Source organism: Diabrotica virgifera, chromosome 1 (assembly GCF_917563875.1).
Source record: "Diabrotica virgifera virgifera chromosome 1, PGI_DIABVI_V3a".
Classification (NCBI taxonomy): Eukaryota; Metazoa; Arthropoda; class Insecta; order Coleoptera; family Chrysomelidae; genus Diabrotica; species Diabrotica virgifera.
Window position 1 is genome coordinate 68,176,346 of NC_065443.1, and position 144,179 is coordinate 68,320,524.

Genomic DNA, 144,179 nt, shown 5'->3' on the forward strand with positions numbered 1-144,179 from the left:
ATATTAAAAGCACAAAGGACTTTCACACGAAAAATTACATTTACATAAAACGAATATTTGATCATGGTAAGGTCAAGAATGGTAAGGTTTCGTGACCTTACCATGACCAAATATTAGTTTTATGTAATGTAATTTTTCGTGTGAAAGTACTTTGTGCTTGTAATAGATGTTTTTAACTTTTCCGACCTTAAAACAATAGCTAGGTTGAGCATTTTACAACAATCAGACAAGGTTTTTTCCAATTTTTTCCATCAATTAAAAAACTGCCTAAAAAAATACAAGTAGTTGATATCATACATGGGATCCATCTCTCTTCATAGTGGTATTTTGATATTTTTAACCATAGCTCTGTAGATGGCTTTATAAGCCGAAACCGCTCAGCTAGGATTTATTTAATTTACACACTTCAAAAGTACACTTCTCCCTATTTACCTGGTTACTAAAATCGTTCCGCTGATTTATAAATACATACTGAAATTAAATGTTGAAGAAAGGTCATACAATAAAAGTACTATAAGTAAACTTAAAATTAATTTATTCCAAAACTATTTACAAAATCATATTTATAAAATATCACTGTTTGAAAATAAGTCTGTTCCATAAGGCTAGTTGCTCTAGAGCAAGATCTAAGGTGGTGGTCCAACGGTCAAAATCTTCTTTGTTGTCCGCCGATAGGTAGTGTTTATCCGCCACAAAATTTTCTTTCGTTCTAATTTTCTCAGTATTACTGTCATTAAGCGTACTTGGCCTTCCAGTTCTGAACACGAAAGTCTTCTTCCTAGCACAGTCTTCGGGATTCTTTAGTAATGGCATGATGCAATATTCCAGATTTACTTTAGCTGTCGGAGGTTTATCGAATTCTTCATCTTGAGGGTAGTTGTATATAAGGAACGTATTTCCATTAAGAGAGCACCACTTTCTCTCCCAATAATGAATATTGTTTTCTTCATCTTCTTTTCCCAATGTTAAAAATCCGGTTAAATTAGTCGATAGAGTCATGTGCTCTACTTTTAATACAGCTTTTACGAAGTTTTTCAACGTATTGTTTCCTTTCTGGAGGGCAAATCTAGAGTTTCCTATGTCGTTTGATTTTATTGTGAATTCTCCGCAGGATAAAAATGATGGCTTCAAAATAGATGATTCTTTGAGCTCTGCAGTGTTGACGTTTTCGTAGTAGATTTTGTTGCTTGGGCAACAACACTTCGGTTTCTGTAACAAAAAAAAATAAATTATTAGACTACTATATTTAGAAACAAATGTTAAAATAGTAGGAGAGGAAAGTATGCTAAAACCAAAAAAAGTTAAGTAAAGTTTTCCATTTTAGTGGGGACTTTCCATTTTTTAATTTAGTTTTTCATTTCCAACAATAGTTTTTTCCGATTATAGCGCAATCTATCCATAATTCGAAAAAATGTCTCGAATAAGAGTTACTTATTTTTACGTAAAGAATCCAAATCTGCAATAAAAAAATGGCAATCTTGTGAAATTTTGTGACTCACCCATTTCCTTACGCCCCGCTCAAATCGTCAGATTTTTGAAATTTTTGCATGTAGGGGAAAGGAGGGTAAGATGGAAGGGTAGGGCAAGATGGAAATTACCTATAAAACCCGAACTGCGCAATGAAGCGCCTGGATGCACATTCACACAGATGCAGACGAACCTCTTCCATTTACAAACGACGGCTGAATCAGTTCAGGTCAGCTAATGAGTGTACACGCTTCCTTCTTATTTTCGCAGTTAAATATTACACAATTATTGAATTTTTGTGATACGATTATTTAAACAAGGTGTATAATATTATTATTATGCATTTATTCAAAGTATCTATTAGGTACAGGTTATCTGAATTGATATTTAAATAAGAGAAATATTAAAGCATTTTTAAAATATTGATATTATTATTGGAAAGGGGCATATGGGCAAGATGGAAAATTGCAAATTGCTTAGGGCAAGTTGGAAGATAATAGTTAGGCAAAAATAATACCAAGGAAATAGGAACCTGCGAGAATAAAAGAAAAGGTAAAGGAAAAGGGACAAAAATAGAAAAAGTTAAAAATATTGTACAACATTTAAAACGGTCTTCACAAAATGATGTGTTCTGTGTATGTGATGAACGTTATGTGGAACCGCCCACAGAGCACTGGGTACAATGTCCTGTATGTAATGGTTGGGCACATGAATTGTGTACCGACACAGAAGATGGCAGTTTTTTGTGTGTAAACTCTAAAATGTAGTGCTTTCCTCTACATTCCATCTTGCCCGAACAAGCTTTCCATCCTGCCCTCAGGGTAAGGGCAAGATGGAATTTTTGACATTATTTTTTAATTACTCATAAAAAAAATTCTACTTATTATTAATAATATTTAATGGCTGACTTTTGTAACTGTATAAGGTCTCTTTCAAGAATGATTAAAATGAAAGTTTTGTATTACGTTGTTTTATTTTTTTACACATTATAAAGTTAAGCCTTCCATCTTGCCCTCCCTTCCCCTATGTACTTAATTAACTTACGCTTAATCTAACGATTTCGAGTTTTTCTAAGGATAGATATTTTTCGGCTTCCCCTTAACGAACTCCCCTGTATTAAGAGCCAATATACGGCAGAGGTACATTTACAGGGTACAAGGTTTCTCCCCATGTGATAATCTGACGCGCTCGAGTAACTGCAATAATCAACGCTTGGGCTCCCCTACCACAAATATTACTCTAAAATCCTATGCTAATAAACATGAGTTTAACCATCTAAAAGATTTCTTGTAGGCCACCTAAAGGATTGCTCAAACGCTTAAAATTTAGGTTTTGTTATCTAGTTAATATAATTTGTTCAATTATAATATTCGGGAATCATTAAACAAATGAGAAAAATCATTAATATGTTAAAGGCTTAGGTCAAGAAAACCAATAAGTAGAGATTGTTGTATACATATAGAACTATCTTCGCCTAATTTTTAGGCAATTTGAGATTATCAGCAAAAGTAATGTCACTTTACAAAAATAACAAAAAAAGCGATTTTTGAAAACTGACTATTTTTATTTAAACAGCTATATCTTCTAATATACTAATAGTAGTCCAGGGCGCATCTGTTTTGAGATAGACGCTGAGCGGTAACTCAAATTTTTTTGCAGAAATTGCTTGAAAATAACTCAAATAACAATATTTAAGTTATCCTCCCACTCAAAATGGTCCGGAACATTGTTTAAATAATCAAAATGTCAAAATATAAAGGAAAAATTCGATTTTTTATTGGTTTTTTGATTATAACTTTAAAACTATTCATTTCTGAGAAAAGTTGGACTGACATAGAAGTTGCGTAAATAAATTTTCTACAATATATAATTGGTTAAAAATTTAAAAAATAGTCACCCGTGTTGTCAAAAGGCAATAATTGCGAAAAAAACCAAAACAAGTATTTGCATTTTACGTTTTTCAACAATTTATGCTACACTTAAGACCTTCATATTTTACCCAGAAAAACTTTATGATATATTAAAACAAGACTGTAAATTTTATTAAGATCGGTTTAACAGATTTTGCAAAATAAATTTTGCAATCCAGCTTTCGCAAAAAAAATCATTTTTTTAAAAAGTTGCATGACTGAAAATAAAGCAGATAGCAAGTTGAATTTTTTTTTTATTATAGAAGTGTACTGTGCCTTTCATTTTCAATTTGCAAAATTAAAATCGATTAATTACCACGGCGCCAGGAAATTTGTTAAATAAACATAAATTTTTGATGCTAGGCGCAGGACAGCGGTGTTCGATTCACACAAGTTGATTTTCACCAAAATTTCTTCCAATCTTTATCTAATATATTATTTTCTTACTTTATATTTTGTTGTATTTTAATATTTTAATTCCACAAAAATCAAACTAATTTTATTATTGTTTGTGAAAAATTGTTTAAACAATTGCATATGTTTAAAAATATTAAACTTTTATTCTCTAAGTAAAAATATATGAAAAAAGAAAGTTTTTGCTAAAAAAAGTGTTATTTCAAAGGATAGAGTATGTGTTTTTATTTTGCAATAAACAAATTTATTTATTTACACCGAAACGTAATAAAAATTAAAATGTATCAATTATTATCAAAGGTCATCGGAATGCCCAATCAGAGCAAACTATCCGCTGTCCTGCGCGTAGCACCAATAATTAATGTTTATTAAAAAAAAATCCTGACGCCGTGGTAGTCAATCGATTTTAATTTTGCAAATTGCAAATAAAAGGTACAGTAAACTTCTATAAGCAGAAAAAATTTCAACTTGCTATCTGCTTTATTTTCAGTCCTGTAACATTTTTAAAAAGTGAATTTTTTTTGCGAAAGCTGGATTGCAAAATTTATTTTGCAAAATCTATTGAACCGATCTTAATGAAAATTACAGTATTGTGTTACTGTATCATAATGTTTTTCTGGGTGAAATATGAAGGTCCTAAGTCTAGCATAAATGGTTGAAAAATGTAAAATCCGAATAATTGTTTTTGTATGGTTTTTTCGCAATTATTGCTATTTTTAAACAAGGGTGACTATTTTTTTAAATTTTGAACCAATTCTGTGTTGTAGGAAATTTAATTACTCAACTTTTATGTCAGTACAACTTTTCTCGAAAATGAATACTTTTAAAGTTATAATCAAAAAGCCAAGAAAAAAATCGAATTTTTCCTTAATTTTTTGACATTTTGATTATTTAAACAATGTTCCGGGCCTTTTTGAGAGGGAGGATAACTCAATTAGTATTATATGAGTTATTTTCAAGCAATTTTTGCAAAAAAAATTGAGTCCCCTCTCAACGTCCAAATGTACTTATATTTTTACAGATGCGCCCTGGTCTATAGTAAGGTATAATCACATTAATTTACAAATGCTCGTTTGGAAGATATTAAAAAACATAACACTAAGACATGTAGTCAAAGAAAAATTTGAACAAAGTATGGAGGTGAAGAATAAAAAAAATAAACAAGAAAGTGTTACTCGAGTTGATGTTAAGATTAAGATGTTGTTTGTTCTCAAATGAAGTCAATTTACGAACAAATTGTATACATTAAGTAATATTTAAAAATAAGTAACACTATTTTTTTACATGTTATTTCCAAAATCTTAGCAGCAGGTTTTGCATATCATTAAATTTTTTAATATTTTTTTAAAGGTGTACTATAAAACCATACTGGCAACGGTAGATCCATAAATTTAGATCGATTTAGTAAAAGCCGACTGTTCGAATTTAAATGACGATTTTACCGAAAATTATAGCGCCTATTTGAATAGAAAATTATGTTAACAGTATGCTTATTTATTCAATGTAACAATATATCTGGTATAGATTCTTATTTATTGGTTTCAGAATGTTTACACGGACTAATAAAGCAAAATCTTATATTTTCATTATGCAAGAATTATTTTATGTTTTTATTAAAAACGTTTAAATAGGCATTAACTTGACTTAGTTTGTATTGTATAATACAAGGTGTTTGGTAACGAATGGGCTATAGCTTAACCTTAGATTCTTGAGGTTAATATAGGTCGATTTAGCTAACTAAGTACGAAAGTTGATAACAACCGAAATACAGGGTGTCAAAGTTATACTTTTATTATATTTATTCTAAATATTTCCCGACAGGCACGTGATCATAACACGAAATTTGGTAAGCAAGGGTTTTTTGGGACGAGAAATCTAAATTCGCCATTAAAAATTATATATTACCCAGAGGGCGCCACATACATTATTCACGCGTTCATTTATTACGTTCAATTTTTTTATTGTCCACTCTACTTCGTTTTTGCATCTTCTCCTTCTTTTTCCTTGTTGTATATAGGCTGTAAAGCCTGTTTCTTCTTCAATATTAGCCTCCTAAATTGTTTAAATTATCGCACCATCTTTTTCTTTTTTGCATCAAAATTTTTATTCATATATTATTTTTACTTAAAAAAGGTATACTAAAATCATCTCACTAAACTCAACAGTAACCGCATTTTAAATCAGCGACACAAAATAATTTTTTTCATATGTTAGGTAAACCGAGTAGTTAAACCCGAAAAATAAACTTATAACTTATAAGACCATAATAATTTCAAAAATGTATCGCAAATTCCTTCAAATGGAATTTGGTCCTCGCGAATTTGAAGAGGGGAATCAACAAGAAGAAACAATAAGTATGTATATTTGTAGCTGGACACGAATTGATTATGTTAAATACATTCTACAAACCTAGAATCTATTTAGACACCTAGTTGCCTCTATACGTAGAAATAGGGATAGAGACAACAAAAAAGAAAGACGTTACCTATTACACGAAACCATATAGACTCGTTAACAAAAGATATCAGAATGGTTTCAAAGTGTTAAAAATTAAAACATATCCAGACGCTAATGCTGAATTTAAACCCAATCCTCTATAGAACCGCGTATAGAACGAAGTTAAACATGTACGCGAGAAACAGTAAAGGAACATGGCAGTAGAAAATTAAAATATAGCGAAGAAAAAGAAATAATCAGCGAACATATTAAATAGAAAATTCAAAGAAATCGATGATATGACGGAAAGTATAGAAGAGAAAATTATGTAGGCACGTCATAAAACGATACATCAAAGACAATTTCATGAAGAACGAAGAAAATGCAAACAAGACAAGGATGGCGACAGAGATTCTACAGCTAATGTGAGAAAGAAGTCAAAACAAGAACGATAATGCCATGTATAAAATCGTAGAACGAGAGATACAGAGAAATATCAGAGAAGTTAAATACACTCACCGGCACAAAATTCCGCCACCCAAAATTTTTGATTAAGTTTGACAATCTATAACTTTATTATTTGTACTCCGATTTTGAAGATTCTTGCATCAATTTGTAGGTACATGTATTGATATCGTTTAAAAATCCACGAGGAAAAATTTCCTGTAGTTGGCTGTATACCATTACAAAAACATAAAATCCTTTATAAAAGGTATATTTGTTAAAATCCCTATACAGGGCTACATCAAAGACAGAACTAGTTTTCAATCGGTTGACCGATCATCATCAGTGCAATCCTAAAATGTGTACAGCCAGATAAAATGATGCAAAGTATTTAAAATGTTGACTAAGGTTATAAAAAGTTATAGGTTATACTCACTTAGAATCTACATGCAAGCCACCAAAGTAAAAAAACCTATAACTTTTTATAACCTTAGTCAACATTTTAAATACTTTGCATCATTTTATCTGGTTGTACACATTTTAGGATTGCACTGATGATGATCGGTCAACCGATTGAAAACTAGTTCTGTCTTTGATGTAGCCCTGTATAGGGATTTTAACAAATATACCTTTTATAAAGGATTTTATGTGATATCGTTTGTTGTTATTCCGGTAATAAAAAATATTTGCTTAGATATCATTATACGGGGGTGAATGAAAGCGTTGTTTTTTCTCCTAACTTTAAAACATTCTGTGGAAAAATAGGAGGACTGATTTTGTATCATACTGTTATCCTGGAGGTATCACTAAGGTTTTGTTTTTTTAATTATCCGAATAGCTCTTTTCTCGTAAGAGCTGTAAATAAAAACACTGCTTTGAAGGTTTATTTAATTAAACATCGCACTAAAATAACAAAACAAAACAAAATTAACAACAAAACAAAACAATTCAATAGCGGGTGTGTCCACCTCTTGCAGCAACGATTGCTCGCAATCTGTTTAGCATCGAGTAAAGATGTGTTATCCTTGCTTGGGGAATATCCCGATATTCCCCTACCAGGGCCATAACTGTACCAAATTGTCTGGAGGGCTAGGATGACGGCGAATAGGGATTTTTTTTAGTTCATCTTATAAATGCTCAATATGATTGAGATCTGGGCTGCATGCGGGCCATTCTAATCTTATCAATCCAACCTCTATTTTATGAGTCAATCAGTGTTTTTATTTACAAAAAATAGTACTTACAAGAATAGAGATACTCAGATAATTCAAAAAACAAAATTTTAGTGATGCATCCGGGATAATGAAACACTATGAAACATTCAGGACTATGAAACAAAATCAGCTATTCCATTTAAAGTTAGGAGAAAATACAGAAAATACAACGCTTCCATTTACCCCTGTATAATGCCATGAAAGCAAAATTTTTTCTTACCGGAATAATAACCAACAATATCAATACATGTACCTACAAACTGGTGCAAGAATCTTGAAAATTGGAGCATAAGTAATAAAGTTATAAACTTAATCAAAAATTTTATGTGGCGGAATTTTGTGCCGGTGAGTGTAGAAATAAATGTAAAAAAATGTAAAGAAATCAAAAATTACAAAGTAAATACGACGATTTCAATGTATACAAGAATGTTAGAAAAATAATCCCCAAATGTAAAAAAAGAGTAAATAAACTTAAGTTAATGACAATGCAGAGGCAATCATGGCCAAAGACAGTATTGATAATACCTCGAAAAATGACATATATATTATATTTATTTTTTGAGGAAAAGTAGAACCAGTCCACAATAGCTATGGAAACTGGACACGTACTAGTGGCAGAAATGATAGCAGCTATAGCAGCCATAATATCGCCAAAAGATGGTAAAGCTCCAAGACTACACGGACAAAATATACCGTAAAGTGAGGTTACTTTATGACACATGTGATTACTTTGTGACAGTTGCCTCTAAAGTTAAATTTATTAACTTGGCCGAGCCATTAGAAATGCTGGAATAGTTAAAATATTGTATTTCAATAGTAGAGTATGTGCGCTATCTAGGGAACGCTAACCAAAGTTCTTAGTGCAACTTCGCTCGTCATGCCACAGCTGATTTGATCATCATCAAAACAGGTGATTTTAGTTTGGCGCGCAAACTTTGACTTGTTTAGAAAATTTTTAGAAGATATTTCTATTAAAGTAAATTTATATTTTAACACAATATGTTGCTTCCATTTAATATTAAAATGTTGTCTGTACCAGTGGCGTAGCCAGGAATTGGCTTTGGGGGGGCCACCGGGGGTCCGGGGGTCTACCCCCGGAAAATTTTTGAAAATTAGACCTTGAAATAGGCGTTTGGGACTCATTTAAGCATCAAAATCTTAGGTTACAAATAACTTTATTATAGTTTTCAATTCCTCTCGAAAAGGAAAAATCAACGACAATTTATTTTGTTGATTAAAACTTTAGGAAAGATGTAAAGTTGTATGTTAATGATCCTTGAGTCATAATTTGATTGATGCTCTGTCATATTGTATACTCTACCACTTTCTTATTGAAAAATACTCAAATTTTAACAGATCAAAACCCATAAATATTACAAGTAATGTTCATAGAAAGGTTTCAAAACTCAATACAATTTTTTATCCGTTCATAACATTTATTATGTGCACAAAATTAGCAAGTTTACTTTCAATACAATCCTGAATTGGTAATACATATGAAGATGTGCCCTACTAATGGAACTGCAACCTTCTTGGAGTTCTTGTGTATTGGCAGATGATTTCTTCTGTCTTCACTTGCAAATCTCGATGTATGGATAAGAGTGCAAGGGAAGTGAGCCTTTCTTTACCTATTGAATTTCTTAAATAGGTCTTCAGTCTTTTCAGTGTTGAAAATGTTCTGGAAAATTAAAAAAAGCTGGAATCTTTTGAACTTTAAAGTGAGGTAATGAGTAATATTACTGACAAGCTGTCTAGTATTATTAAAAATTGTTACAGTAAATTACAATGAAGAAAACATATTACTAGAACAACTAAAAAGAACGATATTAACTATTTATATTTCAAAGTAAACTTATCAAAGTTTATAGGAAATATTGTATAATAATTTACCTTTCAACTGATGCTGTTGTGACAGGGAGGACTGCCAATATACCAAGCAGAATCTTCATGTTAGGAAAAGCATCATCTTCGTCCTTCAAACCTTTAGCACTGAAGTAGCAGTTTTAGGCGTAACCTGGGCAATCTTCCAGTGGCTTTTCCATAACTCCCACTCCTCATTCAAGATGTCCCGGTTTGTGTGGACCAAATCGGATTGGTAAAAATCCAAGGCAGGCTCCAGATCAGTGAACTGCCTTTGTTGGATATTGCAAGGAAGTACACTGTCTAGGCCAATTAACACATCTTTGTGGCTGGTGAATCTTTCGGTCAGTGAAGATGATATTTCGTCAATATACGGATAAAATATAGATCTCCTGTAATATTCCTCTGGGTTGTTGGATTCTACGTTCGATCTAAATCTTTGTGTGTCTACGACTCTCGGGGTTTTTGGTTTGATACCAAGTTTCTCTCCCATATCTTCAGCTCTTCTATACAGTTGTAAGAACTCTTTGTCGCCTTCTTTTCTCATTTCGGAAAATCTTTGTTGTACCAATTCAATCTTGAGCATAGCTGAACTCAAGTCAATCGACTCTTTTTGCAAATACTTGGATACTATGTATGTCAAAGACATCATTTTGTTCATAATGGTCAAAGTTATTATGAAGTCAAATTTGCACAAGCATGCATGGAAACTGGATGCTTTTGATCCGTGCTCATCGCCCCATTCAATGACTTTTTCTAAAGCACCAACAATGCACTCAAACGATTCTTGGAATACGCTGACAGCATCATTATGATTTCTACAATGTTTAAAATTTTATAAATTTCGGGGGGGGGGCCGGCCCCCTTGGGCCCCTTCCCTGGCTACGCCACTGGTCTGTACAAAATGTACGGATGTTTCTTTGTGCAGAATTCCATATAAATATCGCAGAAAAATTTACGTGTCACAAAGAAACCCCCACCCATGTGGCGACTTTGTGACAACTTTTTTTGACATTTTCTTGATTTCTATAACATATAGCGCATTATAGTTTTCACTGAACATAGAGGAAAGATTGAGCTTTCGGGTGGTATTTTTAAAATTATAATAAACCGAAAGTGTATGTAATACTATATCATCACAAAACCAAAAAAAGTGTCACAAAGTAGCCTCATTTTACGGTACACCATTTGACTATATTTTTCAGTTACGATATTTACAAATGAACATTTTTACAAACATAACCACAAGAGTAAACAAAAATTAAAAAGGTGATATACAGTAGGTTTGTTCCAACACAAAGACAACCGTCATGAAACGATCACGAAACTGCGCAGTAAACAAAATAGGTAACCCATGTAACATAATTATTATTTTGCTATCTGCGCGCAGTTTCGTGATTGTTTCATTTGTTTCATTGTGTTGTCTTTGTGTTGGAACAAACCTATAGATTTATTCAAATAATTCATTCTTACAATCAATTCAGCTTGTGTAAACGTTTAATCGAGACCTTTCCGTATTTCGTTATAAATCCATTAGAATTAGCATATATTAAAGAAGCGACCAATTAGTTAAAAAAAGAAATTTGAGAGAATTTGAACTCATTAGTTTTAATATATTCCGGATCATAATTCAAACAAATATCTTATAAACAAAAACATATGTTCTCACCAGCTAGTTTAGGAAATGTGAGATCATTCTAAATGACGATTTATTGGTAGAAGCTTATATACGCGATAACAGTATTCGTCACAAAAGTGGATTTTGGATCTACGCATAATTACTAGAACACCTTTGAAACGTTTCGGGTTCTCATGTCAGGAAAGATGTAAAGCGTTGTGGACTAATAAGTCACAGGTATTTTATGAGAATCGAGATTAGAAGATATAATTAGATGCTGTAACTGAGCAAAGAGCCTTGGGCTAGAATTTAGTCCGTTACACAGAAGATTGTAAACATTTTGCTAGAATTTATTGGACGGGAAAAGATATGTATGATGTAATAACAAATGTATATAGGAGGGAAATGACTGATATAATGTGAATAGTATATGAAAGCTCACTGTGAGCTAATTCTTATGAGGTGTACTTTAACTTGTTATCTTTAAAGCAAAACAGGCTACCATAGGTTTATCGCAAAATATTTATATTTGTTGTCTTCATGTTCAAAAATGTACAAAGAATTTTCATAATACTCCTTATTTTTATTTTACGTATCTTGCTTGTGAATATTGTTACAAATATTTACAAAAGAAAAAAAATACGGGATGAGAAACCAGGAATCCATTGAAAGTTTAAAAACCCAGATTTGTGTAATACCTATACCGCAGGATAAGACAGCAGAAAGGAGGATTCCTTGTCCTTCATGTACCATTTTCTGTAAGAAGTTGGGCAATCATCAATGTAATTTGCGCTTTCGATGCCGCTTATCTAAAGAAATCAGCAGAAGTGCAGTTAAATCATGCTCTCACAATATTCAACAAGGAGATGCACCTTTTTCCACTATCCCTACCCTATATGTTTCGTTATAATATTAAATGAAAAAAGTTATATCCTTCTGTACGCTTATTCCAAGGCTTTTAATCTGTCTGAAACATTTTTCTTTAATATCCAAGCCTGCAACCCCTAAAATAACTCAGAGAACAGACAGCATTTCAGTAGTCTTCCATTTAAAGAAATTGTAATATCTCTGCTGCAGAAAATTTGTTGAAAGCATTTCTTGCCTGTCCTATCCTTGCTTTAATTTCGTTTATGAAGGTACTCATTATTTTTATTAATTATTTTTCCTAAATTTATATATTTTTTATTATTATTATCTCGGTTATTTATAGCGTTTTTCGCCTTCCGGTTCCCAGTTTCCAGTCGTCGGTCGTTTCATTCGCCAGGGTGAAGATTCCTTTCCGATATTGCCTTCTGAATGCCGCCTAGCCATGATTGTTTCGGCCTTCCTCTCTTCCTGTTTTCCCTTGGCGTCCATTTTAGAATTTGTGTTGGCAGTCTGTCGTCGTCCATTATTTCTACATGGCCATACCAGATCAGTTGTCTCCTTTGAATTTCGTCTATGATGGTTGACTTGACTCCCATTATATTTCTGATTTGGTCATTTTGTATTCTTTCAAGCCTTGATTTTCTAACCGATCTTCTCGAGAAGTCCATTTCATCATGTTTCGTATCCATAGAGCACTATACTTTTTTACTATAGATTTATATTTTTAAACTTTTTTAATCTAGCTTTCGCTTTGCTTCGGTTTCGACTTTTACGTCTTCTTTGATACTGCCCCTGAGGGACATACGCCTCTGAGGGCGTACTCCGACGCCCCTGAGTGGCATAAGGAGTTTCGAGAAAGAAGAAGAAGCAGAAGAAGAAGAAGAAGAAGAAAAAGAAGAAGAAATTTTTTAAATTTGTTTCCCATGTATTTTAAGATTTCTTGACGCTGTTGATCATTTGTAATAAACAAAAGTGTGTCTTTTTTGTATTTTGGGGACAATCAGCTTTCTTTGCTGACACTCTGTAAATTGTACCGTCTAAATTTTACAACCATTTGTTGTAAATTGTATCGTCTGCGAACCATCTGTATTGCTTGGTCCATAATTTACTTTTATTCCCATCGTTAGTTTTTCTAGTGCTTCCTGGATTATTTACTCTGTATCTACATTAAACAGGGTGTGAGACAGGACACAGCCCTGTCTGACACCCCTGGCCTCAGAACCTGTATTTTTTCTCTTTTATCACAGCTTTCTAATTATAATGGAGAGCGCTAATTATCTTGATGTCTTTCATGTCTAATTTTTCTTTTTAGCATAATATATGGCGCACCGACGCGTATATTTATCATGAGACAAGTGAACGAGAAATCGTTAGAATACAACAAATTGGCATATTTACATTTCTGGGACTGTAAGAAAAATTTTGACAGTGTCAAATTAAAGAACATAATCCACGTAATCTCCACTCTGGACATACCTCCAAAAATATTCAAAACGATCGAAAATATCTACCAGAACAACATAATAAAAGTAAAAGTAAAAGAAGAAATAACTGCCCAATTAATGGACGTTGAGAGGTGACTCAAATTTTTTTGCAGAAATTGCTTAGAACTAACTTATATAATAATAATTGAGATATCCTCCCACTCAAAAAGGTCTGGAACATTGTTTAAATAATCAAAATGTCAAAAAATGAAGGAAAAATTCGATTTTTTTCTTGGTTTTTTGATTATAACTTTAAAAGTATTCACTTGCGAGAAAAGTTGCACTAACATAAAAGTTGCGTAATTAAATTTACTATAATATAGGATTAGCTAAAAATTTTAAAAATTTTCACCCTTGTTGCAAAAAAGCAATAATTGAGAAAAAAAACCATAAAAAAACAAGTTTATATTCGCATTTTACGTTTTTCTACCATTTATTCGATACTTAGGAACATCATATTTTACCGAGAAAAACTTTATGATATAGTAAAATAATACTGTAAATTTCATTAAGATCCGTTTAATAGATTTTGCAAAATCAATTTTGCAATCCAGCTTTCGCAAAAAATTCATTTTTTCAAAATGTTACAGGACTGAAAATAAAGCAGATAGCAAGTTGAAATTTTTTTTTGCTTATAGAATACTTTATCTTTCAATTGCAAATTGCAAAATTAAAATCGGTTAACTAACACGACGTCAGTAATTTTTTTATATAAGCATTAATTTTTGGTGCTACGCACACGGCAGCGGTGTTCGATTCACACAAGTTGATTTCCACCAAAATTTATTCCAATCTTTATCTAATATATTATTTTCTTACTCTATATTTTGTTGTATTTTAATATTTTAATTCCACAAAAATCAAACTAATTTGATTATTGTTTGTGAAATATTGTTTAAACAATTGCATATGTTTAAAAACAAATTATTCTCCAAGAAAGTATTTGCTAAAAAAAGTGTTATTTCAAAGGACAGAGTATGTGTTTTTATTTTGCAATAAACAAAGTTATTTTATCTATATTGAAATGTATTAAAAATTAAAATTTATCAATCATTATAAAAGGTCCCATATACCCAATCAGACCAAACGTATCCGCTGTCCTGCGCGTAGCACCAAAAATTAATGTTTATTTAAAAAAATTCCTGACGGTGTGGTAGTTAACTGATTTTAATTTTGCGAATTGCAAATAAACGGTACAGTATTCTTCTTAATGTAAAAAAATTAACTTGCTGTCTGCTTTATTTTCAGTCCTGTAATATTTTGAAAAAATGAATTTTTTTTGCGAAAGCTGGATTGCAAAATTCGTTTTGCAAAATCTGTTAAACGGATCTTAATAAAATTTGCAGTATTGTTTTATTATATCATAAAACTTTTTGGATGAAATATGAAGGTCCTAAGTGTAGCATAAATTGTTGAAAAAGGTAAAATGCGAAGGTACTTGTTTTTTATGGCTTTTTCGAAATTATTGCTATCTTGCAACAAAAGTGACAATTTTTAAAATTTTTAACTAATCCTATATTGTATTAAATTTAATTACGCAACTTTTATGTCAGTACAACTTTTCTCGGAAATGAAAACTTTTAAAGGTATAATCAAAAAACGAAGAAAAAATTGAATTTTTCCTTCATATTTTGATATTTTGATTATTTAAACAATGTTCCGGACCTTTTTGAGTGGGAGGATAACTCAAATATTAATATATAAGTTATTTTCAAGCAATTTCTGCAAAAAAACATGAGTCGCCTCTCAATATCAAAATTTACTAATATTTTTACAGATGCGCCCTGGTCTACAAGGAGTTTCTCTGACTCTGAGCCATATATTGTTCAATCTGATCATGAATGCGATAATAAAAGTACGAACGAAAAATGGATATCAAGTGGAAGAAAAACAACTTAAAATCATCTATTATGTGTTTCTGAAGATGAAGATGATTTACAAAGTATACTGCACCAATTGAATATAATTAATATAGTGAAGAAAATGGAACATTTTGAAAGGAAACAAAATGCATAGTTCTAATAGCAAATCTAGTCCAATGTAAATTTGAGCTAAAGGGTAAAATAATAGAATAATTAGGTAAAAAAGCTTAAAAATATCTAGGCATCACATTATCTAACTACGAAAAGCTCCACTAAAACTATCAACACAGAAATGAAAGATCAAGTGAATATAGTAAACAAAATCGTAGGATGCCAGAACGAGACAATATTTAGAAATAAATATATCGGGAAAGAAATTAAATGAAAACCCTTAGAAAAGTGCATATAGAAGTACAGATATACGATGGAGATGCGAAGTGGAGAACATCAACGACTTAGTCAGAAAAGTGAAAACTAGGGTGAAAAGATGGCGAGAGAGGGTTCCACAATAAGAAAACTACTATCAGTGGGAAGATCACGAAAATGATGGAACGACAACTTACTGAAGGGACATTGAAAAACAGACAGAGCCATGTCTACCCAAAAAGAAGAGAAAGAAAAAGACTGTATAATTATACCGAAAATGTATATTAGCAGGTTTTTGATATATTGATTATTTATAAATTATACAACACCGAGATATATTTTAAATTAAAGTTGAAAAATTTGTCGTTCAAATTTTATCAAAGTCGAAAACAACCCCGCAATTAATTATAATATTAAGCAAAATGGAAATATTCATTAATATAAAAAATTGATGATAGTTTAAACTTACCCTTTTTAGAAGTTTCTCCACGATTCCCGGCTTAGCAGTGTTGAGCGTAATGGAGTAAACCTCAGCCTTAATTTCAAAGTCATCATCTAAGTCATTGAGAGTAAACGTTTCGTTAAAAACAAGTTTGTTATCATCAATGGATTCTATAGCTTTCGTGGTCAAGACTACGGTACCATGAGAAATAGCCAGCAGGTAAAATGTTGTGGAATCGCTTGATTTCTTGTCTTGTTCTCTTATGTCGTACTGTAGATTTGATAACGCGACCGATCCTGTAAGTTTCCTTGTTTTGAGTGGTATATCCATGTCTTTGCTTTCTCGGATTTTGTTAACTATAAGTTTGTACCTTAGCTCTGAAAAAATTAAAAATAAATTTTTATATATACAATTCAAAATAAATGCCGTGACAGCAGTGATAATTTTGCCCTTATCAAACTATTCACTGTATCTCTACAGAAAGTGGTAACAACAACTCAGTGGACTAACGCAGAAATTAATCTGGTTATTAAAAAACGCAATAATACCAATCTCAAAAACTACAGTCCCCTAAGTCTAAATGACCGATTTATAAACTTTTTACCAAAATAATTAGGAAAATTTAGATTATGACTAGCATTAAATTTTTTAGATTATGTAAAGACCTCCGACAGTATAAACTAACAAAAAATTCCAAAAAACGAATTGGGTAATCTTCATACTCAAAAATGTACAGTGGAGTACTTCATAGGACACCATTTCACCGAAACTGTTCATTATACTTTTGGAATATAGGGTGAGGCAGATAACTGGCCTATTAGAAATATCTCGAGAACTAAAGGCAACAGAATCATGAAAATTGAAATGAATAGGTTTTGAAGGATGATCTATTAAATGAAAATATTTTCATCTCTTTGCAACTTCCGGTTATACCGGAAGTTGCTTATAACTTCGTTTTTTTAAATGGGACACCCTATATATTTTTACATTTTTAAATTCTCTTCGATGTCTTCTTTCTTAAAATATGAGGTTTTGTAATATTTAATATTATACAGGGTATTTTAAAAGATAATTACGTTTTTTTATTAATTTCGTAGCAATATTCACACCCTGTAGAATTGTAGTAGTTTGACATCTAAAACTCTACTTACTTTCAAATGATTTTTAATATACTCTACTATTGTTAAGAATCATTAGTATAGCTAAATTTTTAATTTTAGTACACAGGGTTGGTCGAAACTCAGAATGAGTATTTTCTGAGTTTTCTTAAATGGAACACCCTGTATTTTTGTATTGTAATGAATTGATATTTTATGGTACTTTTTTATTTCTTAAGCATTCCCTATACCTAACTGCTTTAATTGGTGAGTTATTGGTGATTCAAGCTAAACATTAATTGCAACAAAAAATACGTAAAATTTTATTAGGTTGGCCGTGAAAATACTCAATCCCAAATAATTTTTCAGAAATAAATACATATTAATCCAGACTAGTCCTTAAAATTACCAATAATGGTTTAGCTATCAAAATACCTACAGTTTGTTGGTGCGATTAACAATTAAGCACAAATTAACGCAGTTAGGTATAGGGAATGCTTAAGAAATAAAAAGTACCATAAAATATCATTTTATTACAATATTAAAATACAGGGTATTCCATTTAAGAAAACTCAGAAAATACTCATTCCGAGTTTCGACCAACCCTGTATACTAAAATTAAAAATTTAGCTATACTAATGATTCTTAACAATAGTAGAGTATATTAAAAATTATTTGAACGTAAGTAGAGTTTTAGATGTCAAACTACTACAATTCTACAGGGTGTTAATTTTGCTACGAAATTAATAAAAAAACTTAATTATCTTTTAAAATACCCTGTATAATATTACAAAACCTCATATTTTAAGAAAGAAGACATGGAAAAGAATCCAAAAATGTAAAAATACTCAGGGTGTCCCATTAAAAAAAACGAAGTTATAAGCAGCTTTCGGTATAACCGGAAGTTGCAAAGAGATGAAAATATTTTCATTTAATAGATCATCCTTCAAAACCCCTTTATTCCAATTTTGATGATTCTGTTGCCTTTAGTTCTCGAGATATTTCTAATAGGCCCTTTATTTGCCTCACCCTGTATATACAGTGAGCACGTAAAGGTTGAAATAAATTCATTTTCTCGAGAATGGAAGGTTTGGGAAAAAATCCAAAATGATCAATTTTTATTTTTAAATTGCGACTTTTTGGTATATATATCATACTAGTGACGTCACCCATCTGGGCGTGATGACGTCATCGATGATTTTTTAAATAAGAATATTGGTCGTGTGATAGCTCATTTGATAGGTAACTCAATTTTCTACTCAATAATATAAACATTAACATAATTATTTATACATGGTTTTCAAATTTTTTTTTGAATTAAATTTATTGACTTAAAAAGAAGAATGTATGTAATTTATTTAATTCAAAATACATTTTACTGCTCTCAGAAAACGGAAAAAAAATTTTAATTGAAAAATAATCATTTCTTTTCTCTTAAATTAAATGTTCAAACTGTCAAGAGGCAGGTGGATGGCTGCTTTAATATTGAGTTTAAGCAAAAAACAATATTTATTTATCAAATTAACATTTTTTCTGTTTTCTGATAGCAATACAATGTATTTTGAATTAAATAAATTACACACATTCTTTTTTATGTCAATAAATTGAATTAAAAAATAATTTGGAGACCCTGTATAAATCATTATGTTAGTGTTTGTATTACTAAATAGAGAATTGAATAACCTTTCAAATGAGGTACTACACGACCCCTATTCGCGTTTAAAAAAATCATCGATGACGTCATCACGCCCATATGGGTGACGTCACTAGTATGATATATATGCCAAAAAGTCGTAAATTACATAAAAATAAAAATTTACCTGTTTCGGAATTTATTTCTAAAATTGCCTATTTCTAAAATTGTATTTTAATTTTAGAAATTAATACTTTGTAAGGCTATTTAATTTTGGGTTCTGAGGCAGTTATGGAAGTGTTCAGCATTACTACATGGCTGATGATGGTGTCAGACTTAGATAATGTTTTTACTAACTCCAAAACCAGGTTTTCTTTCCGGAAAAGTGTCAGAAAGCTACGACTTATCCGACCGTTTCAGTTGATAAATTGAATCTCTTGAAACACCAATATCACATGCTATGGTAATTACAGAGTCCTCTTCTCAAGTAACATTGAAGCACGAACGTTTTGTTCATTTGTGAGTTTCTTTCGCCCCATAGTTTTTACTTCAGTTTTTCAAGAAGTTTCACATTGACTACTTGTATTAAGCCAACTGTGTGTACAGTACAAACGCACAGAATAAACTAATGAAAATAAGACATCAGTAAACTACAGGCATCTTCCGACGCAAGTACGTCATCCGTCATAACCTCTCCCCTCAAACTCTAAACAGGCTCCGTTGGCTTTATACAAGTAGCCAGTGTGAAACTTCTTGAAAAACTGAAGTCAGAACTATGGGGCAAAAGAAACTCACAAATGAACAGAAAGTTTGTGCTTGAGAAACTTGAGAAAGGGGACTCTGTAATTATCACAGCACGTGATATTGGTGTTTCAAGAGATTCAATTTATCAATTGACACGGTCGGATGCGTCGTAGCTTGCTGAGATTGTTCCGGAAAGAAAACCTGGTTCTGGAGTTCTTAAAAAACATTTAAGTCTGACACCATCATCAGGCATGTTGTAATATTTGACCCTTCCATAAGTGCAACAGAACCCAAAATTAAATATCCCTTATTAGTCTGGGCTGATTATCGGAGAATAGGCCATTTTTGGGAAAAGTTATTTACCAGCAATTTTATTGCTGGAATCGAATTATAAGATCCTAAATATTAATAATATAGGTATGCAAAGTCCTCAGATAGTGTGCTACTTTTCTTATAAACAAAATGGCGCACGAAAATCGTATTTTTTTCAATTATTGCTCTATAACTCCGAAGATTTTAACTTTACAACAAAAACACTCAAATAAAAATTCACCGTGATTAAATTCTACATAGAGACGTGTTTTTCCCGATCTGCTCCGACTAAAATTTTCCTCGGAAAATGCGGGTTTTCCCAACAAAATCTTTAATTTTCAAATAAAGTTTTAGATAAGTAATTATCTACCAATAATTAAATAGTTTGGTGACTTAAAAGCTTTCTTAGTTTAGATTATAGTTCCAGAAGCTGGTGAAAACTAAACGAATATTTTAGCCACAATTCAATTGTTAATTAATAAATTATGGTCGCAATCATAACCAAAATAATTATGATACACTGATTAAACTTTGAAATCTTATAAAGATGAGATGCCTATTTAACATTTTGTCGACAAAATATAAATTTTTTATTTTTTTTGCATAATCTTTAAATGTTAAAAAAAATAGTTATAAACAAATTAACGTTTCTCAGAAAGTTTTGATTATATTATAATTTTAAAAAATAGCTAAAATGCGCGTTTCAAACATCTTGAAAATGAATGCTTTAAAACTTTTTTGCAACCATTTGCAAAAAAGTTATGAAACAGCAAAGTAAACATACGATTACTACGGTGTTTATAATTTTTTTTAATTCTTTCAAAGCGTAGAAGTGAGTTTAAAGTACAAGCTAATTATTTATAAAAAAATATCGTATATGAGTTTAATGGTAATATTTTAATTAAAGATTATAAATATATTTTTTTGTAATTTACACGCGCGAAAGTAGAATAATACAGTACTGTAGCTAAAATTTTCACTCGGAGCAACGACCGGCGGCCGCGCGACGTACACTTTTATTAAATAATGTATGCTGCGTGTCAGTCGCTTCGAGTGAACATTTTAGCTCTGACTCTGTATCAGACGCTAAAAATTACAAAAAAAAGTATTTTTAATCTTTGATTAAAATATAACCATTGCACTAATTTTTGACATTCTTTGTGAGTAATTAGATTGTACCATAGACTCACTTTTAAGCTTTGAAACAATTAAAACAAATTATAAACATCGGAGAAATCGTATATTTACTTTGCTGTTTCATAACTTTTTTGCAAATGGTTGGAAAATTTTTTTTGAAGCATTCATTTTCAAGAAATATGAAGTACGCATTTTAAGTATTTTTAAAATTAGAATATAATAAACAATTTCTGAGAAATGTTAATTTGTTTATAAGAATTTTTTTTAAACATTTAAAGATTATGCAAAAAATGAAAAATTTATATTTTGTCGACAAAATATTAAATAGGCATCACACCTTTATAATCTTTCTAAGTTTGATCAATGTCTCATGATTATTTTGGTTGTTATTGCGACTCTAAATTGTTAATTAACAATTGAATTGTTGCTAAAGTATTCGTTTCATTTTCACCGGCTTCTGAATTTATAATCTATACCAAGAAAGCTTTTATTTCACTAAGCTATATAATTATTGATAAATAATTACTGACACAAAAAAATTATTTGAAAATTCGAGATTCTGTTGGGAAAACCCACATTTTCCGAGGAAAATTTTCGTCGGAGCAAATCGGAAAAAACATGCCTCTATGTAGAATTAAATTGGGGTGAATTTTTTTTGAGTGTTTTTGGTGTAAAGTTAAAATTTTCGGAGTTATAGAGCAATAATTGAAAAAAATACGATTTGTCGGCGCCATTTTGTTTATAAAAAAAGTAGCACACTATCTGCGGACTTTTCATACCTATATTATTAATATATAGGATCTTATAATTCGATTCCAGCAATAAAATTGCTGGTAAATTCTTTCCATGAATTCATGAATTGCTTCCATGAATTTTGCTAATTAGCCCAGAGTATATAAAGTATTATTATAAAATTAAAATAATAATTATCCTGATTTATGTGTTTTACTCACTTTGTAAAGATTTTTTTGCCGGCACTGTATATTGACATTAGAAACTCTCCATATCATGCAGAGGCGGCTTTACCTATTGTGCAGGGTGTGCGGTGCACACGGGCTCCGGAATGTTGGGGGCGCCGAGCGCAAAAGAGCGGGTTCTTTACTTTGTTTCAACATAAAATATGCTTTAAAACGATTAATGAAAAATTACACTGTGCGTCCATCGGATGGGCGGCAATCTTTTGATTTGTTTGAAGACATACCGACAATGAATCCGAAATCGGTTGTGGAACCTATAAAGGTCAAATTGCTTGGGACTAAAAAGTAAGTAAGTGATATTATTCAAGATTTTGCTAAAGCAAGCTCCACACTCTCGCGAAGTTACTTCGGCAAAGTTGACCGAAGTCCGAAGTACCTGTCACTACACACTCGTTTAACTTCGCGAGGAACACATTCACGCGGGGCGATACCGACTTCGATGCTTTGACTCGGTCGCAAAAACCGAGACAGAATGGAAGTAGGCCGAGGCGAAGCGAAGTCTCATGAAGTACCTGTCTACACTCTCTTACTCGCTGAACTTCGATCGACTTCGGTAGTAATGTAGTGAACGTTTGATGCAACAACACGAAAAGTATCTTTTTTTAATTATATGTTGTAGTACGTGCGTCCTGTAATAGTTCGTTAATAATATTATTATTTTTAATAATCACAAAGTTGTTCTGTTTTATTCATCTAACCAATTCCTTCCTAAAAGTACTATTTACTCGTGTACTCAAACCTGTCAAATTTCTTCAACCATAATGTTCAAATTTACCTCATAGATAAAAAAAGATAAATTTTGATTAGATATTTTTAACAGATTTGAGTAGGTTGTTCTAACGCCGTGAATACGACAGATTGTCTTTTTAGTTTTGCATATAACTGCTTAGAGGGCACCACCAATAAAACTTTCCGACACAAACGTAACCTCAATCTTTTGTTGACATAAATCGAGAGTTTCATTGCGATACAAAAAGCGAGAGGATTATCCCAAATGCTATGTCACGCTGAAATGGTTTCTGTGTTTGGGAATGAAGCATCACACCAGTCAACTATTTCCCGCTTATATTGCAAATTTCAACGTGGTCACACCAGTCTCAGCGACGAATCCAGGCCAGGTCCACCCAAAACATCAGTCACACAGCAAAACGTTGATCCGGTTCGTCAGCTAATTAAGGATGCCCGCCGTATAACATACCAGGAGATAGAGGCATCTTTGGGCATTTCAAAGACCTCGATCCAAAAGATCCTACATGAAGAACCTGGGTATTAGGAAGTTGGTTTGCCGTTGGATCCCTCATTTGCTTACAGAAGAACAAAAAGCGGTTCGCGTCAATTTGTGCCAAAGAACATTGGAACGGTTCAACAAAGAGAGCTCTAAAAATGTTTATAGTATTATTAGTGGCGATGAATCTTGGATTTACTCCTACCAACCGGAAAATAAACGCCAATCCGCTGTGCGGGTGTTTAACGATGAGGAAAAACCATCAAAAGTGATCCGTTCTCGAAGTGTGTCAAAGAAAATGGCCGCAAATTTTGTGTCAAAAGCTGGTCATGTGGCAACAATTGCTTTAGAAGATCGAAGATCGATTAATTCTGATTGCTATATAACCATTTGTTGACCAGTATTTATCGCGAAACTCCGACAAAGCAACACAAAACGGCGAATCATCATACATCATGACAATGTAAGTGCTCACACTGCCCAAAAGGCAATAGAGTTTTTGGAGCTTCAAACATCAAATTGTTAAACCATCCACCGTATATCTCCGACCTAAGTCCCAACGACTTCTTCACGTTCCCATAGATAAAGAATTCAGTGCGTGGGCGGCGACTCCAGTCGCCAGAATAAGCCATCGATGCCTTTAAAACAGCGATTTTGCAGGTGTCAACTGAAGACGAATAACTGTTTTACCAATTGGTTTGAACGTATGCAAATGTATATCGATCTTGGTGGGACATATTTTGAAAAACAATAAAGTACTTTAGGTCTATATATTTTTTGTTTTTATGGCTATATGCAAAATTAAAAAGACAACACGTACCTGTTGGCACCCGACATCATTTAATATTGCACTCTAATACTCTATGTACTAGTACTAGGTAGGTTCCTATTTAACTATTCCATTTTTACTGCGCGTCCACCAAAGGGCGCCAGGGCATCGACTGCACACGGGCGCTACTTGGGCTAGAGCCGCCTCTGATATCATGATAATCGTTATCGGGAAAATACGTGGAAACTTACGATTTAAAAACTTACCACTTTAAAATACTTACTTACTTTAAAACTTACGTTTTAAAACGATTAAAAGCACACTGATGAAAAAATAAAGTGGATTATAAAATAGTGTCAAATATTTTATAAAACAAATTAAAGATTAGTATATTCTTCTAAAGAATTAGGAGGACAAAAAATAAACTTCTACCAAAACAAACTATGTTTAAGAATAGAACTAGATGAAGGAATCAAAGAGTGAAAAAGAATCAGTATAATAACAGGACAATTGGCAAAATTATTATTACTTTAAGTCTGAAAATTAGATTAATGGGATGTTATAATATGTTCTCTACTCTTTTGTATTGTATCGAAGGTTTGACTTTTTATAAATAAAAAATAAGTCTGGCTAATTGGTTTCGGCCAAAGCCTATTATATAAAAATGTTTGACTTATACGTCAACGGATACACTATACAATTCTCAAGAAACTGGAAGCCTTTGAATTATGGGTGTATCAGAGAATCCTACGAATAAGTAAGGTGGATATAGTTCGTAACGAAGTTGTTTTGAGCGAATGGGAAAAGTTACGGAAGTCAGAACAGATAAAACTCGCAAACTTGAATATTTTGGTCATGTTAGGAGCCACCCAAAAAGATATAATATACTCCGTTTAATAATACAATGCAAGGTAGACAGAAGAATCGGGCCAGGTCGAAGAAAAACGTCATGACTTAGAAACCTGAGAAATTGGTTTAACAGATCCTCTGCATCCCTTTTCCGAGCTGCCGTCAACAGAATTACTATAGCCAATTTGATAATCGAGCACGGCACATGAAGGAGAAGAATTACCAAAAATCATATTTAACCATGCTGTCAATCAAATGAATTATTAAAAGGCACCAGTAGATTTAAATGTGATGAAAAAAGTGAGAAAATTAGTTCATCCGGATATTTTTATTTTATCAAAACACTATTTTTGAAAGTTGACTTAATTGTTGGACCACTTTAATAAATAAACATTAAATTTAGTTATAATATTTATGAAAATAAGCAACTTATTTACATATCAAGATAACCAAAAAGAACAAGAGAGTTTTGGGAAGTTTTCGTGACTAATAGATGAGCGGAAAACACTTATAGTATATATTTCTAATCAGTGACCATATTAAAATAAAAATGATTTATCGGAATTACTACTCCTCCTACATGATAGTTTGGGTAATTTTGGTTTCAACACATAGACACATGAAAATGAATGAAAATGAATATAAAAAATAAAGTATCAACAATAAACTGCTAAGCACTAAATACATAGTAGACTAAGAGCCGCTATAGGTGAAATTTCTTAATCATTTTAGGCACGACGGGACCCTATAACTTAAATAGTAGAACCTAAAAGAAAACGTTTGAGCACTGTGCCGTCACTTTTCGGTGGCACATGCGTCTACAGTGGCGCATCAAAATTTCCACTTATGGACGGGATACATAAATTAAAAAATACCCTCCCTCATTACCAGAATTTAATTTTTTTCATTTTTTTAAGTTCTATGTGATTAAGACCTAAGATTCATCGTAATTTTAACCCACCACCCCCTTCTCCCTGCCCCCACCATAAAAATTTTATTTTTCGATTTTATTTTTTTTTTGGTGGGATGCAATCAATTTTAAAATTTCAAAAAATTCACAAGCATAGTTAAGGCTTTTATAAAACACGTCTATTTTTTATAGACCTGTAGGTTGAGTGTACATAACCTCAAAAAAATTAAAAAGTTTTTTTTTTGGAAAAAAGTATATAACTTTTTTTTGGGGGTAGCTGCAGATCTAATTTTTTCTTAGTCTTGTGTATTTTATCAAACACTATATTTTTAATTTTTTTCAGATTTTTCTGTAATGCCCGTCACCTTCAAAAATCCAAAAGACTGTTTTTTAAGGGGGTTTTGGGGGGTTTGAACGTGTTTTTCTGATTTTTAAATATTCTAAAGGACTCAATTACTTCAAGTTACATATAACCTATAAAAACAAAATTGATTTGATATATTATGAAGTCTATAAAATAGGGAAAATCCCCCAAAACCCCCCAAAAAACAGTTTTTCGGATTTTTGAAGGTAGGGAGCCTTACGGAAAAATCTAAACAAAAATTAAAAATATAGTGTTTGATAAAACACACAAGACTAAGAAAAAATTAGACCTGCAGCTATTCCTCAAAAAAAGTTATACGCTTTTTTGAAAAATAAAATTTCTTTTAATTTTTTGAAGTTATGTACACTCTATCTATGGGTCTATAAAAAATAGGCATGTTTTATAAAAGCCGCAGCTATGCGTGTGAATTTTTTGAAATTTTAAAATTGATTGTATCCCACCAAAAAATAGAAAAACGAAAAATGAAGTTTTTTATGGTGGGGGCAGGGGTAAGGGGGTGGTGGGTTAAAATTACGCTGAATCTTATGTGTTAATCACATGGAACATAAAAAAATAAAAAAAATTTAATTCTGTCAGTAAGGGAGGGTAACTTTTAATTTATTTATCCCGTCCATAAGTGGAAAGTTTGATGCGCCACTGTCGACGCATGTGCCACTGAAAAGTGACGGCACAGTGTTCAAACGTTTTCTTTTAGGTTCTACTATTTAAGTTATAGGGTCCCGTCGTGCCTAAAATGATTAAGAAATTTCACCTATAGCGGCTCTTAGTCTATAGCAGGTATATTCAAAAAAATGATAATAAATGTTTCCTCCGTTGTAATGATAATATTAAATCTTGTTGGTATTAAATTAATAAGATAGGCGCAAAATTTTGGACCAATTGTTTTTAAATGCAGTAATTTTTTTCGAATCCTGAGAAAACTGATAACCATTTTTTTTTAAATTTAAACGCAGAATGAAAGATTACATTTTTACCGAGGTTCAAAAGTCCCTTAGAAGAAACAAAAAATTTCTTTTGAATGAGATACTTGATATTAAATCACATTAAACTTTCTCTCTTTTTTTTTCATTCCTGTAACTTATTACAATAAACATTATAGAAGTTTTCAGTGACTTTCTCTACTTTTCAGTAATAATGTAATCTTTCATTCAGCCTTTATATTTTCCAGCCTCAAAATCATTCAGCCTTTAAAGTTTTCTCAGGATTCGATAAAAATTAATGAATTTAAAAAGCATCCGCCCGAAATTTTGCGCTTACGCTCTTTAATGAAATAATTACTATTATGAAGAAATTAGCAAAATGCTTTTATTAAAATAGTATACTCTACTAGAGCCTATTATTACTTATTGAGCAGAGAAGTTTGGCAGATCACGAAAAAATATAGAAAAAGAAAAGAAGTAGTAGAAATGGATTATCTTATCTAAGGAGAGCGTGTGGTATATCCAAAAAGATCACATCAGGAATGAAGATATTAGAAGGAGGACAAATGCTGTATATTTCATTGTAGATAGAATTGAAACGAGACAACCAGTGTGGTATGGTCACGAGAAACGAATGAATGAAGATAGATGGCCAAAGAAAGATTTAAAATTCATAACACAACAAAGAAAAGGGGAAAGGCCTTCAGTTGCCTGGAAAGAAAATGTACGGCACATAATGAGAGAAAGAGCCATCAAAGAAGACGAATGGATGGACAGAAAACGATGTCGGTCGAAATTCGGAAAGCGGCAGAGGCTGTAGGAACCTCGCTTATAGATAAATATGTAGATACTTTACTGTGGTGACATGCTGTGAAATTGTAAAGAACCATAAAAATGTCAACTCAGAAGTAATGCCTGAAATAAGCGAAGGTAAGTTAAGACATGCCATCAAAGAAATGAAAAGGACCAAAGCATCTGGAAGTCTGGAAGTAATGGAATTCTAATAGAAAAGTTCAAATAAGGAGTAAGAGAAATCGTCCAATATCTAAACATGCTTTTTTGAGGGAATTATACCTCAAGAGTCGAACACCGGTAATACCATCTTAATTCACAATAAGGTGACACCACGGACCTAAACAATAGGGAACTTGCACATAAAAATATTTTTGCATAAAATTGTTAATTTATGTTTAAAAATGATAAATTCAAAATATTACGTCTCAACAATTAATAGTGTACGTACAACAACTGATTATAATTCCGCGCCCGAAATTACCGTTTCAAACAACTTTAAAAGCGCGCGCTTGGGTCTGACGTCACCAACCATGATATTTACCACTGTTCATGTTTGGCTACTGCCTAGTGCCAGACGTGCACTCTGCAAATAATATCTTGTAAAGATTTTCATGCATTCATAATATTATTTTTAATTTAGGGAAATACATTTTTATTTTACAACATAGGTATCTCAAATGCCAAATTATATTATAAAGTTTGAACAAAATTAAATACCTACATTAATATCATATTTCTTAAAAAATGTAAGTACATAGATACTACTAAAAAATTACTTATAAAAAGAAAAAGAATGTTTTATTATAATATATAAATATATATTTAGTTTAAAATATGAATTTCATTCTCACATATAGAAATAAAAAATATTTTATGAATGAAACTTTATTTTATCAAATTTTTATTCCATTTATTTTTAATAATTATCAGATCCAAATAGATGCGGGAAAATATTTACACTACAAAAGTCTTGTGCTATACTAATCAAACTGTCGATAAGATCTGCGTCCTATTCTATCCAAATATAAGTAAATTTTGAGTTATTTTTAAAGTGTGTATCTGGTACGCAAAATCGACACTTTTTTTTAAATAGAAACATTATTTGCAACTGTACTTTTGCATTATACATTGTACTTTTGCATTGGTTATTAAATGTTCCAAATATATGTACTTCTGGTCGTAATATTTTGTAATAAACTAAAACCTATAATTTATAAATATTTTAAATTCATAACAAAGAAGAAAGAAAATAAAAATAACTTAAAAATAAACAAAACTTTTAGTAATAAAAGTCAGAGTAACTAAAAACTATTGTTATAAACAATTTAAACGTGTTTATTAATAATACTTATAATAGGTACCTACTTATTTGCCTCCTCGCATTTCTCCAATAGAATAACTTTCACTGTTTTTTATAAAATTTGCCACCATGAAGAAATCAACTACTGTAGATTGTCAGATTAACTTTTTGAAAAATTCTAGTCAGTCATATTTATACATTTAAAAAACACTACTTTATAAAGTAGCACTCAAAATGATCAATTTCAGTTTGAAACTAAATATACTCATTATGGAACTATACAAGAACACAAATACCTTGGAATTTCCAATTAAATATTATGACTAAAATGGAATTAATACAATCTCCAAAACAACCTTTTTTTGAACTTTTATTTACAATCAACTTCTACATGAGAGTTTAAGTAAATGTGAATGAATTTGTAAATAATTTCGAAATATCCTAGCGGCTTTGTTGTCGACTCATAGAAATCTAGCAGGTAGACGTGAGTCGTGACGTCAGACCCGTTTACGCGCCTCTGAAGAAATTTGAATTTTATAGCTTTTTCAATGTCTCGTAATAAGCCTATGGATTAACAATATTTGTTTTTTTGCATGCATGCGTTTTATGATCATGTTACCTTATATTTTTTAATATTATTTTAATATTTAAAAATATATGCAAGTTCCCTATTGCCGAGCAATTTCGATTCTTCCTCAATCGTACAAAACATTTCCTATATTAGTACCAATTACTAAAATATGAATTCTTGATGACATTGGGGCCAAAAAAAATCGTACCCTAAAAAGCAGGGTATGAATCAGAAGAGTGGGTCTAGTATTGCTATTAGCTTTTGGTTTTTACGTAATTATGTAAAAGTTACTGGAAATATCTCAGTACACAATGGGGATCCCAGTTTATACATTCATAAGTATTTTTTAATTTAGTGACGGTTATACTAGAGCCAGACCCCATGACCATCTTATGTATTTTTCAGCAAAAAACAATATCGGAATTATGAGAAGTAGACTAGTCAACAAAAATGTGGGGTATTAAAAGATTTAGTAGTATATAAATATTAAATATAAGTAATAAATAGAAAGAAATATATTGAAATCGGTAACAATAATAATGAATAAATATCATTTGCAGGTAGAACTCATATTAAAAAAAAGATTAAATAGATTCTCTTAGCCCTACAAAATATAAAGAATTAGCTTAACTAGTGTGGTTTATGTGTTGATAAAAATTGTAGGAAAAATATGGAAACTTTTGAAGATAACAATATATATGTTACCGGCCAAACCCGATTTCAGGACAAACTATTTTGGCCTAGGCCAAACTAGTTTGTCCTAAGCGCGTTAGGATAAACTAGTATGGCCTAGGCTAAACTAGTTTGTCCTATCGCGCGTAGGCCAAACTAGTTTATCCTGATATAAATACACACACTTTAGGCCAAACTAGTTTGGCCGTGGAAGTCGGTTGTGGAATCAATTTTGACGTACGGATCTGAATGTTGGCAAACGACGATGAACGAAAAGAAAAAACGGGAAGTATAGTAGAAATGGTCTATCCAAAAAGAAGAAGAAGAAATAACAAGAAGAGCAGGAATGATTTACAATACCGTACGTACCTTTTTATGGTACGGGCATGTAATGCAAATGAATGATGAACGATGGCCAAAACAGGTCTTAAACTATGTTAGCATTAGAATGGAGAGATGAAATCAGAGGAATAACGAGAATAGAGCCATAAATGAGGAGGGAGCCGAACTAAAATTAATAAAGATCGTTTCGTTTTTCGATTCGTTTCTTACACTGTCTCTTAACGTTATGCAAAAACAATGATCTTTCCATTCTACGTTGCGTAACTTGTAGTTTTCGTGTAGATGTCCTTGTTAGAGTGAGTGTCTCTGCCCCCTATGTAATAAGATATTGATTAAAGGCTCTTCTTTTGAAGCTGATAGGTATATCGCCTTTAAAAATATCACGCAGTCTTCCATATGCTGTCCTTCCCAGAGTTATTCTTTTTAGCAGTTCAGCAGTTTGATGGTCTGCTAATTTTTACAACATGTCCAAGGTATATCACGGTGAGCTTGAAACACGTTATTATCTAATTTAATATAGCTTCAACTTTTTTTGTTGGAATATCTTCTTCAACTCAAAAGTAGAAAATACAAGACAAAATTTAAATCCGCTAAGCGTCCCTTTTTGAAAAAAAAAAAATTTTCTAAAAAATATATAAATATATAAATATAAGAATGTGTGTACTTTGTACGCACGTAAGAAGTTATACTTCTATTATATGATTTCAACGAAATCATTATACTTTAAACAGTTTCTCTACTACTTTCCAAAAATTTTTATTAAAACAATACCAAAAATTAAAAAAATAAAAGAATAAAAAACACACAAACACATTGAAAAATGCCACAAATGATTTCTGAACAATAATTGTTGCCAAAAATTTTAATTAAATACGTATTTTCTGAAAAAAATTATATAATAATATACTTACAATCATAAAATCTATAAAAAAAATAAAAAATAACAACTTGCTTGGGGCTTGAACCCACTTCACGTCTATCCCGCCGTACGAAAGTTGAAGCGATTTCAAACTGCACCACCTTCGCTTATACGTCATGTGGGAATATACACAAACTAAACGTTTACACCATAAACTTTTTGACATTTTGTTTATTTATGTGAATTTAATGAAATTATTAGTTTGATTTTTGTCGAATTAAAATACAACAAAATATAGAGTAAGAAAACGATATATTAGATGAAGATTTGTAGAAAGTTTGTTCGTAATCAGATTATGTAAATTAAAGCATTGCCTACTAATACAAATAGATAGGTATGAAGATAATTTTTATTGGAATACAACTGAAACATTTAGAATTACGTACCTGTGGCTTTTCAAAACTATTTAAAAAGTCACTATAATTATAAACTTGATTTTATTTCTGTCCTCACAACAATAAAAACTAAATTTATTAACGTTTCGACGCCCAAGTCGGGTGTCGTTATCAAAATATCAAAATACAAAAATAAAAACTAATATATACAATACTTTTGTTTACCGATAACCTCCATATTGAACAATTATTGACAGATCATTTCAACGCCCAATCAGAGCCCGTATAACGCCTAATACCATATTGTCGGTGTTCGCATGCGCGCAGATCAATAAAATTTCACCCACAATGAAATCGCGCCTAAAGAAGTATAACTTCAAAAAATTATTTAGGTATGTATTTGTTTATACAGGGTGGGCCAAAGAAAATAGTCGACTTCGATATTTGGCAGTAGTTATTAGATTTTAAGGAAATGCCGAAACAGGTAAATTTTTATTTTTGAATTGCAATTTTTTATACATATTTCATACTAGTGACGTCATCCATCTGGGCGTGATGACGTAATCGATGATTTTTTAAATGGGAATAGGAGTCGTGTGGTAGCTCATTTGAAAGGGTGTTTAATTCTCTACTCAGTAATATAAACAATAATATCATTATTTATACATGGTGCCAAAAAAAATTTTTGAATTAAATTAATTAACGCAAAAAGTAGAATGCATGTAATTTATTTAACTCAAAATACAGTTTATTGCTGTCGGAAAATAAAAAAAAGATGTTTACTGGACAAATAAACATTGCTGTTCGCTTAAATTAAATGTTAAAATTGTCAAAAGAGGTAGGTGGGAGGATGTTTGTGATTTAATTTAAGCCAAAAAAAATTGTTATTTGTGAAATAAACATTTTTTTCTCTATTTTCTGACAGCAGTACAATGTATTTTAAGTTAAATAAATTAAAAGTACATTCTTCTTTTTGCGTCAATTAATTAATTCAAAAAATATTTTTTGTCACCCTATATAAATAATGATATCAATGTATATTACTGAATAGAGAATTGAACACCCTGTCAAATGCATAGAGAATTGAACACCCTTTCAAATGAGCTGCCACACGACCCCTATTTCCATTTAAAAAAATCGTCGATTACGTCATCACGCTCTGATCAATGACGTCACTAGTATGAAATATATGCGAAAAAATTGCAATATAAAAATAATAGTCGACCTGTTACGGCAGTTTTTTAAAATCGAATAACTACTGCCAAATATCGAGGTGGACTCTTTTCTTTGGCCCACCCTGTATTTATATATTGCTGTGTTCATGTGCTATTAATATACAAGTTTGAATAAACGTTTCTTTCATTTTTCAAACGATTACAACGATAGTAGTTATTGCAAAATATTTATGTAAAATGTTACTTTTCAGAAATTTATATTTTTTTTTAGAAAAAATCGATTTTTTCAAAAAGGGGCGCTTAGCGGATTTAAATTTTGTCTTGTATTGTCTACTTTTGAGTTGTAGAAGATATTCCAACAAAAAAAGTTAGAGCTATATTAAATTAGATAATAACGAGTTTTAAGCACACCGTGATACGTAAATAGCTGTTAAGAACTTCAATTTCAACCTCTTCTACCTTTAAAGGATGGCTCGGAACTAAATTCGTCATCATTTTTGTCTTTTGGTAATTAATATTTAGTCCTACTTGGAAACGAAACGAAGAAATTCGTAGAAGAAGTGATGTAGAAGACATCATAAAACACATAGCCAAAATTAAATGGAAGTGGGCAGGACACGTCGACAGAATGAAGGATGATGGGTGGACCGAAAAAATCTGGAGTAGAGACCGAGAACGGATAGACGAAACCCGGGAAGACCACTAACAAGATGGACTGACGGCATAAAGAGGATTTGTACTAACTGGATTGCAGCAGTGCAAGATAGATCTGATTTCAAGTTTTTCGAGGAGGCCTATGTTCAGCAGTGGACGTCTATGAGCTGATGATGATGATGAAAATTAAAGAAACTAAATCTGAAACTAATAATCAAATAATAAACATTACTTACGTGTTTCGAGAAGGATACTCTCCGCTAATAACTCCTCCACCCAGCTGCTATTGGCACTGTTTTTGATCATCCACAAGGCACTAGAGGCTTCCTTCATTTTTACACACTCCATATCCCTTAGTTTCTTCATCTTGAAGTACATATCGTCCTTTTTGGTTATGAAAGAGTTCTGAAACGGACAAAAATCAATGTACCAGCGCGTCATTGTTTATGATTGTTTGTTTGTTCAGTTAGTGGTCAACAGTGGGAATGAAAATGGTATCATCGGAAGAGAAGTTAACGAACTGAATGATGGCAAGTATGAGTAAGTTTTCTGGGATATCCCAGTAGTTTGTTGTTACAGTACCGTCCTCAAATATAAACAATTAATAAAATATAAATTATCAAATAAGCTTCACTTTAAATAATATTCCGGCAGTGAACTAAAATTATGTTTTATAATATTATTATTGTAAGGTTTAAATTCTCAGTACTATTGAGTACTATTTATTCTGAGTTTTTTTCTATGCCAAAGCGTTTACTGTTTAGGTTATACACTGTACAGAAAATGAATTATCATTTAAGCTTACGGCTAAGAAAACGGCCTCCAAGAAGACTGTAGAAAAACGGACTATACTAAGTCGATCATTGTGAGAATATATAGAGTGTTTTTCTTTAATAATTGGAAATATTTTACATGTAGATTCCTGGGCTCAAAATACACTGCGCGTCATAGAAAACGGGCACCCTAAAAAATGGCTCATTTTTGATGTCGCGTATCTCCTAAACCTGTTGTCCGATTTAAGTGACTTTTTTTATATTATGTTATAGCCTTATTTTTTGTCAATATCCCTGTAATTATATTTTTGTTAAACAGGTAAATTTTCATTGTATACCGGGTGTACGAATAAAACTGTGTTTTTTTCTCAAAGTTCGCAACACCTTGTGGAATATTCTAGCATTTATCAAATACTGAAATTAAAACCCAACTATAGCCTCAGATTCTCTTAACATTCTGTTTTTTGTTTCATTCTCTTATGTTGAATAACATAAAAGTTAGTTATTTTAACAACTAACCATGTTCTTCATCAGTAAAACGTGTTTTTAAATAAGTGCAACAAATTTTAAGGGGTAATTCTGCTTGAAAAAATATTGACCGTTTGCTTTACAAACATATGTCCGCAAATGCTTCGTTTCCTACATACGGGATGTTGAATTTTTTCTTACAAACTGACGATTTATTTATCGCCCTAAAACCGGTTCAGATATGCAAATGAAATTTGGTAGGTTTTAAGAGATAGATACTGCGCATTTTTTGACATGCAATTAAGAATTTTATATTCACAATTGGCGCGCATACGGGTAATATGACCGATCATATTACCCGTATGCACGCCAATGGATAATATTGAATTCTTAATTGTATGTCAAAAAATGTGCAATAATTACGTCTTAAAACGCACCAAATTTCATTTGCATATCGCAACCGGTTTTAAAGCAATAAATAAATCGTCAGTTTTCTAAGAAAAAAATTCAACATCCCGTATCTCGGAAACGAAGCATTTGCGGACATATATTTATTATGCAAATTGTCATTATTTTTTACCTTAATTATTAATAATTACCCCTTAACGTTTGTCACACTTATTTAGAAACACCCTGTATAGATGAAGAACATGTCTAGTTGTTAAAGTACCTAACTTTTTTAATATCCCACAGAAGTGAATTAAACATAAAACAGCATGTTAAAAAAACCTGAGGCTATGTTTTGTTTTAATTTCAGTGTTTCATAAATGCTAGAATATTCCACAGGGTGTTGCGAACTTTGAGAAAAAAACACAGTTTGATTCGTACACCCCGGTATACAATGAAAATTGACCTGTTTAGCAAAAATATTATGTATTACAGGGATATTGACAAAGAATAAGGCTATAACATATTCAAAAATAACTTTAATCGGACAACAGGCTTAGGAGATACCCGACATCAAAAATGACCCATTTTTTAGGGTGCCCGTTTTCTATGACGCATAGTGTATTAGGGTTTAACCCAAATCATCCAGTCCGAAAATGCTTCCTATAAGGGAGGTAGATCTTCCTAAGATGGCATCCTGTAAGTAGTTTTTTTAAATACCGCCAGAACGCTTCTATTTAGAAACACAAAAACTGGTACGCCTATTTATCCAGAGATAAATCGATTCCATAAATTGAGAATTTGTATTACCGTCTATATAGTCCAGAAAGCCACTGCGCAACCGCTAGGAAAATATTTTTTGCACAATCTTATTAAAAAAGGACCCCTTTTAACAAATTTGCATGTTGCCAGGACCAAAAGATGGTCAAAAATTTTTTAAACGTTTTTTTTTTGTTTTTTTCCTAAAATTATTTTTTTTTGCATGGAACAAATTTTTTTTTAGGTTTTTTGGATCATTCCAAACATAAAAGGTCTTTGGTGACTTTTCTCTTAAGTTGATAGTTTTTGACATATAAGCGATTAAAAATTGAAAAATTGCGAAATCGGCCATTTTTAACCCTCAAAAACTATGTGAAAAACTGAAAATTTGAATGTTGCCAAGGTAGGTGGATATTCTCTAAACATCGATTGATGAAATCCCGAAGAGTTTTTTGCAATACAAGATCAAGAACCCCTTTGTTTTTTAATTACAAATCAAGCGTGCGCGACACTATTTTCCACCGTTGCATGTGTATACAGTATGGTGCAAATGAAAGGAATAAATTCGTTATTTCGTAAACCGGTGACTTTAAGGAAAAATCCCAAAACAGGTCTGTTTTTATTTTTAAGTTATGATATTGTGGCATATTTAGTATATACTAGTGACGTCATCCATCTGGGCGTGATGACGTAATCGATGATTTTTTTAAATGAGAATACGGGTCGTGTGCTGGCTCATTTGAAAGGTTCTTCAATTCTCTATTCAGTAATGTAAACATTTACATAATTGTTTATACAGGGTGTCCAAAAAAATTTTATTAAATTAAATCATTTGGCAAATTGACAAAAAAATTAAATTATTGGACACCCTGTATAAATAATTATGTAAGTGTTTATATTACTGAATAGAGAATTAAAGAACCTTTTTTCAAATGAGCTAGCACACGACCCCTATTCTCATTTAAAAAAATAATCGATTACGTCATCACGCCCAGATGGATGACGTCACTAGTATACCATATGTCACAATATCATTACTTAAAAATAAAAATCGACCTGTTTCGGGATTTTTCCTTAAAGTCACCGGTTTACGAAATAACGAATTTATTCCTTTCATTTGCACCATACTGGTGGGGGTGGGGCACCCCAAAACAAAGGGGTTTTTGATATTGTATTGCAAAAAACTCTTCGGGATTTCATCAACCGATGTTTAAAGAATATCTACCTACCTTGACGACATTCAAATTTTCAGTTTTTCACATAGTTTTTGAGAGTTAAAAATGGCCGATTTCGCAATTTTTCAATTTTTAATCGCTTATATTATGTCAAAAACTATCAACTTGATGGAGAATGAAGATGACTTACAAATAATAATTAGTCTATAGTAACCAGATCCAAGAAGATGTAAACTAGTTGTAAACAACAGAATAGTATTGCAAGTGACGGAAACAATAGTTTCAGAATCAAATCGGTTTTAGAATCAATTTGTCGAGTTACGGGAAAGTGTCGAGTACGTCAAGAACAAAAACAAGTGAATACGGCGAACAGAGCAGCAAAACCTCTAAACAACACAATATGGAAATGGAAACGAAAACTAGTATATTTATGTAAATCAACTATAAGGCCAATAATGACGTACATTATAATGACAGCAGAAGTGAAAGTCATACAAAAAATAACAAACCAAACTCACAAACAAAAGATAGAATCTGAAGTCATAAAATAAGAACAAGATGGGAAATAGACAAAATAAAGCTGCAGACAAAACGAAGAAATATCGAATAGAGTCAATAAATAGACAGAATGTCAGAAAATAGAACAGTAAAAATAGCGGGAGACAAATCACCAATCGGAAGAAAAACAATACAACGCCCGAAGGAAAGGTGGACATGAGTTGAGGCTAAAATTTTTAGTAAAACAGGTATGATCCTATCAATAAAGCTGGAAAAAGAAAATGTTCAAAAAAATTTTCAATTCGCATTATCCTATTATTCTTTTATACTTTTTTGTCAGTTATATACCTACGCACTTTTTATTTGCCTTCATTATTAACTGTATACCTATTTTGTAATATATTCATATTCGGCACGTTAATCTATTATTACTGAGTAAAATTTATTTTAGCAATGAATCTGTAAATTGTATTATTAGACTATTCACATGCCATTATGTTTTTAAATGCTTACCATAAAGTTTTTTGTAAATTTCAATTGCACATGATAACATACACTATCACAGTTTTTATATACTCACTATAGAGTTAAATATTCAAAAAGTTTAAGATTCACCAACTATTGTTCATTAAATATTATACTGTATATTTAAACACAAATCTGTCTAAATAATACCAACACATTTGCTGATACGCCAAAATGAAATGATAGTCACTTATCTGTCTACCTTAGCCGACTGTAAGTACACGACCATGAAAGAACTAATTGTTTTTGTTTTTATTGACACTGATAGTTAAAAGGAGTAGTCGACAATATTATTTGTTTTTAAAGAACAATAGAGGCACTAATAATTTAGAAATAAAATGGTGTTTACTTATATATATTTAGAAAGTCATTAAATAGAAATAAATTATAAATATTAGTCCTAAAGAATTATTAATCATATCAGGAACTCAATTTACATTAGGAACCATAACTATTTATTTACTTGAGTGCATGGAGGAAGATGAGGAAACAATTATTACCAAGAATCCAAATAAGGGAAAAAAGTTACTTAAAAGCAATAATTTTTTTATGTTTCCATGATTGATTAGCTACGAACGTATGTGTGTAGTAGTACACAATGAATGAAATTCGGAATAGGTAAATGGGAAAAAGACACTTTTAAAAACCCAATATTACACTAAATTAAATTATACTTTAATAAACTTTTATCTCTCAATCATAGAAATCAGATGTAATTACAGACAGAGTAAGACTCAAAGATGGAATCCATCTTCTGTGTAATAGAAGTTTCCCTAGATATCATAAAAACTGTTTAAAACATTTATCAAAACAAAATGGAAATTTGAATAAATGGACAACTTACAGAACCTATAGACATAGGAAGTCAAAAAGTAAAATAATAATCTTAAGTTCAAACTAAAAGTAACCAATCGGACAAAATGACATCCGGGATTGTAATACACATCAAGAAAGTATTTCACAAAATACCAAGTACGCTTGAAACAGAACTAAACTCCACTTTAAATAAAATGTGGACATGCATCATATCGAAGTTAATAAATATCTAAATATCCAATATAGTCCATGTGGTGAGACCGCTCCCGTCTGAAAAAATTTCTGATTCGGTTTCTTTGTGGATTCCTATTCAAAAATGTCCCCTTTAAACAAATCTGAAGGGTGCCAGGCGGAATTTTTGGGCAGAAATTGTTTAAACAATTTTTTTAAACAAATACAAAAGATCACGTTTTTTGCTCTAAAATATATATTTTTAGGTTTTTTTGGTCATTCTAAACAAGAAAGGTATCTTGTAATTTTTCTCAAAAATTGATAGTTTTCGAGTTATAAGCGATTTAAAATCTGAAAAATGCGAAAATACGCATTTTCGAGGCTTGAAAACTCGTATTTAAATTAGTATTTTTGAGATTGCCAGATACTTAATTTAAAGGCTAAACATTCAGCTTCAAGATTCTGAAGAGTGATCGCGTCTAACTTTAATTTATACCGTTGTTTTTTAATTGTTAAGTATGCATGTTTATCCGACTTTTTGCCGGTGCGGCTCTCTCTATTTCAAAAATTTCCTATTTTCCTCCGAAAAATATCTTTTCTAGATTCTTTGGGATATTCTAAATAAAATAAGTTTCTTGACATTTTTCTCAAAAGTTAATAGTTTTAAAGTTATAAGCGATTTAAAATCCGAAAAATGACAAAAAAACGTATTTTCGGTTTTTAAATCGCTTATAAATTTAAAACTATTAACTTTTGAGAAAAATGTCAATAAACTTTTTTATTTAGAATATCCCAAAGAATCTATAAAAAATATTTTTCGGAGAAAAATAGGAGATTTTTGGAATAGAGCGCGCCGCACCGGCAAAAAAATCGGATGGACATGCATATTTAACAATTAAAAAACAACGATTTAAATTAAGGTTAGACGCGATCACTCTTCACAATCTTGAAGTTGAATGTTTAAACTTCAATTTAAGTATATGGCAACCTCAAAAATACTAATTTAACCCGGCACCTGCCACGTGGCTTTGGAAGGCGTCAACTGCCACGTGGGGTGCTCACAGCACCCCTTAAACATTTTCTGTAATCTACTTGTTTATAAACAAAAAATAAAGTGTTGAGTTACACAAGAATATAAAGAAACATGTTTTATTAAGTTATTAGCTACTAATATTTTATAAAAGTTAAAAAATAAAATTAAAAAGGTGTTATAAGCAAATTATCAAGTACCAACCCATAATAAATGAAGTGAAGTAAAATATCTAGGAAATTAAGATTTATTGCGTATAGAAACTATATATTAATAATTTAAATCAGTTATTACAATAAAAAATGTAAATCTGACCTGTTTATCAAAATAACAAAAAAAATTTAAAACTTAAACTACCAGATGGTGGCACCCCGATTCGACTTTAGAAGTTCAGAATGACACTAAATAACCACTTCAAACGCAAACAGATATATGCTATATAATATTATAGAAAGCTACTATGACACACAGCATGGTTAACAAACTTGAAATACCAAATATTTGATGAAAATGTGTTATGGGGTGCTCGTAGCACCCCACGTGGCAGGTGTCGAGTTAAATATGAGTTTATAAGCCTCGAAAATGCGTATTTTCGCATTTTTCAGATTTTAAATCGCGTATAACTCGAAAACTATCAATTTTTGAGAAAATTGACACATACCTTTCTTGTTTAGAATGACCCACGAAACTTAAAAGTATATGTTATGGAGCAAAAAAACGTGATATTTTGTATTTGTTTAAAAAAATTGTTTAAACAATTTCTGCTCAAAAATTCCGCCGTGGCATCATGGGTGAGGGATGAGTCTCGAATATGAAAAAACATCAGAAGGTGGGTCGCCAGACATAAAAGGTTGGGAACAACTGCTCTAGTATGATGCGGATACTTGGAAACATCAAAAGACAACTACAAAAAGATTAACATTTGTTTCTAAATCACAATTAAGAAAAATCTGAAAAATATACGGGTGTGAGAAAATATTATCTAAATGTTGAATGGGTTGCATGTAAGAGCTCATTTTGAATGAAGTAAAAGAAAGACGTACTCTAAATCATTTATTGTAACTTCCGACGACCGGTTTCGCTCTCTACAGTATGCAGAGCATCTTCAGGTCAACGGTTACAAGTCACTAAATGCTACAAATAAAAACCAGAGTTAGAACAATGTCTGGTTATAAAAGATGCTAAAGATCCATAAGATCAAGCCAATATTGAACAACATACATAAAAGATTATTCAGACAGTAGACAAATACATATTATGCATGTACACACAAAGGCGGCAACAAACGCCCTCACGTCTACAAACACATGCAAATGTATGCAGTCTGTAATCATGCAATGATAACGTGTCGTACTTACAGTCCGCTACAAGGGGCTACTCCCTGAGTATTCAATAACATGCTATCTTGCTCAAATTATGCCAATGGGATATGGTGGAATAGACGGAGAATGTTGTAAAGGTTAGCAAGTGTATGGAATACTCTTGAGGGTGGTGAGATAAGTGGTGAGAGACAGCCAACAAATGCTCTTGTGTGTACATGCATATGTATTTGTCTGCTGTCTGAATAACCTTTTATGTATATTGTTCAATATTGGCTTGATCTTATGGTTCTAACTCTGGTTTTTATTTGTAGCATTTAGTGACTTGCAACCGTTGACCTGAAGATGCTCTGCATATTATAGAGAGCGAAACCGGTCGTCGGAAGGTACAATAAATGATTGAGAGTACGTCTGTCTTTTACTTCATTCAAAATATTATCTACTCAGAGTTAGTGCTGCCAGTCCTTGGTAAACTCCTAGAAAAGCTAATCATAACCCGACTGACTCCCATAATAGAAGAAAACCACCTGATTCCTGAACACCAATTCGGATTCAGAAAGGATCATAGCACAATTGAACAGATCCACAGAGTAGTGGACGAAATAAATGAAGCAATTGAGCAAAAAAGTTACTGCACGACTGCTTTCTTAGATGTGAATCAAGCCTTTGATAAGGTTTGGCATGATGGACTACTATTTAAATTTAAAAAATCACTCCCCCACACACTGTACATTATTATGGAATCCTACCTAAAAGAAAGATATTTTACTGTAAGGTACGGACAGTCAACATCAGAAATCACATTGATAAAGGCGGGGGTACCACAGGGCAGTGTTCTTGTTCCACTTCTCTATCTTATGTACACAGCTGATCTTCCAGTAAGCAACCAAACAATCACAGCTTCCTTTGCAGATGATAAAGCGATAATGGTCAAACACAAAGACCCAGTCATAGCCGCAAGAATTCTCCAACAACATCTAGTGAAAATTCAGGACTGGACAAGAAACTGGAAAATCAAAGTCAATGAAGTAAAATCAGTGCAGGTTACATTTACCAAATGCAGAGGTACAGTGCCACCTGTTACATTAAATGGACAAGATCTGCCTCAATCTGACAGCGTTAAGTATTTAGGGATGCACTTGGATAAAGGACTGACCTGGAGAAAGCACATTTTTAACAAACGAAAACAACTTGGCTTGAAACTCAGCAAATACTACTGGCTATTTGGAAGACAGTCAAAGCTTAGTTTAAAAAACAAATTATTGGTGTATAAAGTAGCCTTAAAACCAATATGGACATATGGTGTACAACTATGGGGTACGGCTGTAAACTCAAACATAAAGATATTGGAACGCTTCCAGTCGAAGGTACTACGGACCATAACCAATGCACCTTGGTTTATACCTAACAGAGAAATCAGAGACGATCTTCAAGTAGTCACAGTAAAGGAGACAGTGAGTGAATACAGCAGCCGCTATTTGGTAAAATTAGAAAACCACCCTAATAATCTTGCACTAAACCTGCTGGATAATAGTGAGCAGACTCGGAGACTGAGGAGGCACAAACCACTGGAGCTACCACATAGGTTCTAAGCAGCAGTGAAGTGAAGTGTCGTGCAGTGAACTACTTACCCTTTCAGGGCACAGTTCCATAATTTAAGAAGATAGTGGATTCTTTGTTATCACTGGATAACAAATCCAAATTTATACTTACACCCCTTTGAACAAACAACTAACATGCTTATAATTTTTTATTTATTGATTGCATGTAGTGAATAACCTATAATAAAAAAAAAATTCAGAATTATGAAGAAACAAAAGACGATAATAACTACCATTAAACTAAAAACAATTAAATCGATTGGTAAGCAAAGATCAAACTAATTTAATCAGGTACCAACTTGACGAAAAAAGAAGAAGGGGAAGACCAGATAAAAGCTGTTGAAGAACCACGACAAGAGAACATGACATACTTGAATTGAGCTAGAAGGAAGTTGGATTTGAGATGTGGTCCTATAGAAGGATTTTGAAAATACCATGGATCCAACGAGTTACGAATGCAGAAGTGTTAAGAAGGCTACAAAAGGATTGCGAGGTGATAAAGAACATCAAAAAAGCTGGAATATTTAGGCCACATTACCAGAGGTGAGAAATATGAGATATGCAGGGCATATCATAATGCAGGGCAGAGTTAAGGGGAAAAGATCCATAGGTAGAAGAATTTCCTGGCTGAGAAACTTAAGAGAGTGGTATAGTTGCAGCTCAGTAGATCTTTTCAGAGCTGCCGCCAATAAGGTACAGATAGCTGTGATGATAGCCAACCTCCGATAGGAAAAGGAACTACAAGAAGAAGAAGAAGTCAAGTCAAGCAAATTGCGAGAAATAGTAAGAACTGAAGAACTTGTAGAGGACATATTAATGGAATGCTGCAAAGAGGATACGCCGGTCTAAACGAACAGCCATCTTCCATTAGATATAGATAAGAAACTCAGAAATTAAACATATGATGAGTCAGCTTGGAACAAAACCATGCAAGTATCGATAAGTCCACCACTATAAAATCTTAAAAAAAAAAGAAAATACTGCATCGCACTGCTGCTATGTGTAACCCAAATGTTTGTGTTTCAAAAATGTAGAACAAATACACTCAACCAAACTTATGTGGAATCACTATGTATTTGAAACCTGCAGCTTTTGGAAGCTATAGGTGTAAATATTTTAGTTGAAACGATAAGAAGAATAGTTGCCGTGCCCAAGGACTATATAGCAGGAGAAAGTTACGGGATCCCGAGTTAACCAGGCAGCACAAGGTTGATCACGTAAATTGGTGTCGTACAGACCAAAACTGGAACATATTGAATTGGAAAAGTGTGCTATTTTCAAACGAAAATTGGATGTGTAAAATCGAATTCGTGTATCTAGAGGGCCAGGAAGACAAGCAAGAACGGAAACTGACAGATTTGTTCATAAATATAAAAGAGGAAGGGTATTGTTCTGGGGAGGAATTAGGATCGGGAAAAAATCATTTAAATTTCATCCAATCAGAAATAGCTATGTTGATTTGACTCCTGAGAGATGCGATGGAAGAAAATTTAATTTAGCAATAATTCGCTTAAAATAATAAAAAAATGCCAGATGGTTCCATTTAAGTTTGGTTTTGTGTAGACTAGAATATGGAATAAAAACAGATAAGAATAAACTAAATTGAAAATAAAATAAATTTCAGCTAACTATGTAACCTGGAAATACTGGACCATTTTCGGGCTAATATGTGAGAGGTGATAGTCAAGCCAGCGTGTTTCGTCTTTAACTAAGTTATGATAAGGGATGTGCAAATCAAATCAGTAAGAGAAGACTCGTACAGAGAAGAGATGTCCATTGTAGATAATAGAAAAACAAGATAACCCAAACAGAGAAAAGTGTGCGTAAGTCATAAAACATGTAGATAATGAAGATTTAATAGAGATTTATACAAGAACAAATATAGGTTACATAGTTATGATCTCAATGATAATAATAAACAACAAAGTTGTAGATAAAGTTGAAGAATATATATACTTAGGACAAAAAATAATACTAAATAGGGAAATTCAAACGGAAGAAATAAAAAGAAGAATAAGAAAGTTAGCATGGGCAGCATTCGGCAAATTGAAATTTATACTCAGAAATCAGCAAATTCAACTATATCTTAGATCTAAAGTTTTTGATGCATGCATTATTCCACTATTAACATATGGGGAACAAACATGGACAATCACAAAAAAGAATATGAACATACTCAGAGTCACTCAACACGCGATGGAAAGAGCAATGCTAGGCATATCACTTAAGGACAGGAAAACAGACACATGTATAAGACAGAAAACCAAAGTCACCGATGTGGTACAAAAATCACTAAAATTGAAATCGGAATACGCTGGACATGTAGCTAGGAGCGATCTTAAAAAATGGCACAGAACAATTCTAACCTGGAGACCATACGAACACAAAAGACCCAGAGACAGACCTCCTATGAGATGGACAGATGATCTGAAACGAACTGCCGGGAAAAATTGGCTACAAGTAGCGTACAACAAAAAACAATGGAAAGAAAGACTTGAAGAGGCTTATGTTCAGATGTGGACGTGAATCGCTAGACGAAGAAGAAGAAGAAGTTATGATCTTTGGTGAAAATTATATAGACGGACACCTGAGACTCAGATTGATGCCTGAAAAGTGGAGCACATATCGAATGTAACAGATCTCATTAATAAGTACAAAAAAAGGAAACAGATTATATATCCATTTTTAGTGAAGTTTCTTGAGTGATTAGGATTAGACCAATATCATCATTTTTAATTAAAAAATAAACTTGCCTACCTTCAATATCAGGTTAACTCATGACACTGATTGTTTTAGCGAATTGTTACCAAAACCCAATTTTTGCACACTTTACTATCTTACTGACTCCGTGACACGCTTTTGTCCTTTTGTCACCGATTTTGATTGCGGTACAACTGATTGTTTTCACAAAAGTAATTGGCAAGTCGCTTCCTGTATACTTTAAATTTTACTAATCTAGGTTATGTTGATAAGACAAGACACTTGCATAATTATTGTTTGAGCGGTTGTCGTTTTAATAATATTTACGTGAATTGTCCAAACACGACAATGTTAAAGAAACAAAAAGTGCATAAAGGAATAAGATAACCATATTTTTTATATAGTAATTATTTTACCAACACTTGTCAATTGTGATATAAAAAATAAACATTTAAAATGTTTATAAATAATTTATGGTAGTAATGGCTAGTATTTAAATATTTATTTTTGATTTAAGAAACTATTTTAAGTGTAAGTTATAAGAAGACGGAAGATGGAAAATAAAAAAAAATATAAGGGGACGTCTGGACAAAAAGAAGTGACTACAGAAATGCTAAAGCTGGCTATAGACTATGCACGATTTGCGATTCGTGATGCGCGATGCGTGATTCGTTGTAGTTGCCTGATTTATCCATTGTTCGTCGGTTCGTGTTGATGCGCAGCCTTTGACTATGCGTGATTCGCGATTCGAGATACGCGATTCGCGGGCAGTTCACGAATAGTGTGTAGGGTCTTGTTCGTTAAAAATCGATTCGTAAACAACATTATTCGTATGTTCACAGTAATTCGCTATTGTGAGCGGTAAATTAATGATTATAAAAGGCTGCGCATCAACACGAACCGACGAAGAATGGATAAATCAGGCATCGCGCATTACGAATCGAGAACTACGCATAATCTGTATTAGTAGGGGAGCAAAGTATGCTAAATGTGCAGTCACTCGAGCGTGATGGGGACCTACTGGGTTGTGAAGAGTAGGTCCTAAAACCAAAAAAAGTTAAGTAAAGTTTTCCATTTTAGTGGGCGCTTGCCATTTTTTAATCTAATTTTTCATTTTCTACAATCGTTTTTTCCGATTATAACGCCATCTATCCATAACTCGAAAAATTTTTTCAAATAAAAGTTACTTATTTTTACGTAAGGAATCCAAATCTGCAATTAAAAATGGGAGTTTCTATTTAATATTTTGAAGTAACCCACCACCCCACCTCCGTGGAGGGTCGTGTTTAGTGACGTTCGCTATATTTTTTTAAAAATATTGAATATGTGTATTTTACAGTTTTTCGATTTGATAGCCATTTCGCGAAATATCGCGGGATTCGTATTTAAAATATTAAATTTACCCCCACTCCTCTCCGCGGGAAGTCGTGTTTGGCATCATTCGATAGATTTTAAAAAATATTGACATGTTTTTTAGTTTTTCGATCTGTCATTTATTTCGCGAAATATTCGCTTTTTTCTTGTGAAACTTTGGGACTCACCCATTTTCTTACGCCCGGCCCAAATCTTCAGATTTTTGAAATATACGCTCTCTTGCATGTACTTAACTTACCTTATCTTAAACTGACAATTTCGAGTTTTTTTAAGGATAGATTTTTTTTCGGGCCCCCCTTAACGAACTCCCCTGTGTTAAGAGACAATATATGGTAGAAGTACATCTACAGGGTACCAGGTTTCTCCCCATATGATAGTTTGACGCGCTCGAGTAACTGCAAAAAATCCCCGCTTGGGCTCCCCTACCATATGATTTTTTCGCGGATTACTAAGAACTACAACGAATCACGAATCATGCTGTTTACAAATCGATTTGTAACGAACAAGACACTACACACTATTGGCTTAAGCGTTTAGTAGTGAGCTTAATTCGCTTTTTTGGGAGGTAAATTAACGAACATCAAAGGCTACGCATCAACACGAACCGACGAACTATAGATAAATCTGGCATAGTGCATTACGAATCGAGAACTACGCATAGTCTGTATGCTTTATTTGCGAATTACTGCGAACTACAACAAATCACGCATCATGAATCGTGCATAGTCTGTAGCCAGCTTAAGAACTACAACAAATCACGCATCACAACGAACAAAACGATTTTTAACGAACAAAACCCTACACATTATTCGTGAACTGCCCGCGAATCGCATATTACGAATCGCGAATCACGCATAATATGTAGCGACCTTAAAAATGGGAAAATGAGCATCGATACCATTCATGCATTAATGAATCAAATAATAGAGGAAAAATTTGCACAAACTATAATAAAAATAAATAATATTATAGATAATAAAAAACTGTCGTAAATTGTGTTAAACCATCTATTACTCAATTAGTAATTATTACTCAAGTTAGCAACTATAATATAGGAACAGGTAAAAAGACATAGAAATAGATTAGATATAGAAAAAATTAATATAAAATAGGAAATACAGATAAATTTTGGAAAAAAAATTTGGAATGTAGAATTTTATTTTATTTTTGATGGGTGAAAAAATCAACAAAATGTTGAAAATACCAAAATACAAGAAAAAAATTACATGAAATCATAATAAAATGTGTCTTGGGTTAAATCATGTAGTTTTGTTAGAGTTTGTATTTTTTTAAAATAATTTATCAAACACAACTAAATTGGGAAGTCACATTCAAAGTATGAAAAATACAAGACCAATAAAAATTTACTAAGCAAAAATTAAGAAGAGAACTTGGAAAAAAGCATGGCATACGAAACAAGGACATAGCTGGGACCTTTGCAAGAAATTGTGACATTTAACTAATACAAATACGAGAAATATTACACCAGTACTGCAAAAAATACGAAATATTTTGTAAATACAGCTAGTGCCTTGAGGCTTGGGGACAAGAGAAGGAAAAAGTTTCATATCGAAACCAATATACAACAAATTTAATTTAATTTAAATAATCTCTTATAATAAATAAACAATAACAATCACTGATTGATAAATATTTTCAAAATACTTACATAATGTTACAAATAAAGCAATATGGCAAAATGTGCTGTATAATCCATGGCACTTGAACTTGAACTGTTATAAACATATTTCCCCAACATTAGCAACAATACAAGACATTCAACTTTTATTACTCATCACCGCTCACTTCACAAAGCAACTTGGTACAGTAACAATCATTATTGAACAAAGTTGGGAAGGTACTGTTAATTAAAAAAGTTCTGTATTATACAGGTACCGATGATTATATCAATGGTTAATTTTCGTTATAATACTGGTACTAGCCTTCATAATTTTGCCTTGTTTAGTAGAACGATAGTATATTTTTATGTTCTTATCTAAAAAATATTTTTCCGGAACCTTAGAATTTGAAATAATTAAATTGATCGGCATTAACCGGAGAAACCGCAGACGTTCGGATAAAATTAGCGTATTTTTGTAAAGACAATGAAGTCGACTTTACTAAGTGACAAGACATCTACTCCACACATACTACAAATTACACTATAATCTGATTGCAAGATAAACTGTACCATGCCAATGGCTTTAGTTGTTGAGGCATAAGCTAAATAAACTAAGTAAAAACAATTTCCAAAAACCGAATATTTGGTAATTGGGGAAGAAAAAAATAGAACTATAAATAGTCATGAACCGCTTGGATTGACATGAAATTTGGCACACATATAGCTTACATGTCAAAGAAAAAAAGTGATATTGTGCCGATGTGTGCTTTTGCCCTGGGGGTGACTTTCACCCCCTCTTGGGGGTGAAAAAATATATGTCCAAACTAAGTCCGGAAATGGGTAAACTGACTAATTTTAAGTAACTTTTGTTCTATAGAGCTTTTTCGCCAAGTCAACAGTTTTTGAGTTATTTGTAAGTGAATATGTTCAATTTTCAACAAAATTTTTAGACGGTTCACATTTTTAGACGTTTTTTTGCAAATAACTCAAAAAGTAAGTATTTTGTCGAAAAAAATGTGCTTAGCAAAAATATAGCCTATAAAAAACTAAAAAAAATGGTGTACGCGTTAGGTCTCTGGATCTCGTAGAACCAGAGTTATAACCAATGAAAAATAGATTCATATTCACCAAATTTCAAATAAAATATTTCGACGTGAAATATCCAAAAAAATAAGCACTTTTTGGGGAAAACCTATTGTAACTTTTTTAAAGTGTTTAAAAAAGCTTTATTTCTGTTTTTACAAAAAGGTTCTAGCATAAAATTTAAGCAAGTTATGCTCAAAATAAAGTTGGCCCCTTTTGTTTTTGCAATAAAAATCGGGAAGACCACCCCCTAATTAGCAACTTAAATTAAATTAATCGTAACTGCTCCACAAATTATTTTACTTATGTTGTGTTTATATGATCTGTAAGTTTCATCGATTGGAAGTGCTTCTTTTTGAAAAAATTTGGTTTCAAAGTAAAATTTTTAAAAATTTAAATTTTGAAAAATTTGCTTTTTTTCAAAATAACTTAGAAATTGTTAGAGATACTAACAATCTCGAAAAACAAAAAAAGTCAGATTTGCTTTTCTGAATATTGTGTATTTTTTTGTTTTTCTGTTAGACAAAAATTGATTAAGATTTTGTGTTTCTAAATTTGCATACATTCGTGATCAGTGACTCGTTCAACCCATTTTAACTACAGCCCTTTCAATAATAAAGACTTTGAACCGATGAAACTTACAGATCATATAACAATATATACACGAGTCAAGAAACTTGTAAAGGCGTAACGATTAAGTTCATTTAAGATACTAATTAGGAGGTGATTTTCTCGATTTTGTTTACCAAAAACAAAAGGGACTAACTTTATTTTGAGCGTAACTTTTTTAATTTTAATGCTAGAATTTTTTTTAGAAAACGAAAATGAAGCTTTTTTTAAACATTTTCAATAAGTTGAAATGAGTTTTCCCCGAAATGTGCTTCATTTTTGGTTATTTCACGTTAAAGTATTCCATTTGGAATTTGAAGAATATGAACCTATTTTTCATTAGCTATAACTCTGTTTCTGCTAGGTATAGAGACGTGATAGATACACCATTTTTTAAAAATTTTTAAAACCGTCTAAAAGCGTGGTTATTATGTTAAAAAATGAACATATTCACTGCCAAATAACTCGAAAAGTATTGACTTAGTGAAAAAACTCTATAGAACAAAAGTTACTTAAAATTAGCCTGACTAGAATTATTCCTGACTTTCTTTGGACGAATATTTTTTCACCCCCAACAGGGGGTGAAAACCACCCCCAGGGCAAAAGCACATATCGGCACAATATCACTTTTTTTCTTTGACTTGTTAGCTATGTGTATGCCAAATTTCATATCAATCCAAGCGGTTTTTTAAAATTTAGAGGTTTTGCAATATTTTACCGTTAAAGAACGGACTAAAAGTATTAAAATGATTAAAAAAAAAGGATTAATTAGCTGAAAGAGATACGTAGATCATGCGCTGGTATCTCAGACCAAATCAAGTACCTATTTGGAAAGTATAGCATAGTACAACCGTTAGAGGATATTGACAATAGTGAGTATGGCGATTTAAATGACAAGGTATAAATAAACAGATTTTTTGGGTAAGTGCTAGACTGATAAAACCGGTAGACAAAAGAAGATATTAAGTGGTATTCCAAAGTAAATATTTTAATGTATTATGGGTATAATACCGATTTAATGGTTTCCCCAGGGTGGCTAAAATGTATATTTATTCCCAACTAAAACAAATGGTGACAATATCGATTAACTGTCACGATGAACCGCACCAAAAGATTTTCTTATGAATAGTTGACAGCAGAATCAAATACAAACGTAAAGAAACGATATTATTATAGATGATAAACCGAAAAAACTATAAATTGTAGAAACTAAATTTACTATTGCCAAAGACTGGTTAAAGCAATAAAACCAAGGGTATATAAATAAACACATATATTAGAGTTAAGCTGCAGATTATGGCAGATACTGCAAATTTTATCAGAGCCTCTCAAATATTACATCCTACCATAACTGCCGCCGAATCAAGTGGGCGGGCATTGTACCTGGCAGAGGCACTAGAGAACAGATTTTAAAAAAGACATATTGTCGGAAAAGCCAGGAAATTCGGCATACCAAGCTATGCTATATTTAATAAACTAAAGCCCGCGATTTCGCCCGTTAGCAGCAACTATGAATCATCCCCGAAGAACTGAGTAGAGCCCATCATTTGATCTACCTCATAAGAGTTCTGTAAGACAATAACACTATCCAGGTCAAGATTGAAAGCCAACTTAACGCCCTTGTTAAATTGGCTCAATACGCATAGGGGTGCGTATATTGAGCTCCACAATCTTCAACATATACAGCGTGTCGTGTAGATTATAAGACATGCTCTAGAGAACTGGGAAGAAGGAATTATCATCAACGGCATCAAAATTTATAACATTATGTACGCAAACAATACCAAAACCAAAGCTGCATCTAAAGAAGAATTATAGAAATATACAACGAACTAATTTTTTTGAAAGTTGGTCTTAAGATTAACAAACGAAAAACCAAAAGAATGACAGAAGATCCACTTCGAAACTGTTTACAGTTTAACATCCATCAAGTTAGCAGAACAAAGTCAGCAGAACACAGTTATTCTTATACCATAATTAAGTGTAAATTAAATGCTAATTTAATGTTCCAAGAAAAAATGTATTGCTCTTCTTCTTTAAAAGATATCACATGTTCTGCTAACTTGATAATCAAGCTAGCAGAACACTAGTTCAAAAATTTGATAAATCATTTATAATTGAATGCCAAAGTATTCTCTGAATTAAAGGCTAATTTAATGTTCCAAGAAAAAATTTATTGCTCTTCTTTAAAAGTTATCGAATGTTCTGCTAACTTGATAATCAAGCTAGCAGAACACTAGAACAAAAATTTGATAAATCATTTATAATTGAATGCCAAAGTATTCTCTGAATTAAATGCAAATTTAATGTTCCAAGAAAAAATTTATTGCTCTTCTTCTTTAAGAGTTATCGCATGTTCTGCTAATTTGATAATCAAGCTAGCAGAACAGTGGTTCAAAAATTGATAAATCATTTATAATTAAATGCGAAAGTATTATCTGACTTAAATGCAAATTTAATGATCCAAGAAAAAATTTATTGCTCTTCTTCTTTAAAAGTTATCGCATGTTCTGCTCGCTTGTTAATCAAGCGAAAAGTTGTGTTAGAAGAGTTGAAGAGTTAGTTATGTTATGAAGAAATGGTGATGGACACATACAGCATTTTCTTTTTTATTTTATTTATTTTATTTAATATTGTTACTTATTATTTTTGTTAAGTTTTTTGATTTTTGATCAAAGTTCTATGTTAAAGGTTTTGTCTGCTTTTTTATGTTTCACAATGTTAATCAAAATTAATTTATAAACCAATGATACAAATTCAGATTAAACAAGACATACAGTCGGAAAAATGAAAGAATACCCATGAACGAACATATAAAACACGCTGTATTTTCTTGTCACCGTGTCACCAAGAAAATTGTCCAGTGCAAGTACATGTAACAATAATTATTACATGTACTTGCGCTGGCCAATTTTTTGTGTGACACGGTGACAGGAAAATACAGCGTGTTTTATATGTTCGTTCATGGGTATTCTTTCATTTTTCCTACTGTACGTAATTTTTTCCACGGATAGCTTTCATGAAAACAATAATATTGAGGATCGCTTTTTGTATACTAATAAGGTTTGGCATGTCGCGGTTGGTTATTGTTTCCCATCTCTATAAAAATAAGAAGGAATTTGGTACTCACCTCATTTTCATAAACGGTTGTTTCAGTCTGACTCATCTCCTTGGATCGATCTTCTACAATTGTAATATTGGTGAAAAGGTCCTTTCCTAACCTCGGACGTTTCCACTTTTTAGATGGGCGGCTTTTAAAAATGTTGCTTACAAATTTTTCGTCTATAAGCTTTGATACATCGTTCTCTTCATTGATTTCATCTAATGGAATATTATTTGGTACTTCAGGAAATAGTTCGTAGTTTCTTTGCATGGGTTCTTTATTGCTAAAATCTTTGGCGAAATTTCTAATGATCCCACTGGTATTAGCTATTTCATTTTCTGTATCAGTTGTGAGTAGTTGCTTGGTAGTGTTATCTTTTTGTTTTTGTCCATCATTATTGTTGATATTTTCATGTATTGGAGGATTACCATGCCCCTGAAGAAGTATATTGCTACTTCCATTTTCCTTGGTGCTTTCATGGCCAATTTCTTCGTTTGGAGTGCTACAGCGATTTCCCAGATAGTTATTTTTGAGAGATTTTTGTAACTTTTCGGAACAAATGAAAGGTTGTGGCTCCACTTTGTCTTCATTTATTGAAATCTGTGTTTTTGTAGCACGGTTTAATGTTGAAATGTCGGAAATGTGAACACCTTTAAAATATCTATATTTACATGATTCAAGATCTTTATTTAGTGTAGTAGATTGATCTTTCACGTAGATTGGTTTTGCATAATCAGTTTCTACATTATAAATATAATTAACATTCTCTAAGTTATTCCGATGGCTCAAATCTATTGTCTCATAAGACGCAACATTCTTCTCTAAATTGCAGTTCTTTCCCACAAACGAGTTTCTTTTAAAACTTTTTTCAAACTCTTTGCACCATTCGTATAAGCTGTTATCCGTCATGATTGAACTATTTTTAGTATTATCGAAGGAGTTGTTGAGCACACAGCTATTTCTTCGAATTGCTTTATCATCCGCCGAAATTATGTCCTCTGCAAAATTGTACAACCACACTTCATTGGAGTCTAGACTCTCTTTTGAGCCTAACCTTGATGAATAATTTTGTGAGAATGTAGGACCGCTTTCATCGTTTTCGAGTAATGGTGTTCTATTCCATCTTCTTAAAGTGCTGTATCCATTTGCAGATCTAAAATAATAAACTCGTCACTATAAAATTGAAAATATAAAAATGGAGAAAACAATATAAGGGAAAACTGATAATCTCATTATAATACAAGAAAATAAGAGTTACATATGTATAACCAGAAGCTGGATATAATTAGGAGAGATAGACCCATAGCAAGATATAAGGACTAAGTAGAAGTAGTTTTACTTTTTTTGTTATTAACACGTTGCGCGTTGGCTGTCATAATTTAAAAAAATGGGTCCACATATTAACCCGTTTTTATGCTACCGAGAGAACTACGGTCTGTTATTGAAAACACGCGGCTGTTATTGAAAACAATATGAGACACAATATTTGTGTCTCACTGCAACCTACCTGTTAACCTGATACACGTATAATGATATCATGGAGTCAAAAATTCCTCGGTAAAGTTTAAAGCAAACATCCTAGTTTCTCGAAACTAGGATGAGTCTCACCGAAAGCGAAAAACTCGTGGTACTGTGCAGGGGTAAAGGAAAAATGCAAGGAAAAAAGGCTTACATGAAGTACATGCCAAACAAGACGTAACAAGCTTACAAAGATTACAAGAAATGTGTCTATACATACGTTTGTAAAAAGAATATAAAAAGAAGCACTAAGGATGCAAATAAATATAGGAACAACACAATAAAAGTAAAAGTGGACGATGAATTAAGTCCTTTGTCCTTTAGTCCTTGAGTCCTTTATTGTTTAATCTGATCATGGACGAAATAATACAAAAAGTAAGAATTAAAAAAGAATACCAAATGGGAGAAAACAACTTAAAATAATCTGCTATGCGGACGATGCAATACTAATCTCTCAAAGTGAAGATGATTGACAACGTATGCTGCACCAATTCAACATAATCGCCAGAAAATTTAACATGTTAATTTCCTCACAAAAGACAAAATGCATGGTTATAACAGCAGATCCAATAAGATGTAAATTGGAGCTGGAAGGTCAGATAATAGAACAAGTGATGGAGTTTAAATACCTAGGCATCACACTATCTAGCTATGGAAGGCTCAAAACAGAAGTGGAAGATCAAGTGAATAAAGCAAACAGAGCCGCAGGTTGCCTGAATGACACAATATGGAGAAATAAAAATATCGGAAAAGAAATGAAAGGCAGAATTTCAGTGGTGTCATGGTGTCGGAACGCGCCGGAACGCCGTTCCGGCACTAGTTAATAAAAGAAAAAAAATAAATAGAGAATAATTTAGGTTTTGTATATAAAACATGGATTATAGAAAACGCTCTAGTCTCTGCATACATATATACATTTTAAAATATGCAGACGTAATTTGTATTAAAAAAACATAGACTCATATTTTACTTGTAAAAAAGTTAAGGAAAGTGCGTTGCGGCACTGCTAATTTTGCCATGACACCACTGCAGAATTTACAAAATAGTCATCAGACCAATAATGACATACGCGGCAGAAACACGACCCCATGACCATATACGCAGAATGACAACAAATAGGATAGTCAAGACAGCGAGAGATGGTTCCCCAATAGGAAGACGATCAGTGGGAAGACCACGAAAACGATGGCACAACTTACTAGAGGCACATTGAACAGACAGAGTCATGTCTATACAAAAAGAAGAAGAAGAAGAAGAAAGAAATATAGCGCTTAAGAGGTCAAACAACGGATACGAAGGAATTAATTGACCTGAAATTAATCGAAGAGGATGCATGTAATGCACATATTGAATATCTAAAGAAGTTATATACAGAAGAACAGCAAATGACGTTGGAACGGCTAACAACAAATATATTACCATAAATGAAGAAGTTGACATAAGCAAGCATGAAGTATGTACCTACAAAACAAAACACATTTGAAAAACTAGTAAACAGAAATGCTGCAAATAAAGATGGGAATACAAATAAATTTGTGAAATATGGAGAAGGGGGCAATGAAGGATCAACTGACAACATTAATTAAAAGATCCACAAGGAAAAAGTTTTCCTGTAGTTGGCCTGTATTACCATGTAATACAAAAAACAGTAAAATCCTTTATAAAAAGGTATATTTAAAATCCCTAAAAAGGGCTACATCACAATCATATAACTAGTTTTCGACTGGTTTACCAGTCATCATCAGTGCTTACGTGAAATGTACATGCTAGCCACCAAGATATATAATTTAACAAAAATATGTGGGTCAAAGCCCTGTAAAAGTAGTCCGTCAAGGAAACATCGGTTTAAAATGCTACATTAAGCATGGATGTTTAAAGTATTTTACTTATATGCCCCAGGTAACATCTGAGCTGTGGATTTGACTTGTTCACATGGTGAAAGTATGACAGCAAGGTTACTTGTACTCAGCAAATCTAAACCAATAGTGACCAGTACAGAACCAATGAGATTCAAACTAGAAATCGATGAAGTTAGTCGATGTCAAAAAAAAAATCTATAATAGAACAATGGATGGAAATGCATAGTTGCGTTTTGAACTGCAAATTTTGTTACTCGGGGTTTTTGGGGTCGCTCAAGACAGAATACGCCATCAGATCCGACCACCGGAGCATATGGTGCCCAGGTTCACTGCTAAGGCAGTTATTCATCTGGAGTTTTGAGGGATTCGGCACTAAATTGATGCAAATAGGTTACTGGGAAGTTTTTGGGGTTGCTTAATAAGAATACGCCATCACAACCGACTCCAGGTACACCTGGTGCCGTTGCTGAGGAACGCTGTAGTATAGTAGAAGTAAGTAACAGAGAAAAACATGCAGAATTTTGATCGAGCCATATTTGTAAAAATAATTCGCTATTTGACGTGGGGATATTCCAGTCCAATATATTATAATATACAGGGTGTCCCGAAAAGATCGATCATAAATTATACCACAGATTTTGGGATCAAAAATAGGTTCATTGAACCTCACTTACCTATATACAATAGTACACACAAAAAAGTTACTGCCCTTTGAAGTTACAAAATTAAAATCGATTTTTTTTTCATATAAGTATCGAAAACTATTAGAGTTTTTTTATTGAAAATGGTCATGTGTCATGTGGCATGCTTATGGCAAGAACATCTTTAAAAAAAATTGAAATTTGTACACCCCCAAACTTTTGTGTACGTTCCAATTAAATTATTATTGTGGTATCATTAATTAAACACAATATTTTTAAAAGTTTCTTTGCCTCTTAGTATTTTTTCAATAAGCCAGTTTTATCGAGATTTGTAATTTTTTATCGAGTAATTGAGCTACCATTAGTTAAACAGTGTTTTTGAAACTTTTTTGCCTCTTAGTATTTTTTCGATAAGATACCTTTTATCGAGATGTGTCTTCATGTTTAGTATGGTTCAAAATATACCTAAAAATGTAAATTACAAATGGATTTTCATATTATTATCAGGTCTCTATAATCGTACTTAACCATATACAAATATGGTTAAGTACGATTTATCATATTATTATCAGGTCTCTATAATCGTACTTAACCATATACAATTATGGATTTGACAAATATTCAAAATATCTCGATAAAAACTGGTTTTTGGAGAAAGTACTAAGAGACAAAAAGTTTTAAAAACAATGTGTTTAACTAATAGTACTACAATCTATGGTAGGGGAGCCCAAGCGGGGATTTTTGCAGTTACTCGAGCGCGTCAGATTATCATATGGGGAGAAACCTGGTACCCTGCAGATGTACCTCTACCATATATTATATATACCATATATTGGCTCTTAACACAGGGGAGTTCGTTAAGAGGGGCCCGAAAAAAAAAATCTATCCTTAAAAAAACTCGAAATTGTCAGATTAAGATAAGGTAAGTTAAATACATGCAAAAGAGTGTATATTTAAAAAATCTGACGATTTGAGCCGGGCGTAAGGAAATGGGCGAGTCCCAAAATTTCACAAGAAAAAAGCGAATATTTCGCGAAATGAATGACAGATCAAAAAACTAAAAAATACGTGCTTAACATTTTTTAAAAATCTATCGAATGATACCAAACGCGACTTCCCACGGAGAGGGGTGGGGGGTAAATTTAATATTTTACATACGAATCCCGAGATATTTCGCGAAATGAACATCAGATCGAAAAACTGTAAAATACACTTATTTATTATTTTTAAAAAATCTATCGAATGGCACCAAACACGACCCCCCACGGAGGTGGGGTATGGGGTTACTTTAAAATCTTAAATAGGAGCCCCCATTTTTTATTGCAGATTTGGAGTCCTTGCGAAAAAATAAGTAACTTTTATTCGAAACATTTTTTCGAATTATGTATAGATGGCGTTATAATCGGAAAAAACGATTGTTGGAAATGGAAAATTAAATTAAAAAATGGCAAGCGCCCACTAAAATGGAAAATGTTACTTAACTTTTTTTGGTTTTAGGACCTACTCTTCACAACTCAATAGGTCTCCAAAGCGCTCGAGTGACTGCACATTTAGCATACTTTGCTCCCCTACCACTACAATAATAATTAAATAGGAACATACACAAAAGTTTAGGGGGGTTTAAGGGAACAAAATCCCCATAAATTTTTTATGGGGTGCACAAATTTCACTATAATTTTTTTAAGATGTTCCTGCCATAAGAATGCCACTATGTCCATTTTTGATAAAAAATCTCTAATTTTCGATATATTCGAAAAAATTGATTTTCATTATGTAACTTCAAAAGGCTGTAACTTTTTTTGTGCACTTTGTACTAGGGTACATAAGTTAGGTTCAATCCACCTATTTTTGACCCCAGAATCTGTGGTATAATTTATGACCAATCTTTTCGGGACACCCTGTATAATTTATTAAATTTGGATGTAATTTTGGGACTTATATAAAATAATCAAACTTACCTATAAAGTGCATCTAGACTTCTTCTAGGAGGTTTTGAAACTAAACAATCAGCAGCTTTAGTCTCTTCTTCCTCATTTTCAATAAGAATTTCATAAAGGTTTTCTTGTGTTTTTGTTGATTTATTTAAGCTTCTTGCATTTTGATTACTACGTACAACTTCATTGTTTAATGTATCACAATCCTCACTTGACTGTTTGATCAAAAACTTGGAAGGAATCGGCTCCACAAAGGCTTGAACAGCAATTCTATTGGAGGAATTATTGTTGTCGTCAAAATCAACATATTCATCAGAAGACGTCGAATCATTTAATGATGCCTCAGGGATTCGTAGGGGCCTTTGAAGGGAGTGTGCATCAGAAGATTGCCCTTGGGGTGATTCTCGGTACTCAGGTTGAGGAGACCCTAAAATTTAAAATTATATGCACATGTTATCCTCGGAATTAAAAAAGAACGATGTTAAAATTAAGAACAAATAGAGCATTTTACTAATAGTATACTATTTATATTATTCTAAGGTTACAGACAAGAAAGATTACATAAAGAGGCCCATCATAATATGATACAATATGATGGTTGCATCTTAGGTTTTAGACCATGCACAACTTTTTTATTCGTAAAATTGGTAATAAAAATGTTTCCAATAATATGATTCCAAAGTTACGTAGACACAGTGTGTATCTTGCAATATCAATATACAATATGGTGCAAATGTTTGGAAATTCGGCATTTTGTAAGCCGGCGACTTTAAGAAAAAATAACGAGACAGGTTGATTTTTACTTTTAAATTATAATTTGTTGGCATACAGTGGCGTGCGGTGACTTTTTCTAAAGGGGAAGCGATTCAATAAGGATATAAAAATATTTTCTTAAGGGTCGAGGATCGAGCCACTTCCCACCTGATAACACTCTGATGCGCTCTAGGGGCTCTCTATCAGCAAAGTGCTTATGTGAGACGTCCTGGGTACAAGGAGTCACACACTAAATCCTACCCCGATCAATGCGTGAGGCACTCTATTACCGCTGTTTCTAGTGACTATAGTGATCTATCATTGATCTGTATTGCTTGCTCGGGCCTTAAGTCCTCGCTCCGGGCTTCGTTTCCTAAAGAAGAGATCTATTTAAATGTTTTTTTTTTAATTCCGAGGCATTTTCCACAATACACAACTTTCAACAATATGACACTTATTTATACTTGAGCTCTATTCTCCTATCAACTTCTGATAATTGTTGAATTCGGTCTTTTTCAATGGACTTGTAAAGTTTGTCTTCGCTTGTTGAATTTCTTGTAAAACTTTTAATGCATTTTAATACTGAAAAACTTCGTTCAACTGATGCACTTGTGACTGGGATAGTTTGTAGTAATTCACACAACTTGGACACTTCACACAGGGACTTTTTTAAACCAGTAGTTATAAGAAATACCCAGATTTCTGAGTATATCTTTATCACTAATGTGAGTTGTTTCATAAACAACACTTAACTTATAATGCAAAGTTGGCATATCAAAATATTTTCATTATTTAATCGTAGTGAAATAAATTCCTCTGTGGAAATTTTGATGAATTATAATTAGAAATATTAAATAAGAATATATTATATAATCCTACAAATTTTAATTCGTAAAAATTTTGAAAGCGAAAATTCATTTTTTTGTAGAATGTTATCATAAGCCTCTCTGTTTTTTATATATCGTATTAATAAAGTCATCAATTTGTCTTATACAAAATGCAATGTCAATTGACTTCATCTGTAAAATGTCAAATAAAATATCAGTAAAAGGAAAAATCTCTGCAAACAATTTAAATCGAAATATTCTTTAAGCGAATGTATGTACCTAAGCACCCTTAGAAGCAGTAACAGTCAGAGCATCCCACTCTTGGAAGGCGATCGAACGATCGCTTCTGCAGGGTACCAAAATTTGCGCGACTAGTGGGTGCCGTCATTGAACCCTGACCAATTTTTATACGGGACAACTGCATGACAAGCGGCGATTTTGAGATGCGCTTCTGTCAGGGGTGGACCGAGTAGTTGAATTGTGTACATAGTGCATATTGAGTTCCTTCCTATGCGATTAATTTTTAATCCTTTTCAATGCCTATTGCCTAGGTAATAATATGTAGATTACTGTTATATCGAACTTGTTATATCGAAGTATATAATAGGGATGGCGCTTCCCCCGCTTCCATGGACCGCACGCCTCTGTTGGCATATATATATATATATATATATATATATATATATATATATATATATATATATATATATATATATATATATATATATATATATATATATATATATACCATCCTAGTGACGTCATCCATCTAGGCGTGATGACGTAATCGATAATTTTTTTAAAAGAGAATAGAGGTCGTGTGCTAGCTCATATTTGAAAGGTTATTCAATTCTCTATATCGTAATATAAACATTAACATATTTATTTATACGGGTTGTCCAATTTTTTTTTTCGAATTGAGTTAATTGACACACAAAGAATAATGTAGGTATGTAATTTATTTAATTTAAAATAGATTTTACTGCTGTGCGAAAACATAAAAATGTTCATTTGACAATTAACATTGCTTTTCGCATAAATTTAATGTTCAAACTATCAAGAGGCAAGTGGGTGGCAGCTTGAACAGTGAATTTATTGTCTTCTTATTTTTATTTCGAGATCTCTATACTTGACAATCTTTTCGTTGTGCTTAACACGCAGGTTATTGTTTGGAAAGTACCCAGACAATACTACCGACAGTTCTTTATACTACTGGAGTCATTCCGAAGAACCTCATAGAAAACATCAAAATGCTGGGTCTAAATGAACATATTTACCTACAATGCTATAGGTTTGTTCCAACCCGTCACAAAAACCGTTCTTGAACGGTTACGAGTATGCGCAGTAACGAAAAATGTGTTACTGTACATAATTATTCGTTACTGCGCAAGCGCGTAACGATTCAAGAACGGTTTTGTATCGACTTGGAACAAACCTTATGAAAGATGTGCTAGTCACGACATTCAGATGCGTGCGAAAATTTTTGGGAAATACTCCGGCGTGTCAAGTCACCTAGACCACCCTAGACCTAGAGCTCAATAACACGGAAAGAGTGAATCAATCTTTTTGATACCCTAGGTATCTGGAATGAGTGAATTTTGCCCTTAGAGAGAGTGTGGGCCGGATGGCTAAATCTGGATAATTATATTAATGTTTGTATTATTGGATAGAGAATTGAATAACCTTTCAAATGAGCGATCACACGACCCCCGTTCTCAATAAAAAAAATCATCGATTACGTTATAACGCCTAGATGGATGACGTCACTAATATGATATATATTCCAAAAAATTATAATTTAAAAATAAAATCGACCTGTTTAGGGATTTTTATTTAAAGTCGCTGACTTACGAAATACCGAATTTATTCCAAACATTTGCACCGTACTGTGTAAAGAGTACTGTTCATTAGGCTTACACCGGTCACGGATTAAGAAAGAAATTAACGAATTGACTGGTCCGCTGTAGTTCGACTATTTACACATGGGCGCAGTCACTTTTTATTTGACGGGGTTCTTATATAAATAAAATAATTTTAAATTTGAGGTGTTTATATAACCTCAGAAGCCTAAAGGATATAATTTCATGATTCTTTATAACAGTTCATTACAATATACCTAATATTAATTGTTGCATGAATATCAATATAATAAAAATAAAACAAATTATAACTTATAAAAGGTAGAAGGCTAAACGTTGCTGTATTGTTCATGTTTTAATTTAATCTCTAAAATGGTTTTATATAAAGTCACAATCATTTTAAGTGATATATTAAAGCGGCCGCAATGCAGCCTATATGTAGTCAATAAGTTGGATGTTTTCAAATTAAAGTCAATTGACGCGTGTAAAATGATTATTATTTTGATACTATACAGTATAGTGCAAATGAAAGGAATAATTATTTCGCAAACGGGCGACTTGAAGGAAAAATTCTGAAACAGGTCGATTTATGTCATACTAGTGAAGTCATTCATGTGGGCGTGAAGAAGTAATCGATGATTTTTTTAAATGAGAACAGTCGTGTGCTAGCTCATTTTAAAGATCATTTAATTCTCTATTTATTAATATAAACATTTACATAATTTTTTATACAGGGCTCCCAAAAAAATTTTTCATTTAAATTATTTGACAAAAAAAAGAAGAATTTATATAATTTATTTAATTCAAAATACATTTTGTTGTTCTTGGAAATCAGTAAAAAAATGTTTATATCACAAATAAACATTGCTTTTCGCTTAAATTATATGTTCAAACTTCCTAGAGGCAGGTGGCTGGCGGGAGCTGGCTTAAACATTGAATTTAATCGAAAAGCAATGTTTATTTTTGAATTAAACATTTTTTTCTGTTTCTGGGCAACAGTAAAACATATTTTGAATTAAATAAAAATTACATACATTCTTTTTTTTTTTTGTTAAATAATTTAATTAAAATTTTTTTTGACACCTGCACAAATAATTGTGTAAATGTTTATATTACTAAATAGAGAATTTATTGACCTTTCAAATGAGCTATCAGTCGACCTCTATTCTTATTTAAAAAAATCGTCGATTACGTCATCACGCCCAGATGGATGACGACACTAGTATGATATGTATGCCAAAATATCATAATTTAAAAACAAAAATCGACCTGTTTCGGAATTTTCCTGTAAGGACCTGTAATGTCATCGGTTTACGAAATAACGAATTTATTCCTTTCATTTGCACCATACTGTATATACGAGTAGATGCAAAATTTACTGAATGCATTAACATTATTTAGTGGTGGTCGCATATCGAAATAACTACTCTGTGATAGACCACATAACGAATTAGCTACTCTGCGGTAGACCGCTAATCGAATCGGCACTAATCTATATATTTTTTCGTATTTAAAATATTACTTGCCGGTAAATCCTAATTGTTCCTTTAGTCAAGGAAGTCTCTTCGCATCCGCTCGGGAAAATATTTTAGTCAGGTGTTTTGCATAATCTTACTCCTAAGTTAGTATTAAGTTTTTGCTAAGAAAGGTATTTCTAACAAGGGTGCATTGTATTTTATTATCCATCTTATTATTTTTACTAAGTTATCTTGTTTATTAAATTTTAATCAAAAAATTACTAAAAATTTAATAATTAAATAGATATTGACCCTCTACGCACCCAAGGTCTACGCTTATGTTACTGGTATACCTAAAATATTACAATCGACCTGCCGATTTATTTGTTTCTTTATTAATCCTCAACCGTTGTAAGTCAAACGAATAGACTAATGTTACTTATACATTATACTACTTACGCTTTTGTAAGTTTTCAACCCGCGGCTTAGTAGTAAAAGTCCATTTCTTACAGTGTTTGGAATCCTGTGGACTCCTGGTCCTGACCTGAAATAGAAAACAACTGCTACAATTCGGATAGTCGATAATAGGTAAACATAAAGAGACAAGGAGTATCAAATGTAAATGCAAAGGTATCAAATGTACCCCTAAACTAAAAGGTAATATAAGTTTGTTTTAATTAAGATGATCATAAACGTACAAGCTTTTTAATACGTTTTAAGAGAAGTTCTGTGTACAGAGTCAAGGTATGTAAAGGAACAAGTACGTCAAGACTGCATATTGTCAGCATATCATACTTTTTATTATATACACAGATAATATATCCCAAATATTTTGTAAAAGAGGCTTTGAAAGGCGAAAGTAAAATATGTAATTAAAATTAACATCATTCCAATAGACAATACGATATATAGGCCATTGACGCCATGAGTCACTAATTCTGAACTCCCATGGGATTTTAAGACCGACACTAAAATGCACTAAAACGATAAAAATTATGGTAAAAAGACAGGATCCGATAATCAATTATCTTGATCCAATCAAACCCACGGAACACAAAAACAAATATGGAGATTCATAAGAAATTAACGGAAAGAAATGGCAGAATTGAAGGAATACAATAACATACCAGCAAACGAATGGAAAAGATACTTGACGGAACTGTTTAAAGGAAAGTAAAATAATCAAAACAATAACCTACCTGAATTAAGACAAGAAATAGAAATCAGTTTTCAGGAAGTAGAGATAGCCATAAATTCACACAAAAATAGAAAGTGATTAGGACCAGACGGAATAACCAACGAGCTTCTAAAATTCGGAGAAGAAAGTATAACCCTAGAGATAACAAAACTTATATAAAAACTAATATTGCACTGCAGGATACCAGACGCATCGAGAAACGAGAAACCATGCCAAACGCATGTTCAAGAAAGGAGACAAAGAAGACCCCAACAATTATAGAGGTATAGATCTACGGAACACCGCACTTAAGCTAACCACAAAAGTCCTAACCAACAAAATCAATAAACTAACAACTTTATCAGATGAACAACAAGGATTCACATCTGGAAGATCCTGCGTAGACGCCGTATTTGTACTGAGAAAAATCACAAAAAAGGCCATTTAGTACAATAAACCAGCATATCTATGTTTTATGGATCTGACAAAGGCTTTCGATCGCATCTAAGTCGAAGACGTCTTACATTTACTGTATAGAAGAAACATACCAATCAATATTATACAAACCATCGAAAACATCTATTTTCATAATCGAATACAGGCAAAGATAAATGGAAAACTAACGCAGTTTATAACAGTACAAAGCGGAGTCAGAAAAGGTGACTCATTAAGCAAACTGCTCTTTAATATAATAATGCACGAAATAATAGAAGCAGTACGTAAAGGTCATAGTTACAGAATGGGAACAAAGAAATCCAAATATTATGTTATGCAGACGACGCCGCATTAATCGCCGAAACAGAAGACGATCTCCAAAGGTTAACACACATCTTCAATACAACAGCCAAGAAATACAATATGATAATATCAGCAAAAAAACCAAATGTATGACAACATCTAAATACCCACTACGATGTAAAATCGAAATTGATGGGAAAATAATAAAGCAGGAAGCAAGGTTTAGATATCTGGGAATAGATATAACCAGTTACGGAGATGTTAAAGAGGAAGTGCGACAACAAAGCTTAAAAGCAAGTAAAGCGGCAGAATCTCTTAATGACACAATCTGGAAGAACAAACACCTAAGACAAGACACAAAAGCAAGAATCTATAAAGCAGCAATTAGACCTATATTGATATACACGGCGGAGACAAGACCTGACACATCTAAAGCGAGACGACTATTAGAAACAACAGAGATGAAAATACTCCGACGGATATCAGGGAAAAGTCTGTTGGATAGGGAGAGAAGCGAAAACATAAGAAGATCATGCAATGTAGAAGACATAAATGCATGGGTGACAAAACGGAAACAGGAGTGGAACTAACACATGAGTAGAATGGCAGAGGATAGGATAGTACGAATAGCACGAGATAAGTCACCAAATGGACAAAGAAGTATTGGCAGACCAAGAAAAAGAAGGTGCGATAACTTAAACAATTTAAGACGCCAATATTGAAGAAGACACAGGCTTTAAAGCCTACATACAAGAAGGAAGAAGAAGACAATCAAACCCATCTTGACAATCGACGAAGATATTATAGAGCGGGTATCACGATTTAAACAGCTGAGCGCCATGATCAACGAAAAGTCTTAGATTATTACGTGGTGTGATAAGTAACCTCATTTGAAGATAACCTCCATCTTCATCTTGAAATGAAAAACATGTTTTAACTTAAACAAGAACCACGTTTTCCTTCTGCATATATAGGTAGTCACTCACTAGTTCTCACTAGTTTCTACTTTCTACTTCAATTTGTCCAGTAATGCAAAATAATATTAGGTGTCAGCAGGATATTCTTTTCATCTTCAAAACTCCGAAAATAAAAGAAGGATATATTCTTCTTCTTCAGGTGCCATCTCCGCTACGGAGGTTGGCAATCATCATAGCTATTTTAATTTTTGAGGCAGTAGCTCTTAAGGATATATTACACTGTAATAAAAAGCATCACAACATATGGATTCGAAGTTTGGCCCCTAAAAGACAGAACAGAGAAAATGCTAGAAATGGACTTCTGGCGCCGTTCGGCGGGAATATCTAGACGCGACAGAATAATAAACGAGAAATCATGGGGGTTACACATACTATTGTTGAAGACATCAGGACGAAACAACTCAGCTGAACGGAGACGTAAGGAGAATGCCGGAGAATAGAATACCAAGACAAATCCTCCAATGGCAACCAAGAAGAAGGCGCAGACCAGGAAGGCCTAGAAAAAGTTGGAGATAAGGAGTTGATAGAGAAATCAGGGACAGAGAACTCGAGGATGATCTATGGAATGACAGAACGAGATGGAGATTGGAAATCGGAAGACGTCGAAGAACGTTGTAAACCGATATTATATATTATGGTACATTCCATGTCAAATCACTCAGGCAAAAAATTTTGGATCTCCGATTTGTCTGAAAATTGGTATATAGCTTCTGCGGGACGTAAAAATAAGATATTTAAGGTCAAAAAATCTTCTTTTTTTCTCAAAATGTTATTTTATGCGATTTTACAGTGATTTGGTGTTTATTTAAACAAATTTTCATTTTCTGTCGTAAAGCATCAATGAAAAACATAATATTTTAATAGAAAGGACTCAAAAATGTCATTATATGGCATTATAACAAGTTATTTTGAATCAAAACAAGTTTTTTATCAAATTTTATAGTGTAAAAAACGTTAAAATACCGTTTTTTACATTTTCCTCCATTCCCAAAATACTTCATCCTCGATTTGGCTGAAAATTTGCCCACAGATAGACAAAGCTTAGGACTTTAAGTGATTATAAGGATTTGAATTATATTACAATACCAAAAAAGTTACATGCAGTAATATCAGACTCAAAAGTATATATTAGTCCAGTCGGGATAGCATTTGAAATTGAATGCCGAGCTGCCCAAAATTTAATTTTTCTGATCTTTAGAGGAGTCAATAGTAGCCTAAATTTAAAATCACGAATGAATTCCTCCGTTACGTTAGCCGCCATCTTGATTTTAAAGGAGAACTTTTCGACAAAAATGGTAGGAACTGAAATTGTTCCAAATAAATCTTATTTACAATTATTACAATTTCTTTTTAACAATTTTTGTCGTGAGGTCGATATTTTCGAGTTAATTGTACTTAGAGTAGACGCCTATATTTTTGACTATAACATTGCGTGTAACTTTTTTGGTATTGTAATATAATTTAAATCCTTCTCACCACTTAAAGTCCTATGTTTTGTCTATCCGTGGGAAAATTTTCAGCCAAATCAATTATGATGTATTTTGGGAAAGGAGAAAAATGTAAAAAACTATTTTATTTTAGTATTTTAACGTTTTCTACACTATTCTTCTTCTTCTTCAGGTGCCGTCCTCGTTCCGAAGTTTGGCTATCATCAAGGCTATGCGTATTTTTGATACCGTAGATCTAAATAATTGGCAGCTGCTGCACTTGTACCAATCTCTTAAATTCTTCAACCATGAATGTTTTCTTCTGCCAATGGATCTTTTACCTATTATTTTTCCCTGAATAATTAATTGTAGTAGCTGGTACTTTTGTCCCCTCATTATATGTCCCAAGTATTGCAGTTTGCGCTTTTTAATAGTAAGCGCAAGTTCTTTTTCTTTCTGCATCCTTCGCAACACTTCCATGTTTGTCACTCTATCTGTCCACGATATTCTCAGTATCCTGCGGTACATCCACATCTCGAATGCTTCTATTTTCCTTGTATCGATCTTTTTCAGTGTCCAAGCTTCCATTCCATAGAAAAGAACTGACAGCACGTAACATCTCATCAGGCGAATTTTAAGATTTAAACTTAGCTCTCTTCCGCATAAAACTGTTTTCATTTTGGTAAAAGTAGCTCTAGCTTTTTCTATTCTGATCTTGATTTCTTCAGAGTTGTCGTTGTTTTCATTAATCACAGTTCCCAGGTAATTATATTTCCTAACACGCTCAATTCTTTCATCATGTACGGTTATGTCAGAAAAATTTTGTGGAGATTTCGACACCATCATTATTTTTGTTTTTTTGATGTTAAGTGATAAACCTAACTTTTCGCTGCACTCTACTATTCTGTTTATCAGTGTTTGGAGATCTTCCGGGGTTTCTGCTATTAATACTGTGTTATCAGCGTATCTCAAATTGTTTATTAAAGTGCCATTTATTTTAACTCCGATATCTTGGTCAGCAAGGGCTCTGTTTATAATATCTTCTGAATATAAGTTAAACAAGGTTGGTGAAAGTATGCATCCCTGCCTTACGCCTTTTTTGATCTCGAGTTCCTCGGTTGTTTCCCGTTCTACTCTAATATTCGCCTTCTGGTTATAGTAAATATTGAAAAGAATTCTGAGGTCCCTTTCTACACTATTAAATGTGATCAAAAGCTTGTTTTGAATCAAAGTAACTTGTTATAATGCCATATAATGTCATTTTTGAGTCCCTTCTATTAAAATATTATGTTTTCCATTGATACTTTACGATAGAAAATGCAAATTTGTATAAATAAACACCAAATCACTGTAAAATCGCATAAAATAACATTTTGAGAAAAAAAGAAGAAGATTTTTTGACCTTAAATATCTTATTTTTACGTCCCGCAGAAGCTATATACCAATTTTCAGACAAATCGGAGGTCCAAAATTTTGTTTGCTCCAAAATTGAGTGATTTGAAATGGAATGACCCTTATATTAGAGATACAGTACCTAAGTATGGTAAGGATCATGTAAGAACAAAATCTGTTCTTACAGGAATATGTATTATTAATATTCCTCTGTGTGATTCATTGTTCTTAAAATATTTACATTTATTTCAATAAAAATTAAACATTTAATTTATAAAGGAAATACGTGAAACAACACAGAGTAATGAGGAATAGCTTGTTTATATTACATGAATGGATAGATATCACATGGGATGTGTCAAAATCTGACCAAAACTAGTAATTCATTATTGGTTAATATAAACCGCAAGATATGAGATTTGTGTAATTTTAATCCGAATATACAGCGGTTTTGCTACTAGTGTTTGCAAATGATATATTTTATAAAACGTAATTTACACCTTGCTCCTCTAAAAACAATTTTAAAATATATATATTTTCAAAAAATAAAAATAAAAAAAACCTTTTTACCACATAGTGGTGTAAGGCACAATTTTAAAATAAAATATTAAAATTCTACATACAGTGGGGGGGGGGGGGCAAAATTATGGAAGAATAAATTAGGTTTTTCGAGAATGGGCAATTTTGGAGACAAACCGCTAAACAGGTTTTTATTTTTAAAATATGGTTTTTTTTAACGGAAATAGTGGTAGGGGAGCGAAGTATGCTAAATGTACAGTCACTCGAGCGCTTTGGGGACCTATTGGGTTGTGAAGAGTAGGTCCTAAAACCAAAAAAAGTTTAGTATAATTTAGTAAAAGTTAAGTATAGTTTTTCATTTTAGTGGGGACTTTTCCATTTTTAATTTAATTTTCCATTTCCAACAATTTTTTTAGATTATAGCGCCATCTATCCATAATTAGAAAAAATGTCTCGAATAAAAGTTATTTATTTTTACGCAAGGAATTCAAATGTGCCATAAAAAATGAGGGCTCCCATTTAAGATTATAAAGTAACTTCCCACCCCACCTCCGTGGGGGGTCGTGTTTGGTGCCATTCGATAGATTTTTCAAAAATACTGAATGAGTGTACTTTTCAGTTTTTCGATCTGATGTTTATTCCGCGGAACATCGCGGGATTCGTATTTAAAATATTAAATTGACTCCCCACCCCTCTCCGTGGAAAGTCGTGTTTGGTATCATTCGATAGATTTTTGAAAAATATTGAGTACGTATGTTTTAGTTTTTCGATTTGTCAATCATTTCGCGAAATATTCGCTTTTTTCTTGTGAAACTTTGGGACTCACCCATTTCCATACGCACCGCTCAAATCGTCAGATTTTTGAAATATACGCTGTTTTGCATGTACTTAACTTACCTTATCTTAATCTGACGATTTTGAGTTTTTCTAAGGATATATTTTTTTTCGCCCCCCCTTAACGAACTCCCCTGCATTAATATGTAATATATAATATATGGTAGAGGTACATTTTCTGGGTACAAGGTTTCTCCCCATGTAATAATCTGACGCGCTCGAGTAACTACAAAAATCCCCGCTTGGGCTCCCCTACCATAGGTCGTTTGGTTAATCACAGTTGAATTTTTAAAGCTTATTTGAAAGGCTATTCAATTCTATGTACAGTAATAAAAACATTAACATAATTATTTATACAGGGTGGCCAAAAATTTTTTAATTAAATTTATGGACAGGAAAAGAAGAATGTATGTAATTTATTTAATTCAAAATATATTTTACTGCTGTCAGAACACAAAAAAAAATATTTATTTCTCCAAGAAAATTGCTGTTCGCTTAAATTTAATGTTCAAATTGCAACCCACCTACTCCTTGGTAATAATTGAAACGATGACGACAATATTGAAGATTGTGGATCAAGTCTGGAGTAATATTACGAATTTCCAATCTAATTATATTTTTTAATTTGTGTATATTTTGCGGTGGCAAGTAAATTAGTCTCAATTTTATCTATTATTAAAATACTTGAAGAAGTTTCCGAGGGATGCGGTGTATATTACAATGCTGGCAAAAAATTTTAAAAAGTGAATGAAACGCATAAATCAGAATTGCATTTGGGAATTATTGTAATAATAATAATAATAATTTTATGTGGCGAACTCAAAAAATAACGTTCGCGAAAATTGTCGTCCTCGGTTCAATTACTGCTAAGAGATGGGAGGCATTTTGAACATTTAATTTAAGCCAAAAGCTAACTTTAATTAGCCAACAAACATATTTTTCTGTTTTTATCAGCAGTAAAATATATTTTATATTAAACAAATTATACACATTATTCCAATATTAAATATTTTTTGGCCACTATCAGTGGTGGATTTAGGGGGGGGGCTAGAGGTGCTGTAGCACCGGGCCCCCAGGTTGAAGGGGCCCCCAGAAGACCTACACATTTGTCTAAAATTACGTATTTGGCATTCTGACGCGCCGTCGTACTTACCCTACCAAACTCCTCTTATTTATTGTAAAAATTACTTTGAAATTATTGTTGTATTGACAATTTCATATATTCTTTTTTCTGATAGAAAAGGAAAGGAACACCCGATAACCACCCTTTTATGACATGACATAAATGGCAACAGATTAGCAGGTATACTTTTACATCTCCTTTTCGGAAATCTTACAATACAATGCTTTTAAATCGCTCTGAAAGTTAAAGGTGTTTGACAAAAATAGATGTCTATCAATGGGTGCCATAAAGTTAAGAAATGAAATATAAAATATACCTACTTTACCCTTTCAGCTTAACAACAAGTAAAGCTTTTGTTTACAACCAAGTAAAGTACCTGAAGAACGTCAAAGACGACAATTAGTAATTCATACCTACTTGTGTTGGCGTTAGCTTTTAGTCATTTATCATTAGATTGTGAATCGTGAGTTGATGCTGGTGAATTTTATTTATTCGGTTCGGATTAATTTTTAGTTCTAGTGTTTGTGAGTGCTAATTAATATTGTTTAAATACATTACGTTTATACGCTTGTAACTACCTATAATGTCACTTAAGCAGCATAAAAGCGGACCAGCTAAGCGAAAGGTGAGTTTATTTACTTAATTTATATTAGCGCAACTTTTAGCCTAATCAAATAAAAAAACATAATTTAATTCCGAACAGTTTTTGTCCTTTTTTAAAACAAAGTTTGGGCAAAATAAAAAGATATTTTTGAAAAAGGATACGCTTCAGATGACGGCACAATTATTTCAACAAGGAAAAGCAGGTAAATTTTTCTTATAAATTGGTTTTTTAAACTTTAGCCTAAATGAATGATTACATAGAGGTTTTACATTTTTTTTTTTTGAAAATCTAATGGCACAACCTTTAATTTGAGACTTTGTAAGTTCGTTTTCATGCGTAATTTATTTAAATAATTAACAATAATCACTGAATAATTGGTTTTTAAAAATAGGGTAATAGTCGATAATACACACAGAAAAAAGCTTTTTCCACCTACCTCTACCGAAAGTATACTTTTCCGGACCTGATTGTAGGGAGCAAAGTTGTACTTTTCCTCCCTAGGGAGGAAAAGTAAAAGTGACGTCATGATATTTCATTCATGAAATATAACTTATTGACGCCCTGTATAAGATCTATTTTCTATTACGAAGTATCTATACATTTTAACGTTTATTTATAAAACATCCTGTATTTTGCAGAATGGTAAAAAACAGTAAATTGTTATTTTGATTTAACAATGTTTACATTAATAATTTGACTTATATTTGACAGTTGACAGTTATATTGTACCTACTTGTTGTTTTGGTTCTAATAAATTTTGTTGGTTAGTTACATAAATAAATTAAGTAAAAATGAAAAAATGACTGTTATTTGAGGAAGGTGGAAAACCCATATGTATAACATGGGAGTAAAGTGCCTTTTCCTCCCTTGAATGATTACTACAGTAAACTTCATTCTCGGGAGGAAAAGTTACACTGTCCTCCCTTGTTATACAAATAGCTATTACAGCCTTGCAAGTTGCAATAAGCACGAAAAGTTGTCTTGTGTTTTAAATGTATTGAAATTTTATTTGATTGGTATATTTAAAGAATAAAAGGATTAAGTAAATTTAATGTTTTTGTTGTGACTCATTGTAACATTGTATGATTTAATAAAAATATATGCTTCAAAACAATCAACCAAAAAGCAGTAAATTTGCATCGGGGTTCGAATCTGTCTATGCAATTTTAATTTTTTTCAGGCAAAAGAAGAAAAACTTAGCAGAGTTCAAAAGTTACCGAAATTGACCATGTTTTTTAAGAACCAAGGAGAAAACAACGCCAAACCTCTGTTAATTACGCACGATGACAAGGAAATAAATGATTCAATTGATGTTGCATCAACAAGCAAACCCCATTTGACAGAAAAAGATGAGTTGAGTGAAAATTCTAACAACGATTCTCATTTTTCAGCGTCCACATCCTCTGGGTTTTTAGTTTCTAATGATGTATCATTGTGGCCAACAACTATAACAGATGTATTTCGATCAAGTTGTGTAGAAAAAGGCAATATTTTCAAAACAATGATGACGTGTATGCAGCTTCCAAGCGTAACGTCAAAACACAAAATAGAAGTTTTTCCGGGAAAATATTTCAAAAAAGAATAAGCAATGGAGTCATAAAAGCATTTGTTGAAAATAAACAAAGAAAAAAAGCGTTACCTTGTCTTAGCCTTGTATCTTCTGCATAATTTTAAATGTACTGAAGTTTATATTGTTTTAATTTTTAAAGTGCCTTGTCAAAAAAGAATTGGGTAGAGCCCTCTACAAGAATTAGCACCGGGCCCACTAATGAATAAATCCGCCCCTGGCCACTATGTATAAATAATTATAATAATGTTATGGGGAAAAGTTAAAAATTGGGGTTAAAATGGTGAAATTTAGGGGCACTTTTTACACACTTAAGTGTGATAAACACATTCAAAACTTATCGTTAATAAAGTATTTTTAGTTGTCTAACAACAAAAAATCAGCTATTTTTTAATGCTGGGGGGCATGGGCGCCCTTGGAATAGAGAATAGAAACACCTTTCAAATGAACCAGCTTCTTAAGTCATCGATTACGTCACCATACTCAAATGGATAACATCACTTAGTAAGACATAATGCCAAAAAATCATAATTTAAAATTTGGATTTGTGTCCAAAATAGCCCATTCTCGAAAATAATAGTTTATTCCATAATTTTGTCCCTCGCAGTTTATATATAACTTGTAATTGACGCGCATAATTAACTGTTAAAAACAACGGTCTACAGGGTGATTGATTAGTGGGGTAAAGCTAAGTAGATCCGCTATAGTAATAGATAGCAATAATAGTTGATAACAAAAATTGTAGCCAACTTTCAGATTTACATTACGAAATTAGTTAGAATGTTACAGGGTGTTCGATAACATAGTGGCAGACCAAATTTATGTTTTTTTAAATGGAACACCCTATATTTTATTTTATATTCGAAATCCTGTTAACTTCTCCATCACAAAAATATAAAGGTTTGTTATGTTATAGAGGGTATTTACAAAGTTATAATCAATTTTATATGAAAATCGTAACAAGTTAAACTCCCTGTATAAATAAAAATAAGGAGAACAGCAATGGTTTATTAATGCCATAATTTTTTTTGTATTGTAAAAATTTTCAAGAATGATTGATATTGCTAATTTTCTTTATATCAAATACATGGTGAGTTCAAACGCAAGTACATTATTTTCTCATTAATTTTAAATGGAACACCCTGCATTTTGTGTCACTATTGAAAAGTACCATTACCGTACTTTAATTTTTAGATAACATTCCCTATGTCTAAATTTATTAGTTTTCGAGATATTTTCATTTTTCAATGGACCAGTAGCGTGGCAACCCAAATCACCAGAATTTAATAAACTGGACTGTTTTTTTTGGGGTTACGTTAATAATGAAGTTTATAAAATACCTTCAACAACAAGGGATGAGATGAAAAATAGAATACAAAGTGTATTTCGATGTGTTAATTTACAAATGTTTCGTAGAATAAGTAGCTCATTCAATGATCGTTTTTAGGCGTGCATAAATGTGCCAGGAGGTAATTTTGAACACCTTATGTAATTAAATAATATAAATATTTTATTAAAAGTAGCTACTAATTTTTTCAAACATGTTTTTTTTTTACAAAATGTAGTACCGATAAATTATTTTTCGTTCTTTATTTGTTACATTGTTACGTTTACATACAAAAGTAGTATTTAATTGTCTTCACAAAATGTTGTATTTTGTGTTTGTGTTTTTTTGTAAAATTTATTACTAATTTTCTTTCTTTGTTTGTTACATTTAGATAAGAAAGTAGTTTTTAATTGGTTCAAAAATGTTGCATGTGGTGGCTGTGTTTTTTTTTTTGTAAAATGTATTACTAATAAATTATTTTTATTTCTTTATTTGCTACATTGTTACAGTTATTACCGGATTGATAAAATCAGTAATCGTCATTGTCAATTCAGTCATGACTTATTTAAAATTTAGATAAATTTAGAGACCTAAAATAATTTGCTCTGAAAAATTAAAATATCTCGAAAACTAATAAATTTAGACATAAGGAATGTTACCTAAAAATTAAAGTACGTTAATGTTACTTTTCAATAATGATATAAAATACAGGGTGTTCCATTTAACATTACTGAGAAAATAATGTACTTGCGTTTTGACTCACCCTGTCTTTGATATAAAGAAAATTTGCAATGTCAATAATTCTTGAAAATTTTGATAATAAATAAAAAAATATGGCATTAATAAACCATTGCTGTTGTGCCTATTTTTATTTATACAGGGAGTTGAACTTGTTACGATTTTCATACAAAATTGGTTATAACTTTGTAAATACCCTGTATAACATAACAAACCGTTTATTTTTGTGATGGAGAAGTTAACAGGATTTCGAATATAAAATAAAATATAGGGTGTTCCATTAAAAAAAAAACATAAGTTTGGTCTGCCACTGTGTTATCGAACACCCTGTAATATTCTAACTAATTTTGTAATGTGAAGCTCAAAGTTGGCTACAATTTTTGTAATTAACTTTTATTGCTATCTATTACTATAGCGGATCTATTGGGCTTTACCCCACTAATCAATCACGCTGTATATTGAAATAAGCCCCGATTACTCATCAGAATCTTGAAATTGAATGTTTAAACTTCAATTTAGGTACTTGACAACCTTAAAAATAATAATTTACATATTATGAGCTTTCAAGCCTAAAAAATGCGTGTTTTGGCATTTTTCAGATTTTAAATCGCTTATAACTCGAAAGCTGTCAATTTTGAGAAAACTTATGGGAGATCTTTTTTGTTTAGAATGGCCCAAAAACCATAAGGAAATTTTTCCAGGGCAAAAAAGGTGACCTTATGAACTTGTTTTTCAACAAATTTTGAATTTGTTTGAACAAATTTTTAAACAATTTTTGCCCAAACCTTAAAGGGGACATTTTTAAACAGGAATCCGAAAAGAAACCGAATCAGAAATCGAATCAGGATCGAATCTACTAATTTGCAGCTCATTCATTAGTGCTACTATTTTTTTTTTAAGTTTTTTAAACTCTTTTTAAGATACCTACTCAAAAAATATATTTAACTGATGATAGTCCCAGTTAAAGAAATGGAAAAACATAAAATATTACCTGTTTGAAGTAACAAAAATCTATATTGGGGGTAGGGGGCAAAATTATGGAATAAATTCATTTTTTCAAGGACGTGAGATGTTTGAGTGAAATCGCTAATGGTAGGGGAGCCCAAGCGGGGATTTTTGCAGTTACTCGAGCGCGTCAGATTAGCATATGGGGAGAAACCTGGTACCCTGCAGATGTATCTCTACCATATATTGGCTCTAAACACAGGGGAGTTCGTTAAGGGGGCCCGAAAAAAAATCGATCCTTAAAAAAACTAGAAATTTTCAGATTAAGATAAGGTAAGTTAAGTACATGCAAAAGACTGTATATTTCAAAAATCTGACGATTTGAGCCGGGCGTAAGGAAATGGGTGAGTCCCAAAGTTTCACAAGGAAAAACCGAATATTTCGCGAAATGAATACAGATCGAAAAACTAAAAAATATGTGCTCAATATTTGTTAAAAATCTATCGAATGATACCAAACACGACTTCTCACGGAAAGGGGTGGAGGGTAAATTTAATATTTTAAATACGAATCCCGCGATATTTCGCGAAATGAACATCAGATCGAAAAACTGTAAAATACACTTATAGTATGGTATAACCAGACCCATACCCAGACATCCAAAGTGAAAGATATCCTCCAACACCAAATTGTGCTATATGGTCCACATAATGTTCGAAAAAAGTCACACCATTTTGAGCGTCGGGTTTTTTTGGGGGTGAGGGGGGAGAAATCGGTAAATTCGTAGTTTTTTACGTTTTTCGTCAATATTTCTAAAACTGTGCGGTTTAGCATGAACAACCTTCTATACAAAAATGTTCTACATTAAATTTGAAATAAAAAAAGGTTCTATGCATAATTCTTCTAAAATGAACGGTTCCAAAGTTACGGAGGTAGTATAATATAATTGTTCCAAAAAAAGGCTCAACCCAGACATTTAAAGTAAAAGTTTTCCTCCAACACCAAATTGTTCTATATGGTCCACATACTGTTCAGTAAAAAGTTTCACCATTTTGAGCGTCCGGTTTGGGGGGAAGATGGGGGAGAATTCGGTAAATTAATAGTTTTTTTTACGTTATTCGTCAATATTTCTAAAACTCCTAAATATACTCCTAAAAATACTTTCTAAAACTTCTAAAAAGGGGCCAAAAGGGCCCCTTTTAACAAATTTGCATGTTGCCAGGACCAAAAGTGATTCAAAAATTTTTTGAACCTTTTTTTTTTTGTTTTTTTCCTAAAATTATTTTTTTTGAATGGAACAAAGTTTTTTAGGTTTTTTGGATTACTCCAAACAGAAAAGGTCTTCACTGACTTTTCTCTAAAGTTGATAGTTTTTGACATATAAGCAATTAAAAATTGAAAAATTGCGAAATCGGCCATTTTTAACCTTCAAAAACTGTGAAAAACTTAAAATTTGAATGTTGCCAAGGTTGCCATATTCTTTAAACATCAATTGAGAAAATCCTTAAGAGTTTTTTGCAATACAGTATTCAGAACTCCTTTGTTTTTTAATGTCTAATCACGCGTGCGCGACAATATGTTCCACCGTTGCATGTGTATACAGTATGGTGCAAATGAAAGGAATACGAGTAAATTCGTTATTTCGTAAACCGGCGACTTTAAGGAAAAAACCCGAAACAGGTCGATTTTTATTTTTAAGTTATGATATTGTGGCATATATGGTATACTAGTGACGTCATCCGTCTGGGCGTGATGACGTAATCGCTGATTTTTTAAATGTGAATAGGGGTCGTGTGGTAGCTCATTTGAAAGGCTCTTCAATTATCTATTCAGTAGTGTAAACATTTACATAATTATTTATACAGGGTGTCATAAAATTTTTTAAAAAATTAAATTATGTGACAAAAAATAAGTAGGACACCCTGTATAAATAATTATATAAATGTTTATATTACTGAAGAGAGAATTGCAGAACCTTTCAAATGAGCTAGCACACGACCCCTATTCTCATTTAAAAAAATCATCGATTACGTCATCACGTCCAGTTGGATGACGTCACTATCATACCATATATGCTACAATATCAAAACATAAAAATAAAAATCGACCTAATTCGGGATTTTTCCTTAAAGTCGTCAGTTTACGAAATAACGAATTTATTCCTTTCATTTGCACCATATTGTCGGTGGAAAATAGTGTCGCGCACTCTTGATTAGCAAAGGAGTTTTGAATAGTGTATTGCAAAAAACTTTTCGGGATTTCATCAATCGATATTTAAAGAATATCTACCTACCTTGGCAACATTCAAATTTTCAGTTTTCCACATAGTTTTTGAGGGTTAAAAATGGCCAATTTCGCAATTTTTAATCGCTTATATGTTAAAAACTATCATTTTTAGAGAAAAGTCACTAAATACCTTTTCTGTTTGGAATGATCGAAAAAACCTAAAAAAACTTTTTCAATACAAGAAAAATAATTTTAGGATAAAAACAAAAAAAAAACGTTTAAAAAATTTTTGACCACCTTTTGGTCCTGGCAACATGCAAATTTGTTAAATGGAGTCCTTTTTGAGTAAGATTGTGCAAAAAATCCGAATCAGAATATTTTTCCTAGCGGATGCTAGAACATTTTAAATTTGTGCTTTTGAAATTTTGGAAATCTTATTTTTAAACGAAACTGAAAATTATTTCCCTATACAAAAACCAAAAATTTTGATTGAAAAATAAATATTGCTTTTCGCTTAAATTAGATGTTCAAACTGCTAAAATGCAGGTGGATGGCAGCTCTATCTAGTTTAAAAATATCGATTACATCATTACACTCAGATGGATGACGTCACTAGTATAATACGTATTCCAAGAAATCATAACTTAAAAATAACAATCTACCTGTGTCGGGATTTCTCTCCAAAATCTGCCATTCCCGAAAAAATGAATATATTCCATAATTTAGCCCCTCTCTGTATATAAAATGGAAACAATTTAGAAGGGGACTAAGTTTTTATTCTAATACATAAAATAACACTAAAAATATTACTCTACATCCCACCAGATTGAAAACAATGAGAACCTTCTCTGGTTACACCTCTGAGGTTTTAAAATTTGCAAGCCATAACGGATGCTGAGACTAAAGAAGATGAGGGAATTTTACAATTTATAATTCACGTACCATCTGCTCAGCGCGGTAAAGTTCCAACGAGAATGGTTTCCTTTATACTCCAATCAGAGTAAACATGTAAATAAAAAATGAATAACCATTTTCAATTTCGTTGCAACACGAAACTACAGCCGCATTATATTCTAGTTCAATCAGAGGTGCAGCAAGCACCTCTACCGGCTTCGAAACTTATTAGTCTGTCATCAGGTCAGGAGGCACATATGCTGCTCTCTCTGACCCGACCAGGACAAACCCCGGCGTGCAGTTACACATTGCAACGAACGAAATAGCAGGCATGCCCTAGCGGCAACTGCTAGCAAAAGACTAAGTTTTCAATCTAATAGCACATAAAATTACACTAAAAATATTACTCTACATCCCACCAGATTGAAAACAATGGGAACCTTCTCTGGTTACACCTCCGAGGCTTCTAAAATTTGCAAGCAATAACGGATGCTGAGACTAAAGAAGATGAGGGAATTTTACAATTTATAATTTACGTCCCATCTGCTCAGCGCGGTAAAATTCCAACGAGAATGGTTCCCTTTATACTCCAATCAGAGTAAACATGTAAATAAAAAATGAATAACAATTTTCAATTTCGTTGTAACACGAAACTACAGCCGCTATTAGAGATCTCCGATTGAACTATGCGGCTGTAGTTTCGTGTTGCAACGAAACTGAAAATGGTTATTCAATTTTAATTTATTAGGGAGCATTATTCCAAAAAAATGTTTCATAGTAGTGCATTCACTGAAAGTTTTCACCTCCGATTTCGTTGAACCTCCATCGATTTTCATGAAAATTGGTGAGTAATTAAAGGATACCTCAAGAAACAAAGGTGACATGATGCCAACTTGCGCTTTTACCCTGGGGGTGGATGCCACCCCTTCTTGAGGGTGAAAATTATTTTATTAAAAATAATACCATAACTCCATAGAGGGACAAATTATTAGCAAAACTTGTTATATAAAGTTATTAAAATAAATATCAACACTTTTTGAGTTATTAAAGACCAAAGATTTTATTTTTTCGTAAAAAAATGCATGTTTTAAATCGGTTTTTCACGTATAAATCAAAAACTATAAGCTTTTTCAAAAAAGTTATTATTACTGAAATTTAAGGTAATAAAAAATTGAATACATTCCTCATATAAAGATCTAAACTAATGGTAGTTCAAACTGAGTTATTGGCAATTGAATGTGTATTTTTATCGACGAGTACTCAAATCTAAGTATTCAAGCTTAAATAACGGGAAAAAGATGCAATGTATAAAATATTCCAGCTAAACATTTGTCAAATACTTCGGAATACCTATCAAATGAGATTCAGAACAAGGTAATAGCGTCAAAATTAAGCAAGTTATAACGAAAATAAAAAAATATATAAAGAAACGATTTTCTTTAGTTACGAGTGACTAAAATTAAAAATATTATAAAAAAATCAACTAAAAAGCAAAAAATATTTTTACGAGTTTTTTACTCGCCGAAAAAATATATTCTCAATTACCTATAACTCACTTTTAGTTAACATTAAAAGGTTTTTCTAGTAAGGGATTTATTTCATTTTTTATTAGCTTCAATTTTGATATCTTTTTTGCAAAAACTTACACTTTTTGAGTTATTGATGAAAAATTGGTTAAAAACATGCATTTTTCTCAAGAAAAATTAAAATATTTGATCTTTAAAATATAAAAAAGTTTTGATTTATTTTAATAACTTTATATAACAAATTTTGCTTGAAATTTGTCCCTCTATGGAATTATGGGGTTATTTTTAATAAAATAATTTTCACCCCCGAGAAGGGGTGGCATCTACCCCAGGGTGAAAGCGCAAGTTGGCACCATGTCACCTTTGTTCCTTGAGATATCCTCTAACCACTCACCAATTTTCATGCAAATCGATGGAGGTTCAACGAAATCGGAGGTAATAACTCATATCCACCTTCAGTGACTCCACTATAGACAGAAATCACAGTATACAGAGGGATATATCCCTCTGTATACTGTGCAGAAATCATATAGAGACTTTTGTTTCCTCTAATAAGAAAATGAATGCGCTAAAGAAGTATGTAATACATATAATTATCTTACCTCTTTACATTTTATTGCTTCTTTTGTAGATTGTAATTTACCCATGATTCAAAAATATTTTTTGGTGTTACGCATTTCATTGTAGTAAGTCACAAAACAACTGACTAGATGTTATAATCGTTAAACTCAATACTAATAGTATAATTATGTCATAATATACCTGTAATATCGTTTTAATGTAGTTCAAGATAACCAATTTCTTCGAAGATAAATAAACATGTATTCTAAATATGCCAAAGATAACTAAAATAGCAGTTACTATTAATAAAAAATGCATAATAAATTATGTATATTTAAATAGTCATTTAGATTATGGAATTATGAAAATAAAGAAATATTTTGATCTAGGGAAATATTTGACGGAATGTTAACTAATTACGATGAAACTACTAAGACCAATGTGGTGGATATAATATAAGAATAATTGATAATAAAAAAACAATAGAAATATAAAATGAAAATGAACTGCAAGAAGGAACAAATTATATAGAAATAGAATTATATAGAATAGAAAGATGGATGATATGAACAAATGAACCTAATAAAGTTTAAATAGAGAATGTAAGTTAAGTAAATAAGGAAGAATGCATTCCAAGGATAGAAAAAAAACATCCTAATAAAAACCCAACTATTTAAGTTCATATAAGACTTATACAGTATATTGTTTTATATTAATAGAAAAAATGAACCTGTAGAAGATGAATACTATGAAGATGCAATGAAAGATCCAGAATGGGTAGACTCTACAAGAAAGGAGCTACGCACATCTAAATAACTAAATACATGGACAAAAGTAGAATTGCCTAACCATATAAAAGCTATTCAAACAAAAAGGGTTTTTAGATCAAGGATAATGGAACTAAAAAAGCGAGAAGAGTGGTCAAATATTTTCAAATTACGGAGGAGAGTGAATTTGAACCAAATTACTCACCAGTATAAAAAATATTGACAGTTAAGTTTTTGTCAAGAAGATTACAAAAAGATTTAAAAATCAAAAAAGAAATGGATATCAAAACTGGATAAACTGTAAATGAGGAATAGAGCACTATTATGCCTAAAAAATTATTTTGAATTTGGAGAAAATTATAAAACAAAGTAAAAATAAATTATTTAATTTCTTGTAAAAAAATTAAAAGATGCTGATGAAAAGAAGAAAAAACAAAATTTGCAGACAATGCAAGAGGAGTAAAATAAGGAAGGGCATCTTTAGATTAGTACAGAATTTTCTGTCTCTATAAATGTAAAAAACTTACCACCTTAATTTTGGCTATAAATTTTTTGAACGGAGTTTCACTCATTTTTGAAAATTGAAATATCACTGGCAAATATCACTGGTAAAATTTGAAAGTAATTATTACGAAAGTAAAAATAAACTAAATGCTTTTTTAGTTTGGAATAGTATTTAAGTCCTCGGTTTCTTAATTATTATTATATAAGAGGCGGAGTCCAGGTATAAAGACATCACTAATTACCAATTGGGATAACCAAATTTTTAGAAAGTTCAAAGCAGGTATCAAGTGAAAGTTGAAAGTGGGGACAAAATTGATTATTGCGTTTGGTATTGATTTTATTGAAAGAAAAAAAATGAAAGTGAGGATTTTGTTACTCAAGAAATGTAAATTTTACATTTTTAATAATTTTTGAATGTCATTTCTATCAATTTTTGGCTATTTAAATAAATGGCTATTTAGGAGAGAAAATAGAGTTTTTGCTTACGGAAAAAATCAAATAAGATAGAACTTTTTGTAGTTTCATTAAGAAATTTTTAGTAAACTACAAATCAAAAAGTTCTACTCCAGAAGTGGGTGCTTCATTTTTTATTAAACAAATAAACTGCGAAATTAGTTGTTTTTTAAATACCTACGAAAATATAAATCTTCAGAAAACTGACTTCACCATTGAAAAATTCAGAAAATCTATATTTCATCAGAATAGCTTCTATATTTTTTTATTTATAACGCTAAAGTCACCCTTCTCACATACATTGGCAAAACTATTGAGTTATTTTAATATAATTCTTCAACTAATGGATCAAATGAAATGTTACACATTGAACATGAAAGAAGAGCAATAAAGCTATCTTATAGTGGTCTAGTTATACAATGCTTATAGTTATAATAAAACGAAATAAATATATGGGAATAAATACGATGTGGGCGGCAATGAGACTTGAGTTTTGTTTAAAAATGATTTAAAAAGGTGTAGCTAATACAATTTTACCTATAAAACTCTCAAATTTGCACACATTACCTTTCAAACACCTTACTAAACGATGTAACATTAAAAAAATCTCAAAAATTTAATTCAAATGATACGACCGACGTCTCAAAAATGTAATTTTTGAAAGCTTCGTAGTTTTACAGGATTACTACCATTTTAAGAGGGTATTACTCAAGTTTGAACACATATATTACAATTTTATAGGTGTTCCTTTAAAGCTTAAAATGTAATCTTTAAAATGCACTAAATTATTTTATTTTAGAAATGAAATAAACAACATATTTTTGAGGAAATTAAAAAAGATAAAAGAATGTAATACAAAACTGAAAAATATCAGTTAAAAAAATGTTTGTACAAAGTCATCAAAACGTTTTTCTTAAACTGGGCTGTATCGTCGCCCCCCGCTAGCGAAATTATTCCGATTCGATTTTTTTTCACAAACTACTCAAACAGAGGTCCTTATAACATATTCACAGGGTGCCGTGGTCGAAAAATTGTTTAAACAATTTTTTTTAAACAAATTCTCAAAAATAACTTTCTCATTTCGAACAATATTTTTTTAGATACTTTGGGTCATTTCGAGCAAAAAGGGTCTCTTGTCATTTTTTTCTAAAATTGATTGTTGTTGAGTTATAATATGTGATTAAAAATGCGAAAATGGCTATTTTCAAGGTTAGATTCTTTTGCACAAACTTGCTCAAAAAGAGGTCTTATAACATATCCACAGGGTGCCGGGAGGTGCCGTGGTCGAAAAATTGTTTAAACAATTTTTTTTAAACAAATTTACAAAAATATTTTTTTTATTCTGATCAAAAAAGGTATCTTGTGATTTTTCTCTAAAATTAATTGTTGTCGAGTTATATGTAGACAAGGCGAAAACAGCGGACTCGTTGGAAAAAATATTCCCATGAGATTTTTTTGCATAATCACATTCGTGAGACACCCCAGAATAAGGTTCAAGAAGTCGCCCACGCGAAAAGTGGTCCAATGTTTTTTTAACAATTTTTTTTTAATCAAATTGCAAAAATCAATATTTTCGGCCCGGGAAAATGGTTGAAAAACGTAAAATGCGAATACTTGTTTTCTTATGTTTTCTTCGCAATTATTGCTATTTTGCAACAAGGGTGACAATTTTTAAAATCTATACTGTAAGAAATTTAATTTCGCAACTTTTATGTAAGTGTAATTTTTCTCGGAAACGAATACTTTTAAAGTTAGAATCAAAAAACGAAGAAAAATCGAATTTTTTCTTCGATTTTTCACATTTTGATTATTTAAACAATGTTGAGGACCTTTTTGAGTGGGAGGATAACTCAATTATTATTATATGAATGAATTCCAAGCTATTTCTGCAAAAAAATATGAGGCACCTCTCAACGTCCATTTCAAAACAGATGCGCCCTGGATTATAGGTAATAACTGGTAGAATACAAATGTTGAATACCTTTTTCTTTAGATTTATTGGTATCTTGGTGTCTACAAAAACAAAAAGATACCAAGACATCTCGATAGGAGATATAAAAAATGGGAAGAAATTAAATACCTAGAGACAGTGATAGTAAAGGAAGGAACACCTAAACGGGAAATCCAGCAGAAAATATCAAAGGGCTGAAATGTGGTACAAACAGTAAACTCTTTTGTCTCCTTTTGTCTCCTAATTTGGTCTCCTAAACTTAGGTTATAAACAAAAATGACAATCTACAAGTCGGTTGTAGAACCAATTTTGACATACGGATCTGAACGCTTGCAAATGACGATGAAAGAAAAGAAAAACCAACAAGTAATATAACGTGTCTATATCCAGACTTGATCACATCCCAAATGAAGAAATTAGAAGAAGAATATGAAGGATTTACAATAGCACATTTTACCGTAGATACAATAGAAAATAAACAGCTTTATGGCACGGGCATGTAATGTAAGTAAATTAATGATGAAAGATGGTCAAAACCGACCTTAAACTATGTTTCATGGAATGTAAGAAGAGGAAGACCAGCATTAGAATTGCGAGACGGAATCAGAGGAATAATTAGAAATAGTTTCATTTTCACTGTTAATCCTTGAACCTTGAATCGTGAGAGCAAAACATATTAAATCTCATTTTGAAAAGTGATTTGGATTGAACGATTGAAAGTCAATAAAAATAAATCGAAATTTACAATTAAATTTGATAATTGATGGATTCGACCGTTACTTGATGGAAGTTCATTTTATCTCACAATAAAACACTGAAAAACGTTTGTTTTCTATACTTCCACAAAATTTATTACAACTATGTTATTACTACAGCTGTTTCGGCAAAGTGCCTTTCTCAAGTGATATATTTTACAATGTGTTTGTCTTTTTAAGTCTTTAACTGAAGAGGTTGAGGAGTGGGGAGCTGTTTGTCTCGAGTTGGTCATTCAGAATTATATCTGTATTTTTCAATTTATTAATTTCCATTGATTCTAAAAGTGATAGCTTAAGGCCTTTATTTTGAATATGTAGAATTTGAAACTCTTCATTGAAAGAATGATTATGATCTAGAAGGTGAAGTGCGTATGTAGAAGTGTCTGTTTTTCCATTGTTGAAAGCCCTTTTGTGTTCTGCTATCCGTTTGTCAAAAGTTCTGCCAGTTTGACCGATGTAAGTTTTCGGACAGTCACCACAAGTTAGTTTGTACACACCACTCTGTAGTTGCTTTCTCTTTCGGCTTTTATTGTTTTTATATTAAAAAACAATATTTATATTAAAAACAATAAAAGCCGAAAGAGAAAGCAACTACAGAGTGGTGTGTACAAACTAACTTGTGGTGACTGTCCGAAAACTTACATCGGTCAAACTGGCAGAACTTTTGACAAACGGATAGCAGAACACAAAAGGGCTTTCAACAATAGAAAAACAGACACTTCTACATACGCACTTCACCTTCTAGATCATAATCATTCTTTCAATGAAAAGTTTCAAATTCTACATATTCAAAATAAAGGCCTTAAGCTATCACTTTTAGAATCAATGGAAATTAATAAATTGAAAAATACAGATATAATTCTGAATGACCAACTCGGACAAACAGCTCCCCACTCCTCAACCTCTTCAGTTAAAGACTTAAAATGACAAACACATTGTAAAATATATCACTTGAGAAAGGCACTTTGCCGAAACAGCTGTAGTAATAACATAGTTGTAATAAATTTTGTGGAAGTATAGAAAACAAACGTTTTTCAGTGTTTTATTGTGAAATTAAATTTGAGTTATGGGTACTATAGATATAAGGTATATAAGGTGTAACTCAAAATATATTTCTAAAATTTAATATTCCAAAACTTTTATTTTATTCTTAAACACAAAAAATGTTTCCTGTTACTTACAGGTGATTCCAATAGTCAAAAATTTGTAGAATTTCATTTTTTAATGTCATTACCGGTTATCAGTAAAAATATATGTTTTAAATTCTTTAATTTCAATATACTTTCTACAAGGATGCAGGTAGGTCATTGTTTCTATGGTTCGTTAATGACCGGGGTTTTTTGCTTTCTTTGAAGACTTTGTTTATTCCGATACTAAAGGTCATTTCTAGAAACAGTTAGTAACATACGGGTGTATATTGACATTATCAGTTTTAGAGATAAAAATAATCATTTATCAAAATTAAAATATTAAAAATAATCAATTATTTTAAATGGAATTTGTTTCCGTAAATAATTAGAAGCAACGGAGTCTAAAATTAAAAAGAAATGCATGCTTTAAAATATATTTAATAAATGTCCAAATGCCATTAATCCTCTTAAATACCTTTACTATTTATCGCTTCGGTGATTTTTTTTGGACACGCGCCAACTCGTAACTCTTAATGACAAACTTTTTCAAATCAAAATGTACACCGGCCAATTCGTAACTTTTTTTACTACCTGACTCTCCCAACTCGCAACTTTATACAGGTGAATTCGAAACCATTGTTTAATTCTAATAGCACAGGTAGATAGGTTAAAATGTAAGAAATAAATTTGGACAGTAACGGATTAAGCCAACACGGGGCATATAGCATATTATGTAAGCGAATGGTTCTTGGTTTGCTTAAAACATGTTGTGTATTATATGTACCTATAAAAAAATAACAAAAATTAAATTCTCTTAATAAAATAATTAAAACAATATGATATATGTATATACCAGGGCGGATCTGTAAAAAAACGTCTATTTGCGGATGTGCGAGGTGGCATTCGGATTTTTGCAGATGAAGTTAGGTGACAACTTCAATAATAATAATTGACTTATGCTCCTTCTTATGCAAATATGCCCGGATCATTAATAAAAAAATTAAAATATTTAAAAATTTCGAAAAACATTGATTTTTCTACTTTCTTTGCTTATAACTTTAAAACGATTCATTTTGGAGCAAAGTCGTAGGGAAATAAAATAAAGTAAATTGAATTTTGTATGATATACGACTAGTTAAAAATGTCTTAATTTATTACTTTTTCTGTAAAATAGCAATAAATACAAAATAAGGGGGAAAATAAGCCTCTTTGTATTCAGTGTTTTTCAACAACTTTGGTTGCACTTAGAACCTTAGTAATTCGCATAGAAGATCCTTATAACATACTTAAATCGTCCACCAAATTTCATTAAAATCGACCTGATAGATTTTGCATAATAATTTTGCAATCTAATTTAAAAAAAAAATTCAAATTTTTGAAAAAAAAAGTAGACCATTTATAAGTTTGCTAATTTTTTCACATATAAAGAGACTCTCTACCTATCTAATACACTTTACAGAATTAAAATCGGATTATCTAAGCGGTCTGAGCACTGTTTTAAAGTTATTAACAATTTTTTGGCTTATAAACAAATACAGTGAGGACGTTTGAGTTGAAATAAATTCATTTTCTGGAGCATGGGCGTCTCTGGAGATAAATCCCGAAATAGGTCGATTTTTATTTTTAAGTTCTAATTTTTTGGTATACATATCATACTAGTGACGTCATCCATCTGGGCCTGATGACGCAATCGATGATTTTTTTAAATGAGGATAGAGGCCGTGTGTGTAGCTCATTCGAAAGGCTATTCAATTTTGTATTCACTGATATAAACATTAACATAATTATTTATACAGGGTGCCCAAAAAAAAATTTTTGAATTAATTTAATTAAGACAAAATAGCTATTTGTATAACAAGGGAGGAAAGTGCTACTTTTCCTCCCGAGAATGAAGTTTACTGCCCGACGCGTAGCGGAGGGCAGTAATCATTCCAGGGAGGAAAAGGCACTTTACTCCCATGTTATACATATGGTTTTTCCACCTTCCTCAAATTAATAACAAGTCATTTTTCATTTTTACTTAATTTATTTATGTAACTAACCAACAAAATTTATTAAAACTAAAACTAACAAGTAGGTACAATATAACTATCAACTGTCAAATATAAGTCAAATTATTAATATAAACATTGTTAAATGAAAATAACAATTTACTGTTTTTTACCATTCTGCAAAATACAGAGTGTTTTATAAATAAACGTTAAAATGTATACTTACGTAATAGAAAATAGATATTGTACAGGGCGTCAATAAGTGGACACGCGCCAACTCGTAACTTTTAATGACAAAAATTTTCAAATCAAAATGTACACCGGCCAATTCGTAACTTTTCTATTACCTCACCTGCCAATTCGAAACTTTCTTCAGGTGAATTCGAAACCATTGATTAAATCTAATACCTTAAATATAAACCGAATGTTTCTTGGTTTGCTTAAAAACATTATATTTGTATTATATTATGTACCTATAAAAAATAGCAAAAATTTAAATATCTTGATAAAATAATTGAAACAATATTATAGTGTTTCATTAAATTAACACGTGTTATAAATATAATTTCCATCAAGTATAGCTCTACACGAGCTTGGTTTTTATCAAGTAATTGTAAATTCAATATTTATATGTTTAGCAATGATAAATTATTTTAATCCATCTGATAATTTAAAAGCAAAGATATTTTCCATACGTTTATTTCAAGTCTAAAAGATTATACCTTTATTTAGTTACGAATTCACCGATAGTTGATTGGTTACCGAAAAATTACCTGAGGGCCAGAGTTACCAATTGGCCTGTAATTAGGATGGGATATTATAATAGTTACGAATTCACCGGGACCCTTTTTTTTAGCCATACATTAATCCAACAATTTTTTCTTTTTTTGTCTCATAGTAAATAAAAGTTATTAAACCAAAAAAATATATATTGTGCTTGCTAAACTTTTTAATGCAGTCTATGAAACAGAATAAATATTGGCTGACTTTTCTACTTTTCTTGCAATCCCTAAGAACAACCACTCTAAAGAATATAAAGATCATAAAATGATGAATAAGTCTAATAAGCCATACTCCTTTTAAAAATTATGCACAACCGTATTTACAAAATACAGTAAAACCTGTCACATCTGGATCAATGTGGCGACACAGCGATCCGGATATGAAAAAATCCGGATATTAAGACCACTTATTTTATAGTCTTTGAAACGTTTTCTCTTCATATATTCCAGTAATCAACGCCGTTAATAACTTTCATCGATAGACACCTTTTATAGATTCTATAATACCTTGATCCATAGGCTGACAGAGGGATGTCACATTTGGGGGCAAAAAAGACACTTTATTTCACCATCTTTTAGTTCTTTTGGGTCGGGATGAGAGGGTGCGTTGTCCAACAGCAGGACTGCCTTTCACGGTAGATTTCGGTAGACTTCACGGTATATTCAAAATATTGCAAAACCTCCAAATTTTACAGAACCGCTTGACATGGAATTTAGCATACACATAGCTAACATGTAAAAAAAATGATATTGAGTCGATGTGTGCTTTTGTCCTGGAGGTGAGTTTCGCCCCTTCTCGGGGGTGAAAAAATAAACATTCAAAATAAGTCCGGAAATAGATAAACTGAACAATTCTAAGCAACTTTTGTTTTACGGCGGTTTTTCACTGAGTTAATACTTTTTGAGTTATTTGCGAGTGAATATATTTATTTTTCAACAAAGAAACCACATTTTTAGACGATTTTTCGCAAATAACTCAAAAAGTAAGTATTTTATCAAAAGAAATATTTTTGGCAAAAATATAAATCATAAAAAAGTGAGAAAAATTATGTATGTATGAGATCTCTAGACCCAGTAGAAGCAGAGTTGTAGCTAATATTATAAAATATCTAAAATTAAAAAACATCCATTTAACCATTTTTATTGTTTCATACTTGATTAAGTTTCCTAACTCAGAAGAAAAATAGGAGATTGCAACTTTGAGGAAAACTGGCATTTCCTACACTGCATTGGTGTCATGGATGGAATCACATTTTATGTAATTATGTAAGACCTTTAGATCTTATTCCTTTAATTACAAAGACAAACAGTGTGGTTTTATTCTTTTATTAGAGTAGTTGATGCACAATAAAGGTTTATACAGGAGTATTTTGGAACCAATAGAATAGACCCCTTTTCCATGACGGAGTTCCTCAGGACACATCTTTCTTTGAAAAGCTAATGAACGATAGTTTACATGGCCGCATATGAAATGCCTCCCGAAATAGGATTTCTTACCTGTCGCTAAAATGGTCACATACGAATTGCCTCCCAAGGTTTAAATAAATTACATGGTTCTAATCTTTATGTGAAGGTGAGACGTTGCCGCATCTTCGTCCCTTTGTAATTTTTTGTCAAAATTGGTATTTTGTTATTTAATTTATTTTATTTTCAACCTTTATGTATTAAACATTATTGACACTAGGCGGTATTTATAAATTTTAACTAACTTGTACATATATAACTAGTTTTATCACCATTATAATATATATTTTATTATAACCATTATTTTTATAATTAACAATTTAACAAAAAATACAAAAACATATTAAGTGTTTTAGAGATTTATTAAAAACAACAGAACAAAAAAACTTATTTGGAAAATAATACAAAATGTGTATAGAAGTATAAAATTACAAAATAATTTTCCTAAATTTATATGATACTACTTTGTCAAATTCTAATCTATTTATTTTACATTCTCTTAATTCTAAAATTTTTTCATTTAGAAAATTTATTTTTGCTGCACTTTCCGCAACAATTTTTTTTTGGTGTCGAAACAAAATTCATTTTAATGTTATTTGAAATTATAAAATTACATCAATGAAATTATTAATGTTAGGATGAGGGCAGTAGAAAAAAGAATTAGACTTGGAATGAAAACTTTCGCAAGGGTTTGTGGTTCTTTGTAAGGATGAAGAGTGCTCAGCCCAAAGATGTGGAGGAAATGTCGAATTTTCAGATATGTAATTATCAACAAGATAATAAAAAAACTGGGTGACTCTTTCATCGACTGGTTTAATTTCTGTCAAATCTATATCAAAAAAATCGCTACCATCTTTAGGATGTACGAATGAAAGACCAAAAATATAAATAAGAAAATGCGTAATTTCGGTTGAGTCAACACCTTCTTTCTGGTATTCTGGAGCTAATCCCAGTGCTTAAACCTTTCTATACCATGCCTGACCCAAATGAAAGCGACATCCATGAAGATCTGCTTCAGGAAATCCCATACGAATACCATTATGAATGGAAATTTCAAAGTCTGAAGTTATTACTTTAGGGGATACAGGCACAGGACAATTAATTTTAAAACATTTCTTCTATGATATATTTAAAAGCGACTAATATGAAGATGACTTTTTATCTTGAAGTAAACAAAAGACAAGAGGAATATAATGTCCATTTTTCAAGCCATGTATACTAAACAATTGAGTGAAAAAACGAGGACAGTATTCAAAAGTTCCGTCAACATATCAATTGGAAACAGTCGAAAGAAAACGAAGATTTGAAAAACATGTTAATATAACAATATGATTATCTTTGTCATTTTTAATTATTCTTTTTTTCATTTTATTAAGTGCAAATTTACAATCTACTCCAATTACAACACAGAGTATTTAGCAAATAGTAGCAAAGTCTTGAATCCTGGCATGCTTTGGGCACCATCCATCGATGGTTCTCCAATACACCTAATCAGTTAGGTCCTCTGGCCATGTCCTTTTCAGTCTTCTTCCCACAAGTGGCGGCTGATAGAGTTGTTGAATAGTTTGACTTTCATGGGCGAAATTTCTTTCTTGGGCTTTGGTTGCCTGTAGTCTAATAACATCTTCGATGAATGGTATCCCAAGGTCATTATGGATAGTTATATTGGAGACGTACCATGGTGCATTTGCTATCATGCGCAGCGTCTTTGATTGAAAAGTTTGCAGTATTTTAGTGTTGCTCGGTTTGCTGCAGCCCCATAACTCTATACCATAACTCCATATCGGCTTTAGTATAATTTTGTATAATAATACTTTGTTTTCTAATGATAACTGGGATCTTTTACCTAGCAGCCAATACATTTGTCTGACTTTTAAATTTAGTTGAACTTTCTTGGTTTTGATATGGTTCTTCCATGTCAGCTTTCGGTCCAAATGGAGTCCCAGGTACTTGACATCTGATTTTAAGGGGATAGGAATGTTGTTAATATGAACCTGTGGACAGAAGATCCTTCTTGTTGTGAACGTAATTTGTGAAGACTTTTCACCGTTTACTTTAATCTTCCATTTTATTAATCATGTTTGAAGTGAACTTAAATAGTTTTGCAGTTTGTTAGAAGCTCTATCTGGGTTATCGTCTGATGTAAGGATTCCTGTATCGTCGGCAAATGTGGCCATAGTAATGTCATCATCAGCAGGTATATCAGCAGTGTAAAGGAGATAAAGGAAGGGACCGAGGACACTACCTTGAGGTACTCCGGATTGTATAGGATGATATTTGGAAAGTGAGGTATTTACTTTGATTTGGAAAAGTCGCTCGTTCAGATATGATTTTAATATCAGGTATATTTCATTAGGCATATTCTTTTTCACTTTATACAACAGGCCTTTATGCCACACCTTATCAAATGCTTTTTCCACATCAAGGAATACTGCCTGACACATTTTCTTTCCCTCTAAAGTTTCTTTTATATAATTTACAATCCTATGGCACTGCTGTATTGTTGAGTAGTTCTGTCGAAAGCCAAATTGATGGTCAGGTATTATGTTATTTATGTTTATTCTTTCGAGAATTCGGACTAAAAGAAGTCTTTCGAAAATTTTTGACATTATTGGTAGAAGGCTTATAGGACGATAGGAGGAGGGTTCTGTAGGCGGTTTTCCCGGTTTCGCAATCATAATTATTTGTGCGTATTTCCATTGAATAGGAAAGTTACACAGTCTTATCATGCTGTTATATACAATAGTTAGCAGGACTATCGCTTTTCTAGACAAATGCTTTAGTACATCACCATTAATTAAGTCCTAACCTGGAGCCTTATGAGGGTTTATTTTATTTATCGCCTTCCAGATCTCTGTTGGGGTACATGGTTTTCGTGGTAGTGATAATTGACAAGGAGCGTCGAGAAATGTGTATACTTATTCATCTTCAGCATTGACTTCTGTATGTAGACTAAATACCTGGGCGAGGTGTTGTGCTAATGTGTTTGATTTTTCTTCATCAGATTTTGCCCAGCTTAGATCCGATTTTCTAATTGGTGGAATAGATGTTATTGGTCTCTTGAATTTTTTGGTCGCTTGCCATAATGAATGGTCATTAGGTGTTAGGTTGGAGATGTAATATTTAAAAGTCTCATTACGGGCCTGGATTAAAGCTGTACGCAGTTGATGTGTTAACCGATTTAATTGTGTTTTATCCCGGGGATTCCTTGACCGCTGCCATTTGGCTCTAGCTGTTCTTTTTTCATTTAAAATTTCTTTAATTTGTAAAGGAATGTTATGACCATGGGTGGTAATTTTTTTATCATCTGGAGTTGACTTCCATGCAGCATCTTGTATTACTTCTGTTAAATGTTGCACTGCTTTTTCTATTTCATGGGGTTCTTTAATTCGATGTTTTAAGTTTATATTTGTGTTAATAATAGCTTGAAATTGTTCCCAGTTGGTTCTTTTATTGCAGAGTTTTGCCACAGGTTCCTTCCAAATTACAGTTGTACTTAGTGTTATGATTATTGCGGTGTGATCTGAACTTAAATCAAGACTGGGTTCTATTTTGTAATGTATATTTGAGATACCTTTGATAACGGCAAAGTCTAGCAGGTCAGGAATCCTGTTTTGATCGGTCGGCCAATACGTTGGCTGACCTGTCGAAAGGAAGTTTAAATTATTTCTCTGCGAGCACGCCAATAAATTTCTACCCTTTGGTGTTATAAGCCTCGATCCCCATGGTGTGTTTGGCGTTCCAGTCTCCAGCTGCTATAAATCGGGGTCCTAGTTCTTGAAAAAAGGTCTCGTATTCTTCAATTGATATGGAGTGTCTAGGAGGACAGTAAATTGCTGCAATGGCAAGTGGCCATGTGAATGTTTCTATTTTTAGTATGGTTCCTTGTATTTTAGGTGTGGCGTAATTTTGTAGGAAATAGTGTTTAATAGAAGATTTAATAATAATTGCTGTTCCTGCGTGAGCAGTTCCATCAGGATGATGAGTAAGGTACGTTGTGTATAAAGGGATTTTTACTACTGTTCTTTCGGTTGAGTGTGATTCTGAGATGAGAAGAACATCTAATTTATTTACTTTTAAAAATGCTGTGATTTCCTGTACATGGTTTGGTAGCCCGTTGGCGTTCCAGGCGGCTATTCTAATTGATGGAGCCATTAATTCGTTATTTTACTAATGACTGTTGTTAGCATGTTCAGGATCATGCTATTTTGGTTCAGAAGTTGATTAAATAGATTTTTGAATTCATTTAAGAAGCTTGACATAATGTGTGTTATATCTTCACCATTATTTGGTCTGTTGATGTTTCCTGAGGTTACTTGAGCATAATTCATTCCATTTTGCGCATATTGTTGAGTCATTTGGTGCAGTGCTGGATTGGGATTTATGTATCCTTGTGTGTTTCTAGGTCCAGTTGTGTCGTTATTCCTGTTCTTTGCTTTTAATAAGTCTCGATAAACAGTGCAGCCTTTATAGTTCGCTGGGTGGTTGCCCTTGCAAAGAGTACATGTTGCAGGTGTGTCTTTCGGCTTTGTGCAACTTTTGGTGTCGTGTGATCCTCCACATTTAACACATTTATAAGATATATAACAGTATGACTTAGAGTGTCCGTATGCCTGACATCGAGTGCATTGCACAATGGTGTTCTTGTGTTTCGGAGCTTCTACTCTAATTCTGGTATTGTATTAATTCCACATTAAAAACTTTATTATTGTTGTTTTTTGGTTCCAAATCGACGAAAAATAATGGTAGGGGCTCTTTTGTTACTCTGTGCCGGATGTTTAAAACATTTTTGACTGTGTGGCCTTGCCTTAATAATTCAGATTTTATTTGCTCTAAGGGTATAGAATGGTGTAAACCTCTTAGTACGACTCTATATGCTCTTTCTTGTTTGAGTTGATAGCTATGGTGTACTATTTTTTCTTCTCTCATGTAATTTATTATTTTTCTATAAGAATCAGGTGTTTTAGCATTTATTTTAACAACATTTTCAGGAAGAGTGGTAGTATAATATGTTTCATCTTCAGTAACTTGCGCTATAGATTCAGTCATTGCTTTGTAGTCTATTACTCCGTAAACATAAATAGGGGGCGGCTCGGGATCTTTCGTTTGGGTATTTGGGTTGTCATCGTTTCTTTTACTGGTATGGATTTGGTTTGTATCTGCGTTTTCTTCTGAGAGAGTTTGAAACCTATTAGATGTGCTTACTGAAGCACCTTGCTCAGTAGTTTCTGCTATTTTTCTACGTTTTCTTTTTGATCTCGACTCTTTTAGTTGTTGCCACGGACAAGCATTTGCATCACTTTCTATGTTTTCATCGTCACTTGATGAGGACGGTAGGGAATAATCTATTCCTTCTTCGAAAGTTTTTGAGTGTATCTCTGGCTGCGGAGGAACTGAGTTTTGGCTCATTTGAGGTAAGGATAAATTTTGGAAATTAGATGGATGTGTGTACATATTTGGAAGAGGTGGGAATTGATTTTGATAATAGTACATCATGTCTGCTTATACAGAGTTGTGTTGTTGCATATATTGATGATTTGGTTGCATTGGTATCATTGTATTTGAGGGTTGATTCATTTGTGCATTATATATATTGTTGACTGGACCGGATCCGTTCCCATTTCCAGCCAAAAACATTTTTATAAATGGATGATTAATATTTCTTGTCTAGTGCAATTGAGTCGCACCCAAGAATAATAAAATAAAAACATTTGGAAATAAATTGCTGATAAAAAGTCTATATAGTCTTTGTGTAATTCTAATTCTAATTAATAGTATATTTGGACACTTTGAATTTGGCAAACACTTACCCAGTTAGTGGATAGTGTAATGTTCTTGCTGGACCACTTTCACTATTTTTAAACGATGCTAATTCACTATTTTTGAGGTATTAGTACTCAACAAATAATGGCTGATGTTTACCATATTTTTAATTATAAAGTTTTCATTTCTATTTGTAATAATAGAAGATGAATCGAGAGCTTTATGAAATTCAGATATACATATTTTTGGGAAGTTTAATTAAAGAATTTGTGGTTCTAGCATAATATAAATTTTGTCTGACCCTATTGATATAATTGATAGTAAATGTCTCTATATTTGTCTTCTTAAGTTCTTTACAGATGAGCTTCATTGGTTTTTCGCCGAGATCTTCCACGGCTGCTGTTTTAAATTGCTTACGGCTTTTCTGTTGTAAACTTCGGCTGACAACTTCTCGTGGTTATGATCTAATATTGATTCAATTATCGTATTTTCACATCCCTGTATTTTCAGAAAAATGCTTTGAAGGTTTTTTTAGTACATGTCCACCGTTTTACTGTATCTTTGGCCAACATTTAAAAATATTAAGGTAAAAGTACCTATTCATGGAATCGTTAAGAAGAGATTAGAATCGCAATTGGAATTACCCAGAAAATACCCAGAGAATATAAACAAACAAAAAGGTTAAGGTAAAAGTACCTATTTATTGAATTATACAATGGAATTATAAATATGGAGGAGATTAGAATCGGAATTGGAATTACCCAGAAAAGCTGGATATTAGATTGTCGGGTAACAACTTTCTTTTCTAAAAAGAAATGTGTATGTCGTACTGTGAAATATTTATGTGAAACAAATTTTATGTAGGTACACTGTAATAAGAATTAGAAAAATCAAAATAAATAGATACTACCTATTTAAATTATGATTTGGCAACATTCTGTCATTATACAGAGATTAAATAGACAAAATATCAGCCTAAATGATTAACGAAACGGAGGCATTTCGATTGTACCTGAGAGGCATTTCATGTATGAAAATATTTACCTGTAAAAGTGGGAGGCATTTCGATAACGCCGGTTTACATCGTCCTCAGCCTGACGATGTTATTTACAATTTCCCTGCATTTTTTCAAAAATGCCTTCTCTTCCAGAATGGATATTTTGAAAGGCAAGGGCTTAAATCTAGGGAATTCAATAATTCACTGTACATATGCTTTATAGATTATCGTAAGGCGTTCGACAGGGTCAAGTGGAGACACTTATGGCAAATACTAAAAGAAGTGGGCGTACCCCAACACCTTATTTCGCTTATAACTGAACTATACGAACACATTACTGGATCAGTTAAAGTGCTTGACACACTTTCAAACGAATTTCATCCAGAACGGGGTGTCAGACAGGGATGTATACTATCGCCACAATTATTCAATATATATGGAGAGCATATTATGAGAAGAGCACTTGAAGGATGGGATAAAAGCATCTCAATAAATGGTCATAAAATAAACAACCTACGTTTCGCAGATGACACAGCCCTTCTTGCAAATAGTCAAGCAGAGCTGATTGATCTTATACGACTGGTTGAAAACGAAAGTCAAATATTTGGTCTGAAATTAAACATATCAAAGACAAAGATCATGATAGTGGATAGACTACATAACAATCATCCACATATAACCACAATTGATCAATTTGAGGTTGTGAACTCATACTTATATCTGGGATCATTAATCACAAACACAGGGTCACTACAGGAGGAAATAAAACGTAGATGTGATCTAGCAAAAGTCGCCACAGCAAAAATGACCACAATATGGAAGGACTGTCAAATTTCAAGAGCGTTAAAGATGAGGTTGATCAACTGCTTAATATTCCCAATACTGACTTACGGATGTGAATCTTGGACCCTGAGAAATTCGGAAAGAAGAAAGATAGACGCCACTGAAATGTTCTGTTGGAGACGAATCCTACGAACTCCTTGGACCGACCATAGAACAAATAATTCGATTTTAAGAGAGCTAAAAGTTAGCTAAAGGCTCTCCAGTAAAGTCCATCTCCAACAATTAAAATACTTTGGACATGTTATGAGAGCCAACACAGAAAACATGGAAAGACTCATTATACAAGGAAAGGTGGAAGGCCGAAGATCTCGAGGAAGATCCCCAACAAGATGGATCCATCAGATTACAGGAATATGCAAAAGACCTATGCATGAATTAAAAGAAATGACCAGAGACAGAGATCTTTGGAGACGGACAATACACGACATCACGTCGACCACTACACTCCCTCCGGGGGGTCAGGATTAAAGAGAGAGAGGCAAGGGCTGTTAGATTCAGCTTAAAAAGGGGTTTTTAACTCCCGATTACATCGGTGAAGGCATATTGTCGTGTTTTGCACAATTTTTTGATTGAGCATTCATCCATTCATCTAGTATTGACGCTCATACAAACTGTATGTATTAAGAAAATAGTCAACATGAGCCTATTAGTTCCAATGGTCATACACTTACTTACTTTTCTTCTTCTTTCAGTACCCTTTCCGATTATCGAAGTTGGCATTCATACTGGCAATAATAACTTTGTTTACCGCAGCTCGAAACAGATTAGCGGTTTACCACTCTGGGAGATTTCGGAGCCAGGATGTTCTTCTTCGGCCTGGGCCTCTTTTTCCGGCGATTTTGCCCTGTATTATGAACAGTGCCGGATTAACCATTAGGCAAAGTAGGCAGTTGCCTAGGAGCCTCGGCCCCGAAGGGGGCCTCGCGGGGCCCAAAACGAAAAAATAATAATTAGAATTAAATAAAAACTATAAATCATATTATGTTGAAAAATTCAAATATGGCGCAATACCATAGAAGTGATGGTGGATATTATACATTACAATGCATACTGTGCAGAAGTAATAGAAGTAATGGGAAAACACGTTTTGAACACAATTGTTAAAGAAATACTACTTCTTAAATGTCGATTCAACACCAGATCTGTTTCGTATTAACCAGTTGACTATCATCAGATAAACTAACATTTCTTAATATAATAAAGTTTATGAGCGTTTGATCACATTCATACCCATAAGTAGCCATAGTATGGCTGCCATACTGGAGAAAATATGTCTTCTGCTGTTTTAACCTTTTTGAAACTACTTTAGCATTGATGTAAACAACATGAGATGACAATCATAGGCAAAATGTCAGGCAAATAAATGGTCTCCCGGCTCATTTGTCTAAGATTAGCAAACTTGAAATTTTCATTCCTTGTGCCTCACACTCGCTTAATTTAGTTGGAGTAAGTGCTGCTGAAAGTTGCGTTGGAGCAATATCGTATTTTGGGTTTGTTCAATCAAAGAATATCAAAAAAGAAACATTCATAATGCATGAGTTTTGGGCAACAATTTTAGAATGCATCAACGCTCTCAGTAAATCAATATAGAGAGAAGAGATTGAACTTCAATCTTCAGTTCAGCTTCTAAATTTAGTTTTGGAATTCTTAAAATCACAAAGAGATAATTTTGCTTATTACGAGCAGAAGGCCTGCGATCTACAAGACTCTGAATATTCCGACTAAAGTAAACGAAAACGAGCAAGAAAACTACATTTTGATGATGCTAATGCCAATGAAGTTTTTCTAGACGGTGATAAAAAGTTAAAGGTTGAAACATATCTACCAATTTTGGATAAGCAAATTGCTGAGCTGAGTCGTCAGCGTCGGTTGACAGAGTATGAGCAAGTTAACTCAGAATTTGGTGTTTTGTGTTTTTTTCCAAAACTGACTGATACTTACTCAAATAAAGGAGTGTGCTTCAAAACTACAACTACATAACTACAACTACAAACTGAAAACTATCCTGATGATATTGAACCCGATGATTATCCTGATGATATTGAAATTGAAGAAAAACTAGTGCAGTTCAAATAATAGGTCTGGATCCCACGTATGAAAAAAAGTTGATTAATAGCAAGCTGAAAATTTGTGAAAAGCTTAAGGGTGTCTAGTCGGATAAACTTTGATATATGGGAACACTGGAACAGGGGCAATTTTAATTGTGGAACAGGTTAAAAATTTGGAACGGCCAGACCACGAAAACGGCACATTTATTTTGTCCGACAGAATAGACTTAAACTCTCCGAACAGAGATTAAACTCTCATGCAAAAATCAGACTGCTATTTATCACCTGTCATAATTCCTATCATTTGACATATTCTACATGTTCCACTCATTAAAATGCCCATTTGGTGATGAATAGCAATCTGATTTTTGCATGAGAGTTTAATCTCTGTTCGGAGAGTTTAAGTCTGTTCTGTTGGACAAAATACATGTGCCGTTTTCGTGGTCTGACCGTTCCAAATTTTTAACTTGTTCCACAATTAAAACTTCCCCTGTTCCAGTGTTCCCATATATCAAAGTTTTGTCCGACTAGGCACCCGTAAGCTATTAACAAATTTTCAGCTTGCTATTAATCAACTTTTTTTTCATACGCGGGATCCAGACCTATAACGGTCATTTTTATAAATGAAAATTATTAAAAACTGCCACCGTTCGACAATAGCACAAAATAGACCAGAATTCATCTCAAAATTGTGGCCATTGAAAGTGATGGGTTCGAAAATTTGGAATTTGAAGACATTTTAAGTAGTTTTCTTTCTATGAAACTCGGAAAATTTGCTTTATAATTTTATAAGGCTTCGAAAACTCAAACTAAAAATTTAGAAATGTATAAACATACTCAATTTCTTTGCAACACGAAAATGCAGCAGCTGCATAATACTATGGTCAAATCTGAGAGTGCAGGAAGAGTCTATACCGGTTTCGGGGGTTGTTTCCCGTCATCAGTAGTTCCATATCCTCTTCTCTCAGATTCTTCCATGTACCACACTCTAGGCCTTTCCGAATTGCAAAGAAAGAAATGTCACGGATGAACTAAGGCCATCTACCGAAAAACAAAGTAAGATGTAGTGCTTAACAATCACTTTCCTTTTAAAAATTTCAAACTCCTGTTTGTCTATCCTGTGTGTTTGTTCAAAAGTTTTGTTATGTGTTGTTTATCAAAGTTTAAAAACAAAAGAAACCTTTTTTACCAATAAAGAAACCATCAATGCAACAATAAAGGTAATGTTTCACCATAATTTTTTTAAATTAAAGTAAATTTTGATCTACACAACTATTCATTAAACTAAACAAATATTTCTATACAATAGGAAAAAAGTTTTTACATAGCTTTTTTCATCATTCATTTATTATTAAATTTTTTTCTACATTTTCACGTTTTTAAACTTCTTAGTGATATTCCATAGTTTTTCATTATACTATGGATAATTATAACTTCACATTACAATTGGTTTAATTTAATTTAATTTACTTACTGCATTACATTAACACAGCTTCAACTCTGAGTCAGTTATGAATGATTTTAAATTTTGACTAATTTTGACAATTTTAATATTTTTTAAATATAAAAAAGTTTTAACAAATTACTACTGTTCAATTTTATATTCAACTACAATTTTTTAAACAGAAAATAAATATTCACAAACAGATCATATTTATTACACAAACGAACAATTTTTCTTAAAGTCGCACACCCAACACAACATCTAACTATCAAATAATAAAAGCTACATTTATAAAAAAGATAACATCACCATAGATATAATTAAAATAACATTACTATATATAACTAACAAATTGGATTATCGGTTTAATGTCGTATTTTCCTACTAAACCCTTCAAGACCCCATCGATGTTTAGTTAATATATTACATTGAAATCTTTCCCTTCACCAACCATCCCTCTAGCAAGGTGCATGAAAAGTATGATATTGAATACTACTACTTTTTTCCCTTATACCGGAAAGAAGGTATATATCTTATACTTGACATACTATAGTTTGCCGCTGCACATGGATGCGTGCATGTTTGTGAGTATGAGGATTGTACACCATGCGCGCGTACATGTGGGTATTCATGTGCATGCTTTGACAGATGTACTTTGATATTGGCTGTATCATTAAAAATTTATTCAAACCAGACCACCTAACTAACTCTGGTTTTTTGTTTTGTAGCATTTGATTTTACTTTAACCGGACCTGATGATGCTGTATAAATTGTAAACAGCGAAACCGGTCGTCAGTAGTAAAATAAATTGTTTGTGAGAACGTCTCTCTTTTCTTTACTACACTAGTATGGACTCACACATGCAACACATTCATTATTTACAAAGTAAGTTATCAATCGAAGTAGCACAGAAAACGATAATAAATATCGTCTCCATACCATCAGATTGAAAACAGGTGGAACACCCTGTTGTCAATCTGGTGGTATGGAGACGATATTTATTGTCGTTTTCTGTGCAGGGCCCCCGCTACCATATGTGCAAAGTGTGCAATGCACACAGGCGCCATCCTTTAGGGGCGCCCAAACCCAGGGTAAAAAATTGCAAAAAAATTTAAAAAAAAAACAAACAAAAAAAAACAAAAAATTAATTTTAAAATAAAATTTGAGAAATTAAATAGGATTACGTATAAATAGAAGAAAAACAGAATACTTCGGCCATATAATAATTAGAGGACTTATATTCCATCTACTTCGCCTTATAATACAAGAAAAAGTGGAGGGAAAGAGATGGATTGGTCGAAATTAACTTTCATGATTGTGAAATATTAGATAAAGAAGACGAAGGTATAATAAATACACACAAAATTTTATTAGTAGGTATATCATCCAGTTACTGCCGATTCCTATATGCAAGACCATGTCGGAAGTCAGGCATTTTAATTTATTTTGTTATGATTTTATTATGTGTGTTTCATTTTGATATTTTAGTCTACAAATAATAGTCCATTTACTCACAGTTTTTGCTGTGAATTTTAAAGAACCGCTTGCATTGACATGAAATACACATTGGCATACACATAATACACATAGCTAACAAGTCAAAGAAACAAAAGTGATATTGTGCCGATGTGTGCTTTTGCACTGGGGTGGGTTCCACCCCTTCTCGATGGTGAAAAACATACGTTCAAAATAAGCCTGGAATTGGATAAACTGAATAATTCTAAGGAACTTTGTTTCTATAGAATTTTTTCACTAAGTTAATACTTTTCGAGCTATTTGCGAGTGAATATGTTAATTTTTTAACAAAAACCCTCTTTTTATCGTAAAAAAGTAAGTATTTTATCGAAAAAAATGCTCTTATCAAAAAAATAGCTTACAAAAAGTTTAAAAAATGGCTGGCATATGAAGTCTGTAAACCCAGTAAAAGCACAGTTGTAGCTAATGAAAAGTAGGTTCTCATGAAAGCTCATTAAAACTTCTTTGAAGTGTTTAAAACAAGCTTTATATTTGTTCTTTAAAAAAGTTTCTAGCATCAAAAGTAAGTAAATTATGCTCAAAATAAAGTTGGTCCCTTTTTTTGGTAAAAGAAATCTTTCAGACAAAATTTTTTTAATCTTGAAAAAAATTGCTTTTTTTTAATAGCTTAAAAATTATTGGTGATACCAAAAATCTCAAGCAGTAAAATGTGTAAGTTTTTCTATTCTGAATATTTTGGATTTTTTGGTTTCCTGTAAAACAAAAATTTGTTAAGATATGGCTGTTCAAAATTTGCATACACCCGTGATTAAGGACTCGTTCAAGCCCTTTTAACTAGAACAGCCTTTTCAAAAAAAGCACTTTGAACCGATGAAACTTAAGATCAATATAAACAATACATAAGTAACTTGTAGTGAAGCGGTAACGATTAATTTCATTTCAGACGCTAATTAGGGGGTGATTTTCACAATTTTTTTTATCAAAAAAGGGACCATCATTATTTTTAGCGTAACTTACCTAATTTTGAAGTTGGAAACTTAAAAAACAAAAACAAATAATGTTACACTTTCACTTTCTTATAAGCTTTATTTTTTTTCGCTACCATAGGTTTGGGTAATGTATACCTCGTCCAATTTACTTACCGTTGCACGTCATCCGCGCCATAGCCTGTGACACGATACCAACACGAAATATCTAGGCGGTAGGTGTCTTCCCCTTTAGAATAATTTTGATTCTAAAAAAGAACACACCCACCGCCTAAATATTTCGTGTTGGTATCGTGTCACAGGCTATGGCGTGGATGACGTGCAACGGTAAGTAAATTGGACGAGGTATATGTAGATAAGGACACACCATTAAACTTGATAAAAATAATAAACTTAAAGATAAAACCCATAACTAAATTAAAATTCATGGTGACGTTTCAATTATTACTTTAATCATCGTCAGAATAATAAGTTTCTTGAACGGATGCTTTAAAATAGTTTTAAAGGAACAAACAATAATTAATGAAAACGTAAAAATGACATTGACAATCATTGGGTTAAGTCAATAAGTTCAAACACGCCATGTCTTGTTGCGTGTTTAAGGGTGGTTTCAAAAGAAATATGGATAATGCCTCCTTGATGCTGAGTTCCGTTGGAGAACTTGCATGACCAATGATTGAGAAGTCCTTACGACTAATAGGGTGGTCAGAATCAGTCATGTGTTGGAATACCGCTGAATTTGGAATTGTTCTTGATCGTCTTCCTAAGTGAGGAGTGACACCTAAGTGTTCGCAACATCTGACATTAAAGTGACGTCGAGTCTTCCCGATGTAATGTAATTATTAATATAATAATAATTATTAATATAATAAATATTAATAATATAATATAATAATTAATAATTAATTAACATAAATGTAACTTACAAATCCGACGCAACATCCGTAGAACAATTAAAAAAAATTTCCCTCTATAGAATTAAGATTTGCTTTCACGACTTTGGAAAGAATAGGATCTCGTTTCCATGTGAAAGATATGATTCCTAGTGATCTCGCATCTAACATTATATACCAATTCAAATGTAGTAGCTGTGCAGCTACGTACGTCGGGAAGACTCGACGTCACTTTAATGTCAGATGTTGCGAACACTTAGGTGTCACTCCTCACTTAGGAAGACGATCAAGAACAATTCCAAATTCAGCGGTATTCCAACATATGACTGATTCTGACCACCTTATTAGTCGTAAGGACTTCTCAATCATTGGTCGTGCAAGTTCTCCAACGGAACTCAGCATCAAGGAGGCATTATCCATATTTCTTTTGAAGCCACCCTTAAACACGCAACAAGACATGACGTGTTTGAAATTATTGACTTAACCCAATGATTGTCAATGTCATTTTTACGTTTTCATTAATTATTGTTTGTTCTTTTAAAATTATTTTAAAGCATCCGCTCAAGAAACTTATTATTCTGACGATGATTAAAGTAATAATTGAAACGTCACCATGAATTTTAATTTAGTTATGGGTTTTATCTTTAAATTTATTATTTTTATCAAGCTCTATTTTTGGTAAGAACATTTTGTTCGATAAAATACTTACTGAACTTACTGAAAAAACTCTATAGAACAAAAGTTGCTTAAAATTAGTAATTTTATCCAATTCCTTTTTTTAACGTTTCTATGTTTTTTACCATCGAGAAGGGGTGAAAATCACATCCAGGGCAAAAGCACACATCCGCACAATATCACTTTTTTTTATTTGACATGTTAGGTATGTGTATGCCAAATTCCATGCCAATGAAAGCAATTCTTTAAAATTCGGAGGTTTTGCAATGTTTTACCGTGAGTGACTGGACTATAAGTATGACTTCTAACGTTCAGTTTTTTGCTTTATTTCAAGAACCTACCTACCTACCTACCTACCTACCTTCGAAAAATAAATAGAAAAACATGATCCAAAATGCCTTAAGGGGCGCCAAAATCCTTTTTTGCACACAGGCGCCAGTTACCCTTAAGGGGGCCCTGTTTCTGTGCTACATCGATTGATAACTTACTTTGTTTAAAAATTTAGACTTTATATAATTATGTAATAAGAAAAATATATTAAATATTTTATTAAGCCATAGCCTAAAGCCTAACATTTTATGACATTATTATCTTTTATATTTTCTAATTACATTAAAATGTTTAAGTATTAAAATTCAAACAAAGCTCTCTTAACTTTTCTAGATTGTATTTTATTTATTAAAATCTAAATTCAGTTGTAGTTGATATAAAATATCTTAAAAATATTGAAACAAAAATTTAAGTTAACGACTACAAAATGTCAACTAATATTTTTCTAAGGAATACCGTTCGAAGACAGAGGGGTTATCCGAGGGTCTGGAGTCAGAAAGAGGAGGTTTCTTAAGGGGCCTCATATCTCAAGATTCTTAATCCGGGACTGATTATGAAGTGCAGCTCCAGAGGAAGGTCTCGATTAATAAACATTTTTTTCATTTTTATGAATGCCTTTCTTGCAATTTCGATGCGTGTCCTGATTTCTCTACCGTGGTCGTTGTTTTCTGTTAGCCAGGTTCCCAGATATTTGTAGGTATTTACTCTTTCTACTTGTTTTCCCAGTAGGAAGTCTAGATATCGAGGGAAAACAAGTAGAAAGAGTAAATACCTACAAATATCTGGGAACCTGGCTAACAGAAAACAACGACCACGGTAGAGAAATCAGGACATGCATCGAAATTGCAAGACAGGCGTTCATAAAACTGAAAAAAATGTTTGTTAGTCGAGACGTTCCTCTGGAGCTGAGAATAACAGACTTAAGATGCTACGTGTTCTCGACTTTGTTGTATGGAATGGAAAGCTGGACACTGAAAGTAGACAACACAAAGAAGTTAGAAGCATTTGAGATGTGGTGTTATATAGAAGGATTTTGAAAATACCGTGGATCCAACGAATTACGAATGCAGAGGTTCTAAGAAGGCTACAAAAGGATTGCGAGATGATAAAGAACATAAAAACAAGAAAGCTGGAATATTTGGGCCACATTACTAAAAAGGTGCGAAATATGAGATATTACGGCTCATAATGCAGGGCAAAATTAAGGGTAAAAGATCCATAGGTAGAAGAAGAATTTCCTGGCTAAGAAACTTAAGAGAGTGGTATAGTTGCAGCTCAGTAGATATTTTCAGAGCCGCCGCCAATAAGGTACGGGTAGCTATGATGATAGCCAACATCCTATAGGAGAGGGAACTACAAGAAGAAGAATGAAATCTATAAGGTTATATCTTTCTGGATGACTCATTACATGGCCGAAATATTTTAACTTTCGAATTTCTATTGTTTTTGTTATTTATGTGCTCTTTTTCATTCGATGCAAAACTATTTCATTTCTTATTCAATCAACTCAACTTATTCGCAATGTTCGTCGATGGATCCACATCTGAAATCCAATCTTCAATTTCTTTATTAGTGTTTCTGTAAGGGTCCAGCTCTCCATTCTGTACAGTAATGTAGAGAATATGTAGCAGCGTATTAACCTGATTTTAATGGCGCTATAAATGAAAAAAAAACGATTTTTGGAAATAAAAAATGACGATTAAATTAAAAAATGGAAAACTTAACTTAACTTTTTTTGGTTTTAGGACTTAGTCTTCATAATCCAATAGGTCCCCATGACGCTTTAGTAACTGAAAATTAAGCATCCAATGCTCCCTACTATTATTGTAGTTTGAATTTTTTTACTGGTGTTTTATAGTTTTAAAAAAGAAAATATAACACTTTATATTCAATTTTTTGTAGAATATCTGGTTTTTAGTTTTCAATTATTGGTAGACCACATCCTCGCTTTAAGCGTTCTCGCTTTTTGGGGCCATAAATATCGAACTAAAAAATCTCTAGAACCGCTAAGATGAGCTGGATCCATAGAATTTTAATGTATCGTTGTCTCTTCTCGTTTTTGCTCACTATATTAGATGCCAATGACACATTGAATACATATTTCATAGTGTTTAAAAGGGTTAAGAACGGGATGGCACTACTGTGAGAAATCGAGCATTTTTTTGAACACTCCATTGACAGCGTTAAAATTATTTTATTTATTTTATTTATACGCACGTTAAGACCTAGGGCATCTTTCTCCCTTCACCGAACGTTTCAAGCGGTGAAGGGAGAAAGATTCCATATGATTGCTCGAACCACTATGTGCATTTTAACTATTGCACGTTCAAAATTCTTAAGTCGACTTTACATTACATGATTTATCATGTGATTTGTCATATGATTTGGTCATGGAGTGAAATTTACATGTTTACACTGTGTGATTTGTCATATGATTTTGCATTGTTTATACGGCTCGTTTTGTCATAAGCATTGTCATGCGGCTCGTCATGGGAAAAATCATATGACAAATCACATGATAAATCATGTAGTGTAAAGTCGACTTTAGTGTGTGAAACAGCGCTATCTCTAAAAATACAAACGCTAAACACTGCAGTGAATACAGATCGATATCATCAATAAGACATGTTCTGAAATTATTCTTGAAGATTATACATGGTGGTATAAATAAAAAATTTGGAAGAAGGAATAGATGATAGTCAGTTTGGGTCCAGCAACAGACTAAGGACAAGAGAGGAGTTATTTGATTTTAATGTGATAGCTCAAAGATTCATGGATACGAATGTGGTGAGTGATGGTGCATGTTTGTGACATTGGTTTTGGAAATCCTTTGAAAAAGTAAGATATGAAAAATTAGTCTACATTCTAAAGGCAAAAAACATAGACAAAAGGGACTAAGAATAATAAACAAAACAGGAATTGAAATCAAGAGAGGTGTTAGGAAGGGATATATTGTGTCCATTACTATTCAATGCGTATAGTGAATCCATTTTTGAAGAAGCATCACTATCTGAAAGTGAAGGAGTAATAATTAACAAAATAACTATTATCAATACAAGATATGCAGATGACACCGTGATTATGGCAAGCTCTACTGAACAATAATTCCAACTACTACTCCAACAGTTTCTGTGAAAAATATCGACAAAAAACGACTACATTTATGATAGTATCTAAGAAAACAAATATACAAACAAACATACATTTGGGAAGTATACCGATAGAAAGAGTTGATAAATAATACAAATACCTGGGAACCTGGATGTCAGAAAATAATGATCAAACAATAGAAATAAGGGCCTGAATAGAAATAGCAAAAAATGCGTTTGTGAAAATAAAAACAATTCTTTGCAATAAAGACCTTAGATTAGAACTGGAAGTAATAGCTCTGAGATGCTACATGTTTTCGATACTACAATATGGACTTGAAAGCTGGACATTGAAGCAAGAACACATAAATAAGCTAAAATGTGGTGTTACAGAAAGGATGCTTAGAATAGCATGGACACAGAAGAAAATGAATACGAAGTATTGCGAGAAATGGGCAAAGAATCCGAAATAATAAACACAATAAAAATAAGAAAGTTACAATATCTGGGACACGTTGTGAAGGGACAGCGATATGAAATGCTAAGACTGATAATACAGGGAAAGATAAGAGGCGGAAGGAGTATAGGAAGAAGGAGAGTGACATGGTTGCAGAATTTATCTAAGGGCCTAGTTTAAATGCAGTTCTGTAGAACTCTTCGGTGTAGCGGTGGATATAGTAAAGATCTCTCTCTTCAATCCTGACCCCCCGGAGGGAGTGTAGTGGGCGACGTGATGTCGTGTATTGTCCGTCTCCAAAGATCTCTGTCTCTGGTCATTTCTTTTAACTCATGCATAGGTCTTTTGCATATTCTCGTAATTTGATTGATCCATCTTGTTGGGGATCTTCCTCGTGATCTTCGGCCTTTCACCTTTCCTTGTATAATGAGTCTTTACATGTTTTCTGTGTTTGCTCTCATAACATGTCCAAAGTGTTTTAATTGTTGGAGATGGACTTTACTGGAAAGTCGTTGGCTAACTTTTAGCTCTCTTAAAACTGAATTATTTGTTCTATGGTGGGTCCAAGGAATTCGTAGCATTCGTCTCCAACAGAACATTTCAGTGGAATCTATCTTTCTGCTTTCCGAATTTCTCAGGGTCCAAGACTCACATCCGTAGGTCAGTATTGGAAATATTAAGCAGTTGATCAACCTGGGAACGTCAAACTACTGTCAAAGTGTAAAGACGCATTTCAAAGTTCCTCTCGAAAATTTAAATTTATTAGCAGTTTTTATTAGTTAAATCCGTTAAATTTTCTTTTTTAGTTTCGTTAATTTAGTTATAGTTTAAGTTTTATATAAATATAAGTCAGTTTTAGCGTTCGAAGCGATTAAATCTTGATGAGCGGACACGGTGACGGTGACCCTCCCGATCCCGGAGAGGACGAATTTTACAAGTTTAGAGAAGAACAGAATAATAATATGGAAATAACAGCGGTTTCAGGTATCGATAATATTAATAAAAATGTCAATAGCAGCTCAAACGTAAGTAAAAATCAACTTCATATTTCGTCAAACTCGTCCCAAATAAATACAAATGACATTAGAACTACCTATAAATATTTACAAACTGACACAGGTCCTTTTGAAGTAATAATTGAAAATAAAAGTGATTTACGTCTAAATGCGATTAGGGTTGGTGATATAATACTAAAAAATTGGCCGGAACTGGATAATAAAATAAAAAGAATTGATTTGGCAGGAAAACATCGAGTAAAAGTAGTTTTTGGAGAGTCAAAATGGGCCAATTTTTTAGTAGATCAAAATAAATCAAAAAGGTTTACTGAAAATAAACTTGAGGCTTATGTACCTAAATTTATGATTCATCGTCAGGGTATTTTAAGGGATATTGATAGAGACATTTCAGATGAGGAGTTAAAAAATAAAATTAAAGCCTATGACTACCACTGTAAATTTACAGTAGTAGAAGTCAAAAGATTAAAAAGGAAAATTGTTGAGAATAATACTACGGTATATGTTCCAACTAAAAGTATTATTGTGACTTTTAGGGCACAAAGTTTACCTAAGTATGTAGTTATTAATAAGGTATTAATTCCGGTCGAAATATTTGTACAGAAAGTAATTTTGTGTTTCAATTGCCATCGTTACGGGCACGTGGGTGGACAGTGTCGTGGTAAGTCTAGATGTTTCCAATGTCACGGTGAACATTTATCCTCCAAATGCACTGAAAACCCAAACAATAAATATCTTCAGTGCAACGGAGATCATTTAACTACAAATTTTCAGCTGTGTCCTGAATATCTGAGGCAAAAAACTATTAAAGATATTATGTCTCAAAAAAATTTAACATACAATGACGCAATTAAATTAATCCCCAATAGAACATATGCAAATGCAACTACTAGTGAAAATAAAACATTAAATCCTCAATTTCCCATAGAATTAGCGTCTCAAAAAGCTTTTCCACTCCTTCCAAGTCAAGCTGCTCTTCCATATTCTTCAGGTTTTTCGCAGTCTAGCCCCATAGATTCCCATAAATACACTATCTATAAAAATCCAACGAAAAGGGCCAGGCCTCAAACACCTGATCCTTGTATTAATGAAGAAATCAAAATAACTAAACCAATTGAAATCGCTAGGTTACAAGGGGGTATTTTGAGTCAAGAATCTTACCGAGAGAATATTATTAAAACGAATGAAATGTCAGAAACAGAAACGATAACATTAGTATTTGAATTAGTTATGGATATATTAAAGTCTTTAAATAGGGATAATATTTTAAATGTTCAACAGTTTGAAGTGGTTAATATTATTAAGGACAGACTCAATAAACAGGGATTAAGCTCGCAGACATGAACAAAACCTTTTCTATTACACAATGGAACTGCCGATCGGCAGTTTCAAATAAATGTAATTTGGAGTATTTACTTCATGAATATAAAATCAATATAGGTCTTCTTTCGGAGACTTGGTTTAAACCAAATATTTATTATAATTTCGTAGGTTATAATTGTTCACGTTTAGATAGAGAGGATGGAAAAGCTGGTGTAGCAATTTTAATTAAGGATGAAATTAGTTTTTCTGAGATAGATTTACCTCAAATGGAAAAGATTATGGCTAGGTGTGTGTGTGTGTTCGGATTGGTCAATTTAAGGAAGTTTATCTTGTTTCAGTTTACATAAAACCTTTGAGTAGAGTTACACTGACACAATTTCTTAATTTTTTTAATAGCATACCAAAACCATGTATAATTGGTGGGGATTTTAATTCGCATCATTCGGCTTTTGGATCAGATCTAGAAGATTTTGAAGGAAGAAACCTGTTAGAAGCAATAAACTCATTAAATCTAGTATTTTTAAATACAGGGGAACCAACCCTTGTTACTAGACCAGGCCAAAGAAAAAGTGCTATTGATATTACTATATGCTCTCAAAATATCAGTCAATTATTCCAGTGGGAGGTATAGAGTTGCACAAGTTTGACTTGAATGTTTGAACTTGACTTGAGTTTGACTTAATTTCAAGTCAAACTCAAGTCAATCCTTCTGACAAATATTTCAAGTCAAGTCAAACTGGTCAATCGTACAGGTTTGAAAATTCAAACTGTTTGTCAAACTAGTTTGAAAGAGTTTGAAAAATAATTTATCTAGTAGATACACTTTTTTGCCGAGATAGACATGTTAGTTGCCAATTAAGACAAGAAAATTAATAATACAATGAGTGCCACATAAAAGTCAAAATTTTCAATGTGTTTTAATTTAAAACTTTTAAATGTAGATATTTATTTTTTTCGAATCCTGAGAAAACTAATAAGTATTTCTGAAAAATTTAAACGCAGAATGAAAGATTGCGTTATTACCGAGGGCCGAAAGTCTCTTAGAATAAATAAAAAGTTTGTTTTGAATGAAATATTTGCAATTAATAATAACACTAAATTTTCCTTTTTATGTTCACCCCTGTAACTTATTAAGAGGATCGGTACGATTTTTCGGCTGCAATGCTATTCAAATGGGGATTCATTTTTTTCGAATCCTGAGAAAACTAATAAGTATTTTTAAAAAATTTAAATGCAGAATGAAATATTACGTTATTAGCGAGGGCCGAAAGTCCCTGAGAACTTCTATATTGTTTATTTTAATAAGTTACAGGGGTAAAAAAACTAAGAGAAAATTTAGTGTTATTTTTAATTTCAAATATCTCATTCAAAATAAACTTTTTATTTATTTTAAGGGACTTTCAGCCCTCGGTAATAATTTAGTTTTTCATTCTGCGTTTAGATATTTCAAAAATATTTATTGGTTTTTTCAGGATTCGAAAAAAATGAACACAATGTCCGTGGTAATATTTTCCAAATCTATCTTTGGCATACAACGCACTTAGTCGAATAGAATATTGTCAGTCAGACACGGACAATCAGTGACAATTTTAAATAATTATATGACATGAATCGGGAATATTTTTAGTTGTTGATTAAATAATATTGGTATATAGTGTATTTGATAAATAATTGATTAAGGAGGTCAACTTTAAAAAAAGTTATTTATTGTGTATTATTTATGGAAGATAGAAGCAGAGAATACATTAAGATATATTCTGTGATCCAAGTATTTTGTTTTTAAAGATGTTCAAAATTGTAAGCGTTCCATAGTATCAATATATTATTAAAAAATCCCTTTAACACTTTTACTTTTTCTCGATTGAGTATTAGTTTTTTTGTAGGTACATATTATTACAATCACTGAATACATAGATACTGAAAAAATTATCACATTTATTAACTGGATTAATAACTTGCAATTATACAAAAAAATAACAGTTATCCAAGAAGATTCAAAAGCCATCTCTATAAGCTAGTTATGACATTATCAAGTAGAATGACATTCTAGTAATATGTACATATCCATACCAGTGTGAATTTTACTACACGTAATTTGCCATGTAAAGACAGAAAAGGTAGGAATAGCCGTAAAATATTTGCGAATTATGTACCCATAGCCTTAAAGTAAACATAGAAGTTTTCAGGGATGTTCGTCCCTCAGAAATAATATAATCTTTCATGCTGCGTTTAAATTTTTTTTAAATTCTTATTAGTTTTCTCAGGATTTGAAAAAAAATAATACATTTAAAACACATTGAACATTTTGATAAGCGACATGTTACGCCTATGCCTTTAAAGGTTACAATAAAATAAGACTATTTGGTTTTTCAAAGTCGAAGACGTCTTACATTTACTGTATGGAAGAAACATACCAATCAATATTATACAAACCATCGAAAACATCTACTTTCATAATCGAATACAGGCAAAGATAAATGGAAAACTAACGCAGTTTATACCAGTACAAAGTGGAGTCAGACAAGGTGACTCGTTAAGCCCACTGCTCTTTAATATAATAATGGACGAAATAATAGAAGCAGTACGTAAAGGTCGTGGTTACAGAATGGGGAATAAAGAAATCAAAGTATTGTGTTATGCAGACGACGCCGCATTAATCGCCGAGACAGAAGACGATCTCCAAAGATTAACACACATCTTTAATACAACAGCCAAGAAATACAATATGATAATATCAGCAGAAAAAACCAAATGTATGACAACATCTAAATACCCACTACGATGTAAAATCGAAATTGATGGGAAAATAATAAAGCAGGAAGCAAGGTTTAGATATCTGGGAATTGATATAACCAGTTACGGAGATGTTGAAGAGGAAGTACGACAACAAAGCTTAAAAGCAAGTAAAGCGGCGGGATCTCTTAATGACACAATCTGGAAGAACAAACACTTAAGACAAGACACAAAAGCAAGAATCTATAAAGCAGCAATTAGACCTATATTAACATACACGGCGGAGACAAGGCCTGACACATCTAAAACGAGACGACTACTAGAAACAACAGAGATGAAAATACTCCGACGAATATCAGGGAAAAGTCTGTTGGATAGGGAGAGGAGCGAAAACATAAGAAGATCATGCAATATAGAAGACATAAATGGATGGGTGACAAAACGGAAACAGGAGTGGAACGAACACATTAGTAGAATGGCAGAGGATAGGATAGTACGAATAGCACGAGATAAGTCACCAAATGGACGAAGAAGTATTGGCAGACCAAGAAAAAGGTGGTGCGATAACCTAAACAATTTAGGAGGATAATATTTAAGAAGAAACAGGCTTTAAAGCCTACATACAAGAAGGAAGAAGAAGAAGAAGGTTTTTCAATGGACAGCTCGAAATAAAATGATTTGGAATTTTTATGACTTTCTTTTATTAAAAAAGGCATTTATTTATCTTAGGGCGAAAAAACATGTGGTACCAAGCTGCTAGTTCACTCGAAAATATGTACCACAATACAAAAGTTTTATTGCTGCATATTCGTTGGTATTTCTTTAACACTAGAAAGTCTGGCGTAGCATACCTACCTAGAAAGCCCGAAGGATTCATTTTGGCCCTACGTTCTTTAATCAATTAAAACTCAGTTTAAAGAAATTAAATCTGCTCTAGACGATAGAATCTGATTTTATTTTTTACTTTCATTGTTTAACACATTCGCTGCCTATCAAAAACATTCGAAACACCATACATTTCGCAGTTTTTGATATTTGCCACACATTGCCTTGTTACAGCCGTGACAATGATTGGAAGTATGATTTCCTTTACAAAATATTTTCAACTGAAATTTTTTTTGTTTTTGGATAGTAACAGTAATTAGTTGTTGGTAGACCTGGTGTTGCTAGACGTAGTTCCAGATTTCGGGAGGCAAGGTATGGGGCCCATAATTCTTGACACATCCGAAGAATAGACTTACGAAGACTGAGTATACTTCCAGCTATTTCTTTATAAATAATCCACGCATTTATTGCTTCCAAGTCAAGAGTATTATAAAAGATGTACATAGACCATCGTCTTCAAGTTACTTTTGTAGTATAAAGACGCGTCATTTGGTCCTCTACACCAACAATTGTATCTTTGTGTTCACTTGTGTTCACCAACAATTTTATCTTTATTACGTAGATGATCAGTACCAGTATAAGGGTAACCATTTACAATAAACATAGGTACATCAATATAATTTTACCTATCCGACAGGAATTTGAAAGTAAGGCTCATCGAATTTTCCAGAAAACGATAATAACTTACACAGGGCTAATTTGGCCCCTTTAGACTTCTATGGTAGACTTGTTAGAAAAACCATTTAATAAATTTAGTAAACAATCTTTTTTTGTGTTAAATAAGGCTTTGTATACTACATTCGCTCTCGCGAGATTTTTTTTGACACATTCGCAATAGGAAACATACAACACAAAAATTCCTACCTCACACTATTAACTGCTAAAATCAACTTAAATCAACTTAATCTTTCATTAAAAAAAGAAGAATTATTAGAAATAGTGGGAGTGTCTCCTAATCTCATAAAATTTTGTGAAGTTTATTTCTACAAAATATTTTTATTTTGTACAATAAATAATTTTCTCATTTGTTATCAATACATTATAATGGTGCTAATAAATAATTATTGATTGACGTAAGGTTTATGTTATTTTTATGTCTGTTTACTATTAATAATATTTGATAAGAGCAGGTGAGTTGGTTTTGTAGTAATTTCCAGTCACTTCTGACAACTGAACTTTTCAAAAAAGAAATTACTAACGTCAGTTTCAAAGTGAATCTCGATAGAGCGAATTCAGTATATCAAAATATTAAAAGTCATAAAATATGAAATTATTATTGCCTCAAATTAAAAAACTACAATAACTAATAAGTTTATTAATAGCAAGCTGAAAATTTGTTAATAGCTTAACGGTGTCTAGTCAGACAAACTTTGATGTACGGGAACACTGGAACAGGGGAAGTTTTAATTGTGGAACAGTTTAAATATTTGGAACGTCAGATTACGAAAACGTCCCATGTATTTTGTCGTTCAGAACATCCAATTGATTTGTTGCCCTTTCATTAAAATCTCATGCAAAAATCAGACTGCTATTACTAACCAGCATGATTCCTCTCATTTGACATGTTCTTCTTGTTCCACTCATTAAAATGCCCAGTTGGTGATAAACACCAGTCTAATTTTTGCATGAGAGCTTAATGAAATGGTAACAAATGAATTGGAAGTTTTGTCCGACAAAATACATGGAACGTTTTCGTAGTCTGACGTTCCAAATTTTTAACATTTTCCACAATTAAAACTTGTTCTGTTCCAGTGTTCCCATACATCTGACTAGACACTGTTAAGCTATTAACAAATGTTTAGCTTGCTATTAATCAACTTTTTTTTGGTAGGTACGCGGGATCCAGGTCTATATGGTTTTATATCTACAATTTAAATTTTTTTCGGATACAGGCTACAAATGTTGGGTTTAAATAAAAAAAAATGTATAAATATGCATTAAGCTTTCTTAATAATTATCCCAACTGTCGCGTTTATTGGGTTTTATTTGTCTGTCTGCGGTTTAAATATCGTATCAGCCAATACATTTCTACGTTTATTGAAATTTGTCAAAAAAAATTTTTTGACCTTGTTGGGAGAGGGGGGAATTTTCCCTACCCCTCCCCCTCCCCCCGATCCGCCACTGAACAAATAAAGGCGTAGACGGTCTCATTTTAAATTGAAAATAAACACGTTGCGTAATATTCAAACTTTTCAAACTGTTTGAAGATGTTTGAATTCAAGTCAAACCTAAAGATATCGAAATCAAGTCAAGTCAAACTTTTTTATACAAAAAGTTTGATCTTCAAGTCAAGTCAAGTTTTTTGAGTAAAATCAAACTAGTTTGACTTGATGCATCTCTAGGGAGGTACTTCAAGATCCCCATGGCTCTAACCATTTGCCAATACTCATGAAATGTCAACTTAGAGGAACGTCACCACCAACAAAAAGTCATAAAATATGGAAATTTAACAAGGCAGACTGGAGAAAATTTAGCACTTTGTTATATGAAAAATCATTGAATGTTATTGACGATAGTTATGACAAATTATTAGAAGATATGAACGAAGCAGCTACCGTAGCTATACCAAAAAAGAGTACAAATAAACGAAATACTTGGGAAAAATGCAAACCATGGTGGAATAATGACTGCCAAGATGCAGTAACGAAACGCAAGCAGTTATTTAGTAAATATAAAGAGAATCCAAATTTGGATAATCTTAATAAGTATCAAAATCAAGATGCGATCGTTAAAAGAATTACAAATGAAGCAAAAAGAGCTAGTTGGAAATCGTATTGTGAAAGTTTGAACAAAAATACTGCAATGAAAGATGTTTGGGCTAAATTAAACAGATTCAAAAACAGGAAACAAGCAAATAGACATCAAATGGAGTGGGGAGACTGGACAGAATATTTTCATAGTAAAATCTGTCCGAATTGGGTTAACCAAAAACCAAGAGAGTTCAAAAATAATTATACAAATGATCACATGCTAAATAAACCTTTCACAATGAACGAATAACAACAAGCTTGTAAGAAAAGAAATAATACGTCTCCCGGAATAGACAACATCCATTACCCAATGATTGCTGAGATTCCATTTATACAGTATATATACAAACAAGTCGAACATACCAGACGATTGGAAAAAATATTTAATAGTACCTATTCTTAAACCTAATAAACCTAGAGATTCTGCAGACTCCTACAGACCTATTGCATTGGGGTCTTGTATAATGAAAACGTACGAACGACTTATTAAAAACAGGTTAGAACACTGGCTGGAGAAAAATCAATTATTATCAGCAGTCCAATATGCATTCAGAAGAGTACGTTCAACTCAAGAAGTTACAACATCATTTGTTACTGATGTACAATTAGCATTTACTCGTAACAACTCAATATCCTGCCTATTTTAGACATTAAGGGAGCATATGATGTAGTTAATCTAGACATATTGACAGATAAATTATACGCCATAGGAATTCCAGAAGGGGTTATTGCGAACTTAATGAAGTTATACCGTGATAGAAAAGTGTATTTAAATATAAATGGAGTGATAGGTACGCCCAAATCAACATCAATTGGATTGCCTCAAGGAAGTATTTTAAGTCCATTATTGTTTATTCTGTACACTGCTGATGTTACTAGTTCTATTACCGAAGAAACTAGAATACTTCAGTACGCAGACGACTTTTGCATTTATACGGAAAAGAAGTCGATCGAAGCTTCAATCAATGCATTAGAAAACTCCACAGAAAGAATTGCCGAATGGTCACAAAGAAATGGATTCAGCATCTCTCAAGATAAATCAGTCATCTGTTCATTTACGAGAAGACGTTATCAACCACCAAACCAAATTAATATAGGACCTTTCACATTCCCATATAAAACATGTGTTAAATACCTTGGCATAATTTTAAATCAAAAGCTCTCTTGGAAAGAACATATTCATCATTTGTCAAAAAAATGTGAAAACGCAATAAATATACTAAGAGCTTTTAGCCACACAAAGTGGGGAGCCGATCCAAATATATCACTAATCTTCTATAGAGCACTAATACGTTCAGTGATTGACTATGGTTGTATTTTATATGGAAATGCAAATTTAACTCAATTGGAGATATTGGAAAAAATAAAAAATAAGTGTTTACGACTTTGTCTTGGATGTATACAAAGCACACCAACACATATTTTAGAAATTGAAGCAGCAGAGCCTCCTTTGCATCTTAGACGGCAATTTTTGTGTGATGTTTTTATGTCAAAACTCCTAGCACAGAAAAGATCTGAGAAAATACAAAACCTCAATTCAAAAATAGATACTCCCTTCTGGCGACGTAAAATTCATCCTAAAGTAATAAGCAGTTATCAACTATTAATCCAATTTAATAGCGAGGTTTACAGAAATGACATCCTTCCCTTTTATAATTGTGATTATAACCTATTAGAACTACAAATTCCTTATTAATATCTTAATATTGAACCACACGTTAATCAATTTAACATAATTACGTTTGTTGAGAAAACAATTCTGAAAAGATGGCCGGAGTCCGATTGTATTTATACAGATGGATCCAAATTCGCTGAGTCAACTGGATGCGCCTTTTACCATTCAAATGAAAATCTATCCAAAAAATTTAAACTTTCAAATCAAATGTCTAGTTATACTGCTGAGCTCATCGCAATTCTTCAAGCTTTGAGGTATATTAATATCCATCACAAGAATAAGTTTGTTATATTAACAGATAGCAAAAGTTCGGTAGACACAATAGTACAAACTAAATTATCAAGCACTTCATCAGTAGTAATTATAAAAATTTTAGAAACAATCCAGTTACTTACGAATACAGGTAAACAAATTTCTTTGGTTTGGATTAAGGCTCATTATGGAATTAACGGAAATGAAATAGTGGATAGACTTGCCAAGGATGCTACTACAACAGGGGAAACGATAGAAGAACCATTAATGCCAGTCACTGATCTACGACAATGGTTTAAGAAAAAACAAATGGAGCAATGGCAACTGGAATATGATATATCCCTTAAAGGTGTACGATTTCATGATATCCAACCAAAAATTTATAGAAAACCGTGGTTTAACGACATTACAAATCGGCACTTCATTAAAACCTTAAATAGAGCAAGGAACAAACATGGTTTATATCCAGTTCACAAAAATAAACTAGGGTTGGCCACTTCTCAAAACTGCACATGCGGGGAGTTGGGTACTTTAGAGCATGTGATTTTCGATTGCGCAAACTTCCAGATGCTGAATCAACAGTTATATAAGAATCTACAAACAGTAGGAGTTACTCTCCCCACCAATTTAAATTCCATTTTATGTACACGAAATATAAATTTGTATAAAATTGTTTATAACCACTTAAAAAATATGAAAATTGATATTTAAAAAAAAATATATATATAAAAAAAATTAAAAAAAAATATGTATGTATACACCGTTCTTAGGCGTCAACGCCCTTCGGTAGGGATCTATGGAGGAGTATCACCAAGCCGGAAGCCCTTATCCCTTCCCGTACCGCTCCTCCATAGGTCGATCAGACGCCAGTTTATTCCAGACCAAGCCGTAGACTCTATTGAGTTTTATACTACGGCGTTGGCCTTTTATAAATTTCATGACCTAGCTGAGGCTCGAACCAGCGACCGCAAATCGCAAATCCACTAAACTTGTCGATCGACTGAGCCCCAGCTAACTGGACCGTCAAGACCGACCGAAAAAAAAATATAAATATAAAAAAAAAGAAAAAAAAATAATAAAAAAAATAAATAAATATTAAAAAACAATAAAAAAAACAAAATAAAAAAAATACAAAAAAACAAAAAAAAACAAAAAAAAAACAAAAATATCACAAAGAAGGCCTAAACCTCCGCGAGGATGAATCGGGTTTAGGTCTTAGCGCGAAAGAAAAAAAAGAAAAAAGAAAAAAAAAATTAATATCAATTAGTGGTTTAGTATAAGTATTTAGTAATAGTGTTTTATTAGTATGTATTTTTAATGTAATGTATGTAATATATGTTTGTGATTATTAAAATATAATGTATATCAGTTAAAATTAGGAAATTGTGTCTATGAAAATAAAAAAAAAAAAAAATTTGAGCTGGCCAATTGGTTCAAACCAAGGTCATAAATCTAAACACACACACACACACATGATCAACCTCATCTTTAACGCTCTTGAAATTTGACAGTCCTTCCATGTTGTGGTCATTTTTGCTGTGGCGACTTTTGCTAGATCACATCTACGTTTTATTTCTTCCTGTAGTGACCCTGTGTTTGTGATTAATGATTCCAGGTATAAGTATGAGCTTACAACCTCAAACCGATCAATTGTGGCTAACTGTATGTAGTCTATCCACTATCATGATCTTTGTCTTTGATATGTTTAATTGCAGACCAAATATTTGACTTTCGTTTTCAACCAGTCGTATAAGATCAATCAGTTCTGCTTGACTATTTGCAAGAAGGGCTGTGCCATCTGCGAAACGTAGATTGTTTATTTTATGACCATTTATTGAGATGCCTTTTTCCCATCCTTCAAGTGCTCTTCGCATAATATGCATCCCTGTCATAATATGTATATATCCCTGTCTGACACCCCGTTCTGGATGAAATTCATTTGAAAGTGTGTCAAGCACTTTAACTGATCCAGTGGTGTGTTCGTATAGTTCAGTTATAAGCGAAATAAGGTGTTGGGGTACGCCTACTTCTTTTAATATTCGCCATAAGTGTCTTCACTTGACCCTGTCGAACGCCTTACGATAATCTATAAAGCAAATGTACAGTGAAATATTGAATTCCCTAGATTTTTCGATTATTTGTCTTATATTCAACAGGTGTTCTCGAGTACCTCTACCTTTGGTAAATCCAGTTTGCTCTTGTGGAATTTCTCTTTGAAGGAAAGTTTTTAGTCTCTCATTGATTATGTAGCATTATTTTACTGGCATGTGATATAAGAGAAATAGTTCTATAATTGTCGCATTTATGGAAGCTGCTTTTTTTATGAATTGCCGTTATTGTAGATTTTGCCCAATCTTCAGGCCATTGTTTAGAATGCCATATTTGGTTACAGAGTAGATGAAGTAATTTTACGCCAGTTTCTTCTGTGGATTTGAGCATTTCTGTTGTTATCATATCTGGACCTGGTGTTTTATTATATTTGAGCTTAATGATGGCGAGTCTTACTTCATTTTCAAGTATATCAGGTTCTTCTTCTACCTCGTCAGAGATTTGGTTAACAGGTTCTTGGCGTTGATCATCTTTATATAGGTCTCTGCAATACCATGTCTCTGCTATATATTCTCTGTTTGTTCTCAGAGTTCCAGTATTGTCTTCAATGGCACATACAAGAGTAAAGATAGTAATGATGATAGCCAGCCTCCGATTGGGAGACGGCACTTAAAGAAGAAGAAGGTTTGTTAATCGTCAAAATTGTCCCATTTGGGGTTCTGCGAACCAAAATGTGATTAAAAAAATGCATTCACACCGCGTCAATGATTGGTGCAGTTTTTGGACTGGAGGCAGCATTGAACCATATTTCCTTGATAATGAGGCTAGTCAAGCAATTACTGTCACTGGTACTCGATATCAAAATATGACAAGATAGTTCTTACTACCCAAATTGGATAATATTGATGTGGACGACGTATGGTGAACACATGTGACGCAAGTCAGTGCCACATACCATACAACTCGTGAAACAATTTAATTACTGCATGACATTTTAGAGACATGTCATCTCTCGTTTCGTTAATCAGAATTGGCCCTATTGATCTTATGATCGTCTTATATATTTTAAATTTTACTTTCCTATGGATGTCTTTGGATCCAAATACCTGCGACAGAGAGAAGTATGCTTTGTTAGCAAGCATTATCCGTTTCCGTATTTACTCCTCCTCGCTGCCGTCCTCAGTTATCTGTACATCCAAGTACGTGAGCTGTTTTATTACTTCAATCATTGTTTTAAAAATATTTTCTTTTCTTTTTTAAACAATGCTTCAATGTTAGCGTTGTCTATTATCAAATTCTGTAAGTTTCGTTGTTTCCTTGCTTGTATTAGGACTTTAGTTTTATTCTACGTTGACAGCTAGCCACATTTCTTTCGTTGTTGTTATTTCCTAGTCAGTCAGAATTTATTCTCTGGATAATTTCTCTGATGAAAAAAATCTTTAGAGCGTCTTAAAGAGTCGGATTTATCTTAGTGTCGTTTGCACAACACAAGCCGTGGAACAATAGACGGCGCACGTCCCCGTTGTCGCTCCGTACCGTTGTACTATAAACTAGCCAATGTATTTCTTATCAGACGATTCTTCAACGTGCCCGGCAAGAGAGCCGTGATGTCCACGTCCCGTGCACGTCTCGTCCTAAGATTAATCAGCCTTAATAGGGAGTTCATTACTGAACAGGACGAGTATTATCCGTAATATTGAACTGTCTGAAAAAGCCCCTTATCATCATGCTTGTACATACTTGTAATCATAATAATCATCAACGCCTTTCTTCTTCTTCTTCTTGTAATAGGACTATGTCCTGTTTCTACTGTTACAGTCTTTGCTGCGATCCGGAGCTCCAACTCTCGTACCATCGTTTTTTGGGTCTTCCTATGGGTCGCTTGGTGTTAGGCTTCTGTGTTTTCACCCAATGCGCCATACGTTCAGGGTCCATCCGATCTATGTGGTCTCTCCACATGCGTCGTCGCGCTCTTGTCCATCTCACTACGTCTTGAACGCCTAGCTCTCTCAATGTGTCTTCGTTTCGTATTCTATCTCTGAGTGTGATACCTCTTATAGATCTAAGGGTTTTCATCTCTGTTGTTCTCATTATTTGTTTGGTCTTTGTTGTCTCGGCCCTTGTCTCAGCTGCGTATGTCAATACGGGTCTAACACATGTCTTATAAATGCGGACTTTGCTTTCGGTGCTCATATATTTATTCCGCCAAATTATATCCCTCAGGAAACCATATATTCTCGCTGCTTTCGTTGCCTGCTGTTTTGATTCTTGCCTCAGATGCCTGTCGCTAGATATTTCCACACCTAAGTATCTACAATCCATTACCTGTTCGATTATATGGTCATCCACTACTAATTTACATTTAATTGGGTTCCTGAATATTACCATCGATTGGGTTTTCTCTTTGGATAGTGTCAGGTTATACTTTTCGGCGTTTATTTTGAATTTTTGTAGTAGGCGTTGCAAGTCATCTTCGTTTTCGGCTATTAAGATTGCATCATCTGCGTAGCAAAGTATTCTCATGGTTCGGTTACCCATTTTGTATCCCTGATTCATTATGTTAACACTACCTATAACTTCATCCATTATTAAATTAAATAGGCATGGACTGAGGCTGTCCTCTTGTCTAATGCCTGCATTGATTTTGATTTCTTCCGTGAGCCCGTGTGTGGTTTTAATTCGTGTTTTGTTGGATCTATTGAGCTCTTTGATTATGTTTCTATACCTCTGACATATGTTTTTCTTTTCAAGGATAGTGAGCACGTCCTTTAATCGTACTCTGTCGAATGCTTGTTTCAGATCTACAAAGCATGTGAACATGGGCTTTTCGAATTCTATTGATTTCTCAACTCACTGTCGCATTATGAAAATAGCGTCTATTGTAGATCTGTTTGGGCGAAAACCCTGTTGTTCTTCCGATACACCGGCTTTCTTATATATTTTTTGGGATACAATTTTTGTCAATAGTTTTGATGTAGAATTGAGCAGTGTAATTCCTCGGTAGTTCGTAGGATCTGTCTTTACGCCTTTCTTGTAGATGGGTATTGTTATACTCTCTCTCCATTCCTCTGGTACTGTCATGTTGTTTACAATTTTTTTGAAGAATGTTGTTATCTCTTCTATTATTTTTGTACCTCCGTATTTAATTAATTCATTTGGTATATTATCCGGATCTGGTGATTTTCTATTTTTTGATTGCTTCGTTTACTTCTTCTTGGGTGATGTTACCATTTTCTGTTTCTTCTTGGTGAATGTTTTGTAGGTCATTTCTTTGTACTTCATTATTATCGTCGTTATCGTCTTTGTATAGATTCTCGAAATGAGTTACCCATTCTTTTGGTTTTATTGCGTTAATTTGTAATTCTTCGGTAACCGGCTTCTTCCTGTTCCTCAACATGTTCCATACCTTCCCTTGACCTCCTCGTAAATCATGTTCCATGTCATTTGAGAATTTTTCCCAATATATTTGTTTTAGATCTTTGATTCTGTTAGTTGTTCTATTTCTTTCTGATTTATATCTTTGATACTCTTCTTGGGTCCTATTGTTAATATATCTTACGTATGCAACTTTCTTCTCTTTTGCTAAATCTTTGACTTCCTGTGTGAACCATGGGTTTTGGTTTCTGCCGCTGTTTAAGTCAGTTGCCTTAAACGCCTTTTAATCTTTTCTATTTTTTGTGAGGTGGATTACCTACTCCTCTATTTTACCCTGTATATTCCATCATATTTCACCCATAAATGTACCTACCTACTTGTTTTTAGTAGCTTTTAGCCTGTATGTATAATAGGATGGTAAATCTATTTTTTTGAAGTCATCTTAAAAGTATATTTCACATGGAAGTCGGTTTTTTATCGATTAATTAAACTTTGAAGTATAACAAAAATTCTTTGATTTAAAACACTTTTGATATTTTAATGGTTCGCTTTATGCTGGTACTTAAAGTATTTTTTAAATTTTCGGCAATTTGAACCGTCTCACGAATCCAAAGCACGCCTTTGTGCTCCCGTTTCGCCAATCCAGCTGTCTCTGGTTCAGACGAAAAAGATAAATACATCCCATCTTTATGGATTTGTCTCAAAATTCTCGTGAATTCAAGGTGAACGCACATTTGCGACCCAGCTATCGTTATTATATGAGATAGCCACCATGCATCGAGCTGCTCGTTGTCACTCATGTGATGTATGGGACCATGTAGTTTCGTGGATTGGCAGCGGTGATTGGATCTAAAGGGACATATGATTTTTTTTTGAGCCAGTTCCATTCTACTTTTGCAGCCTAATCATTCCACCAACCGAAATATAAAAGTTGTTTTTAAGATCAATATAGGTATATACAATAAGAACCGTGGACCTTTACTCATGTCAACTCATGTGTCACCATTACGTAGCTATATAAAATTTGCATTAATAATGTAGCACGCAGTTTACGCAATAATCAGATATAGGTATATAAGAAAATCCGAAGAACAACCAAGTAAGAAAATTATTTAAAGAAATTTCAGAGATCAAGGCCGGGTACCAAATAAAACAGGAAACTTTCTTTAAAAGGAAGTATTAACTTTCTCTCCTAGGGCACTACAGCTCAAGTCGGGTCCTGGCATCCCCTATCATCGGCCTTCAAGTACAAGTCTCGTCATTTGGGAAAGCACTAATTTGCATATTAATGCACTGCATTAAGTCAAGTAGACGCGGAGTAGCAATTATTGTCGATACAGAGGTCAACAAGTCAAGAACAATAATCACAAACACGTTCTTTAAATTACCTTTGAGACGGTTATATACATGGCGCTCATTAGCAGATAAACAGAAGAAGGTGGTAAGAAACCAAATCGATTATATACTGATTAAAGAGAGATATCGTAACACAATCAAATCAGTTAAAACATATCCAGGAGCAGATGCCACATCAGACCATAACCCACTAATCGCTAATGTCACGCTTAAGCTTAAACGTATTAGAAAACCCCAAAGAACTCCAAATATAGATGTTAGAGAACTGAAAGAAGTTGATATAAAAAACAAACTTCAACAAAAAATATACGAAAACTTTGATAAATTATATATTACTAACGCCTACGAGAGAAACTAACAATGGGAAACACTAAAAAACCGCATCATTGTTCCATGCAAAGAGATATGTATTAAAAGAACCGATAAGAAAGAGAGACAACTGGATGATCGACGAGATACTCGGCATGATGGACCAACGAAGACAAGCCAAGAACAAAGACAGTCACAATTAAAAAATAATTAACAATGAAATCAGAAAAAAGATAAGAGAGACAAAACAAACTTACTATGAGGAAAAATGTAAAGAGATAGAAGACCTCAAGAACAAATACGATCTATTCAGCCTGCATAAAAAGGTTAAAAAAATGGCAGAGCTGCAAAAAAGAAACCACAACACAACTCTTTTAAACAAAAATGGAAATACTATTATAACGACTGGCGAAAAGCTAAAACGATGGACAGAATATATGGAAGAGCCTTTCGACGACGAAAGAGGAAACCTACAAGACATATCTTTCGAAAACAGAGAAACAAGTGTAGAAATTACAAAGGAAGAATAAATATTGTATGCACTAAAGAACACCAGCAACGGAAAAAGCCCGGGGCCAGATCAACTGCCAATTGATATCCTTAAAATAATAGAAAATGGGTACGTAGATGTCCTCTTGAAGCTCTTTAATGAAATTTATCAGTACGGTGACATACCCAATGAATGGTTGACCTCAACATTTATTTGTCTCCCAAAAAAGAAAAATGCTAAAGAATGCACCGACCCTCGCACCATAAGCCTGATGGCTCACACACTTAAAATGTTTTTAAAGATCATTCATAAACGCATATACCAAACACTTTTGATATGGATATTGAAGAAACCCAATTTTGATTCCGTAGAGGCGTAGGTACCCGTGAAGCACTTTTTGCATTCAACGTGCTAATCCAGAGATGTTTGGATGTGAACCAGGATATGTACGTCTGTTTCATAGATTACAACAAGGCTTTCGATAAAGTCCGCCACAAACAGCTAATGGACGTCCTCAAAGCAAAACAATTACAACACAATGACCTTCGAATTATAACAAATCTAGATTATAAACAGCAAGCACACATACGCATTAATGAACACACATCAGAAGAGTTCGAAATTAAAAGAGGAGTACGACAGGGGTGTGTATTTTCACCACTACTATTCAATGCATACTCTGAAGAAATTATGAAAAGAGCTCTTGAGGGAGAAGCAGCAGGAATAGAGGTAAATGGAACGCCAATTAACAAGATTAGATCTGAGGACGATACTATCATAATAGCAGACAACCTTAAAGACCTCAAAAAGCTAATGAACAAGATAGTTGAGTATGGAGAAGAATATGGATTATCAATAAACATCAAGAAAACTAAATTTTGTGAGCATATCAAAAACCCAAAAAAAGATGAAAGCCTGACAATTAAAGGTAAAACTTTAGAACAAGTTGAAAACTACAACTATCTTGGCACAATAATTAATCACACAAACGAGTACTCCAAAAAAATCAAAGTTCGAATAAAGAAAGCAAGAACAAACTTCAATAAAATGAGAAAGGTACTTTGTGCAAGAAAACTGAAATTAGACTTGAGAGTTAGGTTGGCAAGGTATTATATTTTCTCGACCCTGCTTTACAGGATAGAAGCATGGACACTTAACGCGTCGACTACTAAAAAGTTGGAAGCATTTGAACTGTGGGTGTATAGAAGAATCCTGAAGATATCATGGACCGAGCATATAACAAACAACGAAGTCATGAGAAGAGTCAACAAAAGACTGGAAATATTGAAAACCATAAAGCAAGAAAGCTGCAATACTTGGGGCATGTTATGCGTAATGAAAGATACAACATACTTCAATTGATTATACAGGGGAAAATCCAGGGCAAGAGAAGTGTAGGAAGGAGAAGAATCTTATGGTTGCGTAACTTGAGGGAATGGTACGGATGCACATCAACCGAACTATTCAGAGCAGCAGCATCTAATATTAGAATAGCCATGATGATAGCCAACCACCGTCGCGGAGATGGCACGTGTAAAGTTACAATGTTCCATCTCCTTTCTATAATTTATCCTATTGTCTTCCTTTGTGTTTTACTTCTCATATATAGATTTTCTCTTTATTTTGTTTCTTTGATATTTGAGTTAATTTTCGTTCCAAGACTTTTCGTTTTAGTTAACATTTTATTCTGTAGTCTTTCCATTCAAATTAAGTTCCCATTCGCTATTCAAAAATTAAGTTCAGCACTTCAATTGTTCTAGCTCCTGCCCCTTAACCTACTTCAAATAATAATTTTCTGAAACCCGAACTATTTATTGTAATTAGCGAGCATCAAATATTCGTCAGTACTAGTTTTTCTCCAATATGTTAACGACTTAAAAGTGAGTGCCTTCATAATATAATTTGTTCTCTTTCGAATAAAACTTGAAGCAAGCAAAACCCATGAAATAATATTATCTACAACAAGAAGTTTTTCACAACTTATTTGGGTCGCTGGGGAGAACCTATTCCAATGCTGTATGAATCAAATGCCATCTAGCCGTCGTTCTGCACCTGTGCCCATGCAACCACAATAAGGGTCTGCATCCGAACACCTCCACCTCCAGTCAACAGAGGCTACGTGGAGCCGAAGTCCCTCCAAAACCTGAGGACGGCAACGAAGATCCCTCGATGGACGCAAAAGATAAGTAGCCCTCTTGCAGTCAGGTGTTAGCGATGTGCTACTGAACAAATTAGTTTCCTTGACAATTTTCTTTTGTTTATAATCTTCAATTTCCTTTCTTCGGTATTTTAAATAGCAATAATGTGTATCTGATTGATTTATTAGGGTCAATAAATGAATATGTAAAACTTTTGAACTCCCTTAGATCCTTGGAAAAGTGATTTATTGTTGCACAGCACAGGACCTACGCCAGGCTGAGCTAGCCAATAACCTTTGTACGGGTTACACACGTGAAGAAGATTAAGTCAAAATTTGAAGTTTCTTCCTAATCCACGCCTTAGCATTAAATAATTTCAATACGCAGTAGCAAATTTCTGAGACCATTTTTAGATGCGCCATAATATGCAAATTAGTGCCTTTCTAAATTACGAGACCTCTATCTCTGTCCCTGACTGCTCTCCTCCAGTTGTCCACACTCAATGTCTCTTCAGCATCGGTTCTAACTTCATCTATTCACTTCTTCCTTGTTCTACCTACAGGCCGACGTCCCACCATAGTTCCGCTAAGATTTCTACTAGGTGTTCTGTCATTGTCCATTCTTATGAGGTGACCAAACCAGCGCAATCTTTATATTTTTGCATAATTGGCTACATGGCTACAGAGGGTTCTTTGTAATTTTGGTATAACTCGTGGTTGAACCTTGTTCTCCATATACCATTGTCTCAAATCCTCGTTGTTATCTTTCTTTCAAAAGTATTAATAAGGTTAATTGTTGTTTTTGTCATGATCCATGTTTCTACGTTATATGTTGTACTTATTTCCTCCTCCTCGCTGCTGTCCTCAGTTATCTGTACGCCCAGGTATGTGAGCTGTTTTACTACTTCAATATTGCAATACTGCGACCCAGCTATCGTTATGAGATAGCCACCATGCATCGAGCTGCTCGTTGTCACTCGTGTGATGTGTGGGACGATATGTAATTTCGTGGGTTGGCAGCGGTGATTGGATCTAAAGGGAAATATGATTTTTTGTGCCAGTTTAATTCTACTTTTGCAGCCTAATCATACCACCAATCAAAACATAAAAGTTGTTTTTAAGACCCATATAGGCATATACAGTATTACATAAACAGTAGTAATCGTGGATCTTTACATGCATCGAGCTGCATCTTGTCACTCATGTGATGTATGGGACCAAGTATTTTCGTGGATTGGCAGCGGTGATTGGATCTAAAGGGACATATGATTTTTTGTGCCAGTTCCTTTCTACTTTTGCAGCCTAATAATTCCACCAATCGAAACATAAAATGGTGAAAGGGTCGCCAATGCGAGTCCATTATACTATTGCATATATTAAGTCAATATTCAAAGCACAATAAGCTGAAAAGCTGCAGTGCGACAGATCCTTCGGACGACAGTAGGAACCGTGGATCTTTACTGGTGTGTCAGCACTACGTAGCTACATAAAATTTGCACTTTTAATGTAGCACGCAGTTTAGGCAATAGGTAATCAGAGATATATAAGAAAATCGGAGGAAAACCAAGTAAGACAATTCTTTAAAGGAATTTCAGAGATCAAGGCCGGGTACCAAACAAGAACAAGAAACTTCCTTCAAAACTACAGTAACAACTTATTACTAATTACAAGGATGTTCTAAAAACCTAGAAGGAATACTCCTATCAACTGTTAAACGACAAATCTAGCATAAATACATCAAACATCGAAGTGTATACAGCTAAAATAGAAGACCAATACCCGATATACGAAGAAGAATTAAGATAGCAATTTGAAAACCTTTAAAAGTAATAAGACACTAGACAGAGGTGATATACGCAGCAGAGTGCTGAAAACTCAGAGGAGAAACGTTAAACAGATCTATATAAACTATATAAAAGCTAATTGAAGGCATTTGACGAGAAAAAATAATGCCAGATGAATTGAAAGGGGTGGTTGTGGTTACCAATCCCCAAAAAAGGAAACAAAAAGCAACGTATTAACTAATGGGGAAGAACGATACTAAATAGTACCGTTATAATACATACAAAATCCTTGCAAACATCCTGCTAAATAGAAACCACAATATACACAGAAGAAATCGTTGGCGGTTATCAATGAGGATATAGACCGGGCCTCTTTACTATTGACTACATTTAGGGTGTTCCGAAAAAACGAAAGTTTAAAAATGTCGATCTCCCTGGCTGTTTTCTGGTAATGGGTAGCCTATAAATTTCAAATTTTAGCCCAAAATGTCAACACTCAACGAAAAAGGTACGTAATATCAATAAAAATGTTAATTCAGACAACAAACGCAATACTTAAAATTTGTCCAATTCTTGGTTTTATTGGAACAACAAAGCGATGTTAATCAATTCATTATTTTCGTTAGTTGAGCCAATGTATTACGTTTATTAAATGGATGAACATTCATCATGTCGCCTCTTTGCTTCAATAACGTGACAAGTCCAAAAACTCAATATTTTTTTTATTTGATAATTAAAACCGCCGTGTCAAACTTTATTTTCTCCAAAAACGCGGTATCTATTCAGTGAGTAATAGCAAATGTATGAGGAAAAGGAACAGCGGAACGGTGCTACATTGCGATATCACGTTATCTCTTTCTTCCGAGTGCTTTGCTTCAAAAACGAGACAAGACAGTTGTCATTCCGCAAGCAAAGCCTAGTTTTTCGACAAAAAAGTGATATCACGACCATATTACATTGTGATTGCAAAGGTATGTATTCATTCAATAATATTTTTTGATTCTATAGTGTGATATGTTTATTTTAAAACAGTGTTGTTGAAAAATGTCCATGGAGTGTGAATTGGTATATACCTTCGTGTCACACTGTTGCTGAAAATATATAAACTTTGCTTTGTGTTATCTAAGGATACCACGTTGTATATGATAAAAGTTTTCCCAGTACAAAAAACAAGTTCAAGTTACATTCTGATGTTTCGTTCTTCCAGAAAAAAACAATATTTTTGTGGAGAATATTTTTGAATATTACATTGTTCATACTAAAATAAATAACTAGTATGTACTTATTTTTTCAGATGGAATCGTGATCTAAGAGGATCCTTGAACTTGCAATGGCAACCGAGAAATCGAACATTCCCGTTCTAATGACTAGGACAGGTATGTAAGTTTTAGTTATCTACGAAGTATTTAGGCACCCATTAGACGATAGGTTTTGTTGTCATTCATCGCCGATTCTGGCTACGATTGACCGATAACTTGTGTAAAATTTAAATATCTGTGTTAGGTAGGGTATGCCTAACAGGTTTACGTATATGGCTGTTATTACTATTATTTTCTTGTTTTATTCTTATCTTCTATTATATAATATTATTAAATTTGACGTACCGTTTTTTAGATAATGGCACAACATAAAACATACAGAATGGAACTTCAAACACAGAGGACTCATTGTTAACAGAAGGAAAAGTTGACTTAACATTTCCTAATCGTAGTCGTTGTGATTCGACTAGCTGTAGTTCGTCTATTGACTCGTCAACCAGCTCATCAAGCTCTTTCAGTGAAGGTAATTTTATGTATTCAATTAATGTTCATTTCAATGTAATCAAAAGCATTTCATTTTTTTTAACTAATTTCAGTAATATTCTATTCAATGTAATCAAAAGCATTTCATTTTTTTTTACCTAATTCTGGTAATATTCTAACCATATCTTTCTTTACAGATAGCGACGACTCCGTAAAAGACCCAGACTATGAAGATGCAGAACTAAGACATCGTAATAGAAGAAATGCTTCATGTTCTGACGAATAAGATTTACCTATTAGCACAAGAAATCAAGACAATTTTTTATGTGAAAATGTGAATCAGCTACCTAGGGAAGATCATGAAATGATACTTAATAACCTTATACCAATACAAAGTAAACCGTCTGATAAGGAAAATATAAGCGCCCCTCAACAGAAGTTAACAAATCCAGATTGTAGTCAAAATAAAATAGAAAAGAAAAGACGAAGACAAGAAGATAATTGGCAAAAAAATGTAGTAAAGAAACTGATAAATTGTGGAAAATCTCATTAAACACTAAAGGCAAAAAAATCCATTCCAGAATGTACATTGAAACCACCTTGCAGAAAAAGTTGTGCTTTCAAATGTCGGTCAAATATCACAGAGGAGCGACGTTTGCAATTATTTAAAGAATACTGGGATTTAGAAAACATCGAAAACAGTGGTCATTTATCGCAAAGAGTGTTGCAGTAGTCGTCCCAAAATATCGTTACGTTAAAATGGATGCCGATGGGAACGTTGCACCTTCTCGTGACAATAATAACGCTTGCTTTTTAATTGTTGCTGATGTAAAGACTAAAGTGTGTAAACTATTTTTTAAAAATACTTTAGCAATTAATAACCGGCCTATTGAGACGGCCTTAAAGAAGACAAATAGAGCCAGCAGCATTTCAGCAATGAAAGATAATTGCGGATGTCATGAAGTTCTCTCACATATAGAGAAAGAAAATGATAAAAAAGACAATACAATTCTGGTCGCAGTGTATGACTTGAAAGCAGTGTTTCAATGCCCCAAAAGGGAGATCTCAGTCTGCTACTATAAATCGACATTGAATATTTTTAATTCAACCATACAACATTCAGAATAACTGTGTTGAAAGCTATGTTTGGGATGAGTCAAACGCCCATAGAGTTGTGAATGAAATCGGTACATGTGTTTACAAATACCTTAAGAAAGTTTCAGAAACAGTCAACAATTTGGACGTTGTGTTAATTCTGTGGACTATTCTGATAATTGTGTAGGCCAGCAAACAAATAAATTTATGACCTGTATGTATCTATACACAGTAAAAACAATTGAAAATCTTAACTCAGTAACGCATAAATATTTGATAAAAGGGCACACCCAAAACGAGAGAGATCCTGCTCATTCTCAAATTGAGAGAGAAATTAAACGTCAATTAAGATGCAGCCCTATGTAACGGCTCTAATTAACTTTTCTTTACTGAAAGATGAACATAATGAGACAGTAAAAGTAGCAGGTTTAAAGGTGAATCAACTTAAAAAAAGCGAACCGATGCTATATTTTTTAAAAATTCATAACCTGACAAACAATTTAAGAAAGCAATAGTTATTAATAAAAAGAAAAAGAGCAAGAATTTGGAATTGAGAGATGCATACAGCGCAAAACCAGGTATGCCCGATAATAAAAAAGCGGATCTCCTGGATTTGGTTAATAAAATCCTAATTCCAATATATCACAGGCCATTTTATGAATCGTTGTAGTTTTAGAAGTCACGTATTTTTGCTTGTTTTGACAAAGACAACATTTTAAGTGTTACATTTTCGTAAATTAATGAAATTAGTTCGTTTAGAATTTAAGTTTTTACGCATTATTAAATAACTAAGAAATAGTTTTAATTTAAGAATTATTCCAGTTTAATTTCGCCTTGTAATTCTAATATTGTTTGTTATAGTTACACTTTTTCAATAAAGAACATATTCCCAAATTTAAAATCTTTTACTTCGACAACGTTTGTTTATTGTATAACCCAGTAACATAACAAAAATAATATCATCAACAACGTGACAAGTCAGTTTGTAACATTCATCTTATTACATTTTTGCAGGAAAAGTGTGACATATTATCACATTTTTTATAAATATGCAAATTTTTCGCTAAATTTATTACATCATCAGGCCTATCGAACATTTTCAGAGACGTAAGTAGTTAACATTTATAGTTAATATTAGATGGACTATAAAAATGCATTGCTTTGGAGACAATAATTTTTTGTAAGTTAAAAAGGAGGCTCCTGTAAAATTGTACTTTTTAACTTAACACCTTATTGAAGCAAAGAGGCGATGTATACCATAATATCACTTTATTGATATTACGAACTCTGTTCATTGAGTCAACGAACACTATTCATTAAAACAACAACGGCGTTAATTGACCGACGAAGACTATTCGTTGTGTCAATAACAGTGTTATTTCTCCTAACGTATTTCGTTTATTTCTACAATTATTTCCGTTTATTCTTACAATTAATTCCGTTCATTCCCAGAATAAATACGGATATTCTTACAAGCAATTCTATTCATTCTTACAATCAGTTTCGTTCATTCCTACTATGAACGTATTTTATATTAATAATTACTGAATGCATTAGCCCAATGTATGATATTGATTAATAATAATTTTTTTAAATCCCCTTTTTTTGTCCTAAACCTAATGGACTTTAAACTGTGTGATTTCCTCATAATATGAGAAATCATATTATGATTTCACTTATACAGTGCGCTGGAATAAGTGTTACTCCCCCCCCCCTATTAACTTATTTATTTTTAGCACATAAGCAAAACGCTCGGATAAGTCGATTTTTAAAATAATCAAAGTATATTATAACATCAATGTTTCGAACTTTACACGATCCCTCTTCAGGTGACAGGCATAACTTTGATTTTTTTAAATGGGAAAGTACATCATGTGACAGCTCATTTAAAAGCGTTTGCAATAGTGATTCCAAAAATGTATATCACTTTAATCCTTTTTGAGAACACAGGTGCAAAATTTCGATCGAATTCTTTTTAAACGCATTCATTCTTTTTGGAATCCTAAGAAAATTAATATGTATTTTTGAACAATTTAAAAGCAGAATAAAAGATTACATTATTACCCAGGGGTGAAAGTCCCTTAGAATAAACAAAAATGCCTTTTGAATGGTATATTTGAAATTAAAAGCCATACTAAATTTTCTCTTTTTGGCCCCTGTGACTTATTAAAATAATCATTAATTATAGAAGTTCTCAGGGACTTCGAAGACCCTTGATAATACTGTAATATTTTATTCTGCGTTTAAATTTTCAAAAATATCTACTAATTAGTTTTCTCAGGATTCGAAAAAAATTTAAAAAGGATATTCGACCGAAATTTCACGATGATAAACACACGGAAACTTCCTTCTACTACGGACTACACTTGGAAACGAAATGAAATTATTATTCGGCAATTCGGCAGAGGTAACAGCATTGTTTAACAAAGAATTATTTTTTAAACAATGGTAACACAAAGAAGCTAGGGGTATCACGATAAGAAAAAGACGTTACATTTCAAATGGTCAAGCAAAACATTTATTGTCTCAACAACTACGTTTATTGTCACCATGAACGCATTGATTGTGGTTATTATACACAATAGTAGATTGATCAATGCATTCGTTGTCACAACAATCAGTTTACATCTATACAATAATCATATATTACTCTATATTAACAACATTTTTATCTTGTTTTAATGAAATCTGTACGTTGTTACGATAAACCAAGGTAATTGCTTGTCATCTACGAAATCAAGAAAGTGAGTTGCTGCCAGAATTAACAATATTTATTAAATATACGAAACTAAGTTATTAGATGAATAAATTGAGTGTTATTGATAAATGCACTCTAGTTATTTTCACAATTATTATTTAATCATTGTGACAATAACCAAATGCATTCGTCAATGTCTAAAAGTTCAATACTATTCAATAATCACTGTTAATCAATATTACGAACTAAATTTTTTTGAGTGAACCCTAACCCTTGTCCCAAGACAAGGCATAGATAAAAAATAATATAAATCTTAAAAAAAAAAACAAAAAAAAAAATGAGGCCTTGGGACAAGGGTTAAGGTTAACATTTTGGGCTGAAATTTTAAATTGAGGGTTAAAGTCATAATATACCTACCATAAACAGCAGCGGTCGACATTTTTAAACTTTGGTTTTTTCGAAACAACCTACTAGATATTCAAAGTGAAACAGATAATGGAAAAATGCTGAGAGTTTGATCGTGAGCTTCAACAGATATTCCTAGATTTTTAACAGATATTTGATAGAGGATGCAGTGCCTGACTGTGGACAGCGATGCAAGAACATATCTTTCCAAAAATAAAACTCCTGAATTTGATGTGGGTGTGCATGGAAGGGTTACGATATAAAGTGACAGTTATATAACAATACTCGGAGACATTTGAAATCAACAATGGACTAAAACAGTGCTTACCAGGTGCTTCGAAGGTTATTGCTTATTCGTGTTCAGTGACCACAAAAACTAACTGAACAACTTAATATACTGATTTTGACATGTTTATGCAGTTTTGGATGCATGTTATGCACTTTAAAATGAAATTATGCATTTCCACCCAATTTTCTATAGTAGACTTTTTCCTGACGTCATCTTGAACACAATGCAAAAAGTAGCAAGTCTCTAGGTGCTCTATTTAAAATTTGATTTATTCCGGTGCTTTTAGTACTAATGCTCTGGTCTAAGAATATTTACTTTTTCAAGCGTTTGAACTCATTTCCAAAAAAAACAGATTCCTCAGATTACGATTCAGATTTAAAAGTAAAAACGATTCAATTATTAAAATTCAAAACTTTCAACTCTCAAAAATTACTCCTTTCGCGTTCGCGGATGACCTTGCGTTGCTGGTGGTGGCGCGGGATACGGATGAACTTCTGTACAAAGCACAGAGAGCATGTGACCTCGCGGAAGATTGGATGTATCAGCGCGGTCTGAAACTCGCTGGGGAGAAGACCGAGGCAGTGATTCTCAAGGGACCACGGAAACGCGAGAACGTGATATTTGAGTGTGGCGGAGCAGAGATCATCCCGAAAAAGTGTGTTAAGTATCTGGGAGTGACTCTCCACACGAATGGGAGCTGGGGCGAGCACCTGCGGGTGGTGACGCGCACTGCCACGCAGAGAGCGGCCGCGTTGGGGTGGATAATGCCCAACATTGGCGGGCCCAAATCTGAGAGGAGGAGGGCTTTACACGGTGTGGTACAGTCTGTTCTTCTTTACGCGGCCCCAGTCTGGAGTGAGGCGGTAGAAATATCGTCCTACCGGAGGCTCTTGACGCGCACGGACAGAGCAAGTCTCTTACGTGTGGCAAGCGCCTACAGGACTGTGTCTGCGGCAGCATTGTGTGCCATCACCGGCTGCGTACCCTCTCACATCTTGGCTTCCGAGAGGGCCCGTTTATTTTATATTACTGGGGACAACGGTCCGACCGAGAGTGCAAGAAGCGAGGAGAGAGCCACATCCATACGGATGTGGCAAATTGAATGGGAGGCAATTGCGGATGTGGCGCAGTGGACCAGATCACTTATACCGGACCTGAAGACGTGGCTCGAATGTGGGCACCGGCGCTTGGACTATTTCCTGACGCAGGTGCTCACCGGTCACGGTTGTTGCCGTTCGTATCTCTTCAGGTTCAAGAAAGCAGCTACAGAAAACTGCCCTTACTGTGGTTTGGTCGACACCGTGTCACATACGTTGCTGGAATGTGCAAGATGGAGTGTGGATAGATTACAATTGGAGAGAAGGAATGGTGTTCGTTTTGACTCTGTGAGTGATATGATTGCGAGGATGTGTGAGGATGAAGGTACGTGGGCAAGGACCCATGCATTCGTGAGACAAACGCTCCAATCCAAGGAGACTGAAGGAAGGCAACAACGCCCATAAAAAAAATATATATGTGTATATGGGAATGTATGTGTATATATGTGGTATTTAAGTCGAGCTGTGTATGTATATAAATGTAACACTGTAGATATTTAAATGAGACGTGAGGCGGATGCAGTGTCGCAGATATGCCCTCACCAGAGCGGATCCCGGCCTGCATTCCCAGATCACAAGTATGTTTGGTTGAGAGGACGGAGGGTTTCTAGTGGGTAGGTTCTTGCACCGGCGGGGATTGCGGTTCAGCGTGCCACACGTGGTGGGCTGTGCAGCCATCTCAGCGGCGGCAAGGGAATCCCACATAACCAGGCATAAGACCGGTATCTTAAGAAGATTTCCCACCCACCTCTAAAAATATGAAAAAAAAAAAAAAAAAAACTCTCAAAAATTATATACCTACCTACATATTTTTTTAAATAAATTGTTAGACTTTACTTAATGATTATTAAATATCCAAAAATTTGTTGAAATTTCTTTTCTACGAAGAATAATACTAGAAAGGTAATAATTGTAATCCTTCGTATCGCAAAAGACATCTTAATGTGTTTTAAATATCTATTGATATTTTTATCGTTATACAGATAAAGAGCAAAGAATAATACTAGAAATGTAATTGTAATCCTTCGTATCGCAAAAGACATCTTAATGTGTTTTAAATATCTATTGATATTTTTATCGTTATACAGGTAAAGAGCAGGCTGTTCCTTATTGTTGGCTAATGAATATATGTTTTATGCCTTGTTATAATTTTTAGTTAATTGAGATTTCCAAGGTAATTTCCTGGGAGCAGGTAATCCGATGCGGGTCAATATAATAATTATAATTATTAGGTTTAGACAAAAACATTCAATAACAAACTAAATACAGAACCATATAAAATATTGTGTATACAGGGTGAGGCAGAAAAACGGCATATTAGAAATATCTCTAGAAATAAAGGCAACAGAATCATGAAAATTGGAATGAAGGGGTTTTGAAGAGTGATCTATATAATGAAAATATTTTTATCGATCTGTTACTTTTGGTTATACCGGAAGTTGCTTATAACTTCGTTTTTTTTTTAATTGGAGACCCTGTATATTTTTACATTTTTGGATTCTGCTCAATGTTTTCTTTCTTAAAATATGGATTTTGTAATGTTATACAGGGTAGTTTAAAAGGTAATTACGTTTATTTTCTGAATTTCGTAGCAACATTCACACCCTCTATAATTGTAGTATGTAGTTTGACCTCAAAAACTCTATTTATGTTCAAATGATTTTTAATATAGTCTACTATTGTTAAGCATTGTTGATATAGCTAAATTTTTAATTTTAGTATACAGGGTTGGTCGAAACTCGGATTAAGTATTTTTGAGTTTTCTTAAATGGAACACCCTGTATTTTAGTATTGTAATAAAATGATACCTTACGGTACATTTTTATTTCTTAAGCATTGCCTCTACCTAACTGCTTTAAATTGTGAGTTATTGGTGATTCAAGCCAAACATTAATTGCAACAAAAAATACGTGAAATTTTATTAGGTTGGTTATGAAAATATTCAATCACAAATAATTTTTCGGAAATAAATACATATTAACCTAGACCAGGGGTGGCCAACTTAATTGGACTCGCGATCTATTGTTTGCCTTTCTAGTTATTTGCGATCTACTGACTAGGAATTTTTTAACTATACTGGTGAGCAATAAAACTTTTAGGTGCTACTTCGGTATGCGGTCTACGGCAGAGTTTCTAGTTTGGTATGCGGTCTACCGTCTGATATGCGATCTACGGCAGTTTAGCTGATTCGGCATGCGGTCTACGTACAAAAACAAATTAGAGAAACTATTACAAACTTTTTATTTATTATTTATATTTATACTTTACTTTACTTGTCATACTTGTGCTTTACTTCACACTTCACGTGTTATTCTGTCTAAATCCCGAACCGAGGATTAGCGGCGTGTAATTTGGGTTGCCTATATAAACTTGAATCAACGAAA

The 144,179-nt window shown here is 32.7% G+C and overlaps 1 protein-coding gene across 1 annotated transcript; it reads right to left on the reverse strand.

Moving 5' to 3' along the window:
* Positions 1 to 518: 518 nt before the first annotated feature.
* LOC114328336 (uncharacterized) lies at positions 519 to 65,753 on the reverse strand. The gene is made up of 7 exons (XM_050660063.1): positions 65,664 to 65,753; positions 65,425 to 65,509; positions 60,094 to 60,496; positions 54,145 to 55,270; positions 34,342 to 34,510; positions 16,412 to 16,761; positions 519 to 1,209 (listed from the first exon to the last, which is right to left on the reverse strand). Exons 1-7 carry the CDS (start codon positions 65,751 to 65,753, stop codon positions 574 to 576), a joined length of 2,859 nt encoding a protein of 952 aa, XP_050516020.1. The 3' UTR covers positions 519 to 573.
* Between the last annotated feature and the right edge of the window lie 78,426 nt (positions 65,754 to 144,179).

Excerpts from the sequence above, each read along its gene's own strand:
- LOC114328336 (XM_050660063.1), bottom strand. The coding sequence starts at position 65,753 with ATGCTGACAATATGCAGTCTTGACGTACTTGTTCCTTTACATACCTTG. Across the intron at positions 60,497-65,424 it reads GGTTGAAAACTTACAAAAGC|GGTCTCCTCAACCTGAGTAC; the intron begins GTAAGTAGTATA and ends TTTAAATTTTAG. Across the intron at positions 34,511-54,144 it reads CAACCGTTTATGAAAATGAG|AACTCTTTCATAACCAAAAA; the intron begins GTGAGTACCAAA and ends TGTCCGTTTCAG.